Source organism: Schistocerca piceifrons, chromosome 3, assembly GCF_021461385.2.
Source record: "Schistocerca piceifrons isolate TAMUIC-IGC-003096 chromosome 3, iqSchPice1.1, whole genome shotgun sequence".
NCBI lineage: Eukaryota > Metazoa > Arthropoda > Insecta > Orthoptera > Acrididae > Schistocerca > Schistocerca piceifrons.
The window spans coordinates 117555652-117699830 of record NC_060140.1 but is presented as its reverse complement, the minus strand read 5'-3'; positions in this window follow the sequence as shown (position 1 = coordinate 117699830).

The window sequence follows — 144179 nt, the reverse complement described above, 5'->3', positions numbered from 1 at the left end:
TCGCCATTTTCAAGAACCTACAAAAATGGTTCAAATGGCTCTGAGCACTATGGGACTCAACTGCTGAGGTCATTAGTCCCCTAGAACTTAGAACTAGTTAAACCTAACTAACCTAAGGACATCACAAACATCCTTGCCCGAGGCAGGATTCGAACCTGCGACCGTAGCGGTCTTGCGGTTCCAGACTGCAGCGCCTTTAACCGCACGGCCACTTCGGCCGGCCAAGAAGCTACAAATTATAGTTTTGGTGCTTACAGTTACGGATGCCAGTATCATTCATATTAAAGTAACTGTCTTGTACTCGCGTCTAGATTGATGTGATCTCCATATTGCGTCGTTAGTGGACTGTTTTGGAACTGTCACAGCTTTAATAACATTGTAAATGATGTTAAGATGTTGAAAATAAAATGTCAATTGCGACGTGACAGCAGTTTGACTTTTCCACTCTTACGACGCTATATGTTTACAGATATTGTGCAGATGAACAGCGATATTTTTTTTAAAATTAAAATTCGTTACGATTATCTTTGATTGTTGCGTATGTTACTTCCGATTTATCCATTTTGCATGTTGCAGGATTTGATTGTCAATGCAATATGGTAATCCGTACAAAATACAATCATAATGCTCTATTCATTCACATGACATCCATTGTGCCGGGACGTAGGAGCGTCTACAAAGTGATTCGAACAAGATGGAGACAAGGTATGCACAGAAAGTTATGAGAAAGCAAGTGTTCAAAGACAAGTTGAAACATACCATCCATCTCTGGCGGGGATGCCGCCACTCATCCGCCACTGTGGAATTAGGACATCTCCAGACCTGTAGCTGTAGGATACCGAAAATACCGTCCATTTTTTTCTGTTCTGTAAGACAGTGCTTCGAATTCTGTTTGCGTAATTGTTCTGATTTCCCCCGTCTATGCTTAGAGAGTGCTCTCTTTCCAAACAACAAGAATGCTTCTATGATTAACTGTTTTTTCGCGATTTTGCAGTGAGGACGTTTGCGTATGTTGAAAGCGGGAAGGATAACACGTGATAGACGCGCTGCCACGTTATTCTGCGCTACTTTCGTAAACAGGTCCTGTTAGGGTAAGAATTTCCGTGCACACAAGCCGACACATCACGAAAACTCCTACAAAAGTGCATGTTAAGTATTTCTGGGACACTATGCAACTTGCGAGAGTTCGTTATAGATACTGAGATTCGTTCCAGAACCACAGTCGTCAAGAGGAGACATCGATCGGTGTCAGACTGTAACAGCAATCGTAATATTTAATTGGGAGTTAGACTGGTAAATATGTTCCTGGCCTCCAATATTCTTGTGAGTGTCGTATGCATTTGATGATGTAGAGACAACTTTTGCGGTGTTTAACTGTCAGTTCAATTTAGCGATCAGTGCAAAATTATTTTACCGCTGAAAGTTTCGTCTGCAAAAACCGAAGGGAAAAGAATCGCTAGAAACAATGCACCCTGTGCTATTCTGGGAAGCATTGGAACATCTCACTCGGTGCTGGACCACACCACAGCTATGCGTCACCGCATATGTGACCAGCGTGAGCGCACCTTCGAGTTCTGTGACGTCGGTATAACACTCGAAGAATTCTAACTGTACACACGAAAACAGACCCAACTTTCACCTGCAGCGGTATGATAGCAATGGCTCGTGCTGGCTTGCGCCCTGCGGTGGCTCGCAGCGGCGGCTGCCGTAGCGGGAGGGGGGGGGGGGGGGGGAGGGGGGGGGGCGGCGTCGGCGTCGAGTCGCAGGATGTGTTTTTTATCAGCAATCTTTTGTTTAAACTATATTCCATCGATTTCACCAACTAATAGGATGCTACGAATTAAGAAAAACTACCCCAAACATGTGAAGAATACCGATTTAACTGATTTGCATAAATTTTTTTATATCAGTGAGGTGTTAGCGGTACAGTAGTTAACGGGAGAGAGTGCGTGAGTGGGTGACATGGAACAGAACGGCAGGTAATGTGCATAAGACTACGTTAATTTGCATAATTTTTTTGTAAAATGCAGTACAATAGTTTAAGGGGATGGGTGACAAAGAAGAATGCGCCAGAAATGGTGTTGAAAAGCACGTGAAATTCGAAAAGTGTACCATAAAATGGTGAGAGGATATAACTGATTACTTAATTTGGTATTGAAACACGTATGTAACGTAGCAGCGATGGTGAGGCATGATAAAATCTTTGACCAGAGAGCCTTTTATCGTAGTTAGTCTGCGCTTGACCGCGCGAGTGTTGTGAGCAGTACTCTAGTAGTCTTCGTGCAGTGCACTCTGTCGGTAGCAGTAGCTCAGTTCAGTTGCATCCAGTAGTCGGTCGGTAGTCGTCATGCAGTACAGTTGCGAGCAGTCTGTCAGTGGGCAGTCTGTGAGCAGTGCAGTATGTCGGTAGTAGCAGTCCAGTGCAGTTGTGTGTGAGGAGTCGGCGGGCGTCGACATGGCATTCTGGTCAAGATTCAGGACGAGGTATATTATTTTTTGAACAAGGTAATGAATCAGCAATGCCGTTAGCTAATAATGTAAATTAATTGTAACTAATTTGTGCAATAATCGCCCCAATAATAATTTTGATTTCAAAGCAATTTTCAACAAAAAAAAAAACCATTTAATTGAACCAATGATTTCCTTCCATTTCCTTTAAAGAAAAGTTTCAGTTAAATTTCAAAAAAAAAAAAAAAATATTATTTGCAATGCATTTCCTCCAAGCAGTGGCCAACAATAAGAGCAGAAACCTGACATGCAGTTATACTGAGGTAAGAAATTAATTCTGATTTTTACACAGGGCCAAAGACCGATATTTCAGTTTAATTGAGTTATCATTATCACTGGGATTTTTATTAGCATTGAATTGTTTTTCATTATTTTCGTGACAGCTTACATCTTGAGTCAGATTGCGATTCTCATTTTTTATTATCATTAAATTTAATTGCAGGGAGGTTACGTTTGGCTCCCATTTCTATTAAATATTGTCTTTTTAAAAATTCTCCGGAAAGGTTACAGTATCAAAGGTGGTACAATAGTTTAAGGAAATGGGGGTGAGTACCAAACCTTAGGTTATGGAGCATGTTTGCCCCATGTAATTGCTTCTTGCAAGGCCTACATGTTTCTAAACAACAGAGAATGATGAGCAAGAGAAATCCAACCCCCCAAAAACCGGAATTTCTTATAAATAAACATTATACCTTTGAATTTCCTGTTATGAGATCCTTCCTCTCCACCGATTTCCATACATCCCATTCAATGCCTTGAATCGCCTAAGTTGTTTAAATAAACAATATTCCACACAATGTCTAAATTAGTTAAACAATATTCCAACACTGCAATCGAATACCCTCCAAATGATCGATCAACTGATTCTTTTTCCCGCCAATTCCTAGGAAGAGGTGGCGGTCAGATGACTTAGGTTAGTCGAGGTGCCCTTTTTGAATATGAATAGTAAAACAGCGACTGTGGAAGAGAAGATATACAAACAAAACAGATAACATGAATATTGTATGTGTGCCTTTTCATTGTTTTTAATTGTTGTGAAAATAAATATTGGAGGACAAAATTAGAAAAACCGAAAACTTATTATGATTATAATGATGAGACAAAGAACTAGAAATTTCAAAAAATTACATTCAAACGAATAAAATTCATGAAGTAAGACACTTCGTTATTCTTTTTAAATAAACAAAACATTAAGCATCGATCAAGATTTTAAATTCAGAACCTTTCACTTCGTAGTCATACACCTTGACCATTACACTAACGCAGCTCGTCATTTGTATAAACTCCTGGAGGTTTCTAAAACGTCACGCAAAATACCGACAAACACTGTTGGTATGACTATGCATTATTCACGTTTCATCGAAGTACAATAGGAAATAAACAATTACCGCTGTTCTTTATTGCAAATGATACAAACACCTTTCCTTGCTATCGCCTGAATTAGGAGGCTTATTGCTTGTTTGGTTTAAATAATTAATAGAATATGAAGCAATTGGTATAAAGAATACTTTTTCCAAACTTTCTATAAAAGAAAGTCTGCTATCAAGACATTGCTTTTGTTCAATTACTTTATTTATGACTGAATGTTTCTAAAACTGAAGCCACTCGTCCATAGTCTGCACTGCAGACAATCTCTGGCAACGTCGATCTCTGTTCATTGGCTGACTGTGTCTTGTGACGTCAGATGCGCAGAACGAACCTAAACTCGGCCGCCGTCGTAAATGACGGGCACTTAAGCGTGGAAAAACTGATACAACCGAAAATAGTTTGTACTGAACATTGTTGACGCAGTGGTTAACTGGATTACAGCGTGTATGTGTCTGCTGCTGCACAGTTTCTGTATTCTACGTGATTGAAAATGATGTTTCTCAAACAGGGCAGTTCCAACGGTCATAAATATTGGTGGACCTAACCTCCACGGTACAACACATGCCCTCGAAACACGATGATATTATTATATAACTATTCACTCTGCACCCGGTCATTTCAGATGAAGCACACATATCTGACATCTCGAAGAGCTTGGAAGCTGCTTTACTAGTCATTAAGGGTAAGCTATTTACACGCTGGTAACGACCACACCCCTAACTCTCACCACTCCTTAACTGTAACTCCCACTTGCAACGATTTGCACTCACATTGGGAGCACGGAATCGATATGAGCCGCAGGTAGCGATGTGACTATATGCTGACAAGGGATTCACAATCTCTAGAATTTAGATCAAAAGAAAACACTAAACATGAAACATGCATCGTCTGTGGCTTTGCTAAACTTTTCAGTAGTGCAACATTCCAACACTTTCAGGTACCGAAATATTGCATCCATTCACAAATCTGACTTCTTCTGATTTAAGTTACCGAAATCAAAGCAGATATATTATCACTAGTATCAAAATGTTAAGTATTATGTAATAGATAAATGTCAGACAAACTGGATTCGTGAAAAACAAATAGAATGAGACAACACTCTGAAAAATATATAGTGGTATATGAAGCAGTTATTGAAACGTGTGTCTTTATGTAATTACGTTCAATTACGCTTGTTAGTCATGTGACAACATCAATTATGTTAAGTATTTGTGTACACATAATATGTTAAAAGTAAATAAACAAGTGTTGAAAGTTGTTGTTGTTGTGGTCTTCAGTCCTGAGACTGGTTTGATGCAGCTCTCCATGATACTCTATGCTGTGCAAGCTTCTTCATCCCCCAGGACCTACTGCAACCTACATCCTTCGAATCTGCTTGGTGTATTCATCTCTTGGTCTCCCTCTACGATTTTTACCCTCCACGCTGCCCTCCAGTACTAAATTGGTGATCCCTTGATGCCTCAAAACATGTCCGACCAACCGATCCCTTCTTCTAGTCAAGTTGTGCCACAAACTTCTCTTCTCCCCAATCCTATTCAACACCTCCTCATTAGTTATGTGATCTACCCATCTAATCTTCATCATTCTTCTGTAGCACCACATTTCGAAAGCTTCTATTCTCTTCTTGTCTAAACTATTTATCGTCCATGTTTCACTTCCATACATGGCTACACTCCATACAAATACTTTCAGAAACGACTTCCTGACACTTAAATCTATACTCGATGTTAACAAATTTCTCTTCTTCAGAAACGCTTTCCTTGCCATTGCCAGTCTACATTTTATATCCTCTCTACTTCGACCATCATCAGTTATTTTGCTCCCCAAGTAGCAAAACTCCTTTACTACTTTAAGTGTCTCATTTCCTAATCTAATACCCTCAACATCACCCGACTTAATTCGACTACATTCCATTATCCTCGTTTTGCTTCTGTTGATGTTCATCTTATATCCTCCCTTCAAGACACCATCCATTCCGTTCAACTGCTCTTCCAAGTCCTTTGCTGTCTCTGACAGAATTACAATGTCATCGGCGAACGTTAAAGATTTTATTTCTTCTCCATGGATTTTAATACCTATTCCGAATTTTTCTTTTGTTTCCTTCACTGCTTGCTCAATATACAGATTGAATAACTCGGGGAGAGGCTACAACGCTGTCTCACTCCCTTCCCTACCACTGCTTCCCTTTCATGCCCCTCGACTCTTATAACTGCCATTTGGTTAAACAGCCTTTCGCTCCCTATATTTTACCCCTGCCACCTTCAGAATTTGAAAGAGAGTATACCAGTCAACACTGTCAAAAGCTTTCTCTAAGAAACGTAGGTTTGCCTTTCCTTAGTCTAGCTTCTAAGATAAGCCGTAGGGTCAGTATTGCCTCACGTGTTCCAATATTTCTACGGAATCCAAACTGATCTTCCCCAAGGTCGGCTTCTACTAGTTTTTCCATTCGTCTGTAAAGAAATCGCGTTAGTATTTTGCAGCCGTGCCTTATTAAACTGATAGTTCGGTAATTTTTACATCTGTCAACACCTGCTTAGTTTGGGATTGGAATTATTATATTCTTCTTGAAGTCTGAGGGTATTTCGCCTGTCTCATACATCTTGCACACCAGATGGTAGAGTTTTGTCAGGACTGGCTCTCCCAAGGCTGTCAGTAGTTCTAATGGAATGTTGTCTACTGCGGGGGCCTTGTTTCGACTCAGGTCTTTCAGTGCTCCTTCGATCTCTTCACGCAGTATCGTATCTCCCATTTCAGCTTCATCTACATCCTCTTCCATTTCCATAATATTGTCCTCAAGTACATCGCCCTTGTATAGACCCTCTATATACTCCTTCCACCTTTCTGCTTTCCCTTCTTTGCTTAGAACTGGGTTTCCATCTGAGCTCTTAATATTCATACAAGTGGTTCTCTTTTCTCCAAAGGTCTCTTTAATTTTCCTGTAGGCAGTATCTATCTTACCCCTAGTGAGATAAGCCTCTACATCCTTACATTTATCCTCTAGCCATCCCTGCTTAGCCATTTTGCGCTTTTAAGACTTTTCTATTCCTTTTTGCCTGCTTCATTTACTGCATTTTTATATTTTCTCCTTTTGTCAATTAAATTCAATATTTCTTCTGTTACCCAAGGATTTCTACTAGATCTCGTCTTTTTACCTACTTTATCCTCTGCTGCCTTCACTACTTCATCCCTCAAAGCTATCCATTCTTCTTCTACTGAATTTCTTTCCCCCATTCCTGCCATTTGTTCCCTTACGCTCTTCCTGAAACTCTGTACAACCTCTGGTTTAGTCAGTTCATCCAGGTCCCATCACCTTACATTCCCACCTTTTTGCAGTTACTTCAGTTTTAATCTACAGTTCATAACCAATAGATTGTGGTCAGAGTCCACATCTGCCCCTGGAAATGTCTTACAGTTTAAAACCTGGTTCCTAAATCTCTATCTTACCATTATATAATCTATCTGATACCTTTTAGTTCAAAGTCTGTTCAGCAAAATTTTTAAAACACATATATGTGTAACTAATCAAGATTAGGACATTGTAAAAAGACTGCACCTAAGTTGTAGCACAAACAATTGTTCTAAATCTTCAAATATGAAACAACCACCGCCAGTAAACCACCTAAATACGAAATCAGTTCATGTTAGAATGGTTTGCACGAAAATCCTATTACTAAGCAAAACAAAATACAGATCTATAAATTAGACATGATAAATGTTTTTGACAAAAGTGTCGGCTGTATGAGAGACAAAGAGATAAACGTAAAAGCACTTAATTGCTTTATTAATACTTGCACTCTTTCAAACGTTGCACTTCGCTAACGTTCACTCCACGCTAAGTACCTGTCGTACTGAAAAGCTGTTGTGCCGTGAGGTGCCCAGGTGTTTTGGGGATGTGTTCTCAACTTTAAACTGGAGCGGAAAGATACAGCCCAACATGGTAATTGCTGGGTGACTGCTGCTATTGAGCGGTATCCTAGAGATACAGTGAAAGCCGTTGCAGAACTGGAGGCTTTTAATGGAAGAGATATTATTGCTTATCGAGGTGTACAACCGGGACATGGGTCGGTCCTATTTCACGTCTAATATGCCGTTTGTAGTGAGGACCAGGAATCGTTGTAAAATAAATGAGTGTGAGTCGGTCGCTGTATGGTTTAAAGGCCAAGGAATGCGTGGAAAAATTAAACTGGCTGGTCATCTAACATTTTATAAAGGAAACTGAAATCAAGTACCTGTTCTTTCCTTATTACCCTACTTGCTGCTGGGTTCGTGCTGGTGTCGAGCCTCCACTCCATCAGCTATACGGCGCCAGATTGGGGCGATGGCTCAGTGCAGCGACTTTGTGGCGTGGCGGGTCGCTCAGTGAGCAGCCTCGCATTTGCAGTTTGCTGGCAGAAACATGTGCCATCGTGGTGGCTCCGATCGTTGATGGGAGTGGTGTGGCTGCCCGTCTCCATTGCTGCCCCTGCCGAACTGCCATTATGTAGCGCCATACTGCAGTCAAAATGAACGTAGTGGGCGTTACCCTCCAGCAGGAATATGTTTATTTTGGTATGTCATGCGTTATCAGTTGCTGACCTGTGTCCGCCTGTTGGTACGTTTCCTGCACATCTCTGGCGTGCACCTAATGTCTTGACTCGTCAAAACCATCATGGTGTCGGTTCCTGGGTATGCCGCAGTCGCGAAGTGCTGGTGCGCCAACTGTACTAGGCCCGTTTGCGAATGCGTTGAATATTCGCTGGCTGCAGAAATCGTGCGGCGTCCGCGTGAATCACTCGAAAAACGTCACACCAGTAGCCATCACTTAACCTCGGTACCTGCGCACGCAACACTTCATCAGCCTGCTTTCATGAGCCCTACTAGCACACTCCTTTCCCTGCACAGTATGTTTCTGAACTACACTGGCTCAATAAGACTCAGTCCAAAACACACCATACCACTCTTTCTGTCTGATCCTGCCTAGTTATCAAAGATGGGGTGCCTAGGAAACCTGCTTCTCCGATCGCTAGACAACAATTCAAGCAAATCGTATTAAAGAGTTTTATTATGAAATGGATCAATGACAGTACGTAACTCTGACGATAACACAGAAGTGTCGCAAGCAAAGGGCGACATGCAAATAAGAAATTTTCTCAGTATACATGGTGGTCCATTGATAGTGAGCGGGCCAAATATCTCACGAAATAAGCATCAAAGAAAAAACTACAAAGTGCGAAATTCGTCTAGCTTGAATGGGGGAAACCAGATGGCGCTATGGTTGGCCCGCTAGATGGCGCTGCCGTATATCAAACGGATATCAACTGCGTTTTTTTTTTAAATAGGAACCCCCATTTTGTATTACATATTCGTGTAGCACGTAAAGAAATATGAATGTTTTAGTTGGACAACTTTCTTCGCTTTGTGATAGATGACGCTGTAATACTCACAAACGTATACGTACGTTGTATCACGTAACATTCCGCCAGTGCGGACGGTATTTGCATCGTGATACATTACCCGTGTTAAAATGGACCGTTTACCAATTGCGGAAAAGGTCGATATCGTGTTGATGTACGGCAATTGTGATCAAAATGCACAACGGACGTGTGCTATATATGCTGCTCGATATCCTGGACGACATCATCCAAGTGTCCGGACCGTTCGCCGGATAGTTATGTTATTTAAGGTAACAGGAAGTGTTCGCCCACGTGTGAAGCGTCAACCACGACCTGCAACAAATGATGATGCCCAAGTAGATGTTTTAGCTGTCGTCGCGGCTAATCCGCACATCAGTAGCAGACAAATTGCGCGAGAATCGGGAATCTCAAAAACGTCGCTGTTGAGAATGCTACATCAACATCGATTACACCCGTACCATGTTTCTATGCTCCAGGAATTGCATGACGACGACTTTGAACGTGGTGTACAGTTCTGCCACTGGGCACAAGAGAAATTATGGGACGATGACAGATTGTTTGCACGCGTTCTATTTAGCCACGAAGCGTCATTCACCAACAGCGGTAACGTAAACCGGCATAATATGCACTATCGGGCAACGGAAAATCGACGATGGGTGCTACAAGTGGAACATCAGCGACCTTGGCGGGTTAATGTATGGTGCGGCATTATGGGAGGAAGGATAATTGGCCTCCATTTTATCGATGCCAGTCTAAATGGTGCAATGTATGCTGATTTCCTACGTAATGTTCTACCGATGTTACTACAAGATGTTTCACTGGATGACAGAATGGCGATGTAATTCCAACATGATGGATGTCCGGCACATAGCTCGCGTGCGGTTGAAGCGGCATTGAATAGCAAATTTCATGACAGGTGGATTGGTCGTCGAAGCACCATACCATGGCCCGCACCTTCACCGGATCTGACGTCCCCGGATATCTTTCTGTGGGGAAAGTTGAAGGACATTTACTATCGTGATCCACCGACAACGCCTGAAAACATGCCTCAGCGCATTGTAAGTGCATGTACGAACATAACGGAAGGCGAACTGCTCGCTGTTAAGAGGAATGTCGTTACACGTATTGCCAAATGCATGAGGTTGACGGACATCATTTTGAGCATTTGTTGCGTTAATGTCGTATTTACAGGTAATCACGCTGTAACAGCATGCGTTCTCAGAAATTATAAGTTCACAAAGGTACATGTATTACATTGGAACAACCGAAATAAAATATGTACCTACGTTCTGTATTTTAATTTAAAAAACCTACTTGTTGCCAACTGTTCGTCCAAAATTGTGAGCCATATATTTGTGACTATTACAGCGCCATCTATTATAAAGGGAAGAAAGTGGTCCAACTAAAATTCATATATGAAGTCTTCACGGGTTGTCAGCCGAGTAGCATCGTCGTCTCGTAGCAAAGTTTCGATGGAATGCGTCTCCATCATCTTCAGTCCTGAAGACTTCATATATAAAACATTCGTATTTTTTTACGTACTACACGAATATGTAATAAAAATGAGGGTTTCTATTTTTAAAAACGCAGTTGATATCCGTTTGACCTATGGCAGCGCCATCTAGCTGGCCAACAATAGCGCCATATGTTTTCCCCCTTCAAGCTAGACAAGTTTTGTTCTTTGCAGTTTTTTCGTTTCACGCTTATTTCGTGGGATATTTGGCCTGGTCGCGATCAATGGACCACCGTGTATACAATTCCTAAGTCGCTGGTCTTGAAGTGCCTAATCTTGATGCTGCTGTAGAAGTGGGCGCGGCGCTTACGTCCTCCTCGCTTGAGGCCGCTGCTGTCGCGTTGTCGTCCTGGAGAGGAGTCGGTCAGCGTGCGATTGGGTGACGTCTTCTTCACAGCCCTCTCTGCTCTGTAGTTCCCGACTGGCGTGCCGGCGCTTGACTTCACACTGGAATGCTTTCTGTCGCAAAAGCGTAACGATTTAAAAACTGGAATTGCCTAGTCATTGCTGCTTCTGTTTAATCTGACTTTTAATATTACACAGTTCGTACCTAACGACTGTGTCTTATGCATGAAATCAAAAGCAAATTACATGACTTTTTTTTCTTCGCCTTGCCGGGTGTCTACGGCCAGTTGTTCTGTGTTGTCCATTTACGACGTTCATTCAAATGAAACCTGGGCATTGCGTCTACCTTTGCCTTGCACGTAAGGTGGCACCACGTGACTGTGGGTATGGTGGCTCTATCTATTGGTAGAGAGAGTGAAGCGTGCGCACCGTTTGATGTTGCATAGCGCCAGTGTGGTTCCACGCCGAAGAGAATGTGGTCACACAAGTTATCGTCCATTATCGAACATGCAGGCGGGTAAGCAGGAACCACGAGGAATGATTCGTTGGTAGTGGAGGGAGTTGGAGGCCGTGATGAAGGTGGCGCATGAAGGCTGTTTACGGTGAGTACAGTCTGAGTCGTTCTAGTGTTGTGGAATGGCGCAAACGATTCCTTGAGGAGCGCGAGTCATTGGAAGATGATGCTCGTCTTTGACATGCTCATCGTCTCATCACACCGGAAATAGTTGCGGAAATTGGAAATTTGTGGTAAGGACTATGGGAACAAACTGCTGACGTCATCGGCCCTTGGGCTTACACACTATTTAAACTATCTTGCGCTAAGGACAGCACACACACCCATGCCCGAGGGTGGACTCGAACCTCCGATGGGGAGAGCCGCTCGAACCGTGACATGACGCCCAAGACGGCACGGCTACCCCGCGCGGCAATAGTTGCGAAAGTGAATGCTTTCGTCTTGGACAACCGCACAATCACCATGGACGAGATCTATCGATTACTGGGTATTAGCGTGGGCACCGCCCGCACCATAATACATCGACACTCGAACTTCCGACAAATCTGTGCGCAGTGGGTTCTCCACCAACTGAAAGAATGATGAAAATTCTTGACTTTAACGAGGGTAATTTTTCTGCATGAGCTATGTGCGGCGTAAAAGGGCACTGCTGGGGTTTCATCATGTAGTTAAATACCGAAGACACCGAAAGTATCAGAGTCAGTCGTCTGGTAATCTCTGAATTTCTTCCATATCGGACTCGGAGGAAAGCGATACATTTCAGTACTGCTATACTGATGACGAGGTGATCTGGAACAGAAGCCCAAGCCACCAAAAAGACCACATTTCCCCCTCCTCCCCTTTTATGACGTTCGGCAGTTACGTGTCACAAAGCTTCGTGCAGCAGCTCCAGTAAGTTTGGCAGCTTAAATGTCTTCTTGTTTCTCCAGGCGAACCCCTTAACTTGGCTCCAGATCATTTGTATCGGCTTCAGATTGCATTGTTAAGGTGACAGCTGTACAAATGCAGCATTTGTAACGAGGTGCTCGATACAGTGAAAATTGTTTTCAATGTTTCCACGATGCTTATCACTCTGGGTCGTGTGAGACCACATTTTGTCCTATAAAACAGTGGGCATATTCAAACAAAGAGTATTTGATTTTTCATTTTTCTCCAAAACATTTAATTCTGTATAGTTTTCTTGACTTCAAAATCTGTAACAATGTTTTATAATATATCAATAATAAAGAATGTAAATTTGCGATGGAAACCAGAATTATGCATATCATACGTAATTAGAAACTAGAAGACGTGCATTTTTCTTCAAAAAATGATGGGTAGGTATGAGTTAATTACCACATATTGATAAATTTCATATTTAAATCATTTAGGTATTCAAACGGAACAAAAAAAAGTCGTTGACCACATCGGGTTTCGAACCACCGGCCCCAACTTCGCACGATAACAAAGCTTGCAACTGTAACTAGAGGTCTTATATTTATTATATACTCTTTCTCAACAAACGTCGAAGCTCATTTTTCTCTGTAATGTTGTGAAAAACGTTAAGAACAAGTTGTTTCTAGCCATTAACGGTGATCCGTGGGCGTGTTTCACTACGAAGCAGTGTCATCGATTTTCGCGGTACATATGAACAGCGGGACATTCAGAACAGAAGTAGCGATTAGAAATACTGGGACTGTACAGGATAAACAAAAAATTACGTAGATAAAGAATGATTACGAAACACTTGGATGGCTGTTAATACATTAGAAAGTCTTAAAGTTTCATTTACAGTGATATACTAATAATATATCTAAAATATAACATAACCAATACAAAGTCTCAATAGCGAGCTAGCCCACTCGGTAGCAGAAGCGATATTTCCAAGGCGTCTGCTCTTGATGAAATGACCGAAATCAAGACGGCACTCTCTGAGCTCCACAGCGTCGGCCAGAGGGCGCTGTGGTCGGCGTATTTAGTCTTCTCTCGTAGTGCCAACTTACGAGAGCGTGCAGCTACGTTGTGGGTTCGTAACTATCGACACCACAATCGGCACTGTACCGAACTGTGAATTCTTCTCTCTGCTGTCTGAGACGAAATAAATGACAAGTAGATCACTAATGAGATGCCTCACATTAGGAGCCAACAGTTGCTTGATGTCAGTAATGAAGTTAAATCAATCAGAAATGGTTTGTAAGTAAGGGGTTAATGTACTGGGTGATCAAAAAGTCAGTATAAATTTTAAAACTTAATAAACCACGGAATAATGTAGATAGAGAGGTAAAAATTGACGCACATGCTGGGAATGACATGAGGTTTTATTAGAACAAAAAAAAAGTTCACAAAATGTCCGACAGATGGCGCTGGAAAGCAAAACGTCAGTGACTGCGCATGACAATCGTGTATAAAAGGAGCTATAATGAGAGAGAGAATCAGCTCTCCCAAGGTGGCTTCCGCCAGCTGCCCCTCCCTGATGATGTCCTCCTCCCCTCCATCTACCCCTCCTATCAACTTTGCTCCTCCCCCCCCCCCCCCCACTTCCTGTGTCCTTTCCTTTAGGCCCCTTCCTCCCTTCTCTTTCCTTTTCCCCCATCCCCTCCCTCCTCCCCTCTTCCCACGGGCTTCCCCTCCCCCTTCCTCCCTTCCCCCTATCTCCCCTGCCCGTGGCATCTGCTCTCCCTTCTCCCTCTCCCACCCCCCTCCACCTCTCTTGGCAGGTCCCCGGACTCGTACACGGTTAGTGAACATTCGCGCGCCAGAGATCAACGCCTCGTGTTCTGTGTGTGCCGTCGTTTTGTGCTTAAGTGGTTCAGTGTTATTCGTTTTGTGCACCTACGTTCACGTGTGGCAATTTTCATCTATGTATGTGTCGAAGTGTCTGAACAAATTTTATCTTGGACTCTACGCCCGTGAACGGCTCCATGTATTTTAAGAAGTGTTTGTCTCCGTTTATATGTCCACTGTACTTTTTTCTCTAAATGTCTTCATTTGTATCTTTGTATCTTTGTATCTTTTATGTTTCTCTGAGGCCCAAGAGCGGCGTAGTATGCTGCTGCTAGCCTGCCTGTACACAGATTTCAAAATAACAATAAAGAAAAAAAAAGAGAGAGAGAGAATCAGATGCGCCAGCAGTCGCAGCATGTTGACGTTACCTGAAAAGGCGCTTTTAGGGAAGCTGTATTATCAGAATGGGGAATGTGCTAGTTCAGCGATACGATCCTATCGCCATAGGAAGGGAATTAGAACGGGTAAAGGTCCGTTGACAAATGCAGCTGTGGCGAGAAAGATTTCGAAGTTCGTAGCCACAGGTTGTTTAGACGATACACCCCGTAGTGGCCGACCGAGCACAAGGCGTAATGCTGCTGAGACAGTTCAGGAATAAATGGAGACTGTAGGGGGTTCGTCTATGCACGGGGAAGTCAGCACTCGTGCAGTCGCACGGCATTCCATACACTACTGTTTGGTTGGCACTTAGGCGTACCCTCCGATGCTATTTGTACAAAATCCGTAGGGATCATGAACTGCTACCTGGCGATTTAGTGAAGAAGAGGGCATTTGCGGTGTGGGCGTTTCAAAAGATGGCGGAAGATGACCATTGGTTGAGTGACGTGCTGTGGACCGACGAAGCTCATTTCACGCTCCGAGGGTCTGTCAACGCCCACAACTGCAGAATTTGGGCTACCGAAAATCCTAGAAATGTCGTGGAAACTCCATTGCACGACGAGAAAGTCACGGTATGGGTGGGATTTACCACATCTACCGTTATCGGGCCTTTTTTCTTCGAGGAAATGCGTGAATCTGGTTTTGTAACTGCAACTGTGACGGGTGAGAGGTACGCCGATATGTTACAGAATCGCATCATCCCCAGCCTGGCTGATAAACACCTGCTGGAACGTACGATGTTTATGCAGGATGGCGCTCCACCCCATATTGATATTTAGACGCGTGAAACATCTCTTGCGCGCGTCATTTGGTGATGATCGTGTGCTCAGCCGCCACTTTCGTCTTGCTTGGCCTCCCAGGTCCCGAGACCTCAGTCCGTGCGATTATTGGCTTTGGGGGTTACCTGAGGTCGCAAGTGTATCGTGATCGACCGACATCTCTATGGATGCTGAAAGACAACATACGACGCCAATGCCTCACCATAACTCCAGACATGCTTTACAGTGCTGTTCACAACATTATTCCTCGACTATAGCTATTGTTGAGGATTGATAGTGGACATATTGAGTATTTCCTTTAAAGAACATCATCTTTGCTTTGTCTTACTTTGTTATGCTAATTATTTCTATTCTCTTCAGATGAAGTGCCATCTGTCGGCCATTTTTTGAACCTTTTTTTTTTTTTTTTTTTTTTTTTTTGTTCTAATAAATCCCCATGTCATTCCAAGGATGTGTGTCAATTTGTACATCTGCATTATTCCGTGATTTATTCAGTTTTCAAATTTATACGGACTTTTTGATCACCCGGTAAGAACGTAAAAGTTTAAAGATTGCTTACATGATCAAAACATGAAAGAAACGTATTTATTTTCGTGCTGTTTACACAAACCAAAACAAAACTGTAAATCTCAGGGCCGTTTTGACTGGGCGTGGACACGACTCAGTTATTAAGGGGAAGGAAGAGGGGATGAATCGTTTCACCATTGTTCGTCATCGTTCGTCGTGTACTGCTGTCGGCGGCAGGCGTTGCGTTGGTGCGGTGCGTCGCCTCGGAACAGTGCGACGCGAGTCGGCTGCCTTCATCAGCAATCGCGGCTTTGCGGTGAGGCCCAGCTACGATCTCCGCGTTGTCTGTCAGATGTCTGTCGCGTGGCCGAATCTGTGCTACCACGGTATCGGAAGGCGGATGTTGGCGATGCGTGGAAGAGCGCCCATGTCCTCTCGCTTCCCCGGTGTCTCCACGAACCCCCTTCTCCCGCTTCTCCCCCCTCTCTCAACTCAACTCCTCTTCGAAATATTCTTACTTTCGGCGTTGTCATTGGCGGACAAAATTTACAATGCAGCCCAATGATAGATCGCCGTTTCGTATCCACGCCTCTCCGTGCAGTGTGAAAATTTCCTATCTGGCATGGGCTGCCGTGTGTTTCTCTGCATTCTAAGGCTGTTGTGAGAGCATACTTCTTTATAACCGCTCTCTCTGCTTGATGCCTGGATATACTTCGTCTCAAAATCTGCTGGCATCCGTGATTTACGAGGAATGTCATTACCGTCGAGAAAAGCATCTCCCTGTGCCCTTTGCGTGCTCTCCCCCATGTATCTGTGGGGTGCTGAAATTGTCGCCACGTTCCTGCTTTCTAAGGCAAGTAAAATGACTACCTCCGGGCCAGAACAACTCACATGCTTTCACGCGTACGTTCTTGGACTTCCGTCCTAATGGCTGCACGTGTCTATCAGTTCTAGCCACGCTTCTCGTAGTCAGACGGGTCCTTCGCAACGTTTCCCCCCTTGAGCGAGGCGGGGTAGTCTGCCCGTCTTCGCGCTGTGTGCTTGCAGAATGACTGCAGTGTGTTCTCCTCAGGGGCACGCCCCCACAGCGTCTGTTTACCTCCTCCACCTCGGTCACTGCAGGCGAGTTGGCGAAAGTGCCCAAAGTCGGACTATTACAGCACAAACGCGGCCTGATATGTTGTCCCACAATGTCAGTATAAGCTCTTGAGAAAAAAAGTTTCATAACCACAAATATAGACGAACGTACTCTGTAAATACGTCAGTGCCGCCTATTTCAAACTGTGCACACTACGAAGCTGTAACCCCACGGCATCAAGCTCACGACGACAGCTGCTACAGTGCTGGAGTCCTCACATTGGGCAGAACAGATATGTAACGGATCCAGAGACATTATTTTCAACGCAGACTTTCCAAATGCACATCATCGTCACCAAACTATCTCGGAATCCCACAGCGAAGTGAAGTGCAGCCAAAGAGGAGATTTATGAAGCAGACCGCTAAGTAAAACCATTCCCTCAATTGCAGAAGTAATATACTACCGATTTTCTCTTTAAAATAAAATGTTGTTCCAATTGTAGTATTGCATTTTGTCGATCTACAAGGTTGATGGTTCAAATGGTTCAAATGGCTCTAAGTACTATGGGACTTAACATCTGAGGTCATCAGTCCCCGAGACTTAGAACTACTTAAACATAACTAACCTAATGATATTACACATATCCAGCCCGAGGCAGGAATCGAACCTGCGACCGTAGCGTTCGCGCGGTTCCAGAATGAAGCGCCTAGAACCGCTCTGCCACTGCGGCCGGCTACAAGGTTGACCCTGCAACAATATTGACATATAGATGCAGAGTTTGGTCCAAACACTCCCTATAACTTTTTTATTGTTCATTCAGTGCATTTGTCATGTTTCGCAGATTCTCCTTTCTCACGTGATTAATAAATAACTTCAAACTTTTGAAACCGCCGTTAAACGGCGGGTGCCAGAACCTATCAATAAATGTGCTTTGTCTGTTTCGTCGAGAACCGCATCCCGCAAGGTATTTGATTTTGTAACTTGGTGGCCACGCATTTGGGTCTGGTTTGATTACAATACTACACGAGTTGCGAGGATTTGGTGCGTCAGTATAAAGCGAGTAACGGAATACATTTATGAGTCCATGCGTACTTATTAGTGAGCAACACTTGTTTATCTTCCAAGAAGCTGCGCGTCATAAAAACGATTTTTCAGGCGATCATATATCGTGTTCATTTGATCACCGATATAACGGGCCAAGTGTTTTGGAGAGCCTCTCGCCTAGTCACCGTTTGTGTAGCTATCAGAAGGAAGGTCATACTGTAACTGTCCTACAGTACATATCATACTTCGTCCAGCCTGGCCAAATTGAGCAAATTGATTGGTTCTTTCCACCAGGTGTGGTCTATAGTGAGCCTTAGACGACTCTTAAAAGCACCATTCGTTCATAGGCCATTCCTGAGGAAACCCTGAGAAACGCTAATTTTTGGCACGAAAAGAACCAGTTGTGGGTATGGCCACGTCTGTAAATTCTATTCACGCTAGATCGTCTACATTTTTACCAGATGATGTTCCTGGGGTACTCCGCAAATGTTTTCGGTGGCATTATCCATCCGTTACCGAGTTCCAGATGTTCGAAGTTACCGCACTTACGCAGAAATCCACAAAAATCGGTATTTAGCTGTGTTTGCATCGTCGGCCAATTACCTAATAACCTACCGATAGAAAATGGCTCAAATTTTAACTGTACACTCTTCACTCATTTATCTAGAAACATCATTTTCCCACTATCTGTTATCAAGATACGTCCGTAAAACAATGATTATTGGACAGAAAAAGCACCATTTGTGGGGATGGTCATTTCTATAATTTTTATTCATGGCAAACCGTCGGAATTTCTACCATATATTGTTAGGATAATATTTTCGGGGAACTACGAAACTTTTTCCGATATCATTACCCGTTCAAAGTTACCGTCGTTACCCACGTAATATACGCACATTATATCCGTCCTGAGGTAAATAGTGAATCATTGCAATGGTTCTGGGATCACCAAATTATGTTCTTAGTAGCCGGCCAGGGTGGTCGAGTTGTTCTAGGCGCTACAGTCTAGAATTGCGCCACCGCTACGGTCGCAGGTTCGAATCCTGCCTCGGGCATGGATGTGTGCGATGTTCTTAGGTTAGTTAGGTTTAAGTGGTTCTAAGTTCTAGGGGACTGGTGACCGCAGAAGTTAAGTCCCATAGTGCTCAGAGCCATTTGAACCATATGTTCTTAGTCGCCATTTTTTCACCAATGAAGTCTTGTGACGCGCTGGCCTACACTCTTATACAGGCTGTCTTCACCTAGAAATTATTCGATGGTTCCATCTGGCACGTAATAACATTACAAAGACTTACTTGCTCACACAAAATCCTTAGTACCTGCAAATCAGACAGTGCAGTTTCTGACATACTGTAGGTGTAGCTCAAATTTTTTTATGTTAGTAATGTAAAGTTATCTTGTGTTGGATAGGGGGACGATTTTGTGTTAACCTTATATTATGCTTACTTATTTGTTATTTATATGTGTCAAAGTATGTAAATGTGTTGAAATATGTAAATCAACTGTGAATTCGTTTTATATAAGCAGCACACTCTGCTGTAACAGGGAAATGAAGGGAACAAGCTGACGAGGACATGAAGGGGAATATGCTCCTCTTTGTAAGATTCTGACAGAGAAGCGGGAAATCAGCTGCCTTAGTTCTCTTATTCCTCACTCCACCTTTATCACTACATATTTTGGCATGCGAACATATTCGCCGTTTTTGTACTGAAAGAGAGCAGCAGACACATAGTTACAGTAGGAGAGAGAGGAGGCAGTTTCAGTGGGAGACGAAGGCAGAGGAAACGGTGGAAGAGAGACACCGGCAGTGAAAAAGGGTGGAAGATGGTTGAAAACAACAGCAGTAGCAGCCAAAGAGAGAGGAGATAGTGATGGCGAGTAAAAAAGAGAGAGAGATATGTGGATATGGTACCAGTGTGAGCAAAAGAGACAGGAGAAAGTGGATGAGTGGAGACCACACATAGGCTTGGAGGGTCTGCCATTCGCTACTCCCAACACCCCCCCCCCCCCCCTTTTCCTCATGACTGGTGAACATAACACGAAAAAATCTGCCCACTTTCTCTTTTCCCCTGCACACACATTATAAAGTTTCCAAGTGTAGGGCTCAAAACACTGAACAATCCACCTGCGAGGACATCTGTGGAGAGGAGACAATGTCCGTTCAAGAGAAATACAGCAAACTGTAACCGAAGAAGAAAGAGGCGGTGGAAATGGGGGACAAAAGGTAAGAGATAACGAAGAGAATGGCAGTGGGAGAGAGAGCCAGTGAAAGTAACAGAGAATGAGACAGTGGTAAGGAACAGTGAGAAAAGGGCTTATGCCAATGACAGTGAGAGAGAGAGAGACAGAAGAAAGTGCCACCAGATGAACAAGGCGACAGTGGGAGAGTGACATATATAAACAGAGGCAGTGACAGGGAGATGCTGAGTATGAAGGCTTCACTACAAAGAGAGGCTGGGTAAAAGGATTTAGAATGTTCTGTGTTAAAAGAATTAGATGGCGAAACGAGACACTTAATGCAGTAAATAGGTTTTGCTATTTGGCCAGCAAAATAAACGATGATGGTCGAAGAAGAGAGGATGTTAAAATGTAGGCTAGCGATCAAGGAAAGCGTATCTGAAGAAGTGAAATTTGTTAACATCGAGTACACACTTGTTACGATAGTCTTTTCTGAAAGTATTTATATGGAATGTATGGAGTTGAGCCAGTATGAAACATGGACAATTAAGAGCTTAGACAAGAAGAGAATTGAAGTTTTCGAGAAGTGGTGCTACAGAAGAATGCTGAAGATTTGATGGATAGCCCACGTAACTAATGAGGGGGTATTGAACAGAATTGAGGAGAAGAGAAATTTGTGGCACAACTTGACTAGAAGAAGGGATTGGTTGGTAGGACAAATTCTGAGGCATCAAGGGATCACCAATTTAGTACTAGAGAGAAGCGTGGGGAATAAAATTCGTAGAGGGAGACCAAGAGATGAATACACTAAGCAGATTCAGAAGGATGTAGGTTGCAGTAGGTACTGGGAGATGATGAAGCTTGCACAGGATAGAGTAGTAAGGAGAGCTACATCAAACGAGTCTCTGGACTGAAGAGCATAACAACAACAACAATGTTAAATGAGCGCGAATATGTTTGCATGAAACATTTGTGATGAGGAAGGCGGAATGAGAATTTAGGTTCACCAATTTTGGGTCAAACTCTTTTACAAACGAGAAAATTCGCCTTTTTTGTGGTGCGACAGCAGCATTTATTGACAGAGAATAATGTTTATTTAACTTTCTTGATCGTGGTTTTTCCATATTTGAAGTACTGTAAGGTACAGGGTGAGTATATGAGTGGAGCGTTATTGATTGTTTCACAATGAATTTAGCTTCATTCCTTTCACCTGAGAATCCAACACATGGAATTAATCACTATTAAAGAACACTTCTGATCATTCAGTGTAACATAACGACATTAGGTCACAACTTGATTACGCGGACATTTACACTTTATAAATTTGGGTTGACCAACACGTTGTATTATAACCCGTTTCACCAAAGGCAGCACGAACCACTGACTGGCTTCTCAGAGCAGCTCAATAGAACCAGAATCAGCTACCCCCGCTTTTGCTAAATGCAGTCACCTTGTCGTTCATTGTGTTGCGGCTGGTGCTACGGCCGACGTTAGCTGCTCGCTTTTTACCGGCGTCGCAGCGGAGCCGCATGGCTGCCATAAAATAAGGTCTCCAGCTATATAGGTTACGAGCATAATGGCAGCTATTAATTCTGGGTAATAGCGTGGGCCAAAAACGGAGCTGGAGAATCGTGCTCCTTTTCCTTGACTTCTGCATACGCGAATATGATTACAGACAAAGTTGCCTGTTGTTACTGGATCTACCACGCAGCAGTCATTGTAGCAAATACACACCGCATGAAGGTAGTACACCATATGATTAAAAGTATCCGGACATCTGTCTGAAAATGACTTACAAGTTCTTGGCCCCCTCCATCGGTAATGCTGGAATTCAATATGGTTTTGGCCCACTCTTAGCTTTGATGACGGCTTCCACTCTCGAAGGCATACGTTCAGTCTTGGAGAATGGCAGCCCATTCTTCACGGAGTGCTGCACTGAAGAATCGATGTCGGTCGGTGACGCCTGGCACGACGTCAGCGTTCCAAAACATCCCAAAGGTGTTCTATAGGATTCAGGTCAGGGCTATGTGCAGGCCACTCCATTACACAGCTGTTATTGTCGTGTAACCACTCCGCCACAGGCCGTGCATTATGGACAGGTGCTTGATCGTGGTGAAAGATGCAATCGCCATCCTCGAATTGCTCTTCAACAGTGGGAAGCAAGAAGGTGCTTAAAACATCAATGTAGTGATAGTGCCACGCAAAATAACAGTGGGTACAAGCCCCCTCCATGAAAGACACGACCACACCATAACACCACCGCCTCCGAATTTTACTGTTGGCACTACACACGCTGGCAGATGATGTTACCGGGCATTCGCTATACCCACACCCTGCCATCGGATCGGCACATTGTGTACCGTGATTCGTGACTCCACTCAAAATTTTTCCACTGTTCAATCGTCCGATGTTTACGCTCCTTACAGCAAGCGCGGCGTCGTTTGGCATTTACCGGCGTGATGTGTGGCTTATGAGCAGCCGCTCGACCATGAAATCCAAGTTTTCTCACCTCCCGCCTAACTGTCACACTACTTCCAGTCTATCCTGATGCAATTTAGAATTCCTGTGTGATGGTCTCGATAGATGTTTGCCTTTTACACATTACGACCCTCTTCAACTGTCGGCGGTCTCTGTGAGTCTCCAGACGAGGTCAGCCTGTACGCTTTTGTGCTGTACGGGTCTCTTCACGTTTCCACTTCACTATCACATCCGAAACAGTGGACCTAGGGATGTTTAGGAGTGTGGAAATCTCGTGTACAGACGTATGGTACAAGTGACACTTAATCCGCTGGCCACGTTCGAAGGCAGTGAGTTCCACGGAGCGCCCAATTCTGGTCTCTCACGATGTCTAACGGCTACTGAGGTCGCTGATTTGCAGTACCTGGTAGTAGGTGGCAGCACAATGCACCTAATTTGAAAAACTATGTTTTAGCAGGTGTCCGCATATTGTTGATCACGTAGTGTATGTCCACAATATACTACAACACAAGCGAAAATAAGGGGGCCGTTCACCATAATTCCCTAATGTATTCTGGGTAAAACGATATCTCTCGAATTTCTTCAATATGACAATACGAGAACTTTGTTAACATGAATTATTGTTAGCTAAAAGTTGCGGTTGTTACAAAGACGTGGCAAAATCTTCATTCATCTGTTAGCTGTGGAGAGAGACATGTACGCTGGTCAGCCAGAATGTTGTGACCACAGACCTACCATCGATATAAACCCGGCCAGACGACAGCAGCGTCACCTGGAGAGGAGTGAATGCTAGTCAGACACATGCAGGGTGGATGTGGTATAAGCCGGCCGCGGTGGTCTCGCGGTTAAGGCGCTCAGTCCGGAACCGCTACTGCTACGGTCGCAGGTTCGAATCCTGCCTCGGGCATGGCTGTGTGTGATGTCCTTAGGTTAGTTAGGTTTAAGTAGTTCTAAGTTCTAGGGGACTGATGACCACAGAAGTTAAGTCCCATGGTGCTCAGAGCCATTTGAGCCATTTGTGGATGTGGTATCAGTCAGCGGTCTGTCCGTGTGTAGAGTGAGGAAGGCCCGTGAAGTATCTGACTTTGACCGACGGCAGATTGTGATGGCCTGGAGGCTTGGTATGAGCTTTTCGGAAACTGTACGACTTGTTGGCTGTTCGAGGAGTGGTGTGGTCAGTGTCTTTAACATGTGTCGAAACCAAGGCGAAACCATCTCCAAATGTCGTGGAGTTGGACAGCCACTCCTCATTGCAGATGTCAGACGACGTAGGTTGCACAGACTGTAAAACTGGGCAGGTGGCGAACTATGGCGGAACCAACAGCAGACATTAATGCTGGGCAGAGTACATCTGAACACAAAGTGCACACAACACTCCTAATAATGGGAGTTCGTAGCTGACGACCCATGCATATGCCAATGTTAACACTATGACATTGTCTCGGCAGCTCGTGGTCTAGTGGCTAGGATTGCTACCTATAGATAACAGGGTCCCAGGTTCGGTTCCTGGCTTGGATGGGGATTTTCTCTGCCTGGGGATTGGTTGTTTGTGTTTTAATGGCTCTGAGCACTATGGGACTCAACATCTTAGGTCATAAGTCCCCTAGAACTTAGAACTACTTAAACCTAACTAACCTAAGGACTTCACACACACCCATGCCCGAGGCAGGATTCGAACCTGCGACCATAGCAGTCCCGCGGTTCCGGACTGCAGCGCCAGAACCGCTAGACCACCGCGGCCGGCAGGTTGTTTGTGTTGTCCTCATCATTTCATCATCATCACCATCATCATCATCATTCGTGACAGTAGCTAGACTGGACTGTCTAAAAAATAGGACTCTGAAAAAATTAGGACTTTGTACAGGCGCCGATAACAGGGCAGTTGAGCTCCCAACAAACCAAACATCATCATCACCACGGCATTGGCGACTACGATTGAAAAGGGCACGTGACCATCGGCCCTGGATGTTGGCGCAGTGCCAAAGTGTTGCATGGACTGATAAATCTCGATACCTTCTTCATCATGCCGATGGGAGGCCGCGAATCCGTTGTCTTCCAGGGGAAGAGCTCCTTGACACCTGTACTGCTGGACAGAGACAAGCTGGCAGTGACTCCATTATGCTCTGGGGGACGTTGACGTGGGCATCCATGGGTCCAGTGGAGCTCGTGCAAGGCGCCATGGCGGACAAGGGAGTATCATAAACTGGTTGCAGACCACATAGGAGCCTTCCTTCATGACGATCGTGTCTCCCGACGGCAGTAGCATTTTTCAACAACATTTTGCCCTGTCACAAGCCCAGGAGTGTTATGGAGTGGTTCGAAGAACACAGTGGCGAACTGGTCCCTCAACTCGCCAGATCTGAACCCAATAGAACACATATGAGATGTGATTGAGGGTAGCGTCAGAGCTCATCGTCCCTGTCCACCGAATGTACGGGAATCAGGTGACTTGTGTGTGCAGATGTGGTGGCAAGTCCCTCCAGAGACCTACCGAGGCCCCATTACTTTCATGCCACGAACGTCGCCGCTGTTACCCCTGTCAAAGGTCGACATAGCGGCTGTTGGGTGGGTGGTTCAACATGGCTCTGAGCACTACGCGACTTAACTTCTGAGGTCATCAGTCGCCTAGAACTTAGAACTACTTAAACCTAACTAACCCAAGGACATCACACACATCCATGCCCGAGGCAGGACTCGAACCTGCGACCGTAGCGGTCGCTCGGTTCCAGACTGTAGCGCCTAGAACCGCACGGCCACTCCGGCCGGCTTGGGTGGGTGGTTGGGGTTGTTTGGGGGAAGAGACCAAACAGCGGGTGGGTGGTGATAATGTGCTGGCTGAGCAGTGTATCTAGCTTCTGTGAGGTTTTATTGTTGTAATTAACTCCGTCAAATTCCAATTATTATTACGTCGGTAACAATTCGTGAATAATCCTGTCTTCATTGTGTAAGGCTGTCATCCATCTGTCTTAAATAGGCGACATGCTGGCACAGCCCAACACATACATGTACTGTTCATGTGACATTCTTGTCAGGTAAACTGCAATAATTTGTGAATGTTCTACGGAAGAAAACGGTAGTACGAAGCGTACCTCTAACAGTTCATTGTAGGCCGGACGAGTTAGTCTATCAGTATATGCTAACATATTAGAGAATCGAATCTGAGATCCTCTGAAACTCACGTTGTGATACTGAAGCCGTTGGTGGTACATAAACAAGAGTTTCTTTATAAGCTGTGTGCACACACGAGATGGTTGCAGAATGTATTCTGAAGTGTTGCATTTTGCTGTCTTAGAGAAAAGAAAATTCAGATGTCAATGATGTCAACAGAATCATTAGAATCATTTACTGCTTACACCGCGTAGGAAACATGCGCATTGTTTATTATTTCTGTTTAAAAGAGTTAACGGAGAAAACATCAAAAAAATTTAACTACTTTATAATTCAGCTATGTACTTCTTTATTTCACAGCGTATTCCCAAAACTGTTTTAGCCTTGTAGGACACGTCCGCAGTTTAAGAGGAACCACGCCGCACAGCTTGCTTCCACAATACTATCAACGAAGACTGTTTGTTTTACATTGTTATCTAAATACGTGATATGCCCTCTCACCAAATAACGCAGACGGTTCCGGGAGGCAGTTTGATAACCAGATTACTGATAAACACTAACAGCTATTAATTTGAGATTACTGATAAGCCGGCTCGATTCACTGTTAGTGCTGTTTCTGCGACCCCTTTAATATTGCTTTCATTAATCTTAAGTTCAGTTGGTATTTACACCATATGTGTCTGTCACATATCGAAGCATTTCTCGTTAGTTTTCATTCATACTTTCATCTTTAACCTCTTAAGACAGGTCGGTGGTCCCATTCTTTCGAGCCAAACGTTGCTGTGTTAGGTTATCGGTTTCCAAACTCAGCATAACATAGATTAGACTTTTCCAGGCAATGTGTCGCTTCACTTACTGCGGAGTGGTTAGCGAAGTTTTCTTCTGTGCAGAGTTCCAAGATTTAAAAGTTTATAATACGACGCAGTTTTACTCTTGAACATGATGCGCAATAATTTATAATCAGTTTCACGGCAAGCTGCACAAGTCAGCAAGTGGGAAAAAAAATGAAGCACCCATAAGTGGTGACCGGACGTCAGTGAAACTTCGTACACATACACACCACCGAAACGTATATAAACGATTAAATTGCAGTTCTCTGTGTCAGACAGAACGGCCACCACAGCGCATGAATAGCGTAAGATGGTGAGCACTCGCCTGAGACAGCGTTATCAGCAACTACCTCGCGGGGTTTGAAAGCGGCCTCATTGTGGGGGTCTATTTGGCCTGCTGGTCGAATTGTGCAATATACGGTCATCAGTCGGAACATTATGACCAACTACTTAATAGCCGCTTTGTCCAGCTTTAGCGACGATAACAGCAAAGACGTGTGGTGGCATGGAAGCAATGAGGCCTTGGTGGGGCGCTGGAGGGAGTTGGCACCACATCTGGACACACAGGTCACCTGATTCTCGTAAATTGCGGGTAGGGAGGCGATGAACTCTCATGCCGCCTTCAGATACAACCCAGATGTGTCCAGTTGGGCTCAGATCCGGCGAGTTGGCGGGCAAGCACATCAACAGGAACTCACCACTCTTGATTCACTCCATCACACTCCTGACCTTGTGACATAGCGCATTATCTCGTTGAAAAATGAGTATGTCGCCGAGAAACATGATCGTCAGGAAGGGTTGTACGTGGTCTACAACCAGTGTACTACTTCTTGGCCGTCATGGTGCTGTGAACTGGACGCGTGAATGTTCCCCAGAGCATAATGGAGCCGCCGCCAACTTGTCCATTCAACAGTGCAAGGGTCAAGGAGCTGTTCCCTTGGAAGACGACGAATTCGCGTCCTCCCATCGGCATGATGAAGAGCCATGCAATGGTCTGCCACTGTGCCAACGTCCAGAGCAGATGGTCACGTGCCCATTTGATTCATAGTTGCCGATGTCGTGGTGTTGACACTGGCACATGCACGGATAGTCGGATGCGCAGGCCCATTGTCAGCAGTGTTCGGTGATCAGTGTGTTTAGACATACTTGTACTCTGCCAATCATTAAAGTCTGATTTTAGTTCCGCCACAGTTCATCGCCTACCTTGTTTTATTAGTCTGCCCAACCTAGGTCGTCAGACATCTTTAATGAGAGATGGCTGCCCATCCCCACGGCTGAACATTGTTTCACCTTGTATTGTATTGTATTGTATGTTAACTGGGGACCTAGAAACGACAGAGAGGCTCCATCCCCGCCCTAGCCGCAGTGGTCCACAACCCCACGACGACTACCGCAGTCCATTTCACCCCTCCGCCGCTCCACACCGAACCCAGGGTTATTGTCCGGTTCGGACCCCCCCTCCTCCCCCCCCCCCCCAGGGAATGTCTCACACCAGACGAGTGTAACCCCTACGTTTGCGTGGTAGAGTAATGGTGGTGTACACGCACGTGGAGAACTTGTTTGCGCAACAATCGCCGACATAGTGTAGTTGAGGCGGCGGAATAAGGGGAACCAGCCCGCATTTGCCGAGGCAGATGGGAAACCGCCTAAAGAGCATCCACAGACTGGCCGGCTCACCGGACCTCGACACAAATCCGTCGGGTAGATTCGTGCCGGCGACCAGGCTCTCCTTCCCACTCCGGAAAACCGTGTGTTAGACCACTCGATTAACAGGGAGGGCTTAGTTTCATCTAAGTTCAGGTACGTATTGAAGACGCGCCTTCCTCATTCTAGACACGGACAGCACGCTCGATATGCTACATGCACCGTACGTGTGTCTAACTAGCAGTCATTCCTCGCCAGGTGACGCTGCTATCACCTGGACGGGTTTATATCGACAGTAGGTCGGTGGTCATGATGTTCTGGCTGATCCGTGTATTTGTAGTTCCATTTTTTGATGTAATAACTTGCCTATGAATCAACATCAAGAAAATATTCACGCACTCACATGAAGCTCATCGTCATCTTGAGGTAACAGGGAGCAGATTATGTGTATGTGTAGCAGAATACTTCCTGACACCATGAGGTACATCCGAATATTGTTTGAAGATGTATTAGGCGTGGAAGACCCTCGTCAGACTGAGAACTGGGGTGAGAAGCTGCAAGACTAATTTGAAGTAGTGGGGTGTCAGCTATGTGAGTGTCTGGCAAGACAGGACTCTCAACAGTTGTTGGTTTGCAATATTCTGAGCGCACCCTGTGGCATGGAAGAATTATTTGCAGTGAATGATTGTTCTGACTGCTGATCATTGGATTCAAAAAGTCTCAAATTCTGCCAGTTATTAATGTTAGGCGGTAGTTTTAATTTAATTGCGTTTTAGTGCTTTTGGACTTGGATAAATAAATAAACTGTTTCATTATAAAGACTAGGGAATTCAGTGAGCAATATTAAAGTTTGCATGTCGCAGATTCTCTGACTAACAATTCATTGCGGCCAGATTACAGCAGAACAGAAATATAAATCCATCATATGTTTTCCGGTAGCGAATATGGACAACTACCAGCTGTACAATGGAATGATGACAATGAAAACTTGTGTTGAGCTGGGACTCGAACCTGGACTTCCCGCTTATCACGAGCAGTCACCTTATCATTAGGCTATCCGAGCACACTTCTGCACCACAACCAAACTCCTGTATGTCGTCAACCATGAGTCTATAAACTGCACTCGTACATCCATTATGAGTATTCCCACACAGGGGAGAGATTTTAATTGAAAGTGACTTGCCCGATATTTGCGGATGAATAAGATATTGTAGTTACTGTGTTGTTGAAAAGTATGATGTAATGTTCCTTTGGACAATCATGCATGTCTGAAGGAACATGCACTGCGCCTTCTACGGCGCTTACGAAGTACATGATGTGGGGTACTGCCCACTCGTCTCTTATAGGGTGCCTATAGGCTGCTGCATTCTGGGACAGGTGTACAACAATTCAAGCAAATCACATTAATGGTTTTTATTACAATAAAGTAGACTGACAATGAGAATGAAATTTTCACTGTGCAGCGGAGTGTGCGCTGATATGAAACTTCCTGGCAGTCTAAAACTGTGCGCCAGAACGGGATTCGAACTCGGGACCTTTGCCTTTAGCGGGCAAGTTTTCTACCACTGAGCTACCCAAGCACGACACACGCCCCGTCCTCACAGCTTCATATCAGCGCACACTCCGCTGGAGAGTAAAAATTTCATCCTGGAAACATCACCTATGCTGTCGCTAAGCCATGTCTTCGCAATATCCATTCTTCCAGGAGTGGTAGTTCTGCAAGGTATGCAGAAGAGTATCAGCGAAGTCTGGAAGGTAGGAGACGAGGTACTGGCGGAATTGAAGCTGTGAGGAAAGGGCGAGAGTCGTGCTTGGGTAGCTCAGTGGTAGAGCCTTAGATTGACAATACTTAACTTTGGTTTACAATGCCATGTCTCAAGGTCTTGGCGTCATGCAAATAATCAATGCCTCCGGCTGTATACAATATCCATGCAAGTAATGGATACGGATCACAAGTAACAGCTGTTAAAGTGCTCTCTTCTAGTCCGGGTCTACCAGTGTCCGTCTTCTACTGTCCCGCCGAGTCTGGCAGGAGCGCCGCTTGTATTCTCTTCGGCTAGAGGTTCCTCCTGACGTGGTCTGGTCCTACTCAGCGAACTGTTATTGGCTGACGTCGTCTCACAGCCTTCTCTGCTCTTGCGTTCTTCATCTTCGTGCCGGCGTTTGTCGTTACGCCGGAACACATGAAATGTTTTCGCAATTGCGAATATGGACACCAATCAGCTGTACAGTGATAATGCGACCACACGAGATAAGCGGTAAATCCGCTTCCCAGGATCGGGGGGCACAAATTTTCATTGTCGTTATTCCACTGTTCAGCTGATCATTGTCCATATTCGGAAATATGAATGTAATTTATGTATTCCATAACGGCCGTAGTAGCCGCAGTGCCCCTTCCTTCCGATATGTATGCATGTCTGAAACAATGAACACTTAAAAATTAAAAAACAGTAAGAATGCAAGAGGAGACACGTTAAATTTGCCTTCCTACGCCAGGATATTCGCCAATTATAAAGAAAGTGGACATTATAAACTACGGGCCATTAAAATTGCTACACCAAGAAGAGATACAGATGATAAACGGGCATTCATTGGACAAATATATTATACTATAACTGACAAGTGATTACATTTTCACGCAATGCGGGTGCATAGATCCTGAGAAATCAGTACCCTGGCCGTAATAACGGCCCTGATACGCCTGGGCAATGAGTCAGAGCTTGGATGGCGTGTACAGGTACAGCTGCCAATGCAGCTTCAACACGATACCACAGTTCATCAAGAGTAGTGACTGGCGTATTGGGACAAGCCAGTTGTTCGGCCACCATTCACCAGACGTTTCCAATTGGTGAGAGATCTGGAGAACGTGCTGGCCAGGGCAGCAGTCGAACATTTTCTGTATCCAGAAAGGCACGTACAGGACCTGTTACATGCGGTCGTGCATTATCCTGCTGAAATGTAGGGTTTCGCAGGGATCGAATGAAGGGTAGAGCCACGGGTCGTAACACATCTGAAATGTACCGTCCACTGTTCAAAGTGCCGTCATTGCGAACAAGAGGTGACCGTGACGTGTAACCAAGGCACCCCATACCATCACGCCGGGTGATATGCCAGTATGGCGATGACGAATACACGATTCCAATGTGCGTTCACCGCGATGTCGCCAAACACGGATACGACCATCACGATGCTGTAAACAGAACCTTGATTCATCCGAAAAAATGACGTTTTGCCATTCGTGCACCCAGGTTCGTCGTCGAGTACGCCATTGCAGGCGCTCCTGTCTGTGATGCAGCGTCAAGGGTAACCGCAGCTATAGTCTTCGAGCTGACGGTTGTTCTCTCGCAAACGTCCCCATCTGCTGACTCAGAGATCGAGACGTGGCTGCACGATCCGGTTCGGCCATGCGGATAAGATGCCTGTCATCTCGACTGCTTGTGATACGAGGCCGTTGGGATCCAGCACGGTGTCCCGTATTACCCTGCTGAACCCACCGATTCCATATTCCGCTAACAGTCATTGGATCTCGACAAACGCAAGCAGCAATGTCGCCATACGATAAACCGCAATCGCGATAGGCTACAATCCGGAAACGTGATGGTACGCATTTCTCCTTCTTACAAGAGGCAGCACAACAACGTTTCTCCAGGCAACGCCGGTCAACTGCTGTTTGTGTATGAGAAATCGGTTGGAAACTTTCCTCGTGTCAGCACGTTGTAGGTGTCGCCACCAGCGCCAACCTTGTGTGAATGCTCTGAAAAGCTAATCATTTGCATATCGCGGCATCTTCTTCCTGTTGGTTATATTTCGGGTCTGTAGCACGTCATCTTCGTGGTGTAGCAATTTTAATAGCCAGTAGTGTAGTATATTTCACTTTGCAGCAGAATGTGTGATCGTTTAAAATTTCCTGGCAGATTAAGACTACGTAACACGCACGCCACGCACGCCATTTGTTCATTTCAGAATTTAAAATACAATTTAATCGACCTGGAGATGGTGTTGTGACTTACGAAAAGCACAGTGGACGGAGTGAAAACGTATGTACAATTTTTTTCTTTCTTTGTGCTGGTGTTGTTGGTCACATATGAAGGGGTGGCTCAACAAAATGGCGCAGGAGCTAGTAACGGCCCATAAGGCATCGTTCCTAAATCTGTGCCAATCGGCTGCGTTCAATCAATGTCTCATCCTGAATAATGACGCATTATCGAATAACGGGGGATGCAGTTGTAGGGATAATTGCTAATAAACGCCACGTAACACTCTAACCGGGAATTTCACGACCATTAGCGCTTGACGGGTTGGCTGTGGGCACGTCCTGATTAGTCTCGCATTACCGCATCGCAGAGGACCTAATGCTCATTTAGCCGTCATGTGGAGCCCATTTTGCACTCAGCTGACATTCATCAATTTTCCCCGAGGCTGTTATCCATTTCTCAGACACGTCAATCGCAAATCCCCTAGACATCAAATAATGAACGACTCTGCGATCGATGTTGGCTTGCAACACCATCAGATAGTCTTTTTGTGTACCATTATGAAATAAGCGATCTTTCGTTACTTTCCTCATAAAGAACGGAAAGTTAAATTTCTTTTGCATAGGGTGGTGCTGGATGTAGGGCACTTGACATTTGCACATTTCAGATAAAAATTATTTGTTTTCAAACGATGTAAGTATAATCTAAACTGGAATCGAAAGTAATTATTTAAATAAAAGCTTTTTGATTAACCCCGATTTTAAAACGGACTAAAAAGTATAAAATAAATTCTCCGAGCCCCATAAAAATCTCTAACGTAATACAGATAGCCCTGAAAATTGGTGTTTTTGAAAATACTTCTAGAATTTAGAACGAAAAATGTGGGGCGCATACGGTAGATAAGAGTAAGGAGGTGAGTTATTCATGCATCAGTTAGATATTGCATGCGTCCCATGTTTTCCTTTTTAATTTGTTCAAGCTTTCTCATAACTAAGAAAAATTCACAAGCACAAATTTTCAGTCTTTATGGGGTTAGAAATCTGTTAGTTGCTATGACAAATTATTTTATACTTTTCAGTCCGTTTTAAGAACGCATTGCATTAAAAATGTTTTTCTTATTTAAACAATTTTTCTCTGGACGCAGAGGAATCAAAGAATTAGCCCGTAGTGAGCATTGATCTAAATCAATCGGGAAATTTGAAATTTATGCCAGACCGGGATTCGAAGCCGGGTCTCCTGCTTGCTAGACACATGTGCTGACTACTGTGCCATCCGCACAGTGAAAGAACAGACACCACATATATAATCACTTTCTGTTTTTTTTATTATTTTGTGTGTCAAATTTTTCAGTAGTTTTCAAACATTTTGATGAGATTAGAACATAGACATATGGTAAATTTAAGGATTATTTCAGTTTCTCCTCAGATGGCTTTTTCCCACGACTATCTCAAGGAAAGACCTGGAAGCTAAAAAGAAAATCGAGCTCACACGGCGACTTACCAGAAACCGTTCCTAACACGAAACATTCACAAGTGTAAGAGGGAAACGGGGAAACAGCAGTCGGACACAAAGTATCCTCAGCCACACACCAGAAACGGACGCGGGTTAATACTACGTTGTCATCGAGTTCTGAGCTACGTTGTAACTAACAAGTCTCTAACTCATCGGAAAATATTAGTGCTAAACGAAACACCGTCCACCACACTCTAGGCAAGAGAGTTGATATTGCATTTTCATCTAGATTTGAGTTGTGTTCAAACTTTCAGGTCTCTGCCTCATGTGGAATTTAGTTCACAGTCAATTGCAAAATTTATACAGAAAAAAGAGACATGAAAGCGACCTAGTAAAAACGCGTTAATAGGCAATCGTTGAACATTTGTACCAAAATGAAAACTAACATCAAAATTTCTTGGCTTTCTAACTGTCGCACATTTTAAAAAATTGTTAAAGGTATCTAAAAATACTCTATCAGTAAGTGAGGAAAACCACTGAGGGGAACACTAAACCGCCTTTTTAAGCAGTTAATATACGTGATTAACCAACCACCTCTGATTTTAAGTAATACAACTCTCATGTATAAAACAGCTGCTTTGAAGTTTGTTGGAAGTCAGTAAGTACTCTCATTATCAACTACTGGAGGGGTACAACCTAATTTACTCGCTGTTTTAAGAAAATCTAGTTTTTACGTATCTGAATATTTACGACATCATATCTCCTAAACTACCTAGCATACAATGATATAATTTAAAAAGTACATTCCGTGGTGCATTTCGATACTGCCTGCAAAATATTTTGCGAATGGCATCGGTAGAAAGAAAGTAATAAATTGAAGTGTGATGCCTGATGCTGAAATTTTACAGCATGAATAGCAAAAATTTAGTGAGAAATAAAATTTTTTCTTTGATTATTTGTTGGGGTTGTCACTGAGAAATTGTAGTAACATACCGAGACAAACCATTGAGTTGTTATGGGAAGCGGTTGAAGTACCTGGGAATCGAGTGCCAAAGTGGCCGAGACTGGCATGAATGTTCCTTCTGTCTACAATGTTCGACAATGTTGGAGAATTTTGTAGAATGTTCCAGGAAGTTATAGAATCTTCCGGAATGTTCGTGAGTCTTTCAGAAGGTCCTAGAACGTTTCAGAATTTTCCAAAATGTTCTAGAACTTTCCAGGATGTTCCAGGACTTTCGGGAAGGTTTTGAATGTTCCATTATTCCAATGTGGTGAGGATACATTCCAGGCGAGATGGGTACACAGTATCTGACCAGATGTATCCGGGCACCTACTACTGGACATTAACATAGGCTGTGTGAGTAGGGCCGCGCGGAGTGGCCGCGCGGTTAGAGTCGTCATGTCATTAATCGTGCGGCTCCTCCCACTGGACGTTCGAGTCCTCCGTCGGGCATGGGTGTGAGAGTTGTCCTTAGCGTTAAGTTAGTTTAAGTAGTGTGTAAGTCTAGGGATCGATGACGTCAGCAGTTTGGTCCCTTAGGAATTCACACACATTTGCGTGAGTAGGTCGCGTAGAAGACATTTTCAACTCTACTGGGAACAGATTCAGTTTTGTTGTTGTTGTTGTGGTCTTCAGTCCTGAGACTGGTTTGATGCAGCTCTCCATGCCACTCTATCCTGTGCAACCTTCTTCATCTTCCAGTACCTACCGCAACCTACATCCTTCTGAATCTGCTTAGTGTATTCATCTCATGGTCTCCCTCTACGATATTTACCCTCCACGCTGCCCTCCAATAGTAAATTGGTGATCCCTTGATGTTTCAGAACATGTACTACCAACCAATCTCTTCTTCTAGTCAAGTTGTGCCACAAACCCCTCCCCAATTCTATTCAATACCTCCTCATTAGTTATGTGATCTACCCATCTAATTTTCAGCATTCTTCTGTAGCACCACATTTCGAAAGCTTCTATTCTCTTCTTGTACAAACTCTTTATCGTCTATGTTTCAGCCGGCCGGGGTGGCCGAGCGGTTCTAGGGCTTCAGTCGGGAACCGCGAGACCGCTACGGTTACAGGTTCTAATCCTGCCTCGGGCATGGATGTGTGTGATGTCCTTAGGTTAGTTAGGTTTAAGTAGTTGTAAATTCTAGGGGACTGATGCCCTCAGATGTTGAGTCTCATAGTGCTCAGAGACATTTGAACCGTCTATGTTTCACTTCCATACTTGGCTACACTCCATACAAATACTTTCAGAAACGACTTCCTGACACTTAAATCTATACCCGACGTAAACAAATTTCTCTTCTTCAGAAACGCTTTCCTTGCCATTGCCAGTCTACATTTTATATCCTCTCTTCTTCGACCATCACCAGTTATTTTTCTCCCCAAATAGCAAAACTCCTGTACTACTTAAAGTGTCTCATTTCCTAATCTAATTCCCTCAGCATCACCCGACTTAATTCGACTGCATTCCATTATCCTCGTTTTGCTTTCGTTGATGTTGATCTTATATCCTCCTTTCAAGACACTGTCCATTCCGTTCAACTGCTCTTCCAAGTCCTTTGCTGTCTCTGGCAGAATTACAATGTCATCGGCGAACCTCAAAGTTTTTATTTCTTCTCCATGGATTTTAATACCTACTCCGAACTTTTCTTTTGTTTCCTTTACTGCTTGCTCAGTATACAGATTGAATAACATCGGGGATACGCTGCAACCCTGTCTCACTCCCTTCCCAACCACTGCTTTCCTTTCATGTCCCTCGACTCTTATAACTACCATCTGCTTTCTGTACAAATTGTAAATAGCCTTTCGCTCTCTGTTTCTTTACCCCTGCCACCTTCAGAATTTGACAGACAGTATTCCAGTCAACATTGTCAAAAACTTTCTCTAAGTCTACAAATGCTAGAAATGTAGGTTTGCCTTTCCTTAATCTATTTTCTAAGACGAATAGCATTCTTCCTCAAGAAGCGAAAACAGAGAAGGTACTGATGTAGGATGGTGGGCTCTAGGGCGAAGTCGACGTTCTAAGGGAACATGGCGGCGAGTGAGTGACGTGCGTTAGCTTGGCTCGCAAGTTTACGTGAAATCTGGAGGCGTTTTAAGCAGTTAGGCTAGTGTACATATACTAAAGCCGTATATCTACTGCCGAGTGTCGTATTTTACATCACATACTGAGCACCAATTACACGGAATCGCACTAAAAATGGAAAATCGCCGAACAACGCGCAGTGCAGCCAACGGCCAGGCCGGCGACAGCGCAGGCGTGGAGTCTACACCGGGAGCTGCGGCCGCTCCGCCCGCCATCGCTGACACCGCCGCACTCGTGAAGGCTGAGGTGAGGTGAGTGCCGCGCTGCAGGCTACGGATACGCTCGGGCTCGTTGTTCAAACCATCACTGATGCTGTCACCGCAGCAGTGACGGACAAAATACAGCAAACTCTGGAGGCGAATGTCAGCGAGATCCGTGCACTGGACACATCGTTAAAAGCAAGTGAGGAGAAAGCACGACTGCTCGAACAGAAATTGATCGAGAAGACGAACGAGCTCGAACAATATCAGAGACGCAATAATCTCAGACTGTTCGGCATTCCAGAGAGCAGCAGGGAGAACACAGATGAACTTGTGGTAAACCTTGTCCAAGAAAAGCTAGGCGTGCAGGTGACTCTGAGTGACATTGACAGAAGTCATAGAGTGGGTCGTAAGTCGCCAGGTTCTACAAAACCAAGACCTATAATAGTGAAATTTATGTCGTATAGGAAGAGATCTGAAATCTTCAGAGCAAAGAAGAATCTCGCCAAGTCGGGTCTGACAGTACGCGAGCATCTGACCTCTGAAAGACTAAACATTTTGAAGAGCGCGATTTCGAAATTTGGGCTACATAGCGTATGGACAAATGACGGCAGGATAATGGTTAAGACCGAAAACGGAAAGAAAACAATTTGCAGTGTTAATGAACTCGAAAGCCTGTGCTTTAGAAGCTAAATCATGTCTAATCTTGCTGCCACTAACCTGTATGTTTATATTGTTTACACTGTCAACCATATCGTAACTAATGTATTATCAAATTGTTCGTTTCTCTAAATAGCTATTTTTTTTTATCTCTAATTATTTTTTCTCGTGTAATATTTGTTATTATTTGTATTATCAACTTCTCGTTTCTCCACATAACTATTTTCAATTTTAATTGTTTTTCTCATGTAATTTTGTTAATTATTGCATAAGGTAGTCTCACTTCCATCCTTAATTAGCAACCCTCCATCATACTTTAGTTGTTATCCTCATAAGTGCAATTAGTATCACCCTCTGTCATAACGTGCAGATTACTCCCGTTGTATTTAGCGAAATTCCTTCCCCTGCCAGCCCACGGCTACTTCCATAACCGTTGCAGACCTCGCTGACCTTGGCCGCAGATCCCGTTGCCTCCCCGGGGACCTACCCCCTCCCCCTCCCGGCCGCTTTCACTGCACAGAACTGGGAGGACACTCCCTCACTCCCCCCTCCTTCACACGCCTTCCGCATTCCTCATGCCAGACCCTCTTGTCACCGCCAACCACGACCCGCAAACATCGGTCGGCAGCCTCCTCGGGCAATCAACACCCGAACGCACCAAGCTGCATATTGTACATGCAAATGTCCAGTCTCTGCCAGCTCACTTCGACGAGTTCAAATTTATATTTCAAACTGCTGATGTACACGTAATACTTTTGTCAGAGACTTGGCTCAAACCAAGTATTCCTACAGCTTCCGTAAACCTAGATGGCTATATCTTTCTCAGGCACGACAGATGCAACAGACGAGGGGGCGGAGTAGGGGCGTACATACGCTCTGATTTGTCACCTACAGTACTACACACATCCGACAACAATGTAGATAAACAAGTGGAATATATGTTCATAGAGATCAAATCATTTAACAGAAAGTGCTTAATATGTGTCCTTTACAAACCTCCGAAAGTAGGTGGGTTCGCCTGCTTCGAAACTGCCCTCTCTAGTCTCGAATCGTCATATGAACATGTAATTATAGCTGGTGACACCAACATTAATTTTCTGTGCAATAGTCCTTCCACTGGGAAATTTAAGAGGATGCTTTCTTCCTCAAATATGACGCTACTTCAGCTGGCACCTACTCATCACACGACTACCAGTCACACTTTCATAGATATATTCGCAACGAAATCCCCGAACAGAATAATCCGCACCTCTCAAATATCTGCGCCTGGCATGTCTGCCCATGACATCATTTTCATGACGTATTCACTAGAATGCCCTAGAAAGAAACAAAAACTGTCTACATACCGAGACCTCAAACGCATAAATTTGCCTGAACTCGAAACTGAGGCACAAGAAATAGTTTGGGGGATGACCGCTACTCCCCTCATGGACATAAACGACAAACTCCACGATTTCACTAACAAAATTACTCAACTATATGACAAATATGCTCCAATAAAGACCAGAAAAGCAAAAAGGCAACCTGCACCTTGGCTGACTGATGAACTAAAACAGCTCATGAATCGCAGAGATGCTGCACATCGAGCATACAAGATACACCCTACACCTGAAAATCACGCTGCATACAAGCAGAAACGAAACAAAGTCAGTCAAGCGGTGAGAAACGCTAAGCTCAGACATGCCCGTACATTATCTGACAATAGATGTAGACCAGCTATCCTGTGGAAAAATCTCCGTAGTCTCGGTTTAGGCAAAATAAAAGTTGCAGAAAATCCCATGGTCCCAGCTGAAGAACTAAACCGATTCTTCACATTACCTGCAACCAAAATTGATCCGCAAAAAAAACAGAGAATCATTGATTACTTCATTGGGATGAACGACTGTAGCAAAGAAAAATTCTATCTACAGCACGTCACTTGCAGTACTGTCAAGAAAGCCATAATGCGGATTAGATCAGCATCTACTGGACATGATGGTATCACTATCCAGATGGTAAAACTTATTATTGACCAACTACTGCCCTCTATAACAGACATTTTCAACGATTCATTAATCACAAGTGTTTTCCCTGAGGCCTGGAAACTGGCACAAATTAAGCCACTGCCTAAAAAGGACATCGCCACAGCAGCCTCTGACTACCGCCCCATCTGCCTTCTTCCTGCACTATCAAAGGCCTTAGAATATATGGTTCATGACCAGCTCACCAACTACCTAACTACTAACAACCTATTAGACGAATACCAATCAGGTTTCCGTAAACATCGAAGCACAACATCCGCTCTGATAAAGGTGACAGATGAGCTGAAACTTGCCATGGACAGACAAGAAGCGACTATCATTTGCTTCTTAGATTTCAGCAAAGCATTTGATACTGTCGACTTCGACATCTTACTAGCCAAACTTAGCGGTCTAAATTTCTCACCAAGCGCAGTGCAATGGTTTCGCTCATACATGACGTCTCGTCAGCAACGCGTCCTGTCTGGGGATATAAAATCACAATGGCGGCAGGTAGTGTCAGGCGTTCCCCAAGGCTCGGTATTAGGTCCTATACTCTTCTCTCTTTATGCCAATGATGTATCATCGGTCCTGACCTATTGCAAATACCATATGTATGCTGATGACCTTCAGTTGTATCTAAGTGCGAAACCAAGCAATCTCAAGAAAGCTATTGAAAATTTCAATACTGACCTCGACGCACTGTCAAAATGGGCACAGGACATAGGTCTAAAACTAAACCCATCTAAAACCCAAGCGGTACTTGTTGGTCACTCTAAGCTCATTAGCCCAAAACATCGGGAATCCGTACCACCTCTTATCCTAAATGGAACAATTATTAACTTCTCGCCCTCAGCAAAGAGTTTGGGAGTAACAATAGATGAAAATCTAAATTGGACAGAACACGTAACTGCAGTGTGCAAAAAAGCATCAGCATCCCTTCATGTCCTACAAAAATATAAAAAACTCTTCCCTTTCGATCTAAAAAAGAAATTAGTACAAACGCTTATACTCCCAATCATTGACTACAGCGATATTATCCTACAAGGCCTCTCTCAGGAAAATTCCCGACGTCTAGAACTGGTCACGAATGCCTGCGTCCGATATATCTGTGACGTTCGACTTTTTGATCACATTTCACCAGCATATGCAAAATTGTCCTGGCTGCGTGCAGACAAACGCAGAGATTTCCATACACTCTGTCTCATCTACTGCCTTATAAATGTACACTGTCCCTCATATCTCTCCTCGTCCCTAACACTCATGTCGGAACAACATGACAGAAACACACGTTCCCATCATAATAAAATCCTCTCCGTTCCACTGCATCGCTCAGTCACCTTCTCCAAGTCCTTTACAGTAGCGGGAACCCGACTCTGGAATAACCTCCCTCGTTATGTTAGAGAACTTAAAAACATGACCGGCTTCAAAAAACAGTTAATGACGTATCTACTTAAGCAACAGTAATGCCTTCCTCTGTACATGAGTGCACTTCACCTCATTACTTCCCTCTCTCCCCCTCCTTAAACCTCCCTTACCCAAAACTCGCTATACTAGTAAACATCTACTTTACACACCAAAATATTAATGTACATCTGCACAAACCTTCATTACTATTGCGAATCTTTCTCATGTTTGTCATTATTATTTGATTTTTTTTACTGTTATTATTATTGCTTTCACCATAATCTGTATGTATAGCACCTGATGTAAAAATACTGCCAGCATTTACTTTATTAGGTCTTAGTCATGTTTATCATTATTATTTGATTTTTTGTTTTACTGTTATTATTATTGCTTTTATCATAATCTGTATATATAGCAACTGTTGTAAAAATACTTCCGCATTTACTTTATTAGGTCTTAGTCACTAGTCTTTATTCATATTATCACTAGAGTAAGCTAATTTTCTCATTTAAACTATGTTCATGATGTTACTCTGATGTGTGAAATGCTGCATGTGTGGAACACTGGTCCGATGTAAGAGAGGGCCTGATGGCCCTAATCTGATCAGGTTAAATAAATAAATATAAATAACATCCCAAAGGTATTCCAGTGGGTAGATGCTGGGACTATGGGTAGGGCCGGCCGGACTAGCCGAGCGGTTCTAGGCGCTACAGTCTGGAACCGCGCGACCACTGCGGTCGCAGGTTCGAATCCTGCCTCGGGCATGGATGTGTGTGATGCCCTTAGGTTAGTTAGGTTAAGTAGTTCTGATGACCTCAGAAGTTAAGTACCATAGTGCTCAGAGCCATTTGAACCATTTTGAACTTTGGGTAGGCTATTCCCATTCGTGAAATTTTATTGCCCACAGTCCACTACGTCATAGAAGTCTCTCCATGACAGGGTGCACCGTCATGCCAATACAGTCATCATCTCTGAACTTTCTTTATATGTCCACATTTCTCAATGCCGTAAGATGTGTTCTTATCTTTCTGAATTTAGCGTTGTTTAAATCACAGTAAGTGGATGACGTCCTAACCACTGTAATGTATCGACCGTACTCAGACAAGAAACACGCCAAAGTGGAAGTGAATTGGAACAGAGACAGCTGCTGATGAGCGAGAGTCTTACACGTTGCAAAGCAAAACAGTATTGGTATAGCAACAGTCAACGCCGCAATATGCCAGCAGAAGGATGGAAGCTGTTCCTCACTTCCCACCACGGTGGTGTTCAGAACACATGCCTTAAGCTCTTAACAAAATAGTCTGGAGCATATAAATACTCAGCCATTCGTGAACTAAATCATGCTCATCTCAGTATCACGGCCTACACCATGAGCCCGCGACACCTGGAGTGACATCCTAGAAGGAACTACGAGTTCCACCGTTCGACTACAAGACAGGGCAGCCTGCCCTGCGTCATGAGGGAGCCTCCTGCGCACTGGAGGAAGTTGACAGCCACCGTTAGCTGCGCCGCTGTGCTGTCATCACGTGCGCAGCTGGAGACATCGATGACAACAGCATTCAAGTGATGCCATGCTCGGCCGCACTCTTTGTGCTGTTAGCAATGCCGGACGTCTACTATTTTGCATGAGAGACAACTGGACGCCTCCACCAATCTGTTCCTGATGTACTACAGCCAAGGGCCGGTATAAAGAAATCTGTTGAACAAATCTACTGTCTCCTAGCGTCTCATACGACTCTCCATGCGTCATTCGACACCAAGAAGAACACCCCCATATCATAACACCACCTCCTTTGTACTTCACTTTTAGCACTGTACGTGACAGCAGGCAACAATCCTCTGCTATTTTCCAAACTCAAAAGCCTGTCGGGCTGCCAAAGGCGTAGTACGACTTGTCACTCCAAATCACTCATTTCCAGTCATCAGGTGTCCAGTGGACAACGCTGATAATACCATCTCAAACATATCGCTGAGCAGTGACTACAGATATGTGTGAGGAACTGCTGTAGTACTACATCCTTTTTAATTCCTTTATTCTAACTGGACTACTCGCAGTACTGTGTAACTTGAGTCACGTTTGGCTCATGGATGCATCAGTTTAAACCTTGGTTCTTATTCTGTGTTTGGTTTCCCGCAGTTATTGCGATTATGCTGCTGTTCGCACTTTCCGGCTGTGCTGTGTGCGAGCAATCAGTCGGTTCGCGTGGAGCAGCGAGGAAATCTCCATGGGGCGTGGTTTGGCCGGGCCCGCTGGGGGTCTCTACACAGTGTCAGAGCGTGTGGGGCTGTTCCCATTGCTATGAGGTCTGTGGCTTACAGACCCTGGACACTAAAGTTGAGTGTGGATCTAATTTACCAGGAAGTCAAGACTGTTCACACTGTGCCGTTTGGTTCTCGTTGTTGGCTGTTGGGACATTCCACCGTCCACTGTCCGTCCGGTGGAGTGAAACTCTATTTGGTTCTTTGCAGTTGAAGTGCACCAGCGGAATTTTCTGCCTTGTGGCCGATAACGTTCCGATTACCTGCCCAGGCCGTTGACGTAAATTTAGGCGGTGTCCTTTCCTCACCGTGTTGTCGCTGTCCGGCACGGTGTGTAATTTGACAGCCTAATGTATGCTTGGTTGTGGTCGTCCATGCCTTTTACGTTTGCATTGAACTCCCGGTTGTGTGCTGGTCGAGTGGAGCGCAAGTTACCTTGTCGGTGGGTCCGTTGACCGTCTGTTGGTTGGGTTGTCGTCTGATCGAGAATGGTTAGGCCGACTGCCTGTCTTACCTAAGTGATCGATAGTATTTCAAGTGCTGGCCGACCCCCGAAACTTCTGAGCGCCGTTAGCTGCACTGCCTTTTCTTATTTCCTGTTGTGTGTATTTGTATGGCTCAAAGCCAATGGTTTTGAATTAAAGTTGAATTATTTCTAGTGGTGTTTTAAGTCATGGGCCTTCAGCCACTTCAAAATTAAAGTTCCTTGCTTTTCAAGTGTTACATTGTTTGGGCCTTCAGCCTGATTAATACATTGTTTAAAGATAAAGCCTTGGGGTTTGTGCCTACTAAACGTTGTTTTAGTTGTGCTTTAGGTCATGGGCCTTCAGCCGTTTTAAAATTAAAATTCCTTGCTTGTCAAGTGTTAGGTTGTATGGGCTTTCAGCTTGATTAATATATTGTTTAACGATAAAGCCTTGGGCCTTCTGCCTACTAAACATTACTTTAGTTGTGTTTTAAGTCATGAGCCTTTAACTGTTTTAAAATTAAAGTTCCTTGCTTGTCAAGATGTTAGATTGTTTGGGGCCTTCAGCCTAATTCAAGATAAGGCTTTGTTGTTTAAATTTATTTTACCTTGAGTTTTAAGTCATGGGGCCCTCAGTTGTTTTTAAATTAAGGATCTTTGTCTTTCGAGCATCAGACTGTTTGGGGCCTTCAGCCTAATTGAAGACAAGGCCTTCTGCCTTGTGTTTCTTTATTTAAATTTACCTTGAGTTTTAAACCATCGGCCTTCATCCGTCTTTAAATTAAGGTTGTTGCTTCTCAAGTGTTAGATTTTTGGGCCTTCAGACAAATTTTAGAATTTACTTAACGTGAGGCCTCCTGCCTTCTAAATATTCTTTTGGCGTCTGGAATTTGAGTTAATGGCTTTTAGCCTTTTTTTTATTATTAAACTGGTTGTGCCCTTAAGGCATAAGATAGTGTGGCGTATTCAGCCGACAACTAAGTTCAAGAATTTGTACTGTAATGTTTGGTGAAATAAATAAAGTTATATTTGTTCGAGTGTAACTGACAGCCGCTCATTTTGGCCCCTTTCCACAATTCCAACTAGCTGTCCTATCCTGTGGGTTTAGCAGGGCGTTTCATAACTCATGAGTGATTCCTTCAGTTTATTTCATATGATTCTTTACAACCACTCTCCGCTATGCTAGACGGTTCCTGCCTGTCAGTTCATAAGGTCCCCATGGTGTTAGTTTAGCTGTGATTGCTGCTTCACGTTTCCACCTCACACTCACATCACGATGAATCGACTTGGGCTGCTTAAGAAGGGTTGAAATATCTCTGATTGGTCTGTTACTCAGGTGTCTTCCACTGACTACTACACGTTAGAAGTCACAGGGCTCTCACGACCAATCCATTCCGCTGTTACCACTTATCTACTCACAACACAATAACACCCGTGTATGTGTATACTGGTGGGACCGCCTCTCGTGACATCTAGTAGCTAATTCGGCATTACATAGTAGTGTCTGGATGCTTTTGATGATTTAGTGTATACAGGCGATGACGAGACGCATACATCAACATTGGAAATCGATTAGAGTGGATCAAGGAGTTTAACAACCTCCTGACCTTCACACTTCCTCCATCATCAAGTTGATGGCTCGATTCCTTGCTACCTCAGTATATGTCATGACGAGCAGTATCTTCTTTTACTCATGTTAGATTAAGGAAAGGCAAACCTACATTTCTAGCATTTGTATACTTAGAGAAAGCTTTTGACAATGTTGACTGGAATACTCTCTTTCAAATTCTGAAGGTGCCAGGGGTAAAATACAGGGAGCGAAAGGCTATTTACAATTTGTACAGAAACCAGATGGCAGTTATAAGAGTCGAGGGACATGAAAGGGAAGCAGTGGTTGGGAAGGGAGTGAGACAGGGTTGTAGCCTCTCCCCGATGTTATTCAATCTGTATATTGAGCGAGCAGTAAAGGAAACAAAAGAAATATTCGGAGTATGTATTAAAATCCATTGAGAAGAAATAAAAACTTTGAGATTCACCGATGACATTGCAATTCTGTCAGAGACAGCAAAGGACTTGGAAGAACAGTTGAACGGAATGGACAGTGTCTTGAAAGGAGGATATAAGATGAACACCAACAAAAGCAAAACGAGGATAATGGAATGTAGTCGAATTAAGTCGGGTGATGCTGAGGAAATTAGATTAGGAAATGAGACACTTAAAGTAGTGAAGGAGTTCTGCTGTTTGGGAAGCAAAATAACTGATGATGGTCGAAGTAGGAAGCATATAAAATGTAGACTGGCAATGGAAAGGAAAGCGTTTCCGAAGAAGAGAAATATGTTAACATCGAGTATAGATTTTAGCGTCAGGAAGTCGTTTCTGAAAGTATTTGTATGGAGTGTAGCCATGTATGGAAGTGAAACATGGACGATGAATAGTTTGGACAAGAAGAGAATAGAAGCTTTCGAAATTTGGTGTTACAGAAGAATGCTGAAGATTAGATGGGTATATCACATAACTAATGAGGAGGTACTGAATAGAATTGGGGAGAAGAGGAGTTTGTGGCACAACTTGACTAGAAGAAGGGATCGGTTGGTGGGACATGTTCTAAGACAGGAAGGGATCACCAATTTAATACTGGAGGGCAGCGTGGAGAGTAAAAATCGTAGAGGGAGACTAAGAGGTGAATACACTAAGCAGATTCAGAAGCATGTAGGTTGCAGTAGGTACTGGGAGATGAAGAAGCTTGCACAGGATAGAGTGGCATGGAGAGCTGCATCAAACCATTCTCAGGACTGAAGACCACAACAACAACAAAAACAACAAAAACAACAACAAATCATATATTTCTCTTCTCTCCAATTCGGGTCAGTACCTCCTTATCAGTTATTCATCCTACCTCTCTAATCTGTAGTGCGAGGTAAAACTGTACAGCCGTCCTAACATGGGACTAGTTAGCTAACGTTAGCGTGGACCTGCACGAATTTTATGACTCACTTCCTGCTGTTTCACGATGAGGAGATATTTCGTCACATGAAACATACAATTCGTTCTGCGATATTTCGGCAACATGCCACTTAAAGCAGGACCTGTAGGAAACAAACACGCTCTCTCCGTCACAAACAGAAATTACGAGACGCCATATTGTATTTTTTATTATTAGATGTATCCCTTAATTGATGGGATTTATAGTATAACATACACCTTCTGAATATCCGCTGCTTCTAAGCACCAGCACATCAACGAACTCTGGAAAACGTGTTGTTATTGGTACGATTTATTATAATAAACTGACTGGAAAGTGGTGGTAACAGAATTTTCGTTTTCTGTTATTTTCGTGTTATAACTCATGTGTTAGAAAAGTACTCCGTATTAAGGCAACATCGCATTGGAGAGTCATCAAAACGGCGTTGTTCTTGGCAGAATTTCCTACAGTTAAACGTCAGTAAATAAGATAGTGGTGATTAAAGCCTTCTTAATATCTCAACATAAAATACACGATCGTTCATTGTAGAAGTTCAGCGTATCGTAGTTGATACAGGCGCCTAGATGCAAATAACTTGTAGCGCGTTCGTTTCTTGCTGTATCCCAATTTCTCCCATCTTCTCGCTTTCTAAAAGATTGTGGAAGTTTATTATTAAATTAAATTAAATTTTCTGGAATATTCGAGTTACACAACTATAAGTGCGCTCTGTCTCGGGAGTGAGTTTGTCCAATATTGTGAAGTTTCATAAGCAGGTGTCCTTGCTGACTGCGCATGAAACTTTCGTTTTTGCCTTATAATATGTTCATGGATATGGAAGTTTTTATTTATTTATACTACAGACGAAACAACATCACTAGCACACAGAAAACAGAGGTAGGGTGCGTTTTAGTCGAAGTAAGGTATGAATTTGAAGCGCGTCTATTTTCGTAAACAAACTGTGTGAATTGATACATACCAAGACCTGGCACTCAATTGTGTGTTGTAAATTAATGTTAATAAAAGTACTGGTAGTCACAAACATGAAAACAGTTGTATGCAGCGGTATTTCTTCTTCCAGTCTAAATTTGTACTGAAGCAGTTCGTCTCAAAATGTTTCGATTCTAGATATTTTGGCAAAGGAATATTGATTGTGATATACACTGAAGCCCCAAAGAAACTGGTATAGGCACGCGTATTCAAATGCAGAGAGATGTAAACAGGCAGAATACGCCGTTGCGGTCAGCAACACTTAAATAAGAAAACAAGCGCCTGGCCCAGTTGTAAGATCGGTTACTGCTGCTACCATGGCAGGTTATCAATATTGAAATGAGTTTGAACTTTGTGTCATATTCGGCGCACGAGCGATGGGACACGGCATCTCCGAGGTAGCGATGGTGGGGATTTTCCCGTATGACCATTTCACGAATGTACCGTTAATGTCAGGAATCCGGTAAAACATGAAATCTCCGACATCCGCGGCCGGAAAAAGACGCTTCAAGAATGGGACCAACGAAGACTGAAGAGAATCGTCTGACGTGACATAAGTGCAACCCTTCCGCAAATTGCTCCAGATTTCAATGCTGGGCCATCAACAAGTGTCAGCGAGCGAACCATTCAACGAAACATCATCGATATGGGCTTTCGGAGCCGAAGGCCCATTCGTGTACCCTTGATGGCTACAGGACACAAACCCTTACGCCCGTCGCCTGGGCCCGTCTACAACGGACTGGAAACATGTTGCCTGGTCGGACGTCGGACGAGTCTCGTTTCATATTGTATCGAGCGGATGGACGTGTACGGGTATGAAGACAATCTCATGAATCCATGGACCCTGCATGTCAGCAGTGGACTATTCTAGCCGGTGGAGGCTCTGTAATAGTGTGGGGCGCATGAAGTCGATATTATGTGGGCCACTGATACGTCTAGACACGGTTCTGAGAGGTAGGTAAGCATCCTTTCTGATTACCTGTATCCCTTTGTGTCCATTGCGCATTCTGACAAACTACTAGCAGGACAATGCGACTCCAGGATTCCCATGACATGAACCTTATTGAGCACATCTGGGATGTCTTGCAAAACTCCAGCCCCTCGTACTCTTGCGGATTTATGGACAGCCCTGCGGGATTGATGATGTCAGTTCCCTCCAGCACTACTTCAGACATTATTTGAGTCCATATCACGTCGTGTTGCTGCACTTCTGGGTGCTCGCAAGGGACCTACACGCTATTTGGCAGGTGTAACAGTTCTTTTTCAGTGTTTTTATACGTGGTTATCACAAAATTATATACACAAACTGAATAATACCTAACGGCATTATTTCTATAGGTGCGTTGGGACGAATGATAGTTAAGATATTTTTACGCCATTGTGAGGTATCCTGCACGATTAACACAACCTTCGAAGAATAAAATTCTTGCCACAACTCAGCAAGGAACTATTACGAAGTACACAAAATGAGTACTGGTTAAATAGTAGATGAACTATTTTTGAAACTATACTTTTCCCCTCTCTGTAAAATAAAAATACCGAATTTCTTGAAGTACCTACTTGTGATTAAAAGATAAACACCACTCTTAGAAGTGCCTGTATATGGACAAAAACTAATAAATAGGCACAGGTCGCTGCTGCATAACACCCATATTTTAACAAATTGGTACCGAGTTCTTAACTCATTACATTTAATATTCACAAATTACCACCCAAGTCCCCAGCCTACATTTCTATAGCTGTATAATTTTACACCTCAATTTTTCTGTTATATGAAAATAGCATTCTACGAGGGCTATTCGGAAAGTAAGTAACGATAGGTCGCGAAATGGAAACCACAGTGAAAATGAGAACTATTTTATTTGCAACAGTTAGCTACAATTTCCAGCTACTTACCTCCACAGTCGCTGAACCGACTTAGACCTTTGTCGTAGCGTTGTACCAACTTTCCAATACCCTCGTTACAGAAGGCAGCCGCCAGTACCTTCTGCCAATTATCTACGCTGGCCTACAGCTCGTTGTCTGTGCCAAAATGTTGTCTTCATAGCCAACAGTTCATGTGAGCAGAGATGAAACTCAGAGGGAGACAATTACTGGCTGTATTGTGGTTAATCAAACATTTCCAACTGAAAACGATGCAGGAGCATCTTCATTGCCTGTGCAGAATGCGGCTGAGAATTCTGGTGAAGAAGGAAATGCACGGCAGTTATGTAATATTGGCTGCATAGCTTCAGGTGAAATTTCTCACCAGGCCCTCTTGCTTGGCGGGAGGTATCTTTATGTGCTCCCTGTGTGCTCAGAACTAAAACGAACGACATAACGCGATCGACGAGCATACTAGAGACACTGCCCAACACAACTGTCCAAAGCTTCATCGAATTTTCGCTGTGGTTTCCATTTCGCGACCGATCGTTCTTTACTTTTATTATTTATTTATTTATTTATTGTTCCGTGGGATCAAATTAAGGAGACGTCTCCATGGTCATGGAACGAGTCGATACATGAAATTATAACACGATAGTAGAAACAGATAAAATGAAATATAAGAAACATATTCAGGCGACAAGTCGTAAGTTTAAATAAAGAAAATCAACAATGTAACACTGGAATTTGCTTAATTTGTCAGCTCTTCCAGGAGCTCCTCGACAGAATAGAAGGAGTGACCCATGAGGAAACTCTTCAGTGTAGACTTAAAAGTGTTTGGGCTACTGCTAAGATTTTTGAGTTCTTGTGGTAGCTTACTGAAAATGGATGCTGCAGAATACTGCACTCATTTCTGCACAAGAGTCAAGGAAGTGCATTCCACATGCAGATTTGATTTCTGCCTGGTATTAAGTGAGTGAAAGCTGCTAACTCTTGGGAATAAGCTAATATTGCTAACAACAAACGACATTAAAGAAAATATATACTATGAGGGCAATGTCAGAATTCCCAGACTATCGAATAGGGATCGACAGGAGGTTCTCGAACTTACACATCACCATATATAGCTCGAACAGCCCGTTTTTGAGCCAAAAATACCCTTTTTGAATCAGAAGAATTACCCAAAAACTAACACCATACGACATAAGCGTATGAAAATATGCGAAGTAGACTACTTTTCGTGTTGAACTGTCACTTATTTCCATACGACACAAGCGTATGAAAATATGCGAAGTAGACTACTATTCGTGTTGAACTGTCACTTATTTCAGATGCTGTTCTAGTGATAAATGAAGCAGCATTCAGTTTCTGAACAAGTTCCTGAACATGGGCTTTCCACAACAGCTTACTATCTATCCGAACGCCTAGGAATTTGAAGTGTTCCGTCTCGCTTATAATATACCCATTCTGTCAAAATATCGGTTCTTGTTGAATTGCGAGTTCGAAACTGTAAAAATTGAGTCTTACTGTGATTTAGCATCAAATTATTTTCCACAAGCCACGAACTTATTTCATGAATTACATTATTTGATACTGTTTCAATAATACACACAAGATCCTTCACTACCAAGCTGGTGTCATCAGCAAACAGAAATAGTTTTGAATCACCTGTAATACCAGAAGGCATATCATTCATATAAATAAGAAACAGCAGTGGCCCCAGCACCGACCCTTGGGGAACGCCCCACTTAACAGTGCCCCATTGGGACTGAATATCGCTACCACTCTCAATAGTGCGGAGAATTACCTTCTTCTTTCTGTTCTTAAAGTAAGAGGCGAACCAATTGTAAGCTACTCCCCTCACTCCATAATGGTCCAATTTCTGCAGTACTTTCCGAATAACCCTCATAAAATATCCCTATACACAGTAATTACTGTTCAGTACAGCTCATGCATACGATATCAAATATTTTATAATACACTGTAAAAAGTTGCTTGATGAGGTACCCACCCAGAAGGTAAACATTGCCGGATGCTCAGAGTTGGGTAAAACACGTGCGGGCGCTTTAGGCTGGTATACAAGAGCTCCAGCCGCAGTCGCCTCTGCAGAGCGATGGGCCGGCCAGTGTTCCCTGGGGACCCGCGGACGGCCCCTCCTCAGTCTCCCTGGGGACCTCCAGGTACAGCGCCACGTGTTGCGGTGACATGCGGGGCCAGAGCAGCTGCATCGCGCATCGCGATCAATGGCCGGCGCGCGGCGCAGCGGTAGCCGTAGCGGCCTCCTCCTCCACTAGAGACGCAGCTCTCCTCAAGGTCGGCTCCAGCACTGAAACACTGACAGTCCCTACCAGATGCCGTTCGTAGTTAAAGGCTCTGGGGCGGAACTTCCCGAATAGGTACACACTCGTGAGCCAATACATTGCCATTACTTGATTAGCACTGTGGGGCGGATGGGAAAAACCAGCCGGTTAAAACTGATAATAGTATTTCAGTTCTGAATAATCGGTATTTTTCGGTATCTCGTTGGTCTCGGTTACAACAGATTTTTTGCACTAATGGCAGGGTAAAAATGCCGAAATGTCAGTTAACCATAGCAGCAGCGCTAAAATTTTTCATGTTAAAAAAATGAGTATTTTTTATTCACAAAATTTATACTGATTTGAAATACTGCATTGTTATAGAAAACGAGGAAAGCGATCAGTGCTGTTTTAAAAACAATGTCGACAGAAACGAACAAGAAAGTCGTGACAGAAGAGTTGGTACATCAAATTACCTTCCATTAGGAAGGTGATATGACTTTCAGATGATAGAGCACAGCAATCAGCCGTCCTTCTCTTTCTGTCACCTACCAGATAGTGTCGGAAGTTCCATGCCGCTTTTCGTGGATGATGCTGTAGTATACAGAGAAGTTGCAGCATTAAAAAATTGCAGCGAAATGCAGGAAGATCTGCAACGGATAGGCACTTGGTGCAGGGAGTGGCAACTGACCCTTAACATAGACAAATGTAATGTATTGCGAATACATAGAGACAAGGATCCTTTATTGTATTATTATATGATACCGGAACAATCACTGGTAGCAGTTACTTCTGTAAAATATCTGGGAGTATGCGTGCGGAACGATTTGAAGTGGAATGATCATGTAAAATTAATTGTTGGTAAGGCGGGTGCCAGGTTGAGATTCATTGGGAGAGTCCTTAGAAAATGTAGTCCATCAACAAAGGAGGTGGCTTACAAAACACTTGTTCGACCTATACTTGAGTATTGCTCATCAGTGTGGGATCCATAACCAGGTCGGGTTGACAAAGGAGATAGAGAAGATCCAAAGAAGAGCTGTGAGTTTCGTCACAGGGTTATTTGGTAAGCGTGACTGCGTTACGGAGATGTTTAGCAAACTCAAGTGGCAGACTCTGCAAGAGAGGCGCTCTGCATCGCGGTGCAGCTTGCTGTCCAGGTTTCGAGAGGGTGCGTTTCTGGATGAGGTATCGAATATATCGCTTCCCCCTACTTATACCTCCCGAGGAGATCACGAATGTAAAACTAGAGAGATTCGGGCGCGCACGGAGGCTTTCCGACAGTCGTTCTTCCCGCGAACCATACGCGACTGGATCAGGAAATGGAGGTATTGACAGTGGCACGTGAAGTGCCCTCCGCCACACACCTTTGGGTGGCTTACGGAGTATAAATGTAGATGCAGATGTAGATGAACGAACGCCGACAGATGCCCGAATAACAGGGGACTGACTTATTGGGACATGCATTGATACCATGAAATAGTGCCCTGTTAATGGCTAGGCACTAGCCGAAATCTAGATTTGCCGAATAAAACCTGGAGGAAAAGGACGAATGACTGCCGTGCTCTATCATCTGAAAGAGAACTGGTACAGCGCTGCTGAGACAATGACGTCCGTGTTGCCGCGTGTCGTGGCTTAAGGTACATGTGTAAGTGCAGTGTGTAAGACCTGCCGTCACCTGTCTATACGATAGTATCTCGCTCTTGTCGCTGGACATCCCTTGTCTTGCAGAATGGCACAAACCCTAGTCTGGAAATTTTTTTACTTAGTTACGTAACAACGAAGTACAACGCAACATTTGCTTTGAAAGAGTAAATATTTCTCTGCCATTTCTGTTCAGATGGTTCTGAGCACTATGGGACTTAATATCTGAGGTCATCAGTCCCCTAGAACTTAGAACTACTTAAACCTAACTAACCTAAGGACATCACACACATCCATGCCCGAGGCAGGATTCGAACCTGCGACCGTAGCAGTCGCGCGGATCCATACTGAAGCGCCTAGAACCGCTCGGTCACCGCGGCCGGCGCCATTTCTGTGAAATAATATAAGAAGAAGGATTTATGGTAACGATAATAAATTCAAAACTTAACAATAGTTCATTTATACACAATCAAAACAGAAAGCGGGTGATCTACTGCTTGTGCCTACATGTATGCCTTTATCGGCTTGTAGCCCTTGAAAACGGACAAATTAAGACAAAGAGCAGTTCTTCAATCTCAGTTCTAACCCTTTAGCACTGACTATTCGTAATGGTATGTTCCCCACAAACAACATCGTATCTGAACTAAATTTCGAAATATTAGTCTCATTAGGAAAATACTGGCGATTTTTTGTAGTTTTCAACCACTTGCCACTTTTCGAGAAAAGCAGCGGACAATGAAAGGACTATGTTTTCTATTACTTACCTATCTAATTTAATATTTCGATTCTATGTATCTTGAAACTAAGTCACAATTGTTCAATCTTTGTTTGATTTCTAAGTTTATTATAGAAAATAAGAGGAATAATAAACGGAAAATCGTTTATTTCAAAACCGGTTATTCTGAGCCGTTTTAACTATCATATTAAACTGGCGTGAAAAAATCCATACTTCCGAAAACTGACTGTTTCAGCGATAATCGCCATCGATACACTGTGGCACTTCATCTTTGGAACACAATACAGTAGCAGTACAGCATTTCATCTGGTTCAAATGGGACACTTTTGGTGGCCAAGGTATCAAAGTGATTTACATGTCTTTTTTTTGAAACCACTGTAGTGCGAATCTGGTCCTGTGACATGGGCAGCTATCTGGTTGGAAGATGCCATCGCAGAGATGACGGGACGCGCGTGACCTACAATATTTTTATGTGACACAGGGCCGTTGATTACTACCGCCTAGGTGAAGATCTCCCATACTGTAACACTGCCCTTGAGAGCACCCGTTCGCCAGTTATCTAAAATTGACCGTGTCACCCCTCATCATTATGGTGACATACAGAGACAAGGATTTGAGATCGAACGTTCTGTCACTCAGTTGCTTCCCCTTCATCGTAAGCAGCGGATAGTGAAAAACGTTTGGTGCCCGGTGTGATTCCCTTCGCCTCAGCTAGTTGAGCCCTATGGAAGTCCACAAGAATTCCATAGCAGCCATGCCCTGAAACCTCTGCTACGTATGGCTAAGTGGCAGTTAAACGCCTTAAGACGAGCTATTAGCTGTTTGAAAAATACCATTCAGTATCAAAAACGATAAAAGTGTTGACTGTTATTTTAATCCGTATGGAAAATATTTTAGATGCTTCCTCCTAATTGAAGTACTGTAACACATTACTGAAAAGTATATTTTAATACACTGATGAGGCAAAATATTACGATAACTTCCTGACAGGATACTGTGTGCCACTTGGTGGCGTTGTGGGCATGTAACGCAGTAATAACAGTAAAATAGGTGTCGCAGGAGGAATATTTTCAAGGATTGGGACGATCATTCGAAGTAAAAAAGTCTAGTAAACACGGCTTTAAAATGCATACCTTAAGAGCTATGAGCACTTCCTCATCTTCCATACTGCGAAAAAAATCTCTTCTGCTGCAGGCTCTGTCCTTTCCATATCTTGAAACGCGGTGATTTGGACCAAAACAGGAAGTGAACGTCCAGTAGACATGGTTTTAAAGTACATACCTCATGAACTACGTATATAAAGTCGTAGCGTTTTTCTTTTGCGTATTGGTATTCCCGTTGATATGGATTTATCTATCGGTTGTCGTTGTTTACTTTTAGGTCACCACCACTGTTTGAGTTAACATATCGCCATTTTGTCCTTTGAGTTGCGGACGCCAAAATAAGGAGTGCCAAGTGGAGAAATCGGAACATTTCCGACAAATTCTTCTGTTTGAGTCGAGTAGAGGAGTGACAGCAGCAGAGACAGCCGGAAGCATTTGCGCCGCGTATGGCGATAGTGCCAGTGGACAGACCGTGGCAGGAAAAATGTTTTTTTTTGTTTTTTTTTGTTTTAAGCAGGATCATTTTGCCATTAGTGATCCTCTACTTTCAGAAAGACCTTTGGGGTTTGATGAAGATCGTTTAAACGCATTAATCTGCAATGATCCATGTCAGTGCACTCTAAAGCTGGCAAATGTGACGAACTGTGATAATTCCACCAACCTGCAACATGTGCATGCAGTGGGGAAGATTCACAAATTGTGTGTATAGTTACCGTATGCTGTAAGCCAAAATCAGAAAAACGGTGGATGGCCATACGCGCAACTGTGCTTGCTCGTCATGAATTGCCTAGTGAACAACACTGACTGTTCCTATTCTGCATCGTTGCTGGTGACGAGAAATGATGTGTTTGTGCTGGTTGAGCCCTAACAAAGCAGCAACTGCCCGTACAAAGACCTGCGCCCGTCCACAAAAGATAATATTATGCATCTGGTGGAACAGCGAAGTTGTGGTGTAACACTAATTGATTCCCCGAGGTGTAACCATGACTGCTGACATTTGTTGTCAACAAGTGAGACGTCTTGTAGACGCAATCCAAAGAAAACGACCGGGAAGACTGCATGAAGTGATGCTTTTCCACGATTACGCCTGCCCGCATTCTTCAACACTGGCAAAAAACACTGCATAGGATTTGATTTGGGAAGTCGTTCTGCGCTCACTGTTTTCACCTGATCTTGTGCCCTCAGATTTGCACTTTTTCCGCTCTCTGTCGAACAACCTTCAAGGAACTTCCTTTGTTGATGAGAATGCGCTCTTCACTTCAAAGCAGTTGCAGAATCGAAATGTTACCCCATCTTCGCCATACTGTTTGAAATAGTGAAGGAGAATGTGTTATTGATGACTAAAGTCTGTCTTAATTTGTATCTGTTGTGTTTATTGAGTTTATGCACCAACCCAGTACCATCACCTAGCAAGAGTTTAGCGAAATTGTTAGATGAAATAAGGGTGTTGCCTAAGGCAATTTGATGGCTTTCTCAGTGTATGACTTAGATAGAACTCGCAATAGCACACAGTTAGTGACATAACTGAAGAGGAAAAACAATCGGTGGTATTCTCTGATACTAAAGAGTTTGATAACACTGGTAACAAGATGCGAAAGCCTCGCCTAGAACTGAATTCAGAAGTGCCTCTGCTACCCACATACGTATTCATTTATTTATTTACTTATTATGAGCCGCTTTTACATTCAACTGGCCCTCTAAAAGCTGCCGAAGGTCTTGTTTCACAGCTATTATTGTTACTATTATTATTATTAAAATACACAGTGCATTAGTAAACTGTTTCTCTCTTTCATAAAGTTGTCTATACAGCTCCAAAACCCAACACCTCATTACACTACCTGACGATAAAAAAATACGAAAAAGAATTACTGAAAAAAGTCATCTAGAGAAGGAAGGAAGTTAGATGAGAAGCAGAGAAAGAGATTGAAAAAGACATGTACCTTGTACCCTCAAATAAATGTTAATGTAAAGGAAAAGAGTTTACCAGTAATGTTATAAGAAATATTAAGAAATTAGTGAAGTAATGCTGGATACAAGTAATAATTGTTCAAGAATATGTTACTGTATCTGTGCATGATGAAGGGCAATCTACCACGAAGTTTTGGGGAGCTGCAATGTCCTTCAGAACCTCATTTCATAGTGTCTGCTTATGGCGTCATAGATCTATACCACCGCCACTGGCGTCTGACACTTGGCAACGGAAACACACGCTCCCGACAGACGCCGATAGCTCTCGAGTGGGGATTAGAGATGGGCAAAACTGTTCTTTTCAGAGATCGGATCAGAACTGTTCACTCCCTGAAATGAACTAGGTCTATTTCATGACTCACTACTCATTCAGAATAGAAAATAAATGGAAGGCACATTGCCCTTTAAACTTGGTTTGTTCCAGTACTACACCTGTATTTTGATCTTATTTCATCCTATTTTGAAGTAACACAGATAATGAGTAAGAATTTTGTATTGTTTATTGAAATTTCCACGATATGACAAAGTTTTTGACTATCGATTTATTTTGCACTATCGTGGTTTTTTGGGTGATCGGAAAATGTTGTAACTTCAGATTTACATTAACAATGTATTTGGCTATAATGTATTAAAATTTCATTAACCTCGTACAAATACATCCCAAGCCATATATTTTTAAAGTGAACGTTTCCTTCCGAAGACGCCCAAAATCGCAAAATCCGTACTACAATTAGAAAAAAAATATAAATTTGACTGTAAGACCAAATTGCTGCATATAGCCTTACGCAGAATAAAACAAGGAAAATATTGGTGTATCACATTTTGCGATACGTTTATTGGTTCGCTCGTAATTAAAGTGTAAATTCGAGTGTCCATAATAAAAAATCCTATAGTAAGAGGAGTCGTCAGGAACCTCGTCTGATCAGTTTAAACAAATAAAAATAAAATAAAAACAAATGATGTTTTATGTAATATACATATCGGTATTAGTACGAAGAACAATATCCAGTATAGACGAACTCCGATGCAGAGGCGCTGAGTCAAGCTGGTCGAGCCGCGAGCTGTATTGCTGCGTGAGCTAAGACCGCAGAGACCAGAGTGACACCTTTGTTGCTTTGCTCAACGCTCTGGCTAGAGTCGAGAACGGTGGGGTGAGCGTTGAGCGGCGGAGTTCCGATGGTGGGGGGAGCAGTGAACGGCCACCAGTCACCCGCTCCGAGACAAATCGTCCGTTCTCTCGCGAGCAGGTTGTTGCAAGTAGTTCTTATGTTCTCCGCTAGGAGGCTCTCTGTCCTGTTGCTCGCATCAACTGCCCAGAGGGCAGGACATGTGACTGAAACGATCGCCGGCGGAGTGCGATGCTAAGTTAAGGTGCGCCAGACACTGCACGCGGCAGAGGAAGCACAGAGACGGCACGGCATATGTGAAACACAAAGTCCAGTGGGGCACTGCACAATGCAGGCAGCCAAGGCAGAAGCAGGGCAGAGTCCTGCGCCGGCTGTGTTGTGTGGCGTGCAGTGTGCTCTGACCAGCAGAGGCCCCGCTGACCTGCTCCGACTCTCTCTCTCTCTCTCTCTCTCTCTCTCTCTCTGCTGTGTGAAAAGTTTGGAGCTACCGTTCTTTTTTTCTGAATCACTGATTGTTCACTCCTTTGAAAGATTCAACTCTATGAATCAGTTCAGGAGCGGATCCCCCATCTCTAGTGGGGACCCAATGATGCATGCTGGCTGAGCCATGCCCTGAGCGGCTCCCACTACGAACGCCCTCTGCCTCTGAGATGTAGGATGGCCAGAGGCAGCTTCGTGGCCCACTCTCACTTGCAGTCTTCGACAGTCTTCAGTCCTAGCCAGCCTACGACCGTTCGCTTGTGCATTACGAGTAGGAGCCTCAAACTGTACAACACTATTTAGTTTGCTTCTTGTAATATCTGGAATTTATCGCTGTTTGCTTTTTAGTAAAGTTCCTTTGCAACGCTTGGAGAAAGCTACAAATTAAGTAAAACTTCTGCTTACTGTATTCACATGCTCATTAATCATTTCTGTTCCTGTCCAGGTTCCCCATGACGATAGCTGCTTCAGCCAACCCCTCCTTACCTTTATGTATGAAGCAGTACACAAAATTGCTAACTGATCAACATAGGAAGCAGATTTTTCTTTGCTTCTTCGTTCAAAGTCATGCTTGCACTCGTAAGTTACTTTGCCTCCCACATTTTTGAAAGTTGTTCGATGTTCGCTCGGTCCCTATGTTTCATCCCAAGAACTCTCGGCCACTGACGGCCAAGCATTGACATTGCATTGTGACTTCCTCTACCGTGCGATTTTAAGAGCTTTATCATTGAAAGTCATATTGGAAAACACGCTGACAGAAATTTACTGTGTGTTTTCCAACATGATTTTAATTGGCAAAGCATTTAAAACCGCTGCCCTCTTCGATCTACGAGATCAACATCAAGTTACAAATGTTTAACCGCAGAATATTCGTAAGGTGGATGTTGTTTCAACGTACCATACACAGGTAAACGTTTGAGAGTAACTTTAATTATTGCACTACCAATGTCAACTTTTAACTGGAATATCTTGCACACCAGCAATACCAAGTCGCTATCACTGACCACATGGCAGAAAATTCAGGGACACGAGACGGCTTTAACAAATGGGGAATGAAATTTCCATAATGTACTCACAGTGTATTTCAAATTTACTTGTCATTCCTTCCTAATTCCCTAAGGGCTTCAATGACAAACTGCTGAACTATTCACTTTGTACTCTTTACTGGCGAGAACATGTCACTTCCGTTGCATTGTCACACTTCACACTGAGAGAAATACTATTTAACAGATACACTTGCATCCGTCTGCAACATCACAATGTGATTTCTGCGATTTATCACCGTACTTGCTGCTTGCGACAAATCACTGTGTAGTATATACGGTGATAAGCCGCACATATCTTAACGTTACAGTGAGATACGAGTTATGAATTCGTTAACTGCAATTTTAAGCTGTGACAAATAGCAACAAAAACGCAGTTACCGATAAGAAGCATTCACAGAAATCTCTGTCATTGGAAAGTCACGATGTATTGCCTGCTGGACAGTGCGGTCTTTCCAGCGCTAGTCGTACGGGACGTTGCAGCAGATATATACGGAGTGACCTACGAGCTGAGATCGGTAAACAAAACAACTAACATGAGGCACAAAACGTCTGTCGGATCGAAATGGAACCGCGCTTTTCATCCGTAACGAGTTTCCATTGTGGGCGGATACTGGTCTTTCGGCACGTGTTGGAGGTGATTGCTCCACCGGAGTGAGCGGCGTTGTGCATCTTTTGTGTTCCGTGGTGGCCTGCATTTAGACGGCCTCTTGTGCACTACGGCTTCCACAGGCTGATGGACACCACAGTGTTTACCCTTTTAAGGCGAAGAGTGAGTGTGCTATCGTTTCGCTCCGTAACTGTTTTTGGTGCTTGGTAGGGCGGCTCCACTGTTCTGCACAATAGGCTGCTTCGGAGGAAAGCGTGCTCCATCGTTGCCAGGTCTTTGAAAACAAAAGTATCCTCTTTTCCGTGGCGGTCGCACAGCCTCTATTTGCCTCCGGAGTTCTTGATTACAGCGTGGGAGACCGGTATGTAGTGTGCAATAACCTGCGAGCTAAGGTCGCTATACTTAAAAGCATCGCTTCTCCTTCGTGCACAAGAAGCAAACACCAGATAATTTATGATAAGAGCTAATCGCCTAATGAGCGTCTTGTATACTGAAGGCCACAATATTGCCAGGAACAAGCGCCGAGAAGCTATAAACAGGGACATTAACCAACAGTTTCCCGCACGTGTGCACAGTTCTCTCGCAATACCCTGCATTGATCTCAGCAATGTATTCAATTGGGGCTCTCGGAAACACTGTAAACGTTGCGGTAGAAACTCCTGAATTTATGTGCTGCGATTCAGTTGTAGAGCTTCTACTCTCCAACTGTTCCACTCCATCTTTAAAGTTTTTTTCTTGGTTTTAAAAGTGGCTGTACGCAGACCTCTAGTGGCACAGTTCAGTCAGCTAGGGAGAGACTTTGCCCTGTTTTCTGGCAACAGTACTGAATGCTGTCTAATAATGATATTTTTATTCATTTTTGGTGGGAAATGCTTTTCACATTGTATGTAAATTGAAGTGGGATCACTGCTGCCAGCTGCAGCGGGACACTAAGCAGAAAATGTGTGCCGGACGCGATTCGAACCCGGAATCTCCTGCTTACAAGGCATGTGCGGTAACCACTGCGCTACCGGAGACACAGCATTATCGTAAATTCACGGAATATGTCGGTACGTCGCACGGCATAATTCATATAATCAAACAAGCTTTTCACATTTTAGGACGTATCTTACTGTATGTAGAGATATACCGTACAATATGAAAATGTTTTACACGTACTGCTACCAGCATTAAAATTTATTGACGACTAGAATTAATTAATTATACATCATCATAAGGCTACAGTGGTAGTATAAACACATTTAACACAAGTACACATAGTATTAAAGTTTGTTTGTATGGTCTTGGTTAGTGCTGCGGACATCATGGTTCTTATGGTGTGACAGTCTTTTTATGATGTGTTGAGGTACCTCTCGTCCCATGCGGTTTTGAAAATGCTATCTGTTGTTCAATGTCGCAGACAAATCAACAGCGAGAAAACAAGATGAAGGTAAAAAATGGTTTTAACTTGTCATACAAAATTATTAGATTTTAAGTGTGCATCTTTCTTCACAAATGTTTGCCCCATGAGAGAAGGCAAGTATTTGCATAACACGCTTCACAGGACTATACAGGATGGTCGGAAATTCCCATTACAAACTTCTAGGACATGTAGAAGGTAGTGAGAACATAACATTTTGAATAGGAACCCATGTCCGGAAACGTATCGTTTCCGTTCCACGACAGTTTCAATCCAGATGATTATCTCATACTCATCCACGTGAGGAATGTACTTAGGCGTGACCCAGTACAATTGTTGCAATCCATTTGAAAAGAATACTGACTCGCTCCGTTATTACTTACGCATTTGCATTACAACTTACACCTTGTGGTTTACATTAGTCGACAACAACAAGAACCCAGCATCTTCGGTACCAGCCGCAACGTACCGATGCATTACAACAGCTGCTCGATGTGGCGACCACCACCGTTGTTACACACACTGTACCTCCGAGGCATGTTCTGGTACACTCTCTCCATCCAACCTGGTGTCTCTTCAATGTCTTGTGCAGCAGCCAGAACTCGTGCCAACAGAGCTTCCTCTGTCTCTACACCGCTGGCAGGTGTGGCCGAGCGGTTCTAGGCGCTTCAGTCTGGAACCGCGCGACCGCTACGGTCGCAGGCTCGAATCCTGCCTCGAGCATGGATGTGTGTGATGTCCTTAGGTTAGTTTGGATTAAGTAGTTCTAAGGGACTGATGACCTCAGATGTTGAGTCCCATAGTGCTCAGAGCCATTTGAACCATTTTCTGTCTCTACAGGTGTCTCATAAATTAGGCTTATCGTACGGCCCCACAAGAAGTAGTCCATAGGGGTTAATCCGGCGATAGTGGTGGCCACGCGGTTGGACTACCATGGCCTATCCATCTTTCACCATACCGTCTGTTGAGCCAGTGAAAAGTGAGGTGGTGCTCCATCATGCTGAAAACACATATACTGACGGACATTTTTTTTTTCAATGGCACAGCTTCCAAGAACGGGTCCAGTACGTTTCTTAGGAAGACTAAGTATGCGGGACCCGAGAGCTTGGATGGAAGGAGGTATTATCCAATCACATGACCGTCCAGAATACCTGCCCACACGTTAATTCCAAAGCTGTCTTGAAATCCCTGAACATGCGTGGCATGAGGGTTTTCGTCTGCCCAGACACACTGGACTCGCATTCGGGAGGACGACGGTTCAATCCCGTCTCCGGCCATACTGATTTAGGTTTTCCGTGATTTCCCTAAATCGTTTCAGGCAAATGCCAGGATGGTTCCTTTGAAAGGGCACGGCCGATTTCCTTCCCAATCCTTCCCTAACCCGAGCTTGCGCTCCGTCTCTAATGACCTCGTTGTCGACGGGACGTTAAACACTAACCACCACCACCATCTGCCCAGACATGTCTATTTCGAGCATTCAAAACATAATCCCTTGTGAACCTACATTCATCTGTGAAGAGAACTCGACGTGGAAACAGGGGAGCGTCGATGCAACGGTGCAGGAACCATGTGCAGAAGACGATGCGTTGTGGGAAGTCTGCTCGACTCATAGCGTGTACACTTTGTAAGTGGTACGGGTGTAGTTGTTGCTCATGCAGAACGTCCAAGACAGTGCTGTGACTAACAGCCATTGCACGCGCAGTTGTTCGCGAACGCGTTGACGGGCTATCTTCAATGCGACGCGGTACACCTTCAAATTCGGGAGTGCGGCGTCGCCGTGGAGCACCGCAGTCCTGCCTCGTCACGGTCAAAGTACCCGCTTCTCGTAGCCGTTGTGTAACTTGGGCAAACAGTTTGCGCGATGGAGTATGACGGCGAGGAAAACGTTCGTGATACAGCCGACTAGCAGCTCTTCCGTTACCTCCAGCTTCGCCATACACAAGGAGCATGTCTGTGTATTCCGCAAAAGTGTACTGCACCGTGTTTCCTAAATCGGTGATGCACAGATATTGACTCGGTCTCACAGCAAAGCGGACAATAAGTGACATCTGGGGATTGTTTGACGTAGTGCACGTCATCGTGTCTACCCTGTTGCATACCAGGACGGGTAACTCTCAGACGTTTCTCTTGCCCTAAGCAGACGTTGACGACGTACACATCTGAATTGAAACTGTCGTGGAACGGAAACGATGCGATTCCGGACATAGGTTCCTATTCAAAATGTTCTGTAGTCACTACCGTCTACATGTCCTAGAAGTTTGTAACGGGAATTTCCGACCACCCTGTATATTTTACGTCCTAAAATGGCGTTAAGTCTTGTACTTTGGTAACACGCTGTTTGCCTATTTTGGTGCTGTATTCTGTACTGCTAAACTGAACAACGAAGACGGTAGATTAGAGACAGCGTTTTCTTCTAGTCTAAGTCGGATTCGAAAATACCATGGCTAAGTTTACGCATTTTATCACTACGCGATTCGCCATTCTGGTGTAGTGATGTGCAAGCAGTAATAGCTTTCAATTCTCTTTATTACAGATTTACATACAATCTGTGACATAATGTCAGATGAAATGGTAGTGGATTGAAAGAGACACAGTGGTAATTATGAACAGAATACCTTTAAGCTGCCAAACCTGTAATAAATATTTTATAAGAAACGTCAACTGATACCTGGATAATGATTTTAGTGTATGGTAGTAAAAAACGTACTATCTACGGGTTGCGTTAGTAAACGCTTCTATTAGAATTGCATATAGATTGTAGAAAGCGGTTTTAGATTACAGACCATGTCCAGACCTCGTCGGGCGTTGAAGTGAAGTCAAAACCTAATTCCAGTCGCCCTCATGGGAAATGTGGCTTTACCGAAAAGTCGGCAGTTTCCCCAGGGGCAGACGTGGCCTGGGGAAATCAGAAAAATATACTGCCACGAAAATTCGCAGTTAGTTGATACGAACAAGGAACTGTCTTTCTGGCGTAGGGATATACACTGACGGTTAGACAGTCAGAGAAGGGAAGGACTATCCATTCTGGAAGTGGGGGATATTTGCAAGCGCTTGTATCTAGGATTCCAGATTCAGCTTCAGAGACTTGACGTATTTTTGTGAAAATGATATAGTTTGGTGATAAGGCTCGTGGAATTAAAATGAAAATTGCGGTCTTTTCTGTGACAAAAAATTTGCGTGACATCTTAAGCAGTCGTATTTTAGAAACTACAGATCAGTTAATAGCGGTGAACTGTAAGTTGTGGTATTCGGCGAGCATTCTAAACTGATGAACATCGTGTTAAGTTTCCTAACTGTTTACTGGCAGGTTGAAGCTGCAGTTCTTTGGACAGCAGGTTGCGAGTTCTTTGCATAACGCTAGATACTAAGGAGATTATATGCTGTATGAGTGAACGGTATGATACAAACTTTGACCAAGTATTTGATTTCACGTCTGGAACTGTGTGCTAGAGCGGCCTTGTAGCAGCTTTCACAGACGGCCGTTTCAGAGCGAGTGCGTCCACACTCGGTGTAAGTCACTTGTTTGATAGCAGACATTCGGTCATAGGTCTCCTATTTTTGCTGGAACGACGTACAGTGGCTGGACAAAAATAAGGAAACACTGCGACAAATGCAGGTACGAGGTGCGACAATAAAGTAATGAGACTGATGTGAAAAAAAATGTTGCCCACCGTTTTAGTCAAGTTTAGTGTTGTCTCCTTCAAAGTAGTTCCCGTCTGATTGCACACACTTTTTTCAGCGCTTCTGCCATTGATGGTAACACTTCTGGAACTCATCTTCTGTAATATCCTCCAAGACCCTCGTCACAGCTTTTTGGACTTCTTGTATTGTTTCAAAATGGTGTCGCTTGACCTCGGTTTTGACTCTTGGAAATAGGAAATTGTTGCGCGGAGCGGTATCTGATGAATAAGGTGGCTGTGGTAGTAATGAAATTTGTTTTGAGGTTAAAAATTGCTGTGCTGACACAGCAATACGGGATGGAGTATTATCAAATTGCAGAATCCAATTATCAGCACGGACACGAAAACCTCTTTTACGACGTCTTTCTATAATTTCTTTGTTGTAATATTGGTTTACTGTTTGTCCAGGAGGCAACCACTCTTTATGAACAATTTCCTTGGAATCAAAGAAGCACACAAGCAAGCATTTCACTTTTGACTTTGGCATGCGTCCTTTCCTGGTCTGGTTAATCCCTTTGAGCACCATTGCGAACTTTGGCGTTTTGTCGCTGGATCGTACTGAAAAAACCAACTTTCATCACCAGTGATAACACGGCTTAACAGTTCTGGATTGATTTCCGTTTGCTCTAACAGATGGGCTACCACATTTTTCCGTGTTCCTCGCTGTTGTGATGTGAGATTTTTGTGGACCATTTTTGCACAAATCTTTCTCATACCAAGATCTTCAGTTATTATTAGACGAACCGTTTCTTGATTGATGTTCAGTTCTTCTGCAATCATTTTCATCGATAATCTTCGATCAGATCGTACGAGTTCACGCACCCTGGCCAAGCTGGCATCCATCCATGAGGTTGATAGTCGTCCACTGCTGTCATCATCTTCAACATTCGTTCTGCCTTCACTAAACATTTTATGCCAACGAAAAACTTGAGTTCTTGACGTAACCACCTCTCCAATAGCCTTCTGAAGCTTACCGTAAATTGTCGTCGTGTTTTCACCCAATTTAACGCAAAAAGAAATGGCATACGGTTGCGCAATATTATTCGGTTCCATTTCCGTGACGAGAGACACAAACACGTGTTAACTTATTACAGCGCAACTCACGACTGAGCATTTGCATCGATGTGCCACTTGGACTGGAAGTAGCTTATAGACGAAAGTCAAAGATATGGTGCCTACGCAAGCCTGCAGCGTTGCCACATTCTGCAAAGAAAATCAGTCTCATTACTTTGTTGTCGCACCTCGTATGAACCCAAATGCAGATGTTAACCAAGACTGTTGTATTTGACACGAGCGGCACCTGTGTGGTATCCACAATACGTTTCAAGTGTCAGTCGTGGTTGGAAACGTATTCTCCACAATTGTGAATGCAATATGTCTGAATTAAGTGAATTCGAACGTGGGTAAATTATTGGTGCTCCAACATAACCGAGGTGTCTGGTGTTTCTAGAAGCACAGTATAGAAGATTTATACCGCATACAGGGAAAGCGAAAACATCATCTGCTGTCACAATGCGGGCGAGAGTGTATGCTGAGTGTTCGTGACAGATGGTCATGGAAGAGGCGCGTGACAAAAACTACAGGCTGGCAGGTACTCAACTGTATGAAATAAAATCGTTCTAACTTCTGAACGGTTTGCATTAGGACGTTCAAAGTGCAAGGTTGGCCGCGGCTCATGATGGAAATTAGTATGCACGTAATGGTTTGGTTTAGAGACGAAGCCCACTTTCATTTGGATGGGTTCGTCAATAAGCAAACTTGGGGCATTTGAGGACTGAGAATCCGCATTTCGCGATCGAAAAGTCTCTTCACCCTCAACGGGTGACGTATGGTGCCCAGTGTCCAGTCACGGAATAACCGGTTCAATATTCCTTGATGGCACGGTGACTCCCGAACGGTACGTGAAGGTTTTGGAAGACGACTTCATTTCCCATTACCCAAAGCGATTCTCACTTCGACAAGACCCGCCAGGATAGCCGAGAGCACTAACGCGGTGCTTCCTGGATCCGGGTAGGCGCGCTGGCCCCAGATCGAATCCACTTGGCGGATAACGACGACGGCCAGTGTGCCGGCCAGCCTGGATGTGGTTTTTAGGCGGTTTTCCACATCCTACTAGGTGAATACCGGGCTGGTCCCCACGTCCCGCCTCAGTTACACGACTCACAGTCATTTGAAACGCATTCACACTATTTCACGATTTACATAAGACGCAGACAGCTGGGGTCACTAATTCCGTCCTGGGGGGAACGGGGTGGTGGCAGGAAGGGCATCCGGCCGCCCATTACAATTAACATGCCAAATCCGGTTAACCATGGCCGACACTGCGTCACCGCAGGACATGGCGCAAGTGATAGAATTCTGATTTTGACAAGATTATGTTCAAGCAAGACCAAGGTCGAACCCGTCGAAGCAGGAAAGTGTTTGATGTCCAAGAGGAGCACTTTGGGGACCGCACTCTGACTCTACCCAGAGGCCACTGGCATGGGCCTCGAAAAAATGGGTTCAAATGGCTCTGAGAACTATGGGACTTCTTTGGTCATCGGTCCCCTAGAACTTAGAACTACTTAAACCTAACTAACCTAAGCACATCACACACATCCATGCCCGAGGCAGGATTCGAACCTACGACCGTAGCGGTCGCGCGGTTCCAGACTGTAGCGCCTAGAAACGCTTGGCCACTCCGGCCGGCCATGGGCGAATTTTTTTGTTTTTGTTTTGTTTTGTGGGGTTATATTAGAAACAATGTCAATAACAATATCAACACAACCATTGCTGAGCTGAAAACAGCCATTCATTAGGTCACCGACAGCATCGACGTTCCGACACTTCAGCGGGTCATGCAGGCATATCGAATGTGTCATAACCTAAATCCGAATGTCTGTAGCGACGTTTACAAGTTGAGTTAAGTGTGTGCACGCCGTAGTTCGTAACTAATTTGCGTTTTCTGTTTTATTTTTTCGTGTCGCTCAATAATTGTCATTCTGCAAAAGTCGCTGCAGAATTTTGCACTAGCGAAAGCTGTCAGCGCCAAAACGACGCGATGGGTTCTCCATAAGCTGGCAATTGAGGGAGAGCTATGACTCCAAACCCAATTATCAGTGATGGAATATGTCTTGTGTCACGTTGTTTCAACTTCTGGCCGAGTATACGTCCCAAGAATGAAACATGGCGGTCCTGAAAGACTCTTCGGGTTTGCTGCCGGATCCTAAAATCAGCTTCACTCGATATTTCGGCGATCCAATTGGTCGCCATCTTCAGAAAAATACTGATTCTGCTGATGAGTCCGGCTGAGAACCGACGCCAGGCTGCAAATCGACGTCCTATATAGGCCACCGTTCAGTGCACGGCGCATGCGCTGCCCATCACAGTTTCTGCCCTCCAAGACTGGGAGGTGGAGCCGCCATTAGTGGAACACTGCTGGCAACGATATGTCGCACTCAGGGCCGCACCGAAGAACGTTCAATTTTGATGCGAGATAGTACAGGATTCCACGTCTTGCTAAGAGGAAACCCATTGTCTCTGTTGATAAAATTAACCGCCATCCTAATTTCAATCGCCTCTTTATAGACACTGTTCGAAAAACCGGAAATGTTGGAAACTACCACAGTTTCATTAAATTTCATACTGTGTCCCTCATTTAAGCAGTGTTCTGCTACTGCCGATATTTCCGGCTGTTGTAGCCTCGTATGACGGCGATGTTCCACACACCTGTCATGCACTGTGCGAATCGAATGGCCAATGTAAGCTTTCGCACATTGACACAGAATTTTGTACACACCGGGTTTTCTAAGCCCCAAATCATCTTTCACAGAGCCGAGAAGTGCTCTAGTCTTAGAAGGTGTACGGAACACACTCTTAATGTAAAAATTCCTTAAAATTCGTCCTATCTTAAACGATAAGCCTCCAACGTAAGGAAGAAAGGCCATCGATCTATGTTCCTCTTCATGCAACTCCGGATATGGTCCGAACTCCATAGCCCGACTCCATAGCCGACTCTATAGCACTCTTCGGTGCGCCCTCACTGCGATATATCGTTGCCAGCAGTGTTCCAGTAAGGGCGGCGCCACCTCCCTGTCTTGGAGGGCAGCAACCGTGGTGGGCGGAGCATGCGCTGTGAACTGAACGGTGGCCTATATAGGACGTCGATTTGCAGCCTGGCGTCAGTTCTCAGCCGGATTCATCAGCAGAATCAGCATTTTCCTGAAGATGGCGACCAGTTGGATCGCCGAAATATGGAGTCAAGTTGATTTTAGGATCCGGCAGCAAACCAGAAGAGACTTTCAAGACTTATAACACCGGGAAAGCCTAGGTGTTTGAAACGTGGCTGTGTTCGGTGATGATTCGAGCGGCCATATCACGGTATTCTGTAAGCCCCATGGATAATCTGCAAGGTCTCAATACTTCCAAGGACTATGTGACCATTTTGGCTAATTAGGTCCGTCCCATGGCACAGTGTTCGTTCCCCAATGACGACGGTGTGTTCCAAGACGAGAGTACCCCTGTTCACACAGCTCTCATTGTCGAGAACTGGCTTTGTGAACACGACAAGGAAATGTCGTACCTCCAATGGCCACCAGCGTCACCACATCTCAGATCTCAATATTATTGAGCCTCTGTGGTCTACATCAGAGATAATGGTGCGTAGGTTCTATCCACCTCCATCATCGTCACAAGAGCTTGCCACTATTTTGCATCAAGTATAAGATTCTATCGTATAAGATTCTATTGAAAACCGCGCAGGATCCGTATTTACTCATTCTGAGACAAGTGGAAAGTGCTTTAAATGCCAATGGATTTTCTGCGCCGTATTAAGCACGGCAAAAAAATGGTTCAAATGGCTCTGAACACTATGGGACTCAACATCTTAGGTCATAAGTCCCCTAGAACTTAGAACTACTTAAACCTAACTAACCTAAGGACATCACACACACCCATGCCCGAGGCAGGATTCGAACCTGCGACCGTAGCAGTCCTGCGGTTCCGGACTGCAGCGCCAGAACCGCACGGCCACCGCGGCCGGCTAAACACGGCAGTGTGTTGTGTTTGCGGTATTTCTATTTTTTGTCTAACGCCCTTATGTTTGACACAGTATGAGCCTGTCTTGCAGAGAGACGACGTCTTTGCTCGACTTCGGCCATTGTGAACGTTAGGCGGTGGAGTTCGGTTCAGTTGCACCAGACGTTACGGGACAAAGACACCATTGCCTTCTTGTTCGTCGTCCTGAGCACCACACTTCAGCAATCAATTTTGCAGACATTCGTTTGGTGTGAATACGGACGCATTCGACTAGCAGTCATCGATTGTGGTGAGGCCGCAGCCAGCTGCGAGTATTGCAATAGCTGTCATGTGACTGAAATCCATGACAGAAGTCAGGTTAGGTAAATTCGTAAAGTTTTCGCTTGTTTTTGTGTGTAGATTTCACATGTAAAATACCGAGTCTTCGCTCGTATTTTACTCGATTCACAATACACGTTGATTTGAATCTGTCACAGTATTAGGGGAAGTAGTGATATGAATCTTTCACAGTATTAGGCAAAGTAGATAACAGACGTAAAAGACAATTTCCATGATGCTACTCCAGGCGGGTGTAAAATGAACGTGCGCAACGGAAAATACTGAACGCGAAAGTGAAGCTTTGGCCCTGTCTGACTACCCCCTGAAGCCGATCTTGGGATCTCTTAAAGGTGATTTTATCTCCTACTTCTTGCTCTTTAACATGTAAATTACAACATAAAGATAAATGAATGACTAAGGTTCAAAATAATGGTTCAAATGGCTCTGACCACTGTGGAACTTAACATCTGAGGTCATTAGTCCCCTAGAACATAGAACTACTTAAACCTAACTAACCTGAGGACTAGATTGGCGACTCCATGGAGTGTCCTGTGCACCACGACCAGATAATGGATATACTTGAAAGGAGAGACAGCATCATTGGTCGTATTTTTTTGTTTTATTAACCGCAAAATCGATTTTCGGTCACTAAGTGACCATCCTCAGTGCTGTAATATACAATTTAAATTGGAAGGCACTGGTGTCAACAAGCTTAGAGCGATCACATAAACTCCAAAAGCTTGTTGACACCAGTGCCTACCTATTTAAACTGTATATTACAGCACTGAGGATGGTCACTTAGTGACCGAAAATCGATTTTGCGGTTAATGAAACAAAAAAGAATACGACCAATGCTGTCTCTCTTTCCATGTATAACCTAAGGACATCACGTACATCCATGCACGAGGCAGGATTCGAACCTGCGACCGTAGCAGTCGCGCGATTCCGGACTGAAGCGCCTAGATCCGCTGGGCCACCAGGGGCCGGCTTTGGTGCATAGATCCTGAGAAATCAGTACCCAGAACAATCACCTCTGGCAGTAACAACGACCTTGATATGACTGGGCATTGAGTCAAACAGAGCTTGTAAAGGTACAGGTGCCCACGCAGCTTCAACACGGTACCACAGTTCATCAAGAGTAGTGACTGGCGTATTGTGACGAGCCAGTTGCTCTGCCACCATTGAACAGACGTTTTCAATTGGTGAGAGATCTGGAGAATGTGCTGGCCAGGGCAGCAGTCGAACATTTTCTGTATCCAGAAAGGCCCTTACAGGACCTGCAACGTGCGGTCGTGCATCATCCTGCTGAAATGTAGGGTTTCGCATGGATCGAATGAAGGGTAGAGCCATGGGTCGTAACACATCTGAAATGTAACGTCCACTGTTCAAAGTGCCATCAATGCGAACAAGAGGTGACCGAGACGTGTAATCAATGGCACCCCATACCATCAAGCAGGTGCTCCTGTGATGCAGCATCAAGGGTAACCGCAGCCATGGTCTCCGAGCTGAGAATCCATGCTGCTGCAAACGTCGTCGAACTGTTCGTGCAGATGGTTGTTGTCTTGTAAACGTCCCCATTGTCGACTCAGGGATCGAGACCTGGCTGCATGATCCGTCACAGCCATGCGGATAAGATGCTTGTCATCTCGACTGCTAGTGATACGAGGCCGTTGGGATCCAGCACGGCATTCCGTATTACTCTCCTGAATCCACCGATTCCACATTTTGCTAACAGTCATTGGATCTCGACCAACGCGAGCAGCAATGTCGCGATACGATAAACCGCAATCGCGTTAGACTACTATCCGACATATATCAAAGTCAGAAGCGTGATGGTACGCATTTCTCCTCCTTACTCGAGGCATTACAACATCATTTCACCAGGCAACGCCGGTCAGCTGCTGTTTGGGTATGAAAAATCGGTTGGAAACTTTCCCCATGTCAGTACGTTGTGGGTTTCGCCACCGGCGCCAACATTGTGTGAGTGGTCTGAAAAGATAATCATTTGCATATCACAGCATCTTCTTCCTGTCGGTTAAATTTCGCGTCTGTAACACTTCATCTTAGTGGTGTAGCAATTTTAATGGCCAAAAAACGGTTAAAATGGCTCTGAGCACTATGGGACTTAACTTCTGAGGTCATCAGTCCGCTAGAACTTAGAATTAATTAAACCTAAATAACCTAAGGACATCACACAGACCCATGCCCGAGGCCGGGTTTAATGGCCAGTAGTGTATAACCTCAACTACGTAAATCCATAGAAATTAGCTTGCTCCTAAATGAGAGATGCCACACAATCATATTTCTCTATGCCAGCCCATAGCATTAAAGCAGTATTAATTTCAATGATATTGCAATGCAAAAAGAACCTGAGATGTTTTGTCAACAGACGAACCAGTACGGTGCTTCACACCGCTCTTTACGTGTTTCGTATTCCGGGCATTAAGCCTTCAAATAATCCAGAATGAGATTTTCACTCTGCAGCGGAGTGTTCGCTGATATGAAACTTCATGGCAGATTAAAACTGTTTTCTCGGGCAAGTGCTCTACCATCTGAGCTACCGAAGCACGACTCACACACGGTCCTCACAGCTCTACTTCTGCCAGTAACTCGTCTCCTACCTTCCAAACTTTACAGAAGTTCTCCTTCAAATAATGTTGCTGCAAAAAAAAAAAAAAAAAAAAAAAAAAAAAAAAAAAAAAAAAAAAAAAAAAAAAAAAAAAACTGTGTAATTTGCCAATGATAAATTGTGTTGTCAGTTTAGTGTCTATTGCGTCATTTGATGTGTAGCTATATGTATACGTGCCTACAAAGATTAATAATAGTTTTCATTAAATTATACAATTTGAGTAACTGCTCATGTACACACAATTGAAGCACACCACTTGGCGTACAGAATGCGACACTACATACGTATTGAAAAAACAACTCATCAGCGAAGATGTGCGGGTAGCTAAGAAATGGGGGGTGGGGTGGGGTTGGGGGTTGAAGGGGAAGGGGGTTGCTTTTTTTCGTAATTAGTTTCCTTTGCTGCGAAATAACACATGAAAAAATTATGAAAAACTGGAGACCTATACACCGCGAAACAAGTAAAATATCGATAGGGATTAATATTTTCTGATTGCTGTATAAGAGAACCCAGAGTCGCTGACCAGAACGTATGTTATATCTAAGCTTCGTTAACATTTTCTGCCACACTAAATCCTGCAAGTAGAGCAACTTAGCTGACATTTACTCGTCTCGGAATTAATGTGGGCGACGCCGCCATTAGGGTAACGATATGTAAACGTCCCTCGTTGTAACGGCAGTCGGGTAGAGTTACGTGGACGGCAGAGAAAGCGCGTCGGCTGCTGCTCGGGGGTCCACCGAGCATCAGCGTCGCCGTCCGACAGCCGGGTCACCATCAACAATGTTGCATGCTCTCACTCCATGACACGCAGCATAGAGATTTCAGATGTAAGCGTGGTATGAGTGAGACGTCTGGTCAGCAACAAATTTATCTTTCAACGTGACGGAAGCGCAACCCTTCCGCAAATTCTGTTGATTTCCGCTGGGCCATCAACAAGTGTCAGCACGCGAACCATTCAACGAAACATCATCTATATGGGCTTTCGGAGCCGAAGCCCCACTCGTGTACCCTTGATGACTGCATGACACAAAGCTTTACGCCTCGCCTGGGCCCGTCAACACCGACAATCGATTGTTGATGACTGCAAACATGTTGTCTGGTCGGACGAGTCTCGTTTCAAATTTTATCGAGTGGATGAAGATGTACGAGTATGGAGACAACCTCATGAATCCATGGACCCTGCATGTAATCAGGGGAATGTTCAAGCTGGTGGAGGCTCTGTAATGGTGTGGGGCGTGTGCAGTTCGAGTGATATGGGGCCCCTGGTACGTATGGATACGACTCTGATAGGTGACACATACGTAAGCATCCTGTCTGATCACCTGCATCCATTCATGACCATTGTGCATTCTGACGGACTTGGGCAATTCCAGCAGGACAAAGCGACACCCCACACGTCCAGAACTGCTACAGAGTGGCTCTTCTGACTTTAAACCTGTACTAAATTACGCTTTCGGGGATACTGATCGTACAAAAAGTAGGAATGTAGGAACAGTTGTAACACCATAGCTCTAATGCTCTACTGATTTATTTTGCCTTCTCTTTTATTTAATGTTACATCGCTGAGCTTCTGTAAATGTGTTTGATTGAATCGATAACACAAAATTGTATACTCCTTTCTTTGTAAAAACTTTGATGTCTTTTAGAGTGTAGGAAGTGTAATCTCTGTAAAATTTACAATATGAGCAAATTATATGTTTTTCCTTTGTCATATAATTTCTTTGGTTATCATTAAAATTAAATAATTTTATTTAAATAATTTTGTGTAGAACTACCATTATATGCAAATGTTCTGTTTTATTTAAAATGTTTGTTTGCTGTTATGTAAACTGCTGACCTTCAGTTAGGGTTCTTATTTATTTTGTATGTAAAAGGTGTTTTAGTTCCCCTCGGGAACGGAACTTTGTAGAGCGCGCAAATTGTGGTTGGCCTAGGTAGAAAAGGTGGAACAAAGAGTCAGTTGGGGACGAGCTAACAAACTGTCAACTGCTCATGTAAAAGTTGTGTCTTGTTCTGGTGCCGAGAGGAGGTTTCCGTGCCGCTTTCCAATGCCTCGGATGAATGGATAAAGAGCTGGAACTATTCTGGAATTGTTACCTATCATCGCCACCAAGAAATGGCAGGATCCAGCATGTCCTCCCACCGACATGCACTCACCACCACGTTGCACAATCATTGAAAAAGGGAACCATGGAATTGTAAATATGTAAAGTGAAGGATCAGCTCATATGATGTCTTAGTGTGCGCAAATATAAGGTAACTTATATTCGAACTCTTATACCTACCTTAATTTTTTATCCCTAGTCACACAACCACTTAGGGTCCTTCCCATGCTAAAGTGATTACCGAGTGTCCTTACTGAAATAACATTAAAGTTCAGTATTTTAGCAGAAATTAGTAATACAGTAAATAATGCTTGCTGAAAATAATTTTTTTATTAAAACTGCTTATTAAAATTTTGTTGCCAAATTCTAAAGTGAAAGTTCTCAAAACTGAGGCTTATAAAGTTTTGCTTAGTAAATGATCACAGTGCAGTCTGTTGAAAATCAACCATAGGTGAGCTATTGTCTTATAACCACATCAAGTTGTGTTCTACTGCAGTAAAAGTTGAGAATTAATACTGTTGAAGGTTACATGTTCATACTTGTTAAGGGCGTGTTTCTTTAGTGCATTGAAAGTGTGTTTAGTTTGCTCTGTTACAGTGGTCAAGATTATGGCCCCTCTCCATTGAAAGTAGTTAAAATGCACAAAGTTACCTAATTATAGAAACTTTCCATTACTCTTGCTGTTCAAGTGAAATTCTGTACAATATTGGGTTCCTCTTGTGTATAAAATGTGCATATTAATGGTGTAACAGGATCAACAGTTTGTCTATTGTTTTCATGCTAGATAACGATTAATAGAAAGATCACTATCTATGAAAACGATAATTTCTCTATTCAAAAAACAGTGAGAAGTAATCTGTTAGTGAACTCCATTTAAATTTCATTCTAAGTGGAAATGTGTTTAGTAGTGAGAGACTTAATCGATGCATAATAATTAATTTTGCTGTGAACCATATTCGTATTTCATGTCAGAGAGGAATATGTTAGAAAAAGTAATATTGAACCTATGTCCAATTTATGATTCTAAAGTGCACTGTAATCGTAATATTATTGACACCATTCAGTTTGACAAAGCCCTGAAGATAATAGTGTGTATCGTTATCTGTTATATTTATTCAAATACTTTGTTCTGCTCTAGCTGTCCACTCCAACCTTAACGTTAACATATGCAGGTGTCAGAGTTCATTGCACTCGCGTGTGGCAAAACATAGCTTGTGCTTGTCCGTTAAAGTTACTCATACCTACTTTCTTGAATAAGAATGTTAATCATTCTCTTGCCTAATTAGGCTGGTGACCGCTTTCTTTATTCTTTGAACAGTGCAGACAGGTAAAATATTGTTTGCTACTGTTAGAATACACTCCTGGAAATGGAAAAAAGAACACATTGACACCGGTGTGTCAGACCCACCATACTTGCTCCGGACACTGCGAGAGGGCTGTACAAGCAATGATCACACGCACGGCACAGCGGACACACCAGGAACCGCGGTGTTGGCCGTCGAATGGCGCTAGCTGCGCAGCATTTGTGCACCGCCGCCGTCAGTGTCAGCCAGTTTGCCGTGGCATACGGAGCTCCATCGCAGTCTTTAACACTGATAGCATGCCGCGACAGCGTGGACGTGAGCCGTATGTGCAGTTGACGGACTTTGAGCGAGGGCGTATAGTGGGCATGCGGGAGGCCGGGTGGACGTACCGCCGAATTCCTCAACACGTGGGGCGTGAGGTCTCCACAGTATATCGATGTTGTCGCCAGTGGTCGGCGGAAGGTGCACGTGCCCGTCGACCTGGGACCGGACCGCAGCGACGCACGGATGCACGCCAAGACCGTAGGATCCTACGCAGTGCCGTAGGGGACCGCACCGCCACTTCCCAGCAAATTAGGGACACTGTTGCAACCAAACCGTCATCGAACCCATCGTTCTACCATTCCTAGACCGGCAAGGGAACTTGCTGTTCCAACAGGACAATGCACGTCCGCATGTATCCCGTGCCACCCAACGTGCTCTAGAAGGTGTAAGTCAACTACCCTGGCCAGCAAGATCTCCGGATCTGTCCCCCATTGAGCATGTTTGGGACTGGATGAAGCGTCGTCTCACGCGGTCTGCACGTCCAGCACGAACGTTGGTCCAACTGAGGTGCCAGGTGGAAATGGCATGGCAAGCCGTTCCACAGGACTACATCCAGCATCTCTACGATCGTCTCCATGGGAGAATAGCAGCCTGCATTGCTGCGAAAGGTGGATATACACTGTACTAGTGCCGACATTGTGCATGCTCTGTTGCCTGTGTCTATGTGCCTGTGGTTCTGTCAGTGTGATCATGTGATGTATCTGACCCCAGGAATGTGTCAATAAAGTTTCCCCTTCCTGGGACAATGAATTCACGGTGTTCTTATTTCAATTTCCAGGAGTGTATTTACGTAATTTTGACTTTCACTTCCGATAAGCCACCTCCGTTAGGTACAACACGGTCAACATAACAAAATTCCTCTCAGAGGGTAACACTGATCTGTTTCTTTATACTATAATTGCTTGAATAAAAATAATTTCATTATACGAACTGCTTCCAGCTTTGAGGTTATAGTGTAACAGTAGTAGCAGACGGAAGTGTTATACAGTCACTTTTTTTTGTCCAACGGGAGAACGTGACAGAAAATTGTATATACGTCCTAATCTGTTTTTCTCCCTCTAACTGCCCATCTCCCCCTCACCCACTCTTCATTCATTTCCTCCTCCTTGTAGCCTATGTCTGTCAGAACTGGAACCGCAAGACCGCTACGGTCGCAGGTTCGAATCCTGCCTCGGGCATGGATGTTTGTGATGTCCTTAGGTTAGTTAGGTTTAACTAGTTCTAAGTTCTAGGGGACTAATGACCTCAGAAGTTGAGTCCCATAGTGCTCAGAGCCATTTTTTTCTGTCAGAACGTTTATTAGCGTATCGCGTAAAAAATTGAAGTAAGTCGCTCAAGAACTTTTCGGATTTTTAGTAACAACTATTCTCCTTTATATATATATATATATATATATATATATATATATATATATATATATATATATATATATCCCATGACTGTCCGTTTGTTCATTAGAGTATCGTGTAAAAATGTAAAGTGAATAGACCAAGAATTTTTCTAAATATTTGGTAACAACATTTCCCCTTTGCATATTACATATATATATTTATAGATTAAAAGAAACTAGCCTATGTCGGTCTGACGATAATTAGAATACCATACAAACACTTGAAGTAAATCGGTCAAAAACTTTTCGAATTTTTGCAAATAATTTTGTCCCATCATATTGAATATGTATATTTATGTACTACATATGTAGCTAGTGCCCGTCCGAACGTTTATTAGCGTGCCTTGTAAAACTCTGAAGCAAATCGGTCAAGTCATTTTCGAGATTTTTGGTAATAATATTAAACATCGACTTGTCTTTGTAGGCTATAGTAGTATAGATTTTAACGTGGACAAATAACCGAATATATTTTCACGGAGAACTTCCGAACTATGTGAGCAGCCTGGCGTTACATTTTTAACCATTAAATGGTGCTCGCTGCGTGATTTGAGCACCAAACTCCAATAAGGAAATTAACTAAGTGAAGAGATTATTTTTGATTGAAAATATAAATTTGCTACCAAATTCACTTTCTGCGAAAAAATTTCTGTTGTAGAGCCAAGGCGAAACCAATGCAAGGGTATGTCAGGCTACTCTCCGAGAAGTATATGTTAACACATTTGTTTGCTTGCCAGTTTCAGTCCTGTTTCGTTAACGAACGACAGCCGCACTGTATCTTTTGAAATTGCTACCTCTCCCTTTCAGACGTAGCTACATTAGCAAAACTGTGATGAAATCAGCCGCTGTCCATTTGACGAAACTGTTATGGATTATGTTGCTTATCCTGCGTCGTTAAAAACACCTTTACAAATAATAGGTCTAGTCTGGCCTAATGACCCCGGAACAGTTGGAAACTACTTGGCAACAGTTCCTCTAAAGGAAGCCATTACGCTACGACGTAAATGACACAGTGGAAGCTTGAAGTTATGAGAGATAGATGACCAATGGAGACGAGCTAGATCTTTTGATTTTCAATTAGAAGACGACTGTTCTAGAGAGACGCGCTGATTTTCTTCTCCGCATGCTATCCCGTCATGCCACGGTACAGTTAAAAACGCCTTTGTATTTAATTGTCGAGCAAGGTCGGTAGTACCTACTGACAAGAAAAGTATCTCCATGTGTTGTGAGCAGTTGGTCTTAGGACAATGTGTGATTTAGAATAAACGTAAAGTCGGCTCGGAGACCCAGAAGGCCAGGTTCAGCCGTCTAACTGGATAAGTACAGGGTGCGTCAAAAAAATGTATACACACTTTGAAGCGTGATAGAAATTTTATTTCCCGTTCTACAATGTTAAATTTCTGGAAATGGAAAGCTTAAAGTCCAATTGGAAAAATAAACGTACTTTACAAATGTGGTTAATGTTCAAACTGGTGGTCTTCAGCATCAATACATTTCTGAGTACGAGTCACCACTGATTCCGTACATCGTACCAAACTGTCCAATGAGATTTCTGCGCGCACCGCCTGAATCTCATTCCAAAGTGTGTCCAAGTTACGTGGTTTACGATCGTACACCTCATCTTTTACTGTTCCCCATAAGAAGAAATCCAGTGGCGTGAGGTCTGGAGACTGCAGGAAACTCGATTGGTCCCCTGCATCCTATCCACTGGCCTGGCACATTGTGATCCAGGTATGCTCGTACGTCCCTATGATAGTGCGGCGGGGCGCCATCTTGTTGGAAATAAAACTCATCATTACCGTATAACGCACGAATGGCAGGGAATATGGAGTCAGCAAGCATTGTTAGGTACGTTTCTCCAGTAACAATACCTTCAAAGCGGAAAGGGTCTATGAGTCACCTTGCAGACAAACCACACCATACATTTACACCAGGCAAATTCACAGCCTTTTCAACTGTAATGTGAGGATTATCTTCAGCCCAGTACACAGAATTGTGGCTATTGACAGTTCCACTGAGTTTGAATTGGGCCAAATAATGCTACCCAAATTATGCTACCCATAAATCCCGGTTCACGTCTCACCATCTCCTGAACCCATTCACCAAATTCTAACCTTCGATCTGGATCGTCGTCACTTACCTGTTGCACCAGCCTTGGAATGTACACACGAAACTTGCCTTTCCTCAGAATGAGTAGCACACTACTAGCACTTACATTACTCTCACGTGCCGCTTGCCTTGAAGATTTTTGAGGCGAACGCTGAAACAGTTCCAAGACCGCAGTTGTGGAATCATCACTTGTAGCTGTACAAGGTCGCCCAGATCGACCTTTATGCACATCACACACTGCTCCATGAATTTCGAATTTGTCTCGTAGACGTGTAGTTGTTAAGCTTGAAGGTGGTTCTGTACCATACTCGCTTCTCCACTGTCCTCGAACCGCAGCAACATTCTCAAACTTCCAGTACCACTTAATTATCTGCTTCCGCGCTTCAAAGCTCAGACGCACGTCCGCCATGTTGCAGTTAATTCCTTGCCACTGCTGTCACCTGTTGAAGAAAACATAACATTACTTTCTCACAGATATTTAACCTTGTAGAACGGGAAATAAATTGTCTATGACAGTTCATAGTGTGTATACATTTTTTGACGTACCCTGTATTTACTTCGTGAAATGTGTCAGTTGTGTTGTATGTGTATTTCTAGACCGTAAGTGGGTGTAATGGGTGCTTGTGCAGGGTAGTGTCTTGGAGACGCTGACGGTAGGGAGAGGGTGAAGCTCTGTGGCTGCACACGGCCAACTCCTCTTTAAGGGCTATCAAAGGGTCGCCGAGTTTAACGCCCCCATTCGGCGAACGGATAACCATCAACAGTGCCACGTGATCTCAGTTCACGAGAAACTGCAAAGGAGTTTGGAATTTAATCCAGGACGCTGCTGCGAAGTCTTCCGATCAGAAACTTTACAACGCCACCCGTCCCACCCTTTGTCGTAAATGCGAAGGGAAGACGGCCGACAGCACGTGGGGAAACCAGGCGATTACCCATCCAAGTACTGGCTTCGCCCGACGTTGCTTAACTTCGGTGATCTGACGATAACCGGTGCATCAACGAGACAAGCCCGTTGGCATGACTGAGAATAAATGTTCATTGCAAATCATTGAACCTCCAAACTACAGTTAACCTACAAACTATTAAATTTAAGAGGTCATGGGAGCAGTTTCGATTAACTATTGCTGGAGTGTCTTCTTCTTGGCCACGTTAGTGCAACTGAGTTTTGAAAACATAAAACTTTAATTACGCTAACAGGTACAGTTGGAGGTGGAGGTTTAGGCGTCGTCAACTGAGTTTAAGAGTACAATCGTTTGAGCTCTGAGGTTAATAACGTCACCAGATGAGTTTTAAGTAAAAGATTTATATTCTAAAAGTAAGTTTTAATCATATACTCTATACTGACATAAAGTTCCGCAGAAATGGATACGTCAAAGAATACTGTACTTAATTACTAATTTGAGTAAGAGACTCGCCAGACTCGAAAAAGAAAGTAACAGGCTATGATTTACAGTGAATGTAGGGTGGATGTCATTGACAAGAGATTAGTGATGGAAGGAAATGCTACGTAAGTACAAGCCAAAAAGTACAAGGAATGGTTTCGTTTTTATCGTAAGGCAAACAGTTATGAAAAGTGCACGGTAACACATGCAATTACTGGTGAAGTGATTCAAAAGATAATGGACAAGAAAACAGCCAGTGATACATAGGAATCCTTAAAACAGCAATTTGAAGGCAAGGATCAGTTGTTTAAATTTTAAACAGATACCAGGTGATATATGCAAACGAAAAATTTATTTTGAAAAACTTTTTTACTTTGACGGCTGATCTTTATATATCTTTGTGCGGTGAATCCAAATCTAGCCTTAGTTTTTTTGTATCACCCATGGTTTTCGAGCAATATGCTTTTTATGATATAGTATAAAAATCCCATGCTATATGGTAAATGGGGAAATTAATGAAATGCTTTTTTTTTTACAACATAAGCAAGGTTTGTATTTACAGTAAGGTACTTAAAACAATGATAAGTGTTTATAGAGGTTTCACTTGTCAGCTGAAATTGGTTTGTATTTTCTTTCTCTTTTTCCTTTGAAGCTTCCTGTGTAGCTTTTTCTACAATGAGTCGCTTGCTGAACTTCTTGGTGAAATGACCAGCAGTAGTCCCCCATCACGTTGGTATTCCAACGGCCTTGTTAGAGTTTTCCCATCACTTTAATGTCCTGGTGGAAACGCTCTCCCTGCTCCTCACTAACATCTCCCATATTGTATGGGAAGTAATCAAGGTGACCGGGAATGTCTGAGCAGTACACTAAATCTTGTTGAAAAATACTTGGAAAATTGCTGCTCTCTCTTTCTATACATCTACACGCTGGTTGCAACGACCAAAAAGTTCTTTTCTTTTAATCTAGAGCCAAACAATTCAACTTTTTCTTTCGTTAAGCCCAGATCCCTAACCAAATCGTTAAGCTCGGTCTGAGTAAACAGTTTGGGCTCTAAACTTCCTGTATTACAATGGAATTCATCATCATCTGGTTCATCTAAATCAGATTGTACATCAGAAAATACTTGTGTTGGAATAGAATTTAAATCATCTGGTGGTTCAGGAACCAGCAAATTTACACCATGCCCTACTGGTTGGATGGCGGACGGAAGGTTTGCAACACTGCAAAAGTAGCAATCATCGGAATGATTTCTTGGCTCCTTCCGTGTCATTTTAGGAACAGCAAATCTGAAGGCTTTTTTCTCCCTTTGGGACCATTTTCTCAGATTTTCAACACACACATAATATACCTTATACTGCGCCCAAGATTTATCTTGATCACCATGTTTAGATGAAGTGTATGATTAATGAACCTTTTTCACAAAGTCTGTAATGTTTCTTCGGTGTTTTTTAATCACAAATTCACCACAAATATAACAAAAACTGTCAGCAGAGTTTTTACAACCACGATTAGACATTTTACTCAGCACATGTACAGGAAATGGGAAAGTGAGGTTAGGTTCACAGTAAACAAAATATCTGTTAACACAAAAATAGAATCGACCTTTTTTGCCAGCAAATGTTTTCAGCAGTACTACCAACGTCATCTATATTCGTGATATCTCCTTTTTAAATTATTTTAACTATATAAAAGCTGCTAAACTCTTTAAAAATTGCTTAACTTTTTAAAATTTAACTGTAAAATGTGAAGAAATGGTGGATGATACAGTTTTTTAAGTATCATATTTGGATTTCCCAGCCTAAAAAACATCAGAATAAGATATTTTCAGCAAAAAAGTTTTTCCATCTTTGGCTGTGTAATTTTTCAGGCCATATGGTAATGTGTAATTTTTCAGACCACATGGTAAAACTGAGAAGTTTGTGGAACAACTCAACAATGGACTTGCAGCTAAAAACGTAAATAGTTTGCCTATGTCTTGTTAGTATGCAAAATCTTGCAAATTTTACCTGATGAGTTCGAAACATACCAGGATTAAAATGGCAGCAATAACTTTCAAGTAGTTAAATGAAGTAGATTTCTCTGAAACTGTGATTAGTTGAATCGTCATCGGCTTTCTATATCGAAGTGCAAAATCATCTGTTGAAGGAATTAGTTTTAAGTTATGGTTGGATGAGAACAGAACATTTACGTATAATAGGTTCTAAATGCTTTGTCCACATCCCGTTTCCAAAATGACAGAAAACAGATATGAAAGTTGTCAAGGGGTATCTCGCGGGATATGACGGAGATATGCGTCACAGAATTTTGGGGAAAGAAGAAAAGTCATTCTCAGCAGAAATGGGAGATATAATCGTCAATGAAAGGTCTAGGAACTGTGAAGAACAAGGCAAATTATCGCTTGGGGACGTTGAACAAAATAATCAGGGACATTTTGCAGCTCAAGAACTTAAAAATGAAACAAACTCGAACAAAGAAGAGTTTGATGACTCGTGCATTGAAGACGGCAGCACTGTTGACAGAGAAGAGCAGCTCTTTATCCCGCCTTATCGACAACTGCGAAATCGTTATACAGTAATGAAGCCTACATGGTTAAATGACTTTTTAATGTTCACTGAAGAATAATCAATGGAACTAAAGATCCAGAGTCATATGAAGAAGCTGTCAACAACACACCAAAAATTCACTAAAACCAGTGAGCCGTGTGCGGCTCGCGTTCGTGCTGTTGGTAGGTTGGCAACGTGTAATAGGGATAGTGGCGTCTCGTTTTCTTCTTCTGTTTACTGGCGCCACCACGTTTGCTAGCGTTGTCTGTCCGCGAGTGGCAGCAGCAGCGTTTATCGATATCTAGTACCCGTACTATCTTTGGAAGGATGTGAAGTGTTCGGATGTGTCGGTAGTTCGGTTGGGACGCTGCAGCCGTGAGGTCCAGCAGCGCAAGGACGCGCCGGGACAGCTGGCGGCACGCAGGTATTGCTGGATCGAGGGGCTGCAGTTGCGAGGGCCATAAACTTGTTGTCCACCAGACCCAGGACGTGCAGTTGAGTGAACATTAATCCAGTAGTGAAACCTCCACTATGTGGTGATCACACCGTTTGTTCGTGCATTGTTGCTCGTCAGGTCTCCGTGAGACGAACAGCAACAAGTGGAGCGTGCCGAGTTGGCGGAATCTATTACTCGTCTTCTACTGCCTGTTATTAGTTTTTGAATTTTGTGTTATTATTGGTGAAGTGCAACCAGCGGTATTTTAGTGCCTAGTGGCCCCTAACGCTCCAGTTAGCTGCCCTGGAGGTTAGCGTATTTTTGCGGCAGTGTACTTTTCCTCGTCTTGTCGATGCTGTCTGGCATGATGTGTAGTTCAACAGCCTTGATTGCATTGTGGATTGTGGTTTCTTTTGTCTACCTTGGTTGTAATGGTTCTGAAAACGCAGTGCCGTCTGTCACTTCGTCTTTGCTTGAACTATTCTGTTCTTGTACTAGTTATCACACGTTAGGTAGATTTGGTAAGAGCATTGATCGGTGTTTAAACTGTCCCTAGTCTGAGTTGCCATCCTGTTAGATGAGCATAACTCTTGGCTGTCTGTCTCATCGCTTACGCAGCTGTAGGGGCTTTTCTCAGGTCATTCCTAGAAGCACTGTCTGTAGATCACTCCCTTCTTTAATTGGTCTGATTGTGTCAATTGTTTAAAAATAATATTTTCTTTAAATTATTTCTATTGTTTGTTGCCTTCAGCAGACAAATAATTTGAATTCTTCTTAATAAGGCCTTCAGCAGTCAGTGTAGCTTGTGTTACAGTCAATTTTTTAAGTGATTGTTTAAAAAATTATTTTGGTATTTTTTAATGTGTAATTATCTTCCTCATTTGTAATGCAGGCCTTCAGCCGTTAATTGTTCTGAAGTATTGCTTGTGGCATTCAGCCGACAAATGATTTGAATTCTTTCTTGATAAGGCCTTCAGCCGTCAGTGTAGCCTGTGTTATAGTCATTTTTTTAATCATTGTTTTTAAATAATTATCTCCTTAAACAAATCGTATGTGTTTACTGTGCAACCAACGGTAACTGATTAGGCCCCATTCACACCTTTTCCTGCTTTCCCTAACTCCGACGTTTCAGCCAGCTATGAAAATTGATTTGAAGCCAATACAAGATAATAAGAGGCGAGAATGTTCTACCAACAGAAGCAAGAGCCACACAATGTGTGTGGGTTTTTCGTGTACAGGTCAATCCAGATGGAAGTGTTGAGAAGTACAAAGCAAGGCTTGTTGACAAGGTGTTTAATCAACTCTATGGTGATTTCCAGTTCAGCAACTAAGTGGAGCATGGTACATTCAATGTTAGGTTTTGCTGCAGCTGAGAAGACGTAACTGACGCGGTTTGAAGTGTTAATTGGTTTCTTGTATGAAGAATCACAAGAAGTAATCTGCATGCAACAGCGAGAAGGATACAGCAGTGCTACAGAGAGAGAGTGTAAATTAAGGATAAATTTGTAAGGTGTTAAGCAAACACCAACCTGTTGGAATAAACGTTTTGGAGCACTTATTCTGTCAGCAGGTACACGTTTCAAGGCAAACGCTGCAGATATAACAAAAGTAATTAACGTAGAGTAATGAAATATCAGAAATACATTTGTCTAGGTAACATATTTAAGCGATTGACATTGCAAGCTCACAGGTTAATGTAAGCACGAGAAAGCCACTGCAAATGTAAAATATTGGTACATTAACGACGGATGTAACCGCCACAATGTTGAATACAAGCATACATACGCGCATGCACTGTGTGTGATTCAGGTGCATGATGTCAGTTTGTGGGATGGACTCCCATGCCCCTTTCATTTGGTACGTCAATGCAGAGACAATTAACGCTGTTTGTGCATGATGCTAAAGTTGTCATACGATGATGTCCCGCACGTGCTCGTTTAGAAACAGATGTGGAGATCGAGGAGGCCGAGGGAACATGTCGACACACTCTAGAGCATATTGAGTTGCAACAGCGGTATGTAGGCGAGCGTTGTCATATTGGAAAAAAAACCTGGAATGCTGTTCACGAATTGCAGTTCAACAGGTCGAATCACCAGACTGACGTACACATTTACAATCAGGGTGCGTGGTATAACCTCGAGAATGCTCTTGCCTTCGTAAGAAGTCGCACAGAGACCATAACTCCAGGTGTGGGTCCAGTATGTCTAGCACGAAGACAGGTTGGCTGCAGGACCTCAAGTGGCCTTCTTTTAGTCAACACACGACAATCACTGCCACCGAGGCATAACAAACTTGCATTAGAAACAGAACTGACCTCCATCTCGCCCTCTGATGAGCACTCTCTTGGCACCACCGAAAACGCAAATTGCGGTGGTTTGCGGACAATGGAATGCATGCTACAGGACATCTGGATTCGAGTTGTCCTCGAAGTAACTGATTTGTAAAAGTTAGTTGTGTCAGTGTGGTGGCGACTGCTGCTACAATTGCTGCTGCAGATACAGTATGTTGCGCCAGAACCATACGGTGAACATGATAATCTTGCCTCTCTGCTGTGCCACGTTTCCGTCTGGAGCCCAGTCTTCTTACAGCCGTACACCTCAGTGACCACCACTGCCAGTAGTCATGTACAGTAACCACATTCCTGCCAAATCTTTCTGTAGTATCGCAGAAGGAACATCAGTAGTAGGGGAAAATATGTTGTGGCACAATTTGTTAGTGGCTGGAAACTGATGAACTTTTTATTCAAAATTACTTTTCATCTTTTAAAGGAAACATATGTAATGGAACTTGTTCTTTTTTAAAGAAAAATCAAAATGACTGGGTGTTGTGTGATGTCCTTAGGTTAGTTAGGTTTAAGTAGTTCTAAGTTCTAGGGGTCTGATGACCATAGATGTTGAGTCCCATAGTGCTCAGAGCCATTAGAACCATTTGAAAAATCAAAATAAAATTTACTTTCTAAATAACAAATTTCACCTGTGTACAATCTGACTGCATACTTTTTCCATATACCATAAACGCAGCGTAAACTTCCTGGATTGAGCACAGTGCCATGTGGTTCTTCATTTCCATCAAATTCTTGGTCTTCTTCTGTTGAAACATTGACCACCACTGTTTCCATTCAGTTCAAAGATTCCGAAAATGCAACCCTTTCAATTAGGTGAAACACAAGTCAGATAAAAATATACTTTAAATCCGAACTCTTGGTTTATGAAACGGGATTGCAAACTTGCTTACCGTGTACTTAAATTAAAATAGCACAATTTAGATTAGTACTTAGAATTAAAGTTGTAAGCAAGCAAATTCATCATCTTATCTGATGATTCTCATAGATGAATGAAACGCAACTGATGCTGTAGCCAACTTTGAATTTCATAACTTCCCTGTTGTTCATTACTAACCTACACAAACAAAACTTTGAATGATATTTCGATTTGTCCTCCGACAAGATAGCACAGAATTTTTTGGAAGTTTTGTTTCTGAGTGCAGTTGAGCGCCCCACAAACCAAACATTATGGACAAACTGCATGGTCTTCACTGCATGGATCTGAATGGTCGATGTGTTCACATGGGCCGAATGGAAACCGTTTGCTTACACTCAACCTACAGACTCCCAGGGCTTTAGCCTGACTGCTGGTAGTAACACTGAATCGTAATGTACACCTCCAGTTTTGTCGCGAGAGTCTGTAGGACGTAAGTGCTCCCTGTAATGTACGTTTGGAGGATTTCTTGCCTTTGCCATTCTGTACTATCCTAACAATGAAATCAGCCTCGCTTCGCCGTCTTAAAACACCCTGCTTCATTGTAGCAGCTGTCTCCAGCTGGGGTAGAGAACGTAAGCTATGAAACTATGAAAATTCTGACACATGCTAAGCTGACGAAACTAATTGTGCTATCCAAGAAGGGACGTTCAGCCATTGCAGAATTGAGAAACAACTGCTACATCGTTATCAATAAGACAAGGGCAGCACACATGTGACGTTGCACCAGAGATCTTTGGCCTCTTATACAACGTACTCTCAAGAGCATGAAATATTTTGTCTGTAGGGTTCGGCTTCACTTTCTATGTGAGACAGGAGTCAACAAAGGCAGCAGTGTTAATGTCGAATATACAGCACACATTTCGGTGTGTTACCACATGCACTACGTCACCTACAGCATTTCATGCGACTGTTAATCGTTGCGTTGTAATCTTCTCTTCTCTATCCTTGATGTAGTCCTATACTTTTCTGAAGTTGACAATTTTAAAATAATTATTATTATTACTATGGATTCTCGCTATAAATGGAAGGCGTTAGGCAAATAACACAATCAGCTTTTCTTTGGGTTCTTCTTCTTGTTCAAGTAGGCTTTCACTCATTCCGAGAAGACTAGTTTAAGTTCTTCCGAGCACTTTGGTCTGTTTCCAGAACGAGATTTTTCACTCTGCAGCGGAGTGTGCGCTGATATGAAACTTCCTGGCAGGTTAAAACTGTGTGCCGGACCTAGACTCGAACTCAGGACCTTTGAGTTTCGCGGGTAAGTGTCTTCCATCTGAGCTACCCAAGGACGACTCATGCCCCGTCCTCACAGCTCTACTTCTACCAGTACCTCGTCTCCTACCTTCCAAACTTTACAGAAGCTCTCCTCCGAACCTTGCAGAACAAGCACTCCTGGAAGAAAGGATATTGCGGAGATATAGCTTAGCCACAGCCTGGGGGTAGGAGACGAGGTACTGGTAGAAGTGGAGCTGTGAGGACGGGGCGTGAGTCGTGCTTGCGTAGCTCAGGTGGAAGAGCACTTGCCCGCGAAGGGCAAAGGTCCCGAGTTCGATTTTCGGTCCGGCACACGGTTTTAATCTGCCAGGAAGTTTCAAATCAGCGCACACTCCGCTGCAGAGTGAAAAATTTCATTCTGGAAACATCCCCCAGGCTGTGACTAAGCCATGTCTCCACAATATACTTTCTTTAAGGAGTGCTAGTTGTGCAAGGTTCGCAGGAGAGCTTCTGTAAAGCTGGGAAGGTAGGAGCCGAGATAGTGGTAGAAGTACAGCTGTGAGAACGGGGCGTGAGTCGTGTTTGGGTAGCTCAGATGGAAGAGCACTTGCCCGCGAAAGGCAAAGGTCCCGAGTTCGATTTTCGGTCCGGCACACGGTTTTAATCTGCCAGGAAGTTTCAAATCAGCGCACACTCCACTGCAGAGTGAAAATCTCATTCTGGAAACATCCCCCAGGCTGTGGCTAAGCCATGTCTCCACAATATCCTTTCTTTAAGGAGTGCTAGTTGTGCAAGGTTCGCAGGAGAGCTTCTGTAAAGTTTGGAAGGTAGGAGCCGAGATACTGGTAGAAGTACAGCTGTGAGAACGGGGCGTGAGTCGTGCTTGGGTAGCTCAGAAGGAAGAGCACTTGCACGCGGAAGGCAAAGATCCCGAGTTCGAGTCTCAGTCAGGCACATCGTTTTAATCTGCCAGAAAGTTTCACTTTGGTCTGTACTGTTTTTGTTTCCGTTGCTCTGGTGTAACTTCCCATCTGTTTTCTTCGTGTCGGAAGGTGTCTCTAAAATATCGGTAGGCCGTGTGTTTGCGTTTTTGAAATCCTTTCGAATTTTATTGAACCAAGGTTCTAAGTTTTTAAGTAATGTTACGTAGTCTATTACCCTTTTTGTCAGTTGCTTTTCTGGTAGTGTGCTGAGATGACCAAACAATTTGATTCGCCTTTTCTTAATGTCAATTTCGATGATAGAAAACTTTTCTGTGTTATTGTTTTTTGTAGTCTGTAACCGCCTTGGGTATGTCTTGCTCCTAAGATTTTTCCTAATGCTCTGTCTTTCTTCTTTTTTGATTTCTTCAAGTTCGTGTTTTCTATTAAGTGTCAGTGTCTGGCTTGCGTATAGGACTGTTGGTTTTGGGGCTATGTTGTAGTGCCGAAATTTGTAAGTCTTGACATGAATTTTTTGTTGTAGAGGTACTGGGCTAACTCCAAGGTATTTAAAGTAAGGAACCCTGTTGATTTTTAATGTGTTTTGTTTTTAGGTTCGCGATTTTGTCTCTGAGCGTAATAAATCTGTCTACGAAGTCTTTCGCGACGGAGTCCTTGCATTTTGTCCAAATTTGACGCGGCAAGTAAACCGAGAACTTTTTATGTATAATAACTCTGTTTTATCGATTGAGTTTTATAACGTATTTTTTCTGCACACTCTTGAAGTGTCTCGAGCAGTCTGAAGCAATCTCTTCGCCCTCTGTAAGTATCACTAGCTCGTCCGCAAACGTTGAGTATGGCGTGCAAAGCGTGGTTTTGTGAAACCCCAAAAGGCTTGGCTTCCAAAATCCACGTTTCTTGAGTTATTTCTCCCATTCTTCCATAAACTTGCCTACGACGACGTTGAACAGAATAGGAGAGAGTCCACTGCCTTGTCTCACAAATGTCTGCATGTCAAAGGGCTCTGAGATTTTCCCCTATAAATTTTACTTTAGATTTAATGCAAGCTAGAGCTTCTATTATTAGTTCTCGTGTTTTGGGATATAGTCCCCTCTCTCCTCTAAAATCTGGAATAGTGGAGGCCTGTCTGTCGAGTCGTACGCCTTTCTGAAGTCTACAAACGTGTAGTCTCCCGATGCTGAATTTTTGTTCTATAACTAACGATCGCCGTATCTCCATCTAGACGAATACTGATAGTTTTGATAAACGCTTTGTAAAGGTGCAGTTTCAAAGACGATAAAAGCTTTAATTTGAAAATTTGTTTAGTTCACCAATAGCACTGAACGCCACGTTTACTTCTCCATATACTTCTTTCAATGTACATCACTCGTTATTAAAGAAAATTCTAGTAGCTACAATGTTTATAATTTGAAAAACAGACCACTTACACTCTAAGGAAAAAAAAGACGCACCACGAAGGAATTATCCGAATGGACCGGAAATGTGATGTACATGTATAGACAAACAAATGATTAAATTTTTAGAAAAGCTGAATGTTTTATTCAAGAGAAATAGCTTCATAAATTGAGCGAGTCAGTAACACGTTGGTCTATCTCTGTTCCTAATGTAAACAGTCATTCGGCTTGGCACTGATTGAAAGAGTTGTTGGACGTCTTCCTGAGCGATACTGTGCCGAATTCTGTCCAATTGGAGCGTTAGATCTTGAGAAACCCGGGCTGCTTCATATGTTCTCAATTGGGGAGAGACCCAGTGACCTTGCAGGTCAGGGTGGGGTTTGGCAAGCACCAAGACAAGCAGTCGAAACAGTCGCACCTGCTAAGATGCAAGCTCAGGATGGGTTGCCATGTAGGAGAACAAAACGGAGTGTAGAATATCTTCGCCGTACCATTGTGTTGCAAGGAAGCTGTGGATGGCAACCAGTGGGGTCTTACATGAAATGAAATGACATCACAAATCATCACTCCTGGTTGTCCGACCGGATGATGGGCTGGTCATCTGGGCTTAATTCTAAGTGGGACTCATCAATGAAGACAATTCTATTCGATTCAACGAGTTGCCGTGCCAAATCATCCGACGCCACTGCAAACGAGCTTATTGGTGTACAGAGATCAATGGGCGCCTTGAGTTCATCCCACTTTCTGTGAGCCGCCTGTGAACGGCCCTTGTGGTCACTGAAGCTCAATTTGGACGTGAGATCGATGATAATGTTGAATTCAGGTCCTCTCGTTGTATATCTAGACCGCTTCCTTCTTAACGCTGTGTTGGGCTGCCGTTAATCCATTCCTGTCAACATCGTCAAATAGTATCATCGCTCCTATTCAAATGTCAAGCGATTCGTCGACTATTCCAACCGGATGCTTCTCTGAGCCCAATTACACGTCCTCTTTCAACAGCTGACATCTGAGAACATTATTCACACGCCTGCCTGAGTGGTGTTGTTACTGTCCAACTGAGTACGTTGAACGAAATTCGGAAAGACTTTATGCCTTGGTATCGCCGTGTCCCCTATTTACTATCCTTGCCAACTGCGTGGTGAAATTGCTCTGCAGCGTCACACATTCATCCATCGACTGCCAAAGTTTACATTTTTGCATTTTCCTTCAATATGTGGATGAATATAAATTTGTGACCAATTTGCAGAACACCTTCGTCCCTGTGTCCTTTTTTTCCTATGAGTATATTATCTGGGTTCCAAGACCAGTTTTTGTGAATGAAGGAATATTTTCAAACAGTGTAACTCGAGTATAAGTACAATTTCTTGAATCACGAAAGATAATAGACTGATAACAGATTTTCGTAAAACTGGACTGCTCGTTTCCTGTCAGAGAGGTCGTAGTTTATAGTAACTCACAGAAGGTCACTGAGTAAAACAGAAATGATCACTGGCTTTACCCAAGGTGATGTTACAGGCCCTCTGCAGTTCCTTACCTATATAAATGATTTAGGAGACAATCTGAGCAGCCGTCTTTGTTTGTTTGCAGACGATGCTATCGTTTATCGTCTGGTAAAGTCATCAGAAGATCATAACAAATTGAAAAACGATTTAGAAAAGATATCTGTACGGCGTGAAAATAGCTGTTGACCCTAAATAATGAAAAATGCGACGTCATTCACCTTAGTGCTAAAAGAAATCCGTTAAACTTCGGTTACACGATAAATCAGTCAAATCTAAAGGCCGTAAATTCAACTGAATACCTAGGAATTACAATTACGAACGATTTAAACTGGAAAGAACATACAGAAAATGTTGTGGGGATGGATAACCAAAGACTACGTTTTATTGGCAGAACACTTAGAAAATGTAACAGACCTACTAAAGAGACGACCTACACTACATTTGTCCGTCATCTTTTGGATTACTGCTGCGTGGTCTGCGATCCTTACCAGATAGCATTAACGGAGTAAATCGAGGAAGTTCAAAGAAGAGCAGCACGTTTGGTATCATTGAGAAATAGGGAAGAGAGTGATACGAACATGATACAGGATTTGGGGTGGACGTCATTGAAACATATTCGTCTTTTGTTGCGGCGGAATATTCTTACGCAATTTCGCTCACCAACTGTCTCCTCCGAATGCGAAGATACTTTGTTGACGCCGACCTGCATATGGAAAAACGATCATTATAATAAAATAAGGGAAATCAGAACTCGCACGGAAAGATGTAGGTGTTCGTTTTTTCCGCGTGCTGTTAGAGACGAGAGTAATAGAGAATTATTGTGAAGGTGGTTCGATGAACCCACCGCAAGGCAGTTAAGTGTTGTTTACGGAATATCCTTGTAGATGCAGACGTACGAGTAGATAAACGTTGGGTGACTGACAGTTATTATTATTGGAAGAACTCTTATGTGTATCTATTCCATTCACGACAATATACTCATACGAAACTTTACTTTCGACTGGGGTAGCTATGAAAACGAAAGTGAAGAACTAAATTAACTTGGCACATGACTTACTATGTGCATTGACGGATACCAAACCAAACATAAGAAAGGATTGTTAGTAAGACGCAGAACGAAACACCTAATTGACTCATTATTCCTTGGTGTAGTCAAAAACGTAGAAAAAGTGTGAGTTTCAGTGCTTTGAACGTTACGTGTTATAAACCATCCGCCAGTTTAAGAATATGAGTGTTAATTTCCGACAATCTGATGTTTACTTGGGTCGCAGACGTTGCTCGCCGCAACGAATGACGTCTGATTTCGTTCAGAGATAACCGTATCAGAAGGGCAGCGAAAAGCTGCTCTATGGGATCCAATCAGCAATGAATGACATGGAATGGGTATGGCATGCCCGGAGAAACTTGTAAACTTTCTTCGACCACTACGGTCGCAGGTTCGAATCCTGCCTCGGGCATGGATGTGTGTGATGTCGTTAGGTTTAGGTAGTTCTAAGTTCTAGGGGACTGATGACCTCAGAAGTTAAGTATCAGGTCTGGAAACGGTGTTACGCGATGATTGCGGTAAGTCCACTGGCGTTGATTAAGGTACGTATACACAGTATGTATACACAGTTCCTGACGTAGAAAATTGTTAAGAAAATCAAAATGAATGTTGCTATCTCGCAGCCGTGTTATACATCTACGTAATATTAATTTCGCTTGACATCATCGCGTAATCACATCATATTTGTTATTAATGTATTCTGCTGAATATCTCTCTTCACGCGTTATAACTTTGCTGTGCTTCACGTTAGTGCATGAAAGGATAATTAGGTTTAACTGCTCCGTCGATGACAAGATCACTCCTGAACAAGGAAATCGGTGGTGTCCTGTTAACTTACCTTAAACGTATTTGAAATCCACGGAAAACATAAATATGGACGGACGAACGCGGATTTCAGCAGCCGTTCCCTTGCTTGTTAATTGGATACATGTTACTACTTTTTCTTCTTCTTCTTCTGCTTCTTCTTCCGTTAGTTTTGGCCTTCTGAGGACTGCGCTTATTCGGACCAGCTCCTTTACTTCTGGTCTTCATCTTTGTGGAGTATTCTTTCAGTCTCATGCTTCAAAATCGTCTTTGTGCATGATTTTCATGACCTGAATCTAAGTCTCTGCTGGAAACCCTTGACAAAGAAAATGAACGGTTGCAGCACTACAAGCAGCTATTGAAAGATTATGGGTACAGATACAATAAATCCAGAACTTTTAAAAAGATGCCAGTATTAGATGTAAAAAGTTATTTATCCAGTTTATGAATGATATTTGTTGCTCGGCAAAAATTTCATGGGCAATGAAAGGTAGCAAAAAATTATAAGCAGTGTTTGATTTGTGACTGTGCGCACCGGTATCCCCCTGGCGAAAAAAAATCATAACCGTAGATTTTGAGATCTGGTGCGATAAAACTTTATTTCTTACCAATTCAAATGATGTATCCGCACTGTGTTTCACCAAAATAACGATTTAAAAAATCTAAATTTCAAAAATATCTCTCTCCCTCTGGAAGGTCATCGTACGGGTACCTTTCTTTTATACACTGAAGAGCCAAAGAAACTGGTACACCTGCCTAACGTCGTGTAGGGCCCCCGCAAGCACTCAGAAGTGCTGCAACACGACATGGAATGGACTCGACGAATGTCTGTAGTAGTGCTGGAGGGAAGTGACACCATGAATCCTGCAGGGTTGTCGATAATTCCGCAAGAGGACGAGGGGGTAGAGATCTCTACTGAACAGCACGTTGCAAGGCATCCCAGATATGCTTAAGTAAGTTTCATGTCTGGGGAGCATGGTGGCCAGCGGAAATGTTAAACTCAGAAGTGTGTTTGTGGCGTCACTCTGTAGCAATTCTGGACTTACGTGGTTTCGCATTGTCCTGCTGGAATTGCACAAGGCCGTCGGAATCCACAATGGATATGAATGGATGCAGGTGATGAGACAGGATGTTTACGTACGTGTCACCTGCCAGAGTCGTGTCTAGACGTATCACTCCAGCTGCACGCTCCCCCGCGCCATTACAGAGCCTCCACCAGCTTGAACAGTCCCCTGCTGACATCCAGGATCCATGGATTCATGAGGTTCTCTCCATACCCGTACACGTCCATCCGCTCGATACAATTTGAAACGAGACTCGTCCGACCAGGCAACTTCTTTCCAGTCATCAACAGCCCAATATCGGTGTTGACGGGCCCAGGTGAGGTGTAAAGCTTTGTGTCGTGCTCAGGAATCCCATATCGATGATATTTCGTCGAATGGTTCGCACGCTGTCACTTGTTGATGACCCAGCATTGCAATCTGCAGCAATTTGCGGAAGGGTGGCACTTCTGTCAAGTTGAATGATTCTCTTCAGTCGTCGTTGGTCCCATGCTTGTACTATGTTTTTCTGGCCTCATTGTTGTCGGAGATTTGATGTTTTAACGGATTCCTGATATTCACGGCACACTCGTGAAATGGTTGTACGGGAAAATCCACACTTCATCGCTACCTCAGAGATGTTGTGTCTCATCGCCCGTGCGCCGCCTACAACCCCACGTTCAAACCCACTTAAACCTTGATAACCTACCTTTGTAGCAGCAGTAACCAATCTAACAACTGCGCCGACCGCAGCACCGTATTCTGCCTGTTTACATATCTGTATTTGAATACGCATGTATATACCAGCCTCTTTGGCGCTTCAGTCTATAAATCAGGCGCTGGTTGTAAGTATATAAAAGAGTGGAGAAAAAACAGAGTGTCAGAATTACAGGGGTCTATCCATTTAAAAAGCTGCTTATAAAGTCTATCCATCTATCAGCAGGAGGAAAACTCCAGCCAATAGCAGAAACGTTTTTAAGAGAGGAGAAATGCGGCTCCTTTGCGGATGCAACATATGTGTTAAAACGACTAACAGAGAATGGAAGACAATTCAGAAAGCCACTATTTCTGCTCTTCCTAAATTATGAGAAGGCCTACGATACTTTATGAAGCATGAAATTATGTGACATACTCACGGACTATATGTACTCCTAAATCTTCTGGAAGCCAGTAAATCCCTATACGATAACACTAAGATTAGTGTAAACGAAGAGTTATTGACTGTAACGAGGATGTGGTCTCTCACCAATTCTTCTGAAAATATATCAACAAAGCTTTGGAAGAAAGGAATTCTCTAACTCCAAGAAGCTGGATCTGGGAAGGAACACATTTATCAACATCATTTTATTTGCAGGCAACGAAGTTCTCCTAGCAGGCAGCGTAAGATCTTCATAAGAAAATGTGCAGAAATTGAATTACGTTTTACATACTTACCAGGTGGTTATACCTGCAAATAAAAGAAAAGTGTTGACAGTGGAAGGGAAGTAAATAAGGAGCAAAAATAGTGTAAAACAAGAAAATAAAAGAACAGATAAATTCCTTTACATATATAGAGACAGAGATCTCAATATACAAAAGTAATATAGATGTGGTTCAAAATGTACAGTAATATAATGCTATAAATGGTTGTATAAAGAGTTGTCTTAGTAGAACTATGAGGAAAGAGAGAACACAAAGTCTGCACAACGTGGTGGCTAAGCCTGCTCTTGGGTGAGGTAGTGAAAAGTGGATACTGAGAAAAAGAAATGAAAGAAGAATTGAAGCAGTTGAGATGAGGTTTCTGAGGCCACTTCTTGTACTAACGTAAAGAGACAGTCTGCCGAACTTAGATATATGACAATATCTAAGACGTAAAAACAACAGTGAAAGCGGAGATTAGACACCACCAAAAAAAAAAAAAGTGGTATGACCATATCAGAGGGTGCCACTTGAGTGCCAGCCATATCCAACATTACATTTCAACCAATCTGGAAAACATGATATAGGACGGCCAGTGAAAGACAGGGGCAAGAGTTTTGTTAAATTGCTTTGATTTCGGCACGGGCCAACATCCACGCCTTTAAATGGAAGAAGAAGAAGATATGAAAATCTCTGTTTCCGTTTTCTCGTACCTTTGGTTGTATTTATCGCAAGAAGCTTCATTGAGGCAACCTCCACTTTCCCGTTATAAGGACGTGTCCGAAGAGCATATCCCTTCTTTTTCGGTTGATGCTCAAGATCCTCTACACCTGGGTATACACCTTCTGGTTCGATCGTCTTCTGTATTGACCAGTCTCTGTCTACTGAGCTGCAAATATCCGCTTGACAGTTCTTCGTTCCACAGGTTTTTCACTCGTAAGTAGTCCTTTTCTTATAAGGTTCAAGACGTTCATCCGCGTATGAGCTTTCAGGACCGATCACTGTCGGGTAATGGCTTATTAATGTTGTCAGGAGTTTGTACGCTAAATTCGCCTTGTTTATTCGTGGTTCCATAGTTTCTTTTGTGTCAAACCAGCTTCTACCCTTTCTCCTAGGCATTTAAATTATCTCTGTCTTAAGAATTTTCGCTCTTCCTAATGTCATCCATCCAGGCGCTGTCTCGATTTTGGTCATATACTCTTTCTCGATAGAGATGTCTAATTCTGTTTCAGACCCTACGCTCTGGAGCTGGATGGTTTTGTTAGTTGCCTCTTTTAATGATTCCGATAATGTCACAATATCGTCTGCGAATGACAGTGTATCTGCTTTCCATTTTTCTTGCATCCCAATGGTTTTACATACCTACATCTACATTTACGTATATATTCCGTAAGCCGCCATATGGTGCGAGGCGGAGGGTAGCCTGCATCGCTACTAGTCAAAAAAGAAATGTTGAAATGTGTGTGAAATTTTATGGGACGTAACTGCTAAGGTCACCAGTTCCTAAGCTTACACACTACTTAACCTAAATTATCATAAGGACAAACACACACACACATGCCCGAGGGAGGGCTCGAACCTCCGCCGGGACCAGCTGCACAGTCCATGACTGCAGCGCCTGAGACCGCTCGGCTAATCCCGCGCTGCGCTACTAGTCTTTCCTTTCCTGTTCCTCTTGCAAATAAAAAGAGGGGAAAAGAGGGTGAAGAAGGATTGTCTATAGGCCTCCGTATTAGCCATAATTTCTCGTATCTTATCTTCGTGGTCCTTACGCACAATGTATGCTGACAGCAGTGGAACGATTCTGCCATCAGCTTCCATCCGGTTCTCTAAATTTTTTCAATAGTGTTCCTCGAAAAGAACGTCGCATTCCCTTCTGGAATTCCCATTTCAGTCCCCGAAACATCTCCACAACACCTGAGTATTGTTCTCACATACCGGTAACAAATCTCGCAGCCCGCCTCTGAAAGTGAAAAATGCGGTTGTAATAGGGTCGGAAGGTTGGTTTTAGGTATATTATTGAAGTATTTTATTCAATGACCCGGTATAATATCCAGAAGGATTGTAATGATCATGATGAAGGCCTTTGTAACACGGTCAAAACGTTGTTTATAATTAAAGCATTTTATAGAATGACGCAGTACAAGACCGAGAAGACTGAGTCACCATGAGGAAGGCCGTTGTAATAGGGTCTAGACGTTGGTTTTAAGTTTATAGTTAAAGTATTTTATACAATGAGCAGTACAACAACCATAAGAATTTTAGTCATCATGACACCGGCCGCTGAAGCCCACGTTATCCAACGCATGTCCAGTGCAAGCTGGGCTTCGCACTAGCGATGCTACATCTACATACACATCTACATGGATACTCTGCAAATCACATTTAAGTGCCTGGCAGAGGGTTCATCGAACCCCCATCACAATTCTCTGTATTCCAGTCTCGCATAACGCGCGGAAAGAGCGAACACCTACATCTTTCCCTTATTTTATCGTGGCGATCGTTCCTCCCTACGTAGGTCGGTGTCGACAAAACATTTTCGCATTCGGAGGAGAAAGTTGGTGATTGGAATTTCGAGAGGACATTCCGTCGCAACGAAAAACACCATTCTTTTAATGATGTCTAGCCCAAATCCTGTATCATTCCTGTGACGCAATCTCCCATATTTCGCGATAATACAAAACGTGCTGCCTTTCTTTGAACTTTTTCGGTGTACTTCGTCAGTCCTACCTGGTAAGGGTTCCACACCGCGCAGCAGTATTCTAAAAGAGGACGGACAAGCGTAGTGTAGGCAGTCTCCTTAGTAGGTCTGTTACATTTTCTAAGTGTTCTGCCAATAAAACGCAGCCTTTCGTTAGCCTTCCCCACAACATTTTCTATGTGTTCCTTCCAATTTAAGTTGTTCGTAATTGTAATAATTAGGTACTAAGTTGAATTTACGGCTTTTAGATTAGACTGATTTATCGTGTAACTGAAGTTTAAAGAATTCCTTTTAGCACTTACACTTTTCGTTATTTACGGTCAACTGCCAATCTTCGCACCATTCAGATATCTTTTCTAAATGGTTTTTCAGTTTGGTTTGATCTTCTGATAACTTTATTAGTCGATAAACGATAGCGTCATCTGCATTATTTATTTTATTTAGCGTATGGCTCATAACATGAAAGTAAAAATTACAGAAACAACACGATTAAAAAAAAATCAAATATGTATAAAGAACACACTAAATAACAGTTTGTATATAAGGACACCACCAACTGTAAATTTACACTCACAGAAGAGCAATCACAAACAAACGTCCAGCTTAGATAATATATAGTCGATTGCCTCTTGGGTTGCCATTAGGAAATCCTGTGGGTGACCCTCATATGACCTTAGTGGGCATTCCTGCACGATATGTTTGACAGTCTGTCTCTCAGCGCCACAGTCGCAAGTGGCCGAAGGAAGTTTACTCCATCTGTGTAAGGAGTCGGCGCATCTTCCACAGTTGGTTCTGATGCTATAAAGAGTTGACCAAACTTTGCGAGGGCAATCAAATCCTTTTGGTTTACTGAAGATGTATGGCATACTTTGGCAGTTTACTGCTGTTCTTCTCTCCCATTCCTCTTTCCATCGGTCATTTATTTTAAAGTTGGTTTGGTGCAGAGCCTGTGCGGTCTTTAGTGGAGGATGCCTAGGCTGGAGTCGGTTTCCTTGGATGTCGTGAGTATCTTCATGGATTTGTAATTGAGGGTTCTCGGCGCAGGTTAGGAGGGGCTATGTCACTGAGAACGGGCAGCCACACTGTAAGAGTTGGCCTGATTGTGCCTGATATAATACGCATTGTTGCATCAAGTTGGCTATCTACCATGTGTGTGTGTTTGCTGTTGAGCCACACTGGGGCACAGTATTCTGGCACTGGATACACCAAGCCAAGTGCGGATGTTCTTAAGGTAGAGGCTGTGGAGCCCAAAGTGGTGCCACAGAGCTTCTGCGATATGTTGGTGCGTGTTTTAAGTTTCGCTGCAGTTTTCGTCAGGTGCTCTTTGAATGTTAGTGTCCTATCTAGGGTAACCACAAGGTAAACTGGGTGCTTGTTGTGATTTAGTAATTTCCCGTCTAGATAAACATGTAGTTCTCTGTTCGCCATTTTGTTGTTCAAATGGAAGGCAGATACTTCCTTCTTTGTAGCACTAGGTTGTAGCCTCCATTTTCTAAAGTAGTCGCTGAGAATCCCTTGGTCACTCGTAAGGATATCTTCGGCAGTTTCTACATTTCTGTGCGCTGTTGCCAGAGCCCAGCCGTCAGCATAACCAAATTTGCGCGATCTGGTTGCAGGAATGTCAGCGATGTAAAGGCTGAAAAGAAGGGGCGCAAGGACAGAGCCTTGTGGGAGTCAATTATTGAGTTTCATCTGTTTACTTCTCTCATTCCTCAATATTACTTGGAAGGTTCTATTTGACAACATATCGTCAATGAGGTTGATTATCTTCTTGCAGGGGACGGCAAAGATTAATTTGTACATGGGTCCCTGTTTCCAAACTGTGTCATAGGCTGCTGTTATGTCTATGAATGCTGCATCTACTTTATGTTTCTGCTGCAACCCCGTCTCTATATATGTTGTCAGTGATAGGACTTGATCTGTACAGCAGCGATAGGGACGGAATCCTGCTTGTTCGATAGGGTGTTTTTTGAGTATAGTTTGGCCTATTCTGTTGAGGAGCAGTCTTTCTAGTAATTTATAGACGATACTGAGAAGGGCAATGGGGCAGTAACTCTCTGGTCTATCGCCTGGTTTACCAGGTTTCAGGGCTGCGATGATCTTTGCTCGTTTAAGTGAGGGAGGAATGTTACCCACTTGGAGAATGCCCGTAAAGACGTTAGCCAGCCATTGTTTTGTGTAGGCTCCGACATGTATGAGGAACTCAGGGTGGGTACCATCGAACCCGGAGCTTTGCCTGGTTCAACCTTCTTCAGGGCATTGGTAACGTCCTCGATACGAATATCTGATGAATATTCTGATTCCATTGTACGGGTCCTTTTTGATATTTTTAAGTCCTTCTTCACTTTTGTTATGTGCTTTCTATCTCGTGAGGCTCTAGACGCGGAAACTATGCGGGATGCAACCTTGTTGGGAGATATTTTGTCCTTTCTATGTTCAGGTGGATTTGCGCCTCCAAGTTTACCCAGTAGGGACCAGGCTTGTCGGCTTGACTTTGAAAAGTCTAGATTTTCAACAGTATTCTCCCATTTTTACCTTCTAATAAAGTCTATGTTATGTAATAGTTCATCCGCTATTTTCCGGTCGCCATTCTTGAGAAACTCCGCGTACAGGTCATCGCATATCCCAGTCCAACCGGGAATGTATTTTTTGCGGTATCCTCTTGGGATCGCTGTTTTCGCCGAGGTAATGACCGCTCCCACAAACCTCTCATAGCTCTTGCTGGTTGGAGGGATCCAGCTCAACGTATAACCAAGTTGTTCAGACAATTTTGTCCAGTCAGCTTTTGTAAAATTCCACCTTGGTCGAGGGTAAGACCTTATTATCGGGATGGATATACCGATGTTAATAAGCACAGGGCGGTGCTGGCTATGAGGGAAGTCCGTCAGTACCCTTCTAGAGGCTGTCAGTGGTTTATCGTTTGTATCCCTCGAAAGAAAGCACAGATCCGGGTTATAGTCGCAGTTCCATGCGGCTGATCTGAATGTCCCTCGGTCCTTGGCATCAAAGACCAGATATGTATTTTGTTCCTCGGACTAATCGACCAGCATGTCTCCATTGCTATCATTCGTGCTGTATTTGCACATTTCGTGGTGACTATTATAGTCCCCAACGTATACGTTCGGGTGTGGGTGGATCTTTATCGCTTCAGCCGGACATGTGGTAGCAGGAGGTTATAGATGTTAGTTACTGTTACTTCTCCTATTTTGATGACAACTTCATGGATATCATTTGCAATGGAGGCTTCAACTATAAAGGCATTCCCTATGTCCCCAGGCACATATGTCGCAACGCCATAGTGTCTGTCGTACGTGGCTCCAAGTAGGTCACTGTTGAGCGCCCATACCACCATATCCATCCATCCACATCCAAGTAGATCATATCCCAGTATCCTTCCTCTAGCTTCAAGTTGGGCTCTATTTTCAGCATAAGTTTCCTGTATGGCTACCACGTCAATGTCGTTATCGTGTAAAATTCTCTGCAATACTTGACATTTTGCTCTGCTTATGGCCTCAATGTTGAAATGGCAGATTCGGAAGCAAGGTCCGAGATCCTTAGACAGTTGGTCCCTAAAAGGACCGTTGTATGTATCTTGCATAGCGCTTTGTCTATCGTTCTGTTTCACTGTGATGTGGGGCAGGAATTCTTCGTTCGGTCTGCCGCCAGTTGTGTTAGCTCGTTTAGCGTTACCCAGGGTGCACCACGTGGAGGCGAACTAACTTTACACCCCAGCGTCATCTGCAAACAACCGAAGACGGCTGCTCAGATTGTCTCCTAAATCGTTTGTATAGATAAGGAACAGCAAAGGGCCTATAACACTACCTTGGGGAACCCCAGAAATCACTTCTGTTTTACTCGATGAGTTTCCGTCAGTTACAACGAACTGTGACCTCTCTGACAGGAAATCACAGATCCGGTCACATAAGTGAGACGATATTCCATAAGCACGCAATTTCACTACGAGCCGCTTGTGTGGTACAGTGTCAAAAGCCTTCTGGAAATCCAGAAATACGGAATCGATATGTAATCCCTTGTCAATAGCACTCAGCACTTCCTGTGAATAAAGATATAGTCGTCTTTCACAGGAACGATCTTTTCTAAACCCATGTTTACAGTGTGTCAGTAGACCGTTTTCTTCGAGGTAATTCAATATGTTCGAACACAATATATGTTCTAAAATGCTGCTGCATATCGACGTTAACGATATGGGCCTGTAATTTAGTGGATTACTCCTACTGTACCGGCATAACCACAAGCACCGGAACGAAGATCAAGAAAGCAAGAGAAGAGAAGGCGGTGAAACGACGTCGGCCAATGATGCTCTGATTAGGACCGCACCACGACAGGAGCGGCCTCTACAAGAGGAGAATATAGGGGCCGCTCCAGACAGCCTCAGCCGCTCAGTATCGGCTCAGTATTCGGACATTAGTGCATAGTATTCGCACAGTTGTAGACGGCAGTCGCAGAACAGTTATTAGTGATCCATATCCACTGCTGCATTTGATACTGTCCATAGCGAAGAACGTTACTGTTTGCATGTCACCCATCGCTTGCGACACTTCATGTAATTCAGAAGTAAAGTACTGACAGTCTGTTTTATTGAAGTAAGACTATTAATGTTACACTACTGGCCATTAAAATTGCTGCACCAAGAAGAAATGCAGATGATAAACGGGTATTCATTGGACTAATATAGTGTACTAGAACCGATATGTGATTACATTTTCACGCAATTTGGGTGCATAGATCCTGAGAAATCAGTACCCAGAACAACCACCTCTGGCAGTAATAACGGCCTTCATACGCGTGGGCATTGAGTCAAACAGAGCTTGAATGGCGTGTACAGGTACAGCTGCCCATGCAGCTTCAACACGGTACCACATTTCATCAAGAGTAGTGACTGGCGTATTGTGAAGAGCCAGTTGCTCGGCCACCGTTGAGCAGACGTTTTCAATTGGTGAGAGATCTGGAGAATGTGCTAGCCAGAGCAGCAGTCGAACATTTTCTGTATCCAGAAAGGCCCGTACAGGACCTGCAACATGCGGTCGTGCATTATCCTGGTGAAATGTAGGGTTTCTCCGGGATCGAATGAAGGGTAGAACCGCGGGTCGTAACACATCTGAAATGTAACGTCCACTGTTTAAAGTGCTAACGACCACTGTTTAAAGTGCCGTCAATGCGAACAAGATGTGACCGAGACGTGTAACCAATGGCACACCATACCATCATGCCGGGTGATACGCCAGTATGGCGATGACGAATACACGCTTCCAATGTGCGTTCACCGCAATGTCGCCAAAAGCGGATGCGACCATCATGATGCTGTAAACAGAACCTGGATTCATCCGAAAAAATAACGTTTTCCCATTCGTGCACCCAGGTTCATCGTTTGAGTACATCATCGCAGGCGCTCCTGTCTGTGATGCAGCGTCAAGGGTAACCGCAGCTACGGTCTCCGAGCTGATAGTCCATGCTGCTGCAAACGAACTGTTCGTGCAGATGGTTGTTGTCTTGCAAACGTCCCCACCTGTTGACTCAGGGATCGAGACGTGGCTGCACGATCCGTTACAGCCATGCGGATAAGATGCCTGTCATCTCGACTGCTAGTGATACGAGGCCGTTGGGATCCAGCACGGCTTTCCGTATTACCCTCCTGAACCCACCGATTCCATATTCTGCTAACAGTCATTGGATCTCGACCAACGCGAGCAGCAATGTCGCGATACGATAAACCGCAATCGCCATAGGTTATAATCCGACCTTTATGAAAGCCCGAAACGTGATGGTACACATTTCTCCTCCTTACACGAGGCATCACAAGAACGTTTCACCGGGCAACGCCGGTCAACTGCTGTTTGTGTAGGAGAAATCGGCTGGAAACGTTGCTCATGTCAGCACGTTGTACGTGTCGCCACCGGCGCAAACCTTATGTGAATGCTCTGAAAAGCTAATCATTTGCATATCACAGCATCTTCTTCTTGTCGGTTAAATTTCGCGTCCTTAGCACGTCATTTTCGTGGTGTAGCAATTTTAATGGCCTGTAGTGTATTTGCTTGAATTGTTCTATATCATTCCAAAAACGCCAGCATCCTTCAGGCGCCCTATACGAGACGAGTGGGCAAGACCCCACAGAATAAACCCTTCCATGTCGCAGAGAACCAACGCCATGACTTTACCGGTTGAGCGTGCGGTTTTGAACTTTCTCTACGGTGGAGTGGTAGTGTGGTTCCATTCCACGGATCGCTGTTTTGTCCCGGTTCGAAGTGAACAATCCATGTTTCATTGCTTGTGAAGATGTTCGCAAAAACTTGTCACTGTCAGCCTCGTAAAGCGCAAGCAATTCCACAGAGATGGTCCTTCGTTGCTCTTATGGTCTTCCGTTATGCGGCGAGGGAACCCGGCGGACACACACCTCTGAGTACCCCAACTGTCGGACGAGTGTGTCACCACTACCAACAAAGACGTCCAGTTGTGCAGCGAGGTGTCTGATTGTTACTCGTCGATCACATCGAATGAGAGTGTCCGCACGTTCCAGCACTGCAGGTCTCATAGCTGCGTGCTGCCGACTGGTACTCGCGAGATCAGACTGGTTTTGGTGACCTTGTTACAGTGATGACAGTCACTTCGTCCAACGACTCACGGTGCTTCTGTACACTGCCAGGTCCCCAAAAACGGGCTGCATGAGCCTATGAATATCTCCGAGGCTCTGGTTTTCCGCTAAAAGAAACTCAGAGGCAGCTTACTAATTGGATCGCACCTCCGTGACATAGCGCCATTTTGAAGGCTACGTATAACGCCGCTGGCTATCGGAACCTCATGTAACTACAGGAGCTGAAGCGGGAGTATTCCACAATTTCCCACAAAAATTCGACATTTTTTTTTTCAACCGAAATTAGCTGAGAAAAGAAAATATTGCATTATTGATTGAATGCAACCCTCTTATTACTCTCACTGCTCAATTTTCTGCTATGAACAATTTCTCTCTTGAAACGCCCGGTAAACCCGCTGGACAGATCACGTAATCGGATTGTGGAAAGGGCCGAGGGTTCAGATCAGTTTCTGCTTGTAATTGTCATTTGTTGTAATTTAGCAACTCTTTCACGGCTGAAGGCCTCCAACAAGAAATCTTAACAAGATGAAAATCCAATCAAGATAGCAATAAAATAATTCAAAAAAACAACATACGCAAATGGCTGAGGGCCACAACTAATTTCCAAAATTTTAGAATATATTACCATAGACCTTTAAAGGGAGAAGGCCAGCATGTTTAACAACAAGAAATCTTAAAATCAACCAGATAAAAATCCAATCAAGATAGCAATAAAATAATTTAAAGAAGCAACATATGCAAGGTGCAATACCAATGGATGAGTACCACAATTAAACTTCAAAATTTTTGAAGTATATTACCATAAATGCAGAAGGTCACAATGTTTAAGCTTGAAAGATAAATTTAAAAAATTAATTTTGCAAAATTTAAGAAAACCAAAACAAATATCCATAAGCCTAAAATTTGAAGTAGCTGACAACACATAATTAAACACCGGTGGCACTCAGAAAGCCTGCCGCGCGGGATTATCTGAGCGGTCTTAGACGGTGCAGTCATGGACTGTGCGGCTGGTCGCGGCGGACGTTGGAGTCCTCCCTCGGGCATGTGTGTGTGTGTGTGTTTGACCTTAGGATAATTTAGTTTAAGTAGTGTGTAAGCTTAGGGACTGATGACCTCAGCAGTAAAACCCATAAGATTTCACACACATTTGAACATTTCAGAAAGCCTCTAGGGAGTTCGGTCTGCCCTCGTTCACGTAGGCGAGACAGGTGCTGAGCCCAACGAAGGGACAGCCACGGACCGACCGACACAACGACTTGCTTGCCACCAATCGGTACATGAGAACTCAAACACACGAAAGTTAAGAAGCACACGACATGACTGGACGTGGCTTGGCTAGTTGAAATTACTACTCAACTTTGACGTCCTGGGTCGGTGAACCACCAAGCTCGTAGCGATCGGACAGCTCCACAAGCGCTCCGAGGTGCGCAGGGACCGGCAACGGACCTAGTGACTACATGGCGCGGAGACTTCTTCCCTGGTTCGCACCAACCGACCGACTGCCTGCTGGTCCGTCCCCGACTGCTGCTCCGTCGCGGCTGCACTGCTGGTGCGTCTCCCACTCACTTCCAGACACACGACGGCGGAAATACTGTCTCGGACCCAACCATGCAGAGGAAAACACGCCCACTGGCTAAACAACATCCCTGCACCAGGAAAGGACCGACCCAAGATCCACAAGATGGTAATTGAATGGGCCCAGAAGCGCTCAGAGAACCAGTTACACGTCGCCCGATGGGCGACCGACCTCTCAGAGCCAGTACGCCGACAACATTTAAAACAGGTTGTCAGTGGAAATGACACCAGCTTCACACACAACCTGACAAACACTTGCACGAAGACCTGAACGATACCCAACAATAACTAACCACGCACAAAGACAAATTGGGAGTCGATGCACACACACACACACACACACACACACACACACACACAGCCGACTCATGAACAATCGGTGATCCAAAACGTGTCGTCCAGTGGGACGACCGACCGACGAGCCAGCAAGACCGTGGCCCGGCTCAAGTGATGCGTGACTGCAATGGTCGGGGGAGCCATGTCGACGCAGACCTCACTGCTCCTCCAACCCGACAGCACTAGTGCCGCATTGCAAATCCTCGACTCGCCAGGTCCAGACTGCGCTCCAGACGCGTTCCAACTGACTGGCAGACCCGAACTCGCGACACGAACTCTCTATCCGAACTCCCGACGTGAACTCTCGACGAACTGCGGACCAACTCGCAATCTGAACTCGCCTACGATAGACAACGAGCGGTAAGTAATAGCAGTCGAACAAAGATACTACGAGAGGGGATATATCGATACGAGCTGCAAACGCCGCTCACGGCCAGGCAAAGCAGCACCTCAGTGACAGTAGTAATTTAAACAAACGTAATGAGGTGGAAGTACGTTAAAAACAGGGAGTAAAATACATGATGGCTGGAACACGAGCCACGCAAGGCTCATCTCTAAGTCACAAAATTCCCCGAAAAGTTATACCGTAAGGTATTAATGAGTGGAAATGAACAAAATATGTTAACGTGTTGAACTGTTTCTTTCCAAAGCCAGCAATTATTGCAAGTATAAAAGTTGGTGAACCTGGGCTGCTGGAGCAACGCAGTAATGACCCCCTTCCAGTTCAGTGTTTGATCTGTACGAACAACCAAATACTCCATTATTTGTTATCATCATCATCGGTTTTTCGCTCCAGTTGACTGGACGTGGTTTACGAGCCCTCACCACTTGCATCTGTCTTCGTACCATTCTTCTTTCAGGACTGTATACTCCCCTTGTTCCCATATCTTCTTTCACTTTTGGTCCAGCCAAGTCTTCCTTGGTCTTCCTGCCGGTCTTTTACCAATCACATCTGTGTCTAGTCTTTGCTCTGCTATTCTTATCTCGTCCATTAGTCTGATACAGCCAAACCATCTCAAACGAGCCCGTGTCACTTTTCCTTTCACTGATGAATACACGTCAGCTTGATATGCGATCTGAAGTTTTCCCGGCGTATTTCTAATTTGGACAGTTCTCGGGTATCCGATCGGGTAGCGTCGTAATTTCTCCAAAATATTTCGGCAGACGTACACGCTGCCATCTTCAGGCGGTTCCTGACGAATGCTATGCTGTTATAATAAAGGATGGGGCGCCTATACGCCCGCACCAACGTGGTGACCAAACCAAAAGTTCTACTGTCACCTCCGTAAACATGTTAGTTTTTGAATCAGGCGTCACAGGATGCAGGCTGTGATGTTATCCATGCGTCTGGGTAAGATTACTCATTAACATGGTCCATCAGGAGATAGAAGTGGTCGAAAACGATCGAAGGGTAGCGGTTGTAAGAGCAGAGAAAAAAAAGTGCCAAGGCCAGCGCCAAGGGGAAAAAACCTCTGCGACAGTAGGGCGGGTAGTAAGGGCAGTAGCGGCTCCTCTCCGCGCCCTATATATACTAGCCGTTACCCCGTCCACCGCTCCTCTCCTGGTGTCTTCGGTACAGCCGGCGCGGCGGCTACTGAAGGTGGTGGGGGAAGCGGCGCCTGGGTCTGAAGTGGGGTCTGCAGTCTCTCTGCTGCCGCCGTCGGGGGCGGTCCTCGAACTCTGGGACCGCATCTTTCTCTCCAGGCTGAGGGCAGGTTTCAAATCCTAAATAAGTTGAAGGCCGCTTTATTTATTAATTAGATCGTTTCTTGACGTCCTGGTGAAACGGAAACCTGACGGAAAGCCGGGACACAGTGTATACAGAAAACCTACACACACCGATTTTTACCTAAATGCCTTCAGTTGCCACCACAGCTCCCAGCGTGAAGGCGTTTTGCGCACACTTGCTCACAGGACACGATCGATCTGCGGTCAGGAGAGCCTTCCAGCAGAACTGCAGTACCCCGAGACAACATTTCGGAAAAATGGGTACAACCAGAAGCAAATAAGACACACACTCAGACAGACTGCTCCAAGAGAACAATAAGAAGAAACAGAAGAACACCAGTCATTGGTGTGCATTCCGTTTGTCGGAAACACCTCAACAAAATCGGTAGAATCCTGGGGAAACACAATGGGAAATGTGTATTTCGACCCCTTGCAAAAACCTTGACTCTACTCGGTTCAGTGAAAGATGACCTAGGCCTTCGAAAACCAGGAATTTATCAAATTCTCTTTCAGTGCGGAAAATCATACATTGGGGAAACAGTCCGCACTGTAGGTGTCGCGAACACAAGCGCCATACCGAATTACGCCAGGCCACTAAATCAACGGTGGCTGACCATTGTATAAAGACTAGAAATACTATGGACTATGAAAAAACAAAAATACTCTGTCAATCCTCCTGGGACTGCGTTGCTAAAGAGGCTATCGAAATCCGACTACAGGACGATCTAATTAATAAAGGCAGCGGCCTTCAACTTGGTCAAGCTTGGAACGCTGCACTCAGCCTGGAGAGAAAGATGCGGTCACAGAGATCGAGGCGCCGCTTCCCCCACCACCTCCAGTAGCCGCCGCGCCGGCCGCACCGAAGACGACCAGGAGAGGAACGGTCGAGGGGGTAACGGCTAGTGTATATAGGGCGCGGAGAGGAACAGCACAGCATTCATCAGGAACTACCTGAAGATGGGAGCGTGTACGTCTGCCGAAATACTGTGAAGAAATTACGACGCTACCCGGCCGGATACCCGAGAACTGTTCAAATTCACACTTCAGCTTGTTTCCTTTTTTTCGTTTCTTACCCTTCATCATAGTCTTCTGAACTACAGTTCGTAAGGGCTTCATTTCTATGGCTTGCAGTATTTTGCTTGCCTGTCTGGCTGTCCTGCAGGTTCCTAGGACATATGCTGTGTTGGGGACAAAGTATGACTGAAGACGAATCGGTTTTGATCATAAAGAGACACGGTCGTCACAGAGTAGAGTCTGAACTTGATTGTTAAACTTACTTGATTTTTTAGTTCGATTATCGATCCCTTGCTGTATCCTGTTATCTTTTGAAATAAAGTACCCTAGATACAGTATTTCTGCGGGTCTAATATTTCCAGCTGTTTTGGAAAGAACTAAACTGGTATCGAGCTACAGACCTTAATGCTTGATTGTTTTAGAATGATTTAATTTATTTTGCGCAATCGCATCTATTTCTAACGAAATAACCTTTTCCACGACGTGGTTTCCGGCACACATCGCTCATTCTCAGCTAAAAAAGGCCGAGGTTCTGTCTCAGGAATGCGGGAACCACATTGCCACTCAAGAACAATTGTTTGTTTCGTCAGAAAGAAATGTGAATGTACCGGATAAGTCTGAATGTACTTTGTTTTCTATTTCAAAATTATGGAACAGGGCATTTTCAGAGCATCACTTCATAGGTTCTGAAATGTTCCCGTGACACCAGTCTGCATGTTAAACTCTATGAGCAGTCTCCAGACTGGGAATCCTGCCACGCTTGCCCGACAGATAAAGGTTTTTGTCGGCATTGCAAGATATTTTCAAGAGACGGACATTCATCTTTAAAATTCAAAATTCCAAAATGTAAAGACACCAAGCCACAATAACTGGATTACTTCACTGATTCCACAACTTATGTGACAAAAGCGTCTGTATTTTCGAAACTGTTTATTTGTTCACCGTGTTAGTCACTAGCGAGTAGAAGACGAATGCAGTTAATGAACATTTCCAGCACAAGACTACTGTATCACAAGAAATAATAATAAGAAGAAAAAAGTTTATTTGTTTCCTATGTTTGGAGTGACAATATGTAATTAAAAAAACAGTGAGAGATATCGAAACTGCATCGTAAGTTGTAAAAATATTTTGAACAATTTGAATAACTAAATATCTGGGCAGCTAGAAGGTAACGTGGTGGGGATCCCAAACAATCCAGCAGTACTCAAGAATAGTTTGCAATAGGGCCCAAATGCGGTCTTTTTTACAGATGAACCACACTTTTTCCTAAATTTCTCTCAAAAAACCGAAGACGACCATTCGTCTTCCCTACAACAATCCTCTCGTTGCGTTTCACATCGCTTTGCAACGTTACGCTCAGATGTTTCAACCACGTGACTGTGTCAACAAGGACACTAGTAATGCTGTATCCCAGCACCACCGGTTTGTTTTTCCCATCCATCTGCATTACATTTTTCTGCATTTACAGCCAGTTTCATTCCTCACGCCAAGTAGACATTTTGTCTAAGTCATCTTATATCATCCTACAGTCACTTATCTCAGACTCGTTCCCATACTCTACAGCATCGTCAGCAAAAAACCACAGATCGCTCGCTGCCGACCCTGTCCAGCAGATTATTTATGTCATATGTATACATGCCAACATCGCAAGTATATTGAACAAGTAATTCAGTACGTATAAATTAGATGTAAATCTCACGGTAAAGAGGGATTAGAATACGGTTTTAGGGGGAGGAGAAGAGAACGGGTTACTGGAGAATATGGTCTTGGCAATAGAAATTAGAAAGACTAATTGAGTTCTGCAATAAATTTCAGCTAGTAACAGCAAATATTCTATTCAGGAATCACAAGAGGAGGAGGTAAATTTGGAAAATGACGTTAGATACGGAAGATTTCAGAGAGATTACATCATTGTCAGGCAGAGATTCCGAAAGCAGCTATTGAATTCTAAGGTGTACCCAGGAGCAGATATAGACTCAGATCACAATTTAGTACCGTTCAGGACTAGGCTACAGTTTAAGAGGTTAGCCAGGAAGAATCAGTCCATAAAGAAGTGGGATACGTAAGCATAAGAATGTTGAAATTTAGGTGGGACGATAAAGAAGTAAGGAATGAGTGGTTTCTCGTTAGAATCGGCGAGGAAAGGAATATATGGCAAACTGGCAAGAAGAAAGGACATGATGACAAGGCTTGTGTTAATTGGGAGGGGGGGGGGGGGGGAGGTAGGACGTCAAATGGGCCGACTTGGACCAGGAGAGGCACCACAGGACATTTTAATTTCCTCTGTATATACTTTTATAAATAAATTCATAAAACTTTGTCAGCATGACCAGGAAGGATTCAGGATTCACACTCATGGCAATGGGAGTTCAGAAACATAAAAAAATACATTTTTTCTACATGTGAAATTTCATCATTTTTTTCGCTTCCTATTGGCTGCTATAGGTACACTTTTTTTCGTAAGTAAGAGAGTCTTCGATGAATTTTGCCCAGCGTACAAACCATACTTACAGGTTGTTCAAATGTGCGTGAAATCTTATGGGACTTAACTGCTAAGGTCATCAGTCCCTATGCTTACACACTACTTAACCTAAATTATCCTAAGGACAAACACACACACCCATGCCCGAGGGAGGACTCCAACCTCCGCCGCGACCAGCAGCACAGTCCATGACTGCAGCGCCCTAGACCGCTCGGCTAATACCGCGCGGCTACTTACAGGTGTATGAAACTCTAGAATTTACTTAATTTATGAAAAAATGAATGAGATGTTACATTTTAAACTTCATGTTTAAAAAAAACTCAAATTGTATAGTTATTTATCTCAGTTTTCACCACAGTTTTTCATAGATTTGAAAAATTATAGAGTTTCATACACCTGACGTCCTACTACCCTTAAAGACATCAGGGAATGACTTCCATGGTACTAGAGGGAGCCGCAGGGGGCAAAAACTGTAAAGGAAGACAGAGATTGGAACACATCTAGCAAATAATTGGAGATGTAGGTTGCAAGTGCTACTCTGAGATGAAGAGGTTAGGGCAGGAGAGGAATTCGTGGCGGGCCGCATCAAACCAGTCAGAAGACTGATGACTCAAAAAAAAAGTAGGATTGAATCAAATTATTGTAACGAAGTCAGTTCCATGCAATCCAAGCTTATCTAAGAGGGCATCAAGAGAGGACCCATGATCTTAGCTTTGTCGGACCTCATCTTAGTTTTGCGGTAAATGACAAAATAATTTTGAGATTTCGCGACCATGGCTTCGGGCTCTAGCTAGTACGTTTACATGTTCTGGTTTCACTCAGAGCTAATGCTAAACACGTAATCCAGATTTTTTGTCGGGGTGGAGGGAGGGGCAAGGGGCAGCAGCTGATCCTCGCTTCCCTTCGCTCGGTACACCGTTGGAAAGTATCTTGATCCCAGCGCAGATCACAGGAAAATAGCAGCTTGCTGTTCCGCACTGTCTGTGTGTGCCTCGAGTAGCAGTATCCTTCTTGCGCGCCCGATGCGATTTGCCACCTCTCTGCGGCTCCGTACACATACCTGGCGGCCAGGAAGCGTTTATTTCCTGCGCACCCCTTCCCTCTGACCGACACGCCGGGGACGAATTTCTGCCTCACTGTCGGCAAGAGGGGAAATCGAATCTGGCGAAACTGCGCCAGTGAAAGCGTGTGAAGTCGCGCGGCGCGTAGTAGGGTTAGGTGTTCTATTGGATTCCATCGCGGCTGCCTGCGCTAACAAGTTCCCATCAGTTGGCAGCCCTGGTCGTTCACGCACCTGGCGCGCAGCCTTTAGCGCCGCAGGCGCGTTCTTTTACGTTGTTACTCCCAGTCAAGGAAACAGCGGGAGCAAAATTGAACCCATTGATTTCCTCTGTAGGCAGAATTCTCGCACTGGCAGTCCGGTCACAGAAGCGAAAACAGAGTTTCTGAGAGCTGTCTGCCGTTTCACGACAGCTTCGAAGGGGAAGGAACCAACAGCTCCTCAAAGGAACTCATTTCGCATTCGCACGTGTGGTACAAAGCGATTCAGAGAACCGGGAAATTGAGAAGAATTAAACATGTTTACAACAACTAATTTATGTAAATACATTTGTCATTTAATTGCAAAAAAAAACATCAATTTCAGAGTACATCAAGCTAATTTATTTCTTGAACATGACCTCTTACAGGTGAGCACTACCTTTCCGTAAACATTCCTGCAGTCTCTCAGATATACCGTGCACAGTTCGCAGTAACATTTCACCAAGAATTGCGGTAATTCTATCTTGAGTCGTAGCTTTCATTTCACAAGTTGTCGCAGGCCGACTACGATAGAATTTGCTTTTAAGGTGACCCCACAAAAAGAAACCGCACGCTGACAGATAAGGGGATCTGGGAAGCCATAATAATATAACCGTTGCCGAAATAATGCGGTTGCCAAACAGTAAGCATACAGCAGCCAGCGATATTAATTTTATGTCTGGTGTTATCCGTCTTGTTGACACCAGATGTAATCAATAACTTTCGGAACTGTCTGTACTTTTTGCGCCACAATGTTTAGGTACACGGTGACGTAACGATTCGATATCACTGCAGTCACAAGGGGATTCTTGTAATCAAAAGAATAAGGGCCTGTTATACCAATGATGACGCTGTAACTTTTTTGCGGTGCATCGACGTAGTTGGGTAGGATTTCCTTGTGGCTAATAACTAAAACTGTGTTCATTTACAAATCCATTAAGACTGAAGTGGGTCTCGACTGACATTCTCAGGTTGTTAAGAAACTCTCTCTCCTCGCTTACGTTTACAAGCTTTCTTTTGCAGAACTGTTGCATTAGGTGATTGTTGGCTTTCGGTTTCTGCGTGATCTGCAGCTTGTGTGGATGGTAATATAATAAGGCAGTAGCTGATGGAGGGGGAAGCGGGGAGGGGATGGATGAATGGGATGAATTGTCCTCCCCCCCCCCCCCCCCCCCCCCGCCACAAAATAGTCATGTAAGAATTCTGTATGTGTTATCCACATTTTACGATATTTTAACATCTTGTAGCTTTCTGACACAGGTGATCCACAGTAATCTACATGAACTATGCGCTTTTATGCACAGTTAATTATTTTACGGAATACACGGGTTTTCTCTTGCATTATAAAATTTTTTAAGCGGACTTACTTATTTACGCATCCTTGTACACTTTCATAGTGTAGGTACAGAACGATCATAATTCATGAACTGACGATCAGTTTCGCTAAGCGTTTGCCGTTTATTACGACCAATAGTGAAATTACGTAAGTATAATCGCCGACGTGCAAGCACGATTTCGGAAAGCGAAATATCTTCTAACAAAGACTGATTTGATACAGCTTTCCATGCCACTCTATCCTGTGCAAGCCTCTTCATCACCGAGTAAATTCTGCAGCCTACATCCCCTCTGAATCTCTTACTACATTCATCTCATGATCTCCCTCTACAATTAGATCCCCCCCCCCCCCCCCACACACACACACACACTTCCGATCAGTACTAAATTGGAATTGGTCATCTCTTGAAGCCACAGAATGTGTACTACCAACCAGTCCCTTCTTTTAGTCAAGCTGTACCACAAATTTCTCATTCTATTCAGTACCTCCTCATTAGTTGCATGACCTACCTATCTAATCTTCAGCATTCTTCTGTAGCACCACATTTCAAAAGCTTCTATTCTTTTCTTGTCTAAACTGTTCATCGTCCATGTTTCACTTCCATACATGGCTACACTCCAGACAAATACTTTCAGTAAAGAATTCCTGACACTTAAATCTGTACTCGATGTCAAAGATTTCTCTCCTTCAGAAACACTTTTCTTGCCATTGCCAGTCTATATTTTATATCCTCACTACTTCGATTACTTCGACCATGATCAGGTATTTTGCTTCCTAAGTAGCAAAACTCATTTACTACTTTAAGTGACTCATTTACTAATCTAATTCCTTCAGCATCACATTATTTAATTCGACTACGAACAAAGTTACTATCACAAAATGATTTTCTTGGCAACGGACAAGCTTGCTTCCAACTTTACTCACAAAAAGAAAGATGTCATTCTTAGTTGAATTCCGCAGTTAAAATAGACATGCAAGACAACAAAGACTTCTACCCATAGGAGTAACCTTCTTTGTATGGAAGTGAAACGTGGAAGATAGGCAGTTCATCAAAGATCGGAAGACAGAAGCTCCTGAAGTGTGATGCTATGGAAAGATGATTGATATTAGTCGGGTACATCCAATTTTTGACACAACTCGACTAAGGAAGGGATCAGTTGACAGCACACATCAAATGGTTCAAATGGCTCTAAGCACTATGGGACTTAACATCTGAGGTCATCAGTCCCCTAGACTTAGAACTACTTAAACCTAACTAACCTAAGGACATCACACACACCCATGCCCAAGGCAGGATTCGAACCTGCGACCGTAGCAGCAGCGCGGTTCCGGACTGAAGCGCCTAGAACCGCTCTGCTAAAACGGCCGGCTCAGCACGCATCCTGAGCGATCTTGCTAATGGAACGAAGTTGGGGTGAGGGGGGGGGGGGCGGTTGGGGGCAAAAGTTGTCAGGAAAGACGTGGGCATGAATACAATAATCAGGTTCAGATGGATACGGGCTGCGATAGTTACGCACAGATGAAGAGGTTTGCACAGTATAGACCAGCACGGAGAGCTGCATCAAACCTGTCTTCAATCTGAAGACCACAGCAACAACCTGACAGAAGCTTAGGCAGTCAGCGTGTCCACCTGGTGCGCATATCATTATCTTTCCCTTTTTATTTACGTGCCATGATTCGTCACACGTTCCATTTCATTAAGCACTCCATTAAGTTCCTGCTCTCTTTCAGCGACCGATACTCGTATGTCACCAGCAAGCAGTACCATGGTGATAAGAGAAATTAGGATTCGTACAGAAAGATATAGGCGACAGTCGTATTCCACTCACTCCATTTGCGAGTGGAACATGAAAATGAAAGACTAACAGTTTTACATGATACAGACAGCCAAGGCACTGTATGGTGACTCGAGGCGTATGTATGTAGACGTAGAGGCAGAGGTAGATTTTCTGCCCATCATATATAATGCTCACTGCTACCTGTTCTTCACTATATGTCTCCCATCTTCAACACGCAAATTAATATTAATGGTGAAAATGAGTAACCAGTTTAACACTTTTCCTTATTTTGGCCACTCTTATCAATTCACAAGTGCTGTCCCTGCAGTTAACACGACACTTCCTAAGAACTGAAAACATTTTAATCGTTGTACACTATAAAAGTTTTTACCAGATCCTCAGAGTCAAAGTATTTAACCGTGACTTCTGTTATTATAGATGCAGGGGGAAAACTACTTATCCAATGCCCCTGCTTCTGTTAAATCGAATCTGGTCCTCTCGTAACCTGCATTCAGTTTTCCATTTCGTTTTCGACCAATAGTTCATTGAGAATGTTTTCGACGCGTGTGTTATTAGATGGGTTGCGCAGTAATATCAAATCCGTCTATTCATGCTTTGTTGGAAGCGTGATATTTTCATTATTTTCTAAACGAAACCTTCCTCCATCCTTGTACCTGATGCCTATAAGTGTTCTGTTGGTATTTCATCTGTTCCTTCCGAGGTCGTGTAAAGCTTCCTTAAAATTCAGAGCTAAGGATTTTATCTTCCCTGTCATCTTTTTTACAGTGTCCTGATCTACTTTTTTAAAATTTCTTTTGCGCAATTATAAAGTTATATTTATTGTTTCCAGCCTCTCTCGTTAATTTACTCTTCAATTATTGGAATACATTTTTCATTTCTGATCACATTTGCCTTGTCCTGTGCAAGCTAAAATTACTGCTTATTTGTCTGTGCATAACATCTCTGTTACCCTGTGAAATACCTTTTTCACTTCTGATGACAGTGTACATATACAGGTATACTGATATAGTGTATACTTAGAGGTATACAATGGCTGAACAACACTGTTAATCCGATTACTTTATACGTTTATCATGGTTGCGTTCCCTAAGGTGTCTAGAGGGTTGAACGAAATACTTTTCGCTACAGTAAGGACAGTGTTTTAAAAGTGGATGTGTTGGTTGACCAACCAGGATTTATCATCGTATAATCACGCTCCCCAAATTGATTTGGGGCTTGTAGTGGCTTCCGTGATTTCTTTAACTGCTTAACACCACACACGTTGACAAGATCAATGTAATATACGCACTTCGCGCCTACCCATCTATTTAGCAACACAAGGACATTTCATTGAGCGCCCACTCAATGTCACCGATGTCTTTATCAAGCGTTGTGGGCCAGTGCCTAATGATGTTTGTATCTGAAGGTGGCGTGATCGCAGGGGCACTATATGAAAAAGGCTCTTCTCTCTCTTTTCCTAGCCGGCCGCAGTGGTCTAGCGGTTCTAGGCGCGCAGTCCGGAACCGCGCGACTGCTACGGTCGCAGGTTCGAATCCTGCCTCGGGCATGGATGTGTGTGATGTCCTTAAGTTAGTTAGGCTTAAGTAGTTCTAAGTTCTAGGGGACTGATGACCACAGATGTTAAGTCCCATAGTGCTCAGAGCCATTTGAATCATTTTTTTCCCTTTTCCTACTCTAGAATTCCAGTCACCCATAACTATTAAATTTTCGTCTCCCTTCACTACCTGAATAACTTCGTTTATCTCATCATACATTTCATCAATTTCTTCATCATCTGCAGAGCTAGTTGGCATATAGACTTGTACTACTGTAGTAGGCTTGGGCTTCGTGTCTATCTTGGCCACAATAATGCGTTCACTATGCTGTTTGTAGTAGCTTATCCGTACTCCTATTTTTTTTATTCATTATTAAACCTACTCCTGCATTACCCCTATTTGATCTTGTATTTATAACTCTGTATTCACCTGACCAACTGTCTTGTTCCTCCTGCCACCGAACTTCACTAATTCTCACTATATCTAACTTTAAACTATCCATTTCCGTTCTTAAATTTTCTAACTTACCTGCCCGATTAAGGCATCTGACATTCCACGCTCCGATCCGTTGAACGCCAGTTTTCTTTCTCCTGATAACGACGTCCTCTTGAGTAGTCCCCGCCCAGAGATCCGAATGGGGAACTATTATACCTCCGGAATATTTGACCCAAGAGGACGCCATCATCATTTAACCATACAGTAAAGCTTCATGGGCTCGGGAAAAATTACGGCTGTAGTTTCCCCTTGCTTTCAGACGTTCGCAGTACCAGCACAGAAAGGCCGTTTTGGTTAGTACTACAAGGCCAGATCAGTCAATCATCCAGACTGTTGCCCCTGCAACTACTGAAAAGGCTGCTGCCCCTCTTCAGGAACCACACCTTTGTCTGGCCTCTCAACAGATACACCACCGTTGTGATTGCACCTGTGGTACGGCCATCTGTGTCGCAGAGGCACGCAAGCCTCCCGACCAGCGGCAAGGTCCATGGTTCATGGGGGGTGGGGGCAGTTCCCCATATTATAATTTTCACTGTGTTATTATTTGAGTACATTGTCATTACTTTCCATGTAGCCACAGTGTACACTGCTACTTTAATAACAATACCCCAGATTGTAATTTCTGCCTCTGCTTTTTTAAAATTAAAAAAAAATACTTCAAGGCCTTTGTGGGTATGTCTGTTTTTTTGCGCACTGTTAAACGCTATGGTAACTAATGTATTGTATATCAGTTTTCGATAACTGTACCAAATATACAGTCAGCTTATAACACAAATACGGTCAAAAATGGCGAAGTGAAAATAAGATGTGGAAAGTGAAGTGCACTGCAGATTATTAAGTCTTTTTATCACGTAACGGTGGCCTTCAAGGCACATGCTCAGTGCCTTCTAGATACTGCCGAATATTGGTATACAGACTTCCGCTTTCACACATGACACCAGCAGGCATGAATTTCACCATTTTTCTTACACAAAGAGAACACGGGCGCTATGAAATCAAAGTCCCTAACACTGTTCCGAATTTGCGCCACATATATCTTCACTGATTATCTGCAGGTGTTTTAGTTCACCTGGCGTCTTCTCTAGATGTCTCGTGCATGCCATTTATAGGTATTGATGTTCCCATTGGATTCTTCTTCTCAGCATGTCGCGAGTTCGTTGCTCCTATACTGAATGGTGAAATAGAATTCCAAATTACGACTCGGCCGAAATAAAGGAACGGACACTGACTCAGGATGCCAAAGATGCCTCTCCAAATTTATTCATCCTTCGCCGCGGACGGCTTGCAGACACACAGACCCAGTGAAAGTAAATTTTGAAAATTAAAATATTTCCTGAACACCGTGAGTAACAGTCTCATTGCTTGCTATTTGCTTTGACATTTAGTTTACATATCTTCCTGTGATATCACATGAAACATTTTAGTTTCACTCAGTGTTCTCTCTCTTACAACACTCGTCTTTGCACCTTTCAGTAACGATCGCGACTCCTGCAGACGCTTAACCACCGTTTCGCATCTGTCTCCTCCTACTCACTACTGACTGGTCCATCTCAACATCAAATAAAAGTTCAACTTAATTAAAACATCTAACTCTTTTCATAAAAACTATTGAAGTTGTTGAAATTAAATGATTTTTCTCAGTGTGAGCGAGATCACCGGTATGGTTGGAAGTGAAAATTTAATAGTAATCTCCAAAAGCAAGTTTTGAGCGATATACAGCTTGAAGGTTCATTACTCCCGACTGCTCTTGCATAGGAAGTTTCTCGAACGTTCCCACACTATGTGACCATCTGGCGTCACGTGGTGTAAGGTGAGCTACCGACTAACGGCTGCACCTTCGCTTTACACAAAATGGTACCATTGATTATGGAAGCCGGTAATCGAGAATAAGGGTTATTACTAGCAATATTTGCAACGAAGTTTATCTCCTCAAATGTATTATCACAGATCAGAAATTTGCAACGAAGTTTATCTTCTCAAATATATTATCACAGATCGGCTCAGATTTACTCAAAATGAGTAAAAAATAAAAAAACTACATATACGAGGGTGAGTCAAATGAACACCTTAAATATTTTTTTAAATATTATTTATTGTGCATAAGTGGTACAAAGCTGTATCACTTTTCAACATAATCTCCCCCACGCTCAATGCAAGTCCTCCAGCGCTTACAAAGTGCATAAATTCCTTTAGAAAAAAATTCTTCTGGTAGTCCACGCAACCACTCAAGCACCGCATGGTGTACGTCTTCATCAGGACCAAACTTCTTTCCTCCCATTGCGTCTTTGAGTGGTCCAAACATATGTAAACAACTTAGGGCAAGGTCTGATGAGTACGGTGGATGAGGAAGGCACTCAAAATGCAGGTCTGTGATTGTTGCAACTGTTGTACGGGCAGTATAAGGCCTTGCATTGTCATGCTGGAAAAGGACACCTGCTGACAGCAGTCCACGTCACTCTGATTGGATTGCAGGCCGCAGACGATTTTTTAATAGATCTGTGTATGATGCACTGGTGACAGTGGTGCCTCTAGGCATGTAATGCTCCAAAATGATGCCTTTTTCGTCCCAAAAGAGAGTCAGCATAGCCATCCCTCCTGATGGTTCTTTGGTTTTGGTGATGAGGAGCAGCTCCATTCCCTGCTCGCTCTCTTCGTTCCCGGTTGGTGGAAGTGAACCCAGGTTTCGTCCCCAGTAACGATCCTTGCAAGAAAGCCATCACCTTCTCGTTCAAAGCGCCGAAGAAGTTCTTCACAAGCATCAACACGTCGTTCTCACATTTCAGGAGTCAGCTGCCGTGGCACCCATCTTGCAGACACTTTGTGAAACTGGAGCACATAATGCGCAATGTAGTGTGCTGACCCATGACTAATCCTTAAACATGCTGCAAAGTCATTCAGTGTCACTCGGCAGTTTTCCTTCACTATGGCTTCAACTGCTGCAATGTTCTGTGGAATCACAACTCATTCTGCCTGACCTAAACGAGGGGCAACTTCCACTGAAGTCACACTATTTGCGAACTACCTACTGCATTCGTAGACTTGGTGCTGTGACAATCATGCATCACCATACTGAACCTTCATTCGTCGATCAATTTCAATAGGTTGCATGTGGGCTTAGTTAAAAATATTAATGAATAAATGCAATAACTTTAATAGCTGTGTGACCGCATAAAATAAAAATAAAGAATGACAAGCAATTTCCATTAACACAATTGATTAATTAAGTCCCCTGCAACTATAAAAGCTACAAAACAACAAAGCACAAGTGTAATTGTTCTGTGTGTGGTAGTGTGACTCAACGTACATGTATCTGGCTCGGTTCTCTCTCAAAACGACAAAATATTTTAAACACCATTTACAATGAACTAATTGAAAAACCAGAAATACTATAATTGCACATAGAAACCAGAGTTACAAGTCTAATAAATGAACAGGAGCCACATGCTTTGTTGACTGTACCTGTGAGTAAGAGGCATTGTCATTAAAGAAAACTGCAATACCTTATTACCTCATTATATATTGACGAAAATTTTCCATTACACCAGCATCATAAATCAAAAGCCCATCTCCTTTCTCAAATACACTGTGACAATTGCAACTCCTTCCATCTGTACATTACATCAACCGAACAGCATCTACTCTATTGCCCAACAGAACAACAACTGCCCTCGACATCCTCTGAACTACTACTGCACCAGTGGAGGCGGCGGAATAATAATCTTTGGCGCAGTCTCTGGCGCTGTGACTCAGTGTAGCCACCTTCCATATGCCCCTCCTCCATGGGCTACAATTTGGTGGTATTTTTGCCAGCATTGGTGGTGAAAATACCACCAAATTCGTCCAAAAAACACATACAAAAATAAAAGATGAAATTAATAAGTAAATATCACATAACTAAATAAATTTTGGCTTTGCACTGGCCCTTCAATAACCTAATTTATAAAAATACAGCAAGGACTACAAATGCTTGCATACATGTGATTTTACATAATAGTTTACGCAAGTATCATTTCTCAGAGTAGTTAAACAGTTCAATCAATGGCACCGGCAATGATGAATAGGTGCAGATAAAAGTCTCATAACATTTCACAAACAGTAAATACATAATAAATCAGTTTACACAAATATTCACATAAAATCTTTTCAGTAGTTCAATAAAAAGTAGCACTCCTCAGAGTAGTTGACAGTTCCAACAGTCGCACCCAGCAATGGTCAACAGTTGCAATTAGCAGCCTCATAACATTTCATCAGCAGTATTTGAACAGCTCGAACAGTGACACCCAGCAATGGCGAGCAGGTTCAGACACCAACAAGTGACATCTCATCAGTGGTTGAGCAGTTCCAACAGTGGCACCCAGCAATGTTGAACAGATGCAGACAGCAACAAGTGACATCATTTCAGTAGCAGCAGTTCCAACAGTGGCACCCAGCAATGTTGAACAAGTACAGGTAACAGTCCATAATATTCACCACAATTAAACAGTTCATCAGATTTCATCAGCAGAAATTAAACATTTACAGGTGGCACCCACCAATAATAATAGGTGTAAGCATGAACAACAGTTTGAATGCACACACAATTGCTTTTAGAAAATTATTATGGCTGGTCTTACACTAAACATACAAATTATAATTAACACACAAATGATATCAGATAATTATCATATTCACTATTACAAATACACAAATATCAGTAAACCTATAATATTTATGGGTGTCAGTGCAAGACACAGCAAATAAGTAAAATAATATTTAGGAGGTAGGTTGGTACCAATTAGTTCGGATTAGGAAAGGAAAAACACAAAACACACTCACTCATCTTTCATCCACATACTAAGTACTACTGTGTAATTGAATAGTGTTAACTGTGTAAATGCAATTCTGTCAAAATTTGATGTTCAACATGTGTATCAATTAGTAGTGGCAGCAGCATATAATAGTCATCATGTCAAGACCAATGTTTGCCAAGCCACATCAAAATGTACGGTTGCTGAAGAACTGTCAGTTTGCCAAGATATGCAAATACTTCCTTCCCCCCAAAAAAAGTATATACTGCTTATTGATTTAACAACGTGTGTGTGTGTAGAAAATGTTCCTTCCACTGGAGTGTTCTAGTCTGCCATCTGCTTCCTTCTTGTTCCATATAAACCAACAATAAAAATATGCTCCTTACTTACTTTACCTCTTATCTACCAAAACTCCAATCATCATCAGCAACACATAATCTCAATACTTCAATAATACCTCTTCAATACGTCGATACATATAAGCCTTATCACCAATATCATTTCACTTCCGTGACAACTCCTTCCTCTAGTCAGTCTCCTCAAACAAGTACAGATAAAATCCTAGTGCAAACTTCAGTTCATCATCCCATGCAATCTGAAGACACAGTATCTACACACAACCTCTGTGTCATCCACCTGAGCCAATCTTCTACTCATTATGAACTATAAAAAACATTTTGGTTATCTTGTCCATCATAAAATAAAAGAAATGCATACATGACCTCTAACAACCTTCAGTTTCAATAACTTTCACTAAGTAGGCTTGAGTACCCAGTGTTAATGATCACATAAGAATTTGAATGAATAAATCGTAATATTTCACAGTGTGTATACCACTTCAAGAATCATGGCAAAACAGAAGCAAACATGTGGAATGTTTCTTTGTGTCAAGTGTCACTTGCTATTTCAATTGCTCATGAAGAATGTAGTGTAATAAATGTCAATGGTCTAAAGCTAGTGTTGGTATTTCATGTCGTCAGCATCCTTTCTATTATAATGAATTTATACAGCTTCCATAAAATCTCCAGTTCATGTGACTTCAATGAAGTTTCTTGTACCCATGTAGTTCTTAGAATTATAGCAGTTCATTTTCTTATCTTAAAATGTAAACCACTGAGCGTAAGCAAAACATGCAATAGCGAGTAAATATACCAGTAGAGAACAGAATGACAAGTGGATGCAGCACAATCCCTACAACGAGGCTCTGCCAAGCGAACAATCTATAATTAATACCATAGTGTAACCTAAACTCTATGTTCGTACACGGTATATAAGTATTTCTCTACACTATATTAAAGAGCAGTTATGACAACAAAACAGAAATGTGTAAATATGCAATCCATACGGAAAGCAGCAAGTATATATCCTACATAATATATAGGTCATTAGCATAAGCTAATAAATGTTCATATTTAATCTTAATAAGTAAACATGAAGGCGCAAGCAGATAAATCACAAAGTATAACTTACATACATAGCCATATCAGCACAACTAATCAGGAGACAAATATAATTTAAACAAATAGGCACAGCAGGCACATAATAAAAAATATAACATCAGCGAAAAAGCATAGCAGCCAAGCGATGCATAATATACACAAGTAACAACCCTGTTCATTAATAAAACATTGTCAAAATCAGCAAATGTACGCAAGCATGTCGCTTCACAAGTAAATTCATAGAGCATAAAATTTAACACAAAGTATAAATCACGTAATTGCGAGCAGCAAATTACGTATAAAGTACATATCTAAGTAGAAATATGTTACCTGAAAAATAAACTCAATTAATAGTTACCTTTGTAGTTTATTACTTCCTTCCTCGAAATTACATTCTTCCTGAAATTTTCTCGATAGCAAGTCTTCTTAATGTCAGACACGCAGAGAATTTACCTGAAGTTCTTAAATATTTTATACAACTGTATCCTGAAAAACTGAACGTTAATAGCATAAGTTATGAAGTCACTATAGCTTAATACTGAAATTAATCGAAGAAATTAGACTGTGTATTTGTCTACGGCTGTCAGTGCATTCGCACTGAGCGCTCGATCAGCTGTAGGTAAGCGTGACGTAAAAAGTAATTGTTTGCGGTCAACGGCTACCTTGTTCGGCGCGCGGACTAACTGTCGCTTTGTGTATGTGCTGCCCCTAGAACACGGCGCGATATCCCTGTATTCTCTGCGTGTTTACGTGTAACTGTTAAGTTCTCAAAAGTATGTCATTCCACAAAAATTTTAACGTTCCATATATGACGTATTCCCTTAGAGCGCCGTGATTTAAGAGTTTCTACTTCGACAGTGTTATCATGAATAATTTTGCGAACTCTATATGGACCGTTATAAAGCAGAAAACATTTGCGACACAAGCCTTTTCCTTTGTGAGACAAACGATTAGACTTAATTAACACCTTTTGACCAAATGACAAAGTTTTTAAACGACCAGGACGTTTAGCTGATTTCTCTCTTCTAGCAGTCGCAGATGCAATATTTTATAGAGCCAGGTTGACAACTTCAGAATGCCGCAGTTTCCGTGTAGGCGGAAAAGGAACGATTTCAGAAATACGATTTGTCGGTGCTTTATTTTTTAATATCAATACAGGCGGTAAAGAAGTTGAATCATTAGGGAGTTCATTCAGAATGTTTTGAAAAATATGAAGATACTGATCCCACATTCTGTGATTATGATGACAATAAATACGACACAATTTATTAATTTCCTTCATCCATCTCTCTGACGCGTTAGATTGAGGGTGAAACAGTGAAATGAAAATTGATTTAATCTTACGACGCCGTAGAGTACGAAGCCAAATTTTAGAGCGAAACTGTGATCAATTATCTGATATAACTTTATCAACATGACCCACTTCTTTAAGAAAATGTTTGATGAAAGTATTAGATACTGAACGAGCTGTTGCTTTGCGTAAAGGTGTAAAACGCACATATTTCGATGTCAATTCCACTACTAACATAATGTACGCTAAACCATTAGTAGAACGAACCACTGGACCGAACAAATCGACTGCAGCCACCTCCTTTAATCTCGCTGGAATGATGGGAAACAACGGTGCTCTGTGAGAAATAGTTTGCGGCTTAGCCTTTTGACATAATTTGCATTTAGCAAGAACAAATCGAATACGTTTTTCCATATTACTGAAGTAGCAATTTTCTCGTAATTTATGAAAGCATTTTCTGGGACCAAAGTGTGCATAGCTGAAATTTGCATACCAAATCAATGTATTAACCCATTCATCAGGAATGCAAACTAACCAAACAGAGTTGTCCACCGATTTTCGTTTAAAAAGAATATCATTGCGAACTAAATAATACTGTTTAATCGCTACGTTTTCCTTTCTCCTCCACTTCTCCTTAATGTCCTTCCAGATTGGATTCTTGTTTTCCTCCTTAGCGATGTCCTGGAGCGAAGACGAAATAAAATTTTCAAACGCAGCACCTTGAATATACATCAAACAATAATTGTTTTCTTTGCAGTCCTCCTCAGCACTTTGTTTCAAACCCATATGTGCACGTGATAAAGCATCAGCAATAATATTAGTAGAACCCTGGATGTAAACAATGCTAAAATCAAATTCCTGTAGATACAGTGCCCATCTTGATAACCTTCCATGTGTTAATTTTGTTGACATAAGAAATTCCAGAGCTTGGTGATCGGTGTAAACCTTAGTATGTCTGCCATACAAAAAGATGCGAAATTTTGCGAAAGCCCAAACAGCAGTCAAAGCTTCAAGTTCCGTAATCGAATATTTATTTTCTGATTTAGAGAGAACACGACTTCCAAATGCAATAGTTTTCTGTACTACAACGCAGTTTTCTTCTATCTCTTGAAATAAGTGTGCACCTAGGCCTTTGTATGATGAGTCCGTCGCCAAACAAAAATCTTTAGATAAATCCGGATTTGAAAGAAGTGGAGCAGCAACTAAAGCATCACGAAGTTGTTCAAATTCTAATTGAGCTTCCTCATCCCAACACCAATTAGAATTCTTTCCAGAAAGTTCACATAAACGAGGTGTGGCCAAATTGTCCAATCTAACAAAGCATCTAAGAAAATTACAAACACCAAGGAAACTACGAACATTACGTTTTGTAGTAGGAACAGCATAATTACGAATAGCATCTAGTTTCTCTGGATAAGGAAGAGTACCTTCTGCAGAAATAATATGACCAAGAAATTTCACCTGAGAACGACCAAACTCAGATTTTTCCAAGTTCACTGTAATGCCAACTCTTGCAAAAATACGTAATAATGAATCCAAAATTCTGTTATGCTCATTCCAAGAACGTTTAGCGGTAAGAATATCATCAACATATGAAGTAATATTGTTATGAAGATAAACAGGTAAATTTTCATTTAAAGCACGAATGAATGCTGCTGAAGATACAGTACGTCCAAACGGTAATTCCCGAAATTGATAACAGTTACCAAAGGCTAAAAAGGCAGTGTATTTTCTACAATCAGGGTGGAGTTCAATCTGCCAAAAACTTGCGCGCATACCAATTGTGGATAAAACTTTAATTACATGAAATGTTGAAGAAGTTCATCTAAATTTAATGGACAGTCAGTTTCAGGAATGATGATATTATTTTTGACTCATCCTTTTTAAGAACGACATGTTATGGGCTGGTATAAGGACTGACTGCTGGTGCAATAATGCCTTGATCTAACATGTACTGAAGTTCACTCTTAACCTTGTCTCTATAAGCCAAAGAAATAGCGTACGTTTTTGCCCGAGATGGTGTGTGTTCTTTTACTTTAAATAAATATTGTAAGCCTTGTATAGTTCCTGTGTGATGATTAAATACTGTAGCATGTGAAGTTAAAATTTGTGTGCAATTCTTCTCTTGCAACTTTATCTGTCACTTTAGTTTTGTTTAGTTTTGTTCATTAATTAATTCTTCACTATTTATCATATCATCCATCGTGACTCTGTATCTATTGTCGTTGTCATGAATGAACACATTGTAGTCATAATACTCAACGAAAACATCAGAAGTAAGAAACCTTAAACAATTTGTATCTGATTCAGATTTCGTTACACACTCGAAAAATTTCTAACATCTGGGCATTCCGGCAACAGTCAAGTTCACACTTCCTTCCTTAAAGTTTAAAATTGCCTTATATGTGTTAAGAAACTCCATACCTAATATAATTTGTGTACTGAGTAATGGAACAATAATAAAATTAGCAGACAATTCATATCCTTGACAAATGAAATTTAAGTTGGTCTGTTGTTTGACTTCCACACTTTTTTCAGAAATAGCTCCTCGAATTGTAGTTTTAGGAACAGGTAATACAGGACAAGCAATAGTTCTTTCACATACACGAAAAACTGATTCACTAATAACATTCAATGGGCTCCCAGAACGTAAATCCGCAGTGAACTTATTCTTACTCACACATACTTCAATTACAGGATGTAAAAATGGGTCTACATTATTTTCCTTTTCGTCTAGGAAAATATCTCTCATGTCTTACAAGCGTACGTAGTGTAAAGTCGTAGTGTCATTACTTTCTGAACCGTCTATATTGCTGCCAGAAGCCGAAGCTACAAGTCATTGTCGATTGCCTGCGTCACGTCTTTCATTATTCGCGTCATTTTGCGGATCAATTTCTACGATTTGCACTTGTCTCTGTGAATTTCTGTCACGTGCAGGATACCAATTAGGACCCTCCTGTCTGTTAAATGTAAATTCTTGGTTGTGTCTGTTATTAAAATTTCTATTTTCCTGGCTATCTGCATGACTACTTCTTGTGTAATTTCGACTATCACTTCTGAAATTATTGTTAGGTCTACTACCCTGGTTATTTCTGTAGTAAGAATTTCTATTATTGTATGATACCGATTACTGTTTCCGTATGATTGATCATTCCGGTTAGAATTTCTGTTATTATAATTGGAATTTCTGTTAGAACGTCTATTATTGTCATAAGGCTGGTATCTATTGTCCTGTCTGTTTCGTCTGTCATTTTCAAAATTACCGCTATAACATCCGTTCCGATCATTATCCCTATTCTCTGAAAATCTATTTTGATTACCGTTACTGAAAAAATTACAAGAAGTTTCGTCGTCATTGGCATACTCAAGTTCTTGTAGCAAAGTCTTAAAAGTTTCAATGTCGTCTTTATATCTTCCGGCTAAAGCAATTTGTCTTATCGATTGTGGCAGCTTAGTTAAACAAATACGAATTAATTCAGTCGGGCTATAAGGGTTGGAAAGGAATTGATTCTTTCGAATCATGTCTTCAAAGTATTCTGCCGGCGTGCGGAACTCAGACTGTTTAAAATTACGCTGCATAATAAGACTATGTTTGACTCTGTCTTGCGTGTTTTCGGACCAATATGCGATAGTAATGCATGATAAAATTCATTTAAATTATTACAATAGCTAATAAGGCGCGCATGCGCGTCGCCAGTTCGTTTTCTAAATATCCACACATAAATTCCAGTTTGTGACATAGTGGCCAATTTGGCGGAAGTGCGTACATAAATTGATCTAACCATGAACGTGGATGCATGTCATTATTAGAATTGCGAAAGATCTTAAATTTCAGAACAGTTAAAAAATGGTTTTAGTCAAAGTTTTCGCCTCGTGGCGACAAAGACCTACCGCGTCTGTCGCAGTCCGAATGTCGATTATTGTCAATTTCGCGCGCCTGGGGCGCTCTTGTTGCATCTCGTAAATGAAATAAATTATTTTCTTCAAAACCCCCGCTATCGGTGATTCTAAATTTCTTCTGCTGTCTTTTCCTACGCTTTCGCTGTCAATTTGTTTAACTTGCTTTCTTAAAGCCTCAAATTCCCTTTTAACGCGTTCATTAAATTTTCCCTGATTTTCAATTTGTTTATTTATATTCTGGTATTCTTCTGGTTCGGCAAGTGGCAATGGAGCTCTATCATCTGAATGTCTATCCCCATTTAAATTAAGACTTGTCAATTTATCTCCTGAAAACTTTCCGATAAGTCGCCTATTAGTTCTTTCTGTTTATTTACGTCTTCCGTAAGTGTCGCGACTCGGGTTTTAGTATTGACACATTTAGTAATTAACTGTTCATATTGATGTGTTAGGTTATTTATTCTGTCATTTGGTACGGATTCCTCGATTCTTTCAAATATTTCTTCCTTATCGTGTGTACGTTGTAAATTTAACTCTGAAAATTTGTGTACTATCACACGATCTCTTTCTACCTGTTCTCTATCCTGTTCCTTTTGTCTATTTTCTATTGAAGTTAATCTATTATTGTGAGCATTCAAAATCGGTTGTACTTATTTCTTTCTTTAATTCATCTTTCATGTTTTCAAAACATATCCCTATTCGTGAGTCTGTGTTTCCATTGTTCCCATTTGTGATCCCAAATTTAATATTGCACTCATCAACTGCTCGATATTAACTGGTTCGTAATTCTTTTCGCCCCTAACATTTCCCGTGAAACTAACTTCCTTTGTCATAGCCGTAAAGCTATCTGTGTTCGATACTATTCCAGAATCTTCTATCGTTAATCTCGTATTCTGAAAATTTTACAATTGTGAAAAATTTTGAACTGGTTCCGGACTATTTTCCCGGTTTATTAAATTGTTTTCTTCTCCATTATTCACCATACTGTTCTCCTGTGTTGGTGGGTTTGCCATGTTAACATTTTCGTTATTCTGACTATCCATCATTCTTGCCTTTTTCACCGATTGCGTAATCATTTACAAAACATACAAAACTCGTCACTATACGAAAATTACACACAATATAACACTTTATCACATACAATACCATTCACTGGAAATGCTTCCCGACAAAGATGATTAACGAACAATTAAAACCTTCACAATTGCACAAAACTGTCAAACCCGTATACGACACTTCAATAATTAAATTCTACAAAAATACCATCAGAAGAATGACAACTACAAATATTCACTTACAAAATCTATACGTGCAATATAGACTCCAATCACCGAACGACAAATTACTACAACAATACTACAGTCCACTATTTTTACTATCAAAAGAATTCCAAGCGACGATCCGAAGCAGCGGTCGCCAGGTGCATGGGGGCTTAATTAAAAATATTAATGAATAAATGCAATAACTTTATTAGCTGTGTGACCGATTACGAAGTCTCGTAACCGGTTGGCCCTGACTAGTATTAGCACGCAACCTGACTGCATAAAATAAAAATAAAGAATGACAAGCAGTTTCCATTAACACAATTGATTAATTAAGTCCCCTGCAACTATAAAAGCTACAAAACAACAAAGCACAAGTGTAATTGTTCTGTGTGTGGTAGTGTGACTCAACGTACATGTATCTGGCTCGGTTCTCTCTCAAAACGACAAAATATTTTAAACACCATTTACAATGAACTAATTGAAAAACCAGAAATACTATAATTGCACATAGAAACCAAAGTTACAAGTCTAATAAATGAACAGGAGCCAGATGCTTTGTTGACTGTACCTGTGAGTAAGAGGCATTGTCATTAAAGAAAACTGCAATACCTTTTTACCTCATTATATATTGACGAAAATCAAAAGCCCATCTCCTTTCTCAAATACACTGTGACAATTGCAACTTCTTCCATCTATACATTACACCAACCGAACAGCACCTACTCTATTGCCCAACAGAACAACAACTGCCCTCGACATCCTCTCAACTACTACTGCACCAGTGGAGGCGGCGGAATAGTAATCTTTGGCGCAGTCTCTGGCGCTACGACTCAGTGCAGCCACCTTTGAAGGTTTCACTCCTTCACTACGCAAAAACCGAACAACAGAACGCTGTTCTTCTCTGGTGCAAGTCGCAAGTGGAGCGGCCATCTTTATACTGACACTGCGACGGTATCTGTGCATCTGCACTATGTTGCCACCTATAAGCACGCTGTTTGTAGCACGCTTACCAACTTACAGGATAACGGCGCGAAATTTCGATTTGTTATTAAAAATTTAAGGCTCTCAGTTGACTCACCCTCGTACTTGAAATATGTACAAAATTGAGCTTATTTCTTGCACTGCGTTTTTCATTCGAATTGCTGTGGCGAATTTGACACCATTGTAGACATTCAGTTTCAGTAGAGCACGTGGTTGATGGTATCAAATTTTAGTTCAAACATCTGTTGATTCAAGTGAGTTATAATCATTCTCTTTCACTCGAAAGTCCGCCCCGATAGCTGAGTGGTCGCAGTCTGCTTTATCGATCTCCATGGCACACAATTTTCGAAAGACTACGCTCCAATTTACGTTCGACAACGAATTTGCCAGACCCAAAGCTTTCGAAATAGAGCGTTTTTTGAGGGAAGAAGTTCGTTTACCTGCTGCAGACATAATTGGAATACACCTGCCCATTGTAAGCAGTACAATGTACGTAAAGATGACCGATGAAGCTGCGTGTGAAAGAACTCTCTCCGCTGCTCAAAGAGGATTTAAATTTCGACACTCTGATGGCCATATCAGCGATGTTACAGTAGCTCCTTCAGGATTGGGTGTGAGGGTCATTCGGATCTTTGAATTGCCATTTGAGGTGCCAGAATCGATGGTTACTGAATCGCTGCGATCATATGGAACGGTACTTAGTCATACGCCTGAACGCTGGGCAAGATTTAGTACTTATCCTGTGCTAAACGGCGTGCGACAGGTGCGGATCGTCCTTACTAAACATATCCCGTCTTATTTATACATTGGCGGATGTCGAGCTAATGTGATCTACGATGGCCAGCCACGCACCTGTTCTGGCTGTGATGGAGAAGGACATATCCCCTCAGAGTGCATACAACGCCGCGTCGTGCAACTGCCACATGGAGAAGCGTCACAGCGAGAAGTTCCCAAGCAACTGCCGATGACGTACGTGTCGGTGGCCCGCCGGGAGGTGCTGCCAAGTTCGGAGCGTGACAAGCACGTGTTTATGCGAGATCAGACCGAGTTACGGGAGCATGGAAGTGACTCGGAGAATGTCCCTACACCCACGTCACGTCAGCTCAGGGAGGAACATTCCGAAAACTCACATGTAGCACGCGGCGTGCAAGTAGAGGTCGAGACAGTGGCGCCGGCAACGGACCAACGAACGATCGACGAACACAGTGAGGCAGCAGAGGGCAGGGCACGCAAATAGCGATCGCCGAAGCGTCGCAAAAAGCGTCGCCATTGTTCGGATGACACGTCCCCCCCTAGCCTAGGGGACACGGAAGGTATCCTAGCCGAAGAACTGTCTGACACAGAACACGTGCCTTTAGAGGACGCTGACAGGATTCCGTCATATGGTGACCGGATGTCCTGCCTTTCAGATGGTCCCTTGCATGGGGGCTTAATTAAATAAAATGAAAATATTTTTAGTAGCTGTATGTCCGATTACGCTGTGTCTCGTAAACGGTTGGCCCTGACTAGTATTTGCACGCAATCTGACTGCGTAGAATAACAACAAACAATGAAAGAAAATTTTCGTTAACACAGTTAATTAATTAAGTCCCCAGCAACTACAAAACCTACTAAACCAAAGCACAAGTGTAGTTGTTCTGTGTGTGGGAGTGTGACTCAACGTACACATCTGGCACGGTTCTTCTTCAACAAGACAAGAAATTTTAAATACCATTTATACTGAAGTAACTAAAAATAGAAATACTATAATTGCGTAAGGAAAGCAGAATTACACTCTAATACAACAACACAACCCAGATGCTTTGTTGACTGAACCTGTAATGACGCATTATTCAGGACATTGAAATAATGAGAAAAAAAAAAAGAAAAGTAGTTTGTTACCTTAATTTATATTGATGAAAAGCACTCTAAACATTACAATCTCTTCACACCGACACGCTACTACCACATCTCAACCAGAACTCTCCAATATCACATCTCAGCAAGCACTGCCTACTAGCACTATCTCAACAAACACTCTACTACGAGTTCTCCCCAAGAACTGTGGAGGCGGCTTAGTAATACTCTTTGGCGCAATCTCTGGCGCAGTAGCTCAGTGTAGCCACCTTTCATATGCCCCTCCTCCACAGGCCAGAATTTGATGGTATTTTTGCCAGCATTGGTAGTGAAAATACCACCAAATTCGTCCACAAAAATACAGACAAAAACAAAAGATAATATTAATACCTAAATATCACATAATTAGTTAAAATTTTGGCTTGCACTGACCTTTCAATAACCTAATATATAAAATACAGTAGGCAATACAAATTCTTTCATACATGCGGCTTTACATAATAGTTTACACAATACACAAAAAATCAGTTTATACAAATCTTCACATAAAATACTTTTAATTATTAAAAAAAAACAAATAGTTGATAATTCCAGCCCAGCAATGGTCAACAGGTGCAAACACCAACAAGTGACATCATTTTAGTAAAAGCAGTTCCATCTGTGGCACCCAGTACTGTTGAGCAGGTACACACAGCAACAAGTGACATTATTTCGGTAAAAAACAGTCCATCAGTGGCACCCAGTAATGTTGAGCAGGTACACACAGCAACAAGTGACATTATTTCAGTAGAAGCAGTTCATCAGTGGCACCCAGTAGTGTTGAGCAGGTACACACAGCAACAAGTGACATTATTTCAGTAGAAGCAGTTCATCAGTGGCACCCAGTAAAGTTGAGCAGGTACACACAGCAACAAGTCACATTATTTCAGTAAAAAACAGTCCATCAGTGGCACCCAGTAATGTTGAGCAGGTGCAGACAGCAACAGTGACATTCTTTCAGTAGAAACAGTTCATCAGTGGCACACAGTAATGTTGAACAGGTGCAGACACCAACAAGTGACATTATCTCAGTAGAAACAGTTCCATCTGTGGCGCCCAGCAATGTTTAACAGGTGCAGACACCAACAGATGACATCTTTTCAGTAGAAGCAGTCCATCAGTGGCACCCAGCAATGTTGAACAGGTGCAGACAGCAACAAGTGACATTATTTCAGTAGAAGCCGTCCATCAGTTGCACCTAGCAATGATGAGCAGGTGCAGACAGCAACAAGTCACATTATTTCAGTAAAAGCAGTTCATCAGTGGCACCCAGTAGTGTTGAGAAGGTACACACAGCAACAAGTGACATTATTTCGGTAGAAGCAGTTCATCAGTGGCACCCAGTAAAGTTGAGCAGGTACACACAACAACAAGTCACATTATTTCAGTAAAAAAACAGTCCATCAGTGGCACCCAGTAATGTTGAGCAGGTACACACAGCAACAAGTGACATTATTTCAGTAGAAGCAGTTCCATCTGTGGCACCCAGTAATGTTGAACAGGTACACACAGCAACAAGTGACATTAGTTCAGTAGAAGCAATCCATCAGTGGCACCCAGCAATGTTGAACAGGTGCAGACAGCAACAAGTGACATTATTTCACTAGAAGCAGTTCCATCTGTGGCACCCAGCAATGTTGAACAGGTACACACAGCAACAAGTCACATTATTTCAGTAAAAAAACAGTCCATCAGTGGCACCCAGTAATGTTGAGCAGGTGCAGACACCAACAAGTGACTTCATTTCAATAGAAGCAGTTCATCAGTGGCACCCATTATGTTGAAAATGTGCAGTTCATAATATTCACCATCACTAATCAGACAGTTCAGGCATGAACAATAGTTTGAATGCACATACAAATGCTTTTACACTAAACATACAAATCATAACAAACACACAAATGATGTCAGATAATTGTCATATTAACTATTACAAATACACAAATATCAGTAAACCTATAATATTTATGGGTGTCAGTGCAAGCCACTACAAACAAATAAAATAATATTTAGGAGATAGGTGGGTAGGATTAGGAAAGGAAAACACACAAAACACACTCACTCATCTTTCACCCACATTAAGTACTACTGTGTACTTGAATAGTGTTAACTGTGTAAATGCAATTCTGTCAAAATTGATGTTCATCTTGTGTATCAAGTAATAGTGGCAGCAATGTATAACAGTCAATAATAGTTAAGTCAACGTCATAGTCATCATGTCAAGACCAATGTTTGCCAAGCCAGATCAAAATGTACGGTTGCTGAACAACTGTCAGTGTGCCAAGATATGCAAATACTTCCTCTCTTCAAAAAAAAGTATATACTGCTTAGTGATTTAACAGAGTGTGTGTAGACAATCTTCCTTCCACTTTAGTGTTCTAGTCTGCTATCTTCATCCTCCTTGTTCCATATAGACCAACAAAAAAAAAAAAAATATGCACCTCACTTACTTCACCTCTTATCCACCAAAACTCCAATAATCATCAGCATCACATAATCTCAATACTTCAATAATACCTCTTACGTCGATACATATAAACCTTATCATTAATAACATTTACCTTACCTCTTGTCCACCAAAACTCCAATAATCATCAACTTCATATAATCTCAATACCTCAATAATACCTCTTCAATACGTCGACACATATAAACCTTATTACCAACATCATTTCACTTCCATAACAACTCTTTCCTCTAGTCAGTCTCCTCGAACAAGTACAGATAAAATCCTAGTGCAAACTTCAGTTCATCATCCCATACTATCTGAAGACACATTGTCAACACACAACCTCTGTGTAATCCATCTGAGCCAAATCTTCTACTCATTATGAATTATAAACCAAAAAATGCATACATGACCTCTAACAGACTTAGTTCGAATAATTCTCAGTAATTAAGTACGATTACGGAGTGTGAATGATCATAATATTTCACAGTGTGTACACCACTTCAAGAATTATGGCAAACAGAAGCAAACATGTGGAGTATTTCTTGTGTCAAGTGTCACTTCCGATTTCAATTGCTCACGAAAAATGCAGTTAATAACTGTCAATGGTCTAAACCTAGTTTTGGTATGACATGTCGTTAGCTTCCTTCCTATTAGCATAAATTTATACAGCTTCCATAAAACCTCAACTAATGTGACTTCTATGAAGTTTCTTGTCTAATGTCGTTCGTCGGATTATAGCAGTTCATTTTCTTATCTTAAAAATATAAGGCACTGAGCGTAAGCAAAACATGCAATAGCGAGTAAATATACCAGTAGAGAACAGAATGTCAACAAGTGGATGCAGCACAATTCCTACAACGAGGCTCTGCCAAGCAAACAATCTATAATTAATACCATAGTGTGACCTAAACTCTATGTTTGTACACAGTATATCAGCATTTCTATATACCAAATTAAAGAGTAGTTATGACAACAAACAGAAATGTATAAATATGCAATCCATACGCAAAGCAGAAAATATATATCTTACGTAATAAACAGGTCATTAGCATCATATCAGCATAAGCAAATAAATGTTCATATGTAATCTTAATAAGTAAACATGAAGGCGCAAGCAGATAAATCACAAAGTATAACTTACATACCTAACCACATCAGCACAATTAATCAGGTTACAATTATAATTTAAATAAATAAGCACAGCAGGCACATAATTAAAAAATATGACATCAGTGAAAAAGCAGTGCAGCCAAGCGATGCATAATATACACAAGTTACAGCCCAGTTCATTAATAATCATTGTCAAAATCAGTTAACGTACGCAAGCACGTCGCTTGACAAGTAAATTCATAGAACGTGAAAGTAGCACAAAGTATGAATCACGTAATCGCGAGCAGCAAACTACGTCTAAAGTACGTACCTAAGTGGAAATATGTTACCTGAAAAACGAACTCAATTAATAGTCACCCTCTTTAGTTTATTAGTTTCTTCTTGGAAATTACATTCTTTCTGAAATTTTCCCGATAGCAAGTCCTCTTAACGTCGGAGACACACAGAATTTACCTGAAGTTCTTAAATATTTTATACAACCGTATCCTGAAAAATACTGAACGTTAATAACATAATTCATCAAGTCACTATAGCTTTATACTGAATTTAATCGGAGAAATTAAACTGTGTATTTGTTTACGGCTGTCAGTGCATTCGCACTGAGCGCTCGATCAGCTGTAGGCGCGTGACGTAGGAAGTAATTGTTTGCGGTCAACGACTGCCTTGTGCGGCGCGCAGGCTTGACTGTTGCTTTGAGAATATGCCGCCGCCAAAACACAGCGCGGTATCCTTGTACTCTTCGCATGTTTACATGTAGCTGTTAGTTTCTCACAAGTATGTCATTCCACAAAATTTTTTTAAAAGTATGTCATTCCACAAAAATTTTGGAAACTACGAACCTCACGTTTTGTGGTAGGAACAGCATAATTACGAACAGCGTCTAATTTTTCTGGATCAGGAAGAATACCTTCTGTAGAAATAATGTGACCGAGAAATTTCACCTGTGAAGGACCAAATTCAGATTTTTCCAAGTTCACAGTAATGCCAACTCTTGCAAAGATACGTAATAATGAATTCAAAATTTTGTTGTGCTCACTCCAAGAACGTTTCGCAATAAGAATATCGGCAACATATGAAGTAATATTGTTACGAAGATAAACAGGTAAAATTTCATTTAAACTACGAATGAATGCTGCTGAAGATACAGTAAGTCCAAATGGTAATTTCCGAAGTCACCTTTGGGTAAATTAGTCATATCCGGTTATTGTATACTTACTCACTAGATAGATTGATAGTCGAAGAGTTGGTTTGACAGATGCAAAGAATAGTAAAAGAGTAGGCAGCGGTACAGAAAACTAAAAGGGAAAAAGCACCACTTCAGCTCGGGGCCCTATGCTCGCTACGGCACATATTCACTTAGAGTAGTGAATCCCCTGAGGACATTAATAGCCGCACATAATTTCTAGTTTGTGACTTAGTGGCCAATTTGGTGGGAGTGCGTACATAAACTGATCTAACCATGAACATGGATGTATGTCATTCTTAGAATTGCGGAAGATCTTAAATTTCCGAACAGTCAAAAAGTGTTTATCGTCAAAGTTTTCGCCTCGTAGCGACAAAGACCTACCGCGTCTGTCCCAGTCCCAATGACGATTATTGTTAAATTCACGCGCCTGGCGCTCTCTTGTTGCATCCCGTAAATGAAACAAATTATTTTCTTCAAACCCCTCTGGTATCTGTGATTCTAAATTTCTTTTGCCGTCTTTTCCTACGATTTCGCCTTCGATCTGTTTGACTTGCTTTCGTAATGCCTCAACTTCCCTTTTAACGCGTTCATTAAATTTTCCCTGATTTTCAACATGTTTATTTATGTTCTGATACTCTTCGGTTTCTGCAAATGGCAATGGTGCTGTATCATCTGAATCTCTGTCCCCACTTAAACTAAGACTTGTCAGTTTATCTGAAATCTCCTTAACTCTTTCCGATAAATCACCTATTTGTTCTTTCTGTTTATTTATGTCTTCCGTAAGTGTCGCGACTCGGGTTTCAGTTTTAACACATTTGGTAGCTAACTGTTCATATTGTTGTGTTAGATTATTCCATCTGTCATTTGGTACGGATTCCTCGATTCTCTCAAATATTTCTTTCTTATCGTGTGCACGTTGTAAATTTAACTTTGAAAATTTTTGTACTATCACGCGATCTCTTTCTTCCTGTTCTCTATCCTGTTCCCTTTGTCTAATCTCTACTGCAATTAATCTGCTATTGTGAGAATTCAAAATCGGTTGTACTTCTTCTCTGATTTCTTTCTTTAACTCATCTTTCATATTTTTGAAACATGTCCCTATTCGAGAGTCTAACCGTGTTTCCAGTATTCCCATCTCAGTTCTGATTGTTCCTATTTGTGAGTCCAACCGTGTTTCCATTGTTCCCATATCAGTTTTTAATTCAGATCCCAAAGTTCCCATCTCGGTTTTAATTGTTCCTATCTCTGTTTTTAATTCAGATCCAAACCGTGTTTCCATTGTTCCCATCTGTGATCCCAGTGAGTCTAACCGTTTTTCCATTGTTCCCCTATCTGTTTTTAATTCAGATCGTAACTGTGATCCCAAATTTAATATTGCACTCATCAACTGCTCCATATCAGCCGGTTCGAAATTCTTTTCGCCCCTAACATTTCCCACAAAACTAACTTCCTTCTGCATAGCCATAAAGCTATCTGTGTTCGATACTATTTCAGAATCTTCTATCGTTAATCTCGTATTCTGTGAATTTTCTGTTTGAGAAAAATTTTGAAATGGTTCCGGACTATTTTCCCGACTTATTACATTGTTTTCAACTTCATTATTCATCACACTGTTTTCCTCTGTTGTCGAGTTCGCCATGTTAACAATTTCGTCATTCTCACTATCCATCATTTTTGCCTTCTTCATCGATCGCGTAATCATTTACAAAACATACAAAACTCGTCACTGTACGAAAATTACACACAATGACTCTTTATCTCCAACAATACCATTTACATGAAAAGTTTCCCTTAAACACGATTAATCGAACAATTGAAATAATTGCACTAAATTGTCAAACCCGTGGACAAGACAAAAAAAATAAATTTTGAAAAATACCATTAGAAGAATGCCAATTATCAAATCTACACATGCAATATAGAGTACAATTACTAAACTACAAATTACTACAACAATACTACTGTCTACTATTTTTACAATCAGAAGATTCCAAGGGACGATCCTGGCAGGGTCGCCACGTGCATGGGGGCTTAATTAAATATAATGCAAATATTTTTAGTAGCTGTATGTCCGATTACGCTGTGTCTCGTAAACGGTTGGCCCTGACTAGTATTTGCACGCAATCTGACTGCATAGAATAACAACAAACAATGAAAGAAAATTTTCGTTAACACAGTTAATTAATTAAGTCCCCAGCAACTATAAAACCTACTAAACCAAAGCACAAGTGTAGTTGTTCTGTGTGTGGGAGTGTGACTCAACGTACACATCTGGCACGGTTCTTCTTCAACAAGACAAGAAATTTTAAATACCATTTATACTGAAGTAACTAAAAATAGAAATACTATAATTGCGTAAGGAAAGCAGAATTACACTCTAATACAACAACACAAGCCAGATGCTTTGTTGACTGAACCTGTAATGACGCATTATTCAGGACATTGAAATAATGAGAAAAAAAAAGAAAAGTAGTTTGTTACCTTAATTTATATTGATGAAAAGCACTCTAAACATTACAATCTCTCCACACCGACACGCTACTACCACATCTCAACCAGAACTCTCCAATATCACATCTCAGCAAGCACTGCCTACTAGCACATCTCAACAAACACTCTACTACGAGCTCTCCCCAAGAACTGTGGAGGCGGCTTAGTAATACTCTTTGGCGCAATCTCTGACGCAGTGGCTCAGTGTAGCCACCTTTCACCCTCTTCATTGAACCGACTGACCCAGCGCTGCCGACGAAGGAGTAAGGGACACCAATGTCCCGGCAGCCACGTCGAAATACATCAGAGGACGTTTCTCGGATGGATGACCACTGCGACTGGGCGGAACCAGTCGAAGACATACAGGAATTGCCACCCCCCGATGATGACCACTCACCTACAGGATGCACACCACGGAACGACAACAAAGGAGGACAGCCCGTTGCGGGCACCCCTCTGAGCACGCATAGTGGACTACAGCCCTTTGAGTTCTCAACGACATGACACGAGCATGACAACG